The following is a 138,627-nucleotide window of genomic DNA, read 5'->3' on the forward strand; positions in this document are numbered from 1 at the left end:
GAAAACCTAAAGAGAAACCCCCCAAAATTCTGAAGAGTACAACTAAATTGACAAATTCACTAGAGGGATTCAAAGGCCCATTTGAGCAGGCAGGGGAGTGCGTGAACTTAAAGATAAAATGGAACTAAATCCAATGAACAGAAGGAAGATTGAAGAAAAAGAAACAGAGCCTAAGGGACTTCTGTGACTGCATTAAGTGGGTCAACATACACATTGTGGGAGACCTCCTCCTGAAGGAGAAGAGAGGGAAAGGGGTAGAGAGAATATTTGAATAAACAATGGCTGAGAACGTCAACATTTTATGAAAGACATGAATATGAATTCCAAGTGAGATGAACTCAGGGACACCAAAATACATTACAATCCAACTTTAAGAAATCAGAGAATCTTGAAAGCAGCAAGAGAGAAGAAATGAGTCACATACAAGGGATTCTCAGTAAGTTATCAGATTCCTAAAAAAATATTTATTTAGGGGCACCTAGGTGGCTCAGTGGGTTAAAGCCTCTGCCTTCGGCTAGGGTCATGGTCTCAGGGTCCTGGGATTGAACCCTGCATCGGGCTCTCTGCTCATTGGGGAGCCTGCTTCCTCCTCTCTCCCTGCCTGCCTCTCTGACTACTTGTGGTCTCTGTCAAATAAATAAAATCTTGAAAATATATATATTTAATTAATTAATTAATTTATTTATTTGAGAGAAAGAGAGGGAGAGCACAAGCAGGCAGAGCAGCAGGCAAAGAGAGGAGAAAAGGCTCCCCAACAAGCAGGGAGCCCAGCATGGGGCTCGATCCCAGGACCCTGAGATCACGACCTGAGCCGAAGGCAGAAGCTTTAACCCACTGAGGCACCCAGGCACCCCAAGATTATCAGATTTCTTCTGGAAACTTTGGAGTTCAGAAAGCGGTGGGCTGAAGAATTCAAAGTGCTAAAACAAAAAATGTCAACCAAGAATCTTACATCTGACAAAACTGTCCCTCAAAAGTGAGGGAGAGGGGCGCCTGGGTGGCTCAGTGGGTTAAAGCCTCTGCCTTCGGCTCTGGTCATGGTCCCTGCGTCCTGGGATCGAGCCCCGCATCGGGCTCTCTGCTCTGCGGAAAGCCTGCTTCCTCCTCTCTCTGCCTGCCTGCCTCCCTGCCTGCTTGTGATCTCTCTGTCGATTAAATGAATAAATGAATAAAATCTTTAAAAAAATAAATAAAATTTATTTAAAATAAATAAATGAATAGAATCTTAAAAAAAAAAAAGGGAGAAACGGAAACAATTCTGGGTAAACAAACACGGACACAGTTCATTATTACTAGACCTGCTCTGCAAGAAATAATCAGAGGCTCCTCCATGGTGAAACAAAGGAATACCAGATAGCAACTCGGAGCTGCATGAAAAACTAAAGATCTCAATAAAGGCAAATACACAAGTAATACAAAAGTAACTGTTATTGAAGCAATGGCTTCTAACTCCTTTCTACATAATACAAGAAATATATTTAAAAATTATTAGTCTAAAACCTAGTATTATTATAACATTGGTGTATAACCTTGTTTTATGTTTTTCAACATAAGAGGCTAATACATTTAAAAGTTTATGTTTTGTGGAACAAAATAAAGATTTAGTTTTCTGATAACAACTGAAAAGGGGCATAAACAAATTCGTCAAGCAGAATTTTTGCATGTTATTGAAGTTAAGCTGGTATAAATTGAAATTAGTTTGTCATAACCTTAGGGTATTAAATATAATCCCAATGGTAACCGTGAAGAAAATAGTCATTGAATATATATCAAATGAAATTGGAAATGAATTTTACTGTTTTACTACAAAAAATAAGCACAAAAGAAGGAAATGAGGCAACAGAAAAGCTAAAAGGCATATGGAAAATCAGTACCAAAATGACAGAAGTCCTTCCTTAACATTCACTATTTTAAATGTAAATGAATTAAATAATCAAGTAAAAGGGATTGGCAGACAAAACAAAAAGAGGGATTGGCAGAATAGATAAAAAGAACACAATACAACTATATGCTGTCTGCAAAAGACTCACTTTAGATCCAAAGACACGAATAGATTGGAAGTGAAAGGACAGAAAAACATATTCCACGCGAATAGCAACCAAAAAAGAAAACGTGTAGCATAAGTAATATAGGACAAAATGGACTAAGACAAAAATTACTACAAAAGACAATGAAGGACAGTATATATTAGTACAAGGTTCAGTACAGCAAGAAGACATAATAATGATAAATACTTACATGCCTAATAACAGACTATCAAAATAAATGAAGCAAAAATGTACACAATTAAAAGAAGTAGTTTTACAATAATAATTAGATACTTCCATTCTCCACTTATGGATATTAACCAACACACTCTTAAACAGCCAATTAATCAAAGAAGAAATCACAAGGGGAGTTAGAAAATACTTAAAGATGAATAGAAATGAAAACATAACATACCAAATGTTAGGGATACAGTAAAATCAGTGTTAATGGGGAAATTTATGGCTATCAACTCTTACATGGAAAGGAAGGGAGGGAGGGAAGGAGGGAGGAAGGGGGAAAGATCTCAAATCAACAATCTCACTTTACAACTTCAGGTACCAGAAAAAGGACAAATTAAACCCAAAGCTGGCAGAAGGATAGACATAATAAAGATTAGAGGGGAGATCAGCAAAACAGAAAATAGAAAATTATAGGGAAAAGTCAATAAAACAAAAACTGGTTATTTGAAAAGATAAAAATTGACAAACCTTTAATAGACTAAGAAAAAAGAGAGAAGCCTCAAATTATTAAAAGCAGAAAAGAAAGTGGGGACATTATTACTGATTTGAAGTAAATAGAAAGGATTATGAGTGTACTATGAGGAATTGTACACAATCAAATTGGATGATTTAGATGAAATTGACAAATTCCTAGAAACACAAAACCTACTAAGACTAAATCACAAAGAAATACAAAATCGGAATAGATTTATAACTAATAGGAGAATTATATCAGTTATTTAAAAAAAAAAAAAAAACTCCCAACAGAGAAGAGTCCAGGATCTGATGGTTTCACTGGTGAATTCTCCCCAACATTCAAAGAAGTAAGCCCGTCTGAGGCACCTGGCTGGCTCAGTCAGCGGAGCATGCAACTCTTGATCTTGGAGTTGTAAGTTCGAGCCCCATGTTGGGTGCAGAGATTACTCAAAAAATAATAAAAAATGGTAACACCAGTATTTTTCCAACTTTCCCAAAAAAACGTAAGAGGAAAGAATAATTTCTAACTCATTCTATGAGGTGGACTTACCCTGATAACAAAGCCAAAGACACTATAAGAAAACTATAAATCAGGGCGCCTGGGTGGCTCAGTGGGTTAAGCCTCTGCCTTCGGCTCAGATCATGATCTCAGGGTCCTGGGATGGAGCCCTGCATCAGGCCCTCTGCTCAACGGAGAGCCTGCTTCCCCCTCTCTCTGACTGCCTCTCTACCTACTTGTAATCTCTCTCTGTCAAATAAAGTCTTTTAAAAAAACTATAAATCAATATCCCTTATGAATATTGATACTAGAACATCAACAAAATACTAGAAAACTATTTTCAGGAACATATTAAAAAGATTATAGGCTTTAACCAAGTAAGATTTATTTCTGGAATGCAAGACGATTAGACGTATGAAAACTGGTCAGTGTAATACACCATATTAACAGAATGAAGAGGAATAACTACATGATCGTCTCATCGCAGAAAATGTGTTTCAAGAAATGGTAACTTTTTATGATAAAAACACTCAGAAAATTAGGAATACTAGAAAGAAAGTACCATAACATAATTGAAAGCCATGGATGAAGAATCCACAGTGACCATCATACTCAACAGTGAAAGAAAGCTTTTTTCCTAAGATTAATGACAAGGCAAGGATGCTTCCCTTCTTGACTTCTGTTCAATGTAGTGCTGGAAGGTCTAACCAGAGCAAGAAAATGAATGAATGAATGAAGAATGAATGAATGACTTCCAAACTGGAAAGGAAGAAATAAAATTATCTCTTTGCAGTTGATGTGATCTTATATTTAGAAAAACCCTGAAGGTTACACACACACACACACACACACACACACACACACACACACACACACCATCTGTTAGAGCTAAGAAATGAATTTAGGAAAACAGCAGGATACAAAGTCAACATGGAATCATCAGTTGCATTTCGAAGCACTAACAATGGACAACCTGAAGGGGAAATGGAAAACATGATCCCATTTACAATAGCATCAAAAAGAATAAAATACTTAGGAATTAACTTAACCAAGGAGATGAAAGACTTTATCACTGATCCAAGTCCACTTTCAAATAAAAGTGCACTGTCACAAATAGTGTTGATTACCTTTTAATAAAATAATCACACTTCTTTCCTGTCCTCCTATCATTGCTATTATTCATTTCATTTATACACAAGCCATTTATACACATACCAAATACATTGTTGCTATTATTATTTTGAACACATTGTTATCAGATCAGTTAAAAACTAAGTTTTCGTTTTACTTTCATTTATTTCTTTTTTGATCCTCTGGCTGTTCATCTGTATCCTTTACAACAATCTGTATCACATACTGATACTGATCAGTTTCCCTGAGCTCTGGGAGCCATCTGGCAAATTATGAAATCTGAGAAGGGGATCATGGCAACTTCCAGCACCTGTAGATGGTCAGTCCAAAGTACAAGGAGGCCTAAGATTGCACCTGCTCTGTAAAGGGGGGCAGTTTGGTCAGACTAAGTGTTTAAACTGTGGGATCTGTGCTAACTCAGGTCGTTAGTGACAGAATTGAGTCAGATGGGAGGACACCCAGTTGGCCTCTAGAGAGATGGAGAGTTCATTGGTGTGGGGGGAGAAACCCCACACATTTGGCATCAGCAGTGGTGTTGGGAAACACGACATGGGGGGCTCCCTCTTGGGATAGATGCAGCCTTTGGGGTGTGGTTTGGCTGGCTTCCTGGCTGGGCAGGTCCTGTCATTCCTGTCCTGGGTGAGCTGGGCCATCAGAGTTTGATCCGAGTGTGGTCCTGTTGGATAGCAGAGGGTGGGAATATGGAAAGTGATTGGGCTTAAGTGTGGAATTTCTCACACCCTTCACTGCCACCCTCTCCCTGTCCCACCTGCCCACTCCTCGTGACTTCTTTTCCCCAGAATTTGTATCAGAAGTCGGGGTGGGGGCGTTTATCCCTAATGGTTTGTTTTCTTCTGAGATGTGAGGGGACCAAATACTGTTTTTCAACCACTTTATCCCTAGGAGACTGGATTAATAAATTCTGATCGTCTCCAGCTGGGTCCTTCCGACTTGTATTAAATGATTTTTTAAAGATTTTATTATTTATTAGATGGAGAGAGACCACAAGTAGGCAGAGAGGCAGGCAGAGGGAGAGGGAGAAGCAGGCTCTCTGCTGAGCAGGGAGCCCGACGCGGGGCTCGATTCCAGGACCCTGGTATCTTGACCTGAGCCAAAGGCAGCTGCTCAACCGACGGAGCCACCCAGGCGCCCCTCAAATGATCTTTTGCTTCACGACATGCTTCTAGCAATGGCTTGGAAAGTGAGCACCTTCAGAGAGGCTAGTTGGTCGGAGATGAGTGTAGTCTGGGAGGGGGCGGTCTGAACCTACCTGAATTGACTAGAAACTGACTTAATTGTTCTTCTCTGTCTCGTTTTGCATGTAATCTTTAAACAGCCTACCTCGGGTTACCGAGTAACAGGCACAGTTGGGTTTTGCGGGTCAGTGTGTTCCCAGTGGTGGCTGCTCACTCATTAACACCTTCTGGAAAAGCGGCGTGACCCGGTTAAACTCCAAACGCTGTGCAAAGCCACGGGCCACGTCGGAGACCTCCACCAGGCTGTGCAGAATGGTTTCCTTAGTGAGGATGCATCTAAGACCCTCTGGCTTCCAGTGGAACCAGGGCCATCACTGTCACCAATGGGGAGCATCTGGGGTCAGATCTGGCTCTGAATGCCAGCTCTGCCCCTCCCAAGGCCAGACAACAGATGGCTCAGCCTCCTGGCCTCCATTCCTTGGCTGTGATACGCTACCACCCACCCTGAGGGAGCCCCAAATGGGACAGCGGGCAGAAAGCCTAAGCATCGTCCTCGGCTCCTGGCAGGCACCTGCTAGACTTGTCCCTCTGCGGACGTCCTGAGGAGACCACGGGGACCTGAACAGAGGGTCAAATGAGGGGGTTGGGGTAGTTTCAGCTGGGCTAGAAAAAGGAAGCAGAGGGGTGCCTGGGTGGCTCAGTGGGTTAAAGCCTCTGCCTTTGGCTCGGGTCATGATCCCAGGATCCTGGGATTGAGCCCCGCATCGGGCTCTCTGCTGGGCAGGGAGCCTGCTTCCTCCTCTCTCTCTGCCTGCCTCTCTGCCTTCTTGTGATCTCTCTCTGTCAAATAAATAAATAAAATCTTAAAAAAAGAAAAGAAAAGAAAAGAAAAGTAAAAGGAAGCAGAACATTTGGCAACATGCCTTTATGGTCCGACACTGGGATGTTCTGGGGCTGGACTGTCATGGTGGGAAGTAAGCCACATGATTCAAGAGTCACCATTCCAAGTCCCCCTCGGTCCTCTCATGGCCCAGAGGCCACAGGATATGGTTGCCCGCCACCATGGTGTCCCCAGAGGTGAGGCATCTGTCCCCAACACTTCGTGTTTTTTATACAAGTGAAATACGGGGCAAGCCACACATCAGGTAACAGTGCTTTCTGGGACTGATCTGGTTGCCTGTGGATGCACTGATCTCCCTTTATCTATGATTATTTATTTATTTATTTATTTAAGCAGGCTCTGCCCCCAAGGTGGGGATCAAGCTTGCGACCCTGAGATCAGGAGTTGCATGCTTCAGCGCCTGAACCCAGCCAGGCACCCCCTAAACTCCCTTTACTTTTCCCAAACCTCCTCTGAGTTCGGGGAGGCTGCCCTCCTCCAAGCCCCTTCCAGCTCTGCCCCTGCACTCATGGTCGGGGTTGGCTTCCCACTTGCAGGGGGCGGGGGGACACCCGCGCTGCACTTGGAAAGCTGTTTCCTGGCACGCGGTCATCTTGTGGGCTGGAGACGCCACCATCGCGCTCGGTTTAATGATCAATTAATTGCCTGCCAGGAAGCCCTTTCTGACCTGGCTCGGCCCTCAGTTCCTCCTGCTTGGAGCCGGTGCTTGCCGCAGGATGGTGGCGGACAACTCCACCGGCGACCCCCACGCTCCCAGGCTGCAGCTGAGCGTGACTGACATCATCATCATCACCCTGTATTTCGCCCTGAACGTGGCCGTGGGCATATGGGTGAGAGGCCCGGGGTGGGTGGCCAGCCAGGATGGCACTGGGGTGTGGGAGCTGGGCTGAGTTGAGGCACACCTGGAGTCCGCTGGGGTCCTCCTCCCAGCCCTGCGGTGGATTTGTCCAAGACCTTGACCAAGCCACTCTGCCTTTGGGCAGCGGCTGCTCAAGCTACAAGGGGAGGAAGAGGAAGGCCTCTCTAATGCGCAGGCCTAGGGAAAAGCTCCCTGGGCTTTCGTGCGGCCGACAAGCTGGGGGCCCAGCGCAGCATGTCCTCTTCCTGGCCTCCATCCCTCCTCCTTGTCCCCAGAGGTCCCCAGGCCAGCATCCCTGAGCCGTGATACACGGTGGCCTCCATCTACTGGGGGAGAACGAGAATCCCTTCTTATCTTCCTTGGCCCTGGTTTAAGCCCCAGGGCCAGAGGCAGAAGACTGGTCACATTCCCAGCTCTGGCCTCCTAGGAAGTCGCTCAGCATTCTGGGCCTTGGGGGTCTCGATCTAAAAGACAGACACACCACCTACTTCATCCCAAGCCCCGAGTACCTGAGTCAGAGGTGTTCTCCCACCTGAGGTGCCCACAGGGGCACGGACCCTGCCGCCGCTCTTGGTTGGATAGTAGGAAGGGTGTGAGTGGTCCTGGTGTTGCAGGGGTGCTGGGGTGCTGGGGTTGCTGATGCTGGTCGGGGGTTGCTAGGGGTGCTGGGTGGGGCAGCAGCAGTAATTGCAATTGATTCTTCGGTGGTGGAATTGTAGACCACAAGCCGCTCAGGGCTGGCCCCCCTCTGCGTCCTTGGAGTCAGTCCCTTGCCCGCTCTGGGCACGCCTCCTCAAACACACCATGCGGTGCAGGCCGCCCACTGCTCCTGGCAGTTCCAAGGAGCACAGGAGGCCCGTGGATGTAGAACTGTGCTGTCAGCCATCCTGTTTCTGGGAGAGTTGCTGGCTGGGAGTTCAGGGGAGGGGGCGCCCGCAATGGAGGCTTTCGGGATGAGCCAGGGGCTGGAGGTCAGCAGGATCTGAAGAGGGAAGAGGAGTGGGGTGGGGAATTTAGCTGGAAGCTGCATCTAAGGGACCATTTGGGGCCCCTGATGCCCTTTGCCATCTGGTGACTGGGGCCCATCTGCCTCACTGTCTGGAACTCACCTCTCCCAGCTTCGCCTTCGCTTGCAGGCCGGTGCCGCGGGCCATGGGGCTGTGGGAGTTCTGGCCTGGCCCTCAAGCAGGCCACGCGGGCCAGCCCGGTGCTGCTGGCCGGACAGCCGTGAGCGTCGGCAGCAAAGAACAGAGCCCGACAAGGAGTGAGTGTGCTGGAGCTGGATCGCACAGCAATCAGATGCAGGCGCTCATCACCCAAATGCAGACAGGACAAGCTGGGCTGGACAGGTGCAACTGCAGAGGTGCTCTGACGGTGGGGTTAGGAGAGCCCGGGGAGGGCCTTTAAAGAAATGTTCCTGGACAAAGGACCTTGCGCTGAGCCTTTGCACCTATTAGGGTATCTGTTAACCAGTGACAGAAAACCTAGATCAGAAGAGCTTGAACAATGAAGGAAATGTAAGGATATCCATCCTGGAAAATCCGACAATAGATAAGGCTTCAGGCATGGTTGAATCCAGGGGTTCACAGTATCAACAAGGCTATGGTGCATTTCATGTTGACTTTCTCAGCTTCCACCCATGTGTGGCATTGTCCTGAGCCCAGTGTCCCACATGGAGGAGAGATGCCCAGCCTCTCTGCTTAGCCTGGGTTCAAATCACTTACTAGCCACTTTTAGCTGTGGAAGTCTTGGTTTCCTCGTTGGTAATATGGGGATAATCATAGTTCCTACTTCATGGGACTAAACACTTCATACAGGTTAAGCACTGGGAACCAACTCTACGGCTGTGGGGCCTTCGGTGAATATTAACTAGTACACATCTGCCAGTGTCCCCAGAGCTCTGGCTTCCTCCTCCACCTCCTGGGAGGCCAGGAGCAATCCCAGCTTAAGTCCACAGCTGCCCTGAATCAGGTGTGACAGCTAAAGAATGTGACAGGGTCCGTGGCTTAGGTGAGTCAGGACTCCTGGAGTAGGAGACTGGGTTGGGACCACGCAAGCCAATTGCTTAGAAAAATGAGACCCCTTAAGGAACGAGAAGGCCAAGAAGGAGGCAACTGACAATGCCCACCATGTCCTTGAAAGATGAGAAAACATGTTAGGAAAAATCACAGGGCAAGAACAGAGCTGCTCTGGAAGTTGCACAGTGCACAGCCTACACAGCTGGATGTGGCCATCCTGGCCAAAGCCATGAGAACCTTTAGATAGTACTGCATTCAACGGGGCTGGGTCACAGCTCACAGAAAGTAATGGGAGCTCAGGCAGGAGAGGCAAGCAGGACCCATATCAAAAACTTTGGGTGACAGATCCAGACAATTCAGACAAATCATCTTGAATATGACGGTGTGTATGTTTGTGTGTGTGTGTATGAGGTTAAAGTCAGGTAGAAGGAGGCCTGTGTATTGATTGAGATCATGTGATCCAGCCTTCCTCTAGGATATGTATGTTGTGAAAAAGGAATGCAAAATAACAGATCTAAATACACCGGCTGGGTCCTTCTTTTCACACTTCTCCTTTTCTCGAGTTCACATCTTTTCATTTTCTCCTGTCCAGACAGCACTAAGTGAGGCCTTGAAAAATCCATAAAACCACTGACCCTCATCAGATACTTACTAGGTACCAGGTACCATTGTCAGAGTGTTACTGCTATTAACTCATTAAACCCCACAGAAGCCCGTGAGGGAAGAACTTTTATTAGGGCCCACATTGTGGGTGAGGAAACCAAGGCCCATCGGTGAAGTAACTAGCCCAAGGTCACACGGCCAGGAAGCAGAGGAGCCAGGATTCGCTCCCAAGCATTCTGATTTCAGATTTTTTTTTTTTTAAGATTTTATTTATTTATCTGACAGAGAGACACAGCGAGAGAGGGAACACAAGCAGGGGGAGTGGGAGAGGGAGAAGCAGGCTTCCTGCCTAGCAGGGAGCCTGATGCAGGGCTTGATCCCAGGACCCTGCAATCATGGCCTGGGCGAAGGCAGACGCTTAATGACTGAGCCACCCAGCTGCCCTGATTTCAGATATTTAAAATTATATTACAGAGCACAAAATTCCATGCTCCCCCCAAACAAAAGGTATGCAGCAATCCTTGACTGATAATTCTTGGAAATGTATCAGAGATGAAAATACTAGAAATAAGAGGGGCGCTAGGGTGGCTCAGTTGGTTGAGCGCCTGACTCTTGATTTTGGCTCGGGTCATGATCTCAGGATCGTGGGATCGAACCCCGAGTCAGGCTGCATGCTCAGCAGGGAGTCTGCTTAGGATTCTCTCTCTCCCTCTGCCTCTGCCCCTCTCTCCACACCATCCTCTCAAATAAAAAAATAAAATCTTGGGGCGCCTGGGTGGCTCAGGGGGTAAGCCTCTGCCTTCGGCTCAGGTCATGATCTCAGGGTCCTGGGATTGAGCCCCGCATCGGGCTCTCTGCTCAGCGGGGAGCCTGCTTCCCCCCCACCTCTCTGCCTGCCTCTCTGCCTACTGGTGATCCCTCTCTGTCAAATAAATAAATAAAATCTTAAAACAAATCTTTAAAATATTAGAAGAAATCAAGGGCCAAAGGGTTCTCAGAATCCTCGGCTCAAAGTCCTCACCAAGATGCAAAAATCTCCACTTAGGGGCGCCCAGCTGGCTCAGTCAGTAGAACATGCTACTCTCGATCTCAGGGTCGTGAGTTCAAGCCCCACGTTGAATATGGAGGCGACGTAAACCATGTTAAAATATATAATTCGCTGGCATTTTGTACAATCACAGTGCTGTGTAACCATTACCTTTATGTGGTTCCAAGACTTTTTCATCACCCCAAAAGAAACCCCATACCTATTAGTTATCATTCCCCAGCCCTGGAAACCCCTGCTGTGCCCTCTGCCTTTAAGGATTCACCTGTTCTGGACATTTCCTACCCATGGAATCCTACTGAGTGTGGCCTTTTGTGTCTGACTCCTTTCACTTAGCAGAAAGTTCCCGAGGGCCTTCCATGCCATAGCAGGTGTCAGAAGCTCTTTCCACCCTGTGGCTGGGGAATATTTCATCGTGCGGCTAGACCCCATTTTGTGGGGGCATCTGGGCTCTATCCCCCTTTGGGCTGTTGGTTGCTCTGAACATCCAGAGACCAGTTTTTTGTGAACCCAGTTTCCAGTTCTCTCGGATGTCGGAGTGCAATGCTGGGTCATCGCATTAAGGAGGCGAATGTTGAACGTGAATGTGGAAGTCTTTGGGAGGGCCCACAGGCTGTTTTCTGCCACGAGGGCCCCATTTTACATTCCCTCCAGTGTGTGCCAGGTTCCAACGTCCGCCTCTGTTCTTACAGTCCTCATGCCGGGCCAGCAGGAACACGGTGAGAGGCTACTTCCTGGCGGGCCGGGACATGACCTGGTGGCCGGTGAGTGCACTCCAACGCCCCCAGCCCCTCCTTGCAGGGTGTGGGGGATGAGGGATGCCCCAGGCAGGCAGTGAGGGGACAGGTTGAGGCTGGCAGGAAGCCCCCAAGCTGGGAGTGTCGGGATGCGGTGCTGGGAATTGTGCAAAGTGTGGGGGCTTTGGAGGCTGGTAGGAAGCTGATTCCTTTTCCTCTCTGTCCTCCAGATTGGAGCCTCTCTCTTCGCCAGCAGCGAGGGCTCGGGCCTCTTTATCGGACTGGCGGGCTCGGGGGCGGCCGGGGGCCTGGCTGTGGCGGGCTTCGAGTGGAATGTGAGCTGCTGATGGGCAGGGGTGGGGGGGTGGGGAGAGGGATTGGCACCCTAAAACGCGGTGGATAGGCCTCCACTGGAGTTTACCCTCTGCCCAAGGGGCAACTCCCAGCAACTCCGGGCGGCCAACGTCTGGACGGGTGGAGTTCCAGGGAAAGGTTGGTCTTCAGAATGCCAACTGGATAGGCCCACAGGAGGGGAGCTGTTAGTCTTGGCCTGGGGCCATCAGTGTACAGGCACACAGAGGGGGAACGAGGCCATATCAGGTTCTCCTGGCAAGCCAGGCCTCCAGACCGCTGGTCCTGGCTATGTCTCTAGAGCGGGACTGGGGGAAGAGTTGCACCTGCTGTCCTCACCCTGCCTCTGACCCCTCAGGCCACATATGTGCTGCTGGCTCTGGCGTGGGTGTTCGTGCCCATCTACATCTCCTCGGAGGTGAGTCCACTCGCCACTCTCAGGGCTGGGCTGTTAGTCCAAGTGACGTGCCTACATGCAGACATGTCCCTGAGGACTTCAGCCTGGGGGGCTTTGTCTGCCGGTTTCTACTCCCCAGCTTGCTGTATCTGGGCAAGGAAGCTCTGTCTACTTGAGTGCATGGGTGACACCGCTGGGCAGCACAGTTGGGCGACACTGCTGGGCGACACCGTCGACTGCCCACTCCCGCAGCCCCAGCTGGGCGGTCACTGCCTCCGTGGCTCCCACTGGCTGACTCTCTGTCCGTCACGGCCACCTTCCCCACCCAGCTGTGCCAATAGTTCATTCAGATGCATCGCCACAGCCCCTCCAAGCTTGTCTCTCTGTCCCTAGTTCCAGTCCCAGGTGCTGGGGCGGTAATGAGTGGGCCTGGCCTTATCCTTGAGCAGCTCTGGGTGGGATCTCGGAGGAGTGCCTAGCCACTGCCCCCGTGTCTCCGCCAGATTGTCACCATGCCGGAATACATTCAGAAGCGCTACGGAGGCCAGAGGATTCGCATGTACCTGTCTGTCCTGTCCCTGATGCTCTCCGTCTTCACCAAGATATCGGTGAGCTGCGTCCCCTGCTCCCAGCGTCCAGCCAGCATAGCCTGGAATCATCCCTGCTCCGGGGGCCCCTCAAACAGACCTGACATCCTCTCATCTGTCTCTTGTTCAACAGCTGGGGAAACTGAGGCCCAGAGAGGGACAAGGACTTGCCCACAGAGTAAGCCTGGAATAGCTGGACTAGGGCTTCCAGAATGTCGGTTGGGGGAGCTGGCACTGTTGGGGGCAAAGCAGGCCTCCTGATTCCTGCTTTGCTCGGGGCAGAGATAGGAGGGCGGTCACTTGTCGGGGCGGGCGTCAGCAAGGAGATGAGCCAGGACTGACCACTAGGGGGCGCAGAGAGCCCGTGCGGTCTCTGGTTCAGAAGCTGCAGGGAACCCTCCTGCCGCCTCCGGTCAGCTCCCCAGGTTGTGGAGTTGCCCTTGTGGGCACTCCTGGCCGCTTTCCCTTGGGGGCCTGGACTTGGTCCCCTTGGTAGGGTAAGAGCAGAACGCACCCCTCGAATGTCTGTCCAGGCTCACTAGGGCTCCCCTTCTCTGAGCCCCTGATTTCACAGAAAGGGAAACTGAGGCCCAGGGCGAGGAACTAACTTGTCCCAAGCTTCCTGGTGACTTCATGGTAATGCCATGTCTTCTGGCTCTCACTCCTGAGTCCAGGGGCACTCTGCCCTTGACCCCTGAGGCCATCCAGCCTCCTTCAGCCCGTTTCTGGAAGAACTGGGGAAGTGGGGACCAGGGCCCAAGTCCTACATTGGTCTGCTTCTGGCTGGAGTCACCCAGACAAGACCACGAGCCTCCGTTTGCTTGTTCGTAAAGAGGGCTGGCTGTGCCTGCCTCTCACGGCGTCTGTGGAGGGGGGTGAGGCTGGCAGGTGGGGTAGCGGGAAGTGGTCAGGGAGGCCCCCCCAACTCCTGCTCCGTCCCAGCCGCCTCCCTGGAAGCCAGAGCCACAGAAATCAGGCAGACCTGGCCTGGGCCCTCCAGGCTCTGGGTACGGCGGGAGGCAGGTGAATACACAGGGAATCACACACACACCCAAGCGGGGGCCATTAGGTTGGGTTCTAATGGGGAAAGGGACACTGATGGGGGAGGGGAACAGAGGCCAAGGAGAGAGATGGGTGGGCGGTGGAGGATGTGTCCGGGAGACAGTCCGGGTCTGGAGGCCTGCATTCTAGGTGTCTCTCAGTCAGACGCTTCTGGGACCAGAGAGGAGACAGTGTGAAGACCTGGGGAGCGGTGGGGACTGGACAAACCAGAGACGGGCATGCTCCTGGATTCACACAGAGCAGAGCTGGTGCCGCGTTTGGCTCTTGGGCTGCTAGCTTCCCAGTCCCAACCTCAAGGGCTGCAGTTGGAGATTGCCAGGGGCCAAAGGACCCAAGGGACCCTGGGGGCTCAAAGCAGGGGACCGACACAGTCAGCTTTGCACCGCTGGCTCTGACGCCTACCAGTGGGTGGACTGGAGGGGGGAGGAGCAAGAAGGGGGAGTGCCTAGTGGGGCCCCGTGGGGCCAACCTGTGCACACAGGGTGGTCTCTTACCGCACCCCCCCTCCACCCATCCAGCTTCTTGCTGTTACAGATTGGCAGTGAGGTCACATGTTGCTCAGGGCAAGCTTCAAGGGGGTGGCCCGGGTGGAACTCCAGAAGGGCTGAGTGTTAGGAGGGGATGTCCTAACAGAGATCTCGCCCTGCAAGCCCAGTTTACAGATGAGACGATTGAGACCTAGAGAGTGACCTTGACTTGCTCAAGGTCGTGGTGAATCAGGCGGAGAGCAGGGTTAGAACCCAGGCCTCTCCCTCCCAACCCGGAGCCCCAGCATCTGCTTTACAGTGCTGAAGCTGGCCGGGACTGGACGCGTGATGGGGGTCAACTGACCCTCCTATAAAATGGAAAGCAGCCCACCAACGTCAAGGCCAGGGCCCTAGCGCCAAGGCCAGGTGGCCAGATGAGCCGAGAGGGGAAGCAGGAGGAATGCTAACTGCCTTGGCTTGGTTTGGGCAGGACGGGCCACCCTGGCTGATGACTTTGGGCTGAAACTGTTTGATGTGCATGTGCCCCGGTGGCTTCCGGAGGCCCTTACTGCACCGGGCCGAGCTCTGGGAATGCCCCAGTCATCTGCACGTTCAGCACCTACCCCGGCTGCAGTCTGTCTGGACAGAGACCACAGGGCTCACTGGCTCCCATCCCTCAGACCACCACCCTGACTCTCAGATGGGGTCAGGGGCCACAGAACCCCATCACTGTGTGGCTCTGGACTAGTCATTCAACCTCTGGCCAATAGAGAAACATGGCACAATACCCTGCGCCAACTGGAGTGAAGGCCGAAAGTGGCCTCCAAGATCCCCCAAGATAGGGCCCCTGCTGCCTCACCCACCTGTCCTGTCCCTCTCCTCCTGTCACACTACATCATACCAACCACCCTGGCCTCCTTGCACATCCATGAACACACCAGGCGTGATCCTGCCCCCGGGCCTTTGCACTTGCTGTGTTCTCTGCCTGGAACCTTCTTCCCCTGGATATCTACATGGCTCGCGTCTTCATCTCTGTCGACCCTTTACATTTCACCTTCTCAGTGAGTCCTGCCTGCCCCTACCTGCTTTCCCTCTTTTTCATACTCGGACTGTCTTCCGGTATGCTGAATAATTTACTTAGAATGTCTACTCTCTGTCTCCCCCGTTTCTTCTCTCTGCTCATTCCTGATTCTCTGGCGCTTCTAGGTGCCTGGCCTACCTCATGGGACTGAAGGAAGGGAGTGCCAGGGGCCAGCTAATTCTTTCCATGAAGGTCCAGAAAGTGAGTCCTTTGGGCTTTGCAGGACACATACCTGTCCCTCAACTTTGCTGCTGGAGTGAGAAACACAGTGAGAAACACAGACTGGATGTGGTCTGGGGACTCTGCTGTGCCCCCCGCCGGTGCGCATATGTAAACGTAGCTCTTTGAGCCCCTACTGTGTGCCAGGCCCTGCACGAGCCCTGGGCGATGAACACATTCCTTACCACAGGGGGCTTCATGTTCTCCACAGATCAGTACACAGGCCAATATACTCGTAACAGTGAAGTGTCGTAAAAGACGCAAAGGCGGGGCCGAATTCTAGAACGATGAGAGCAGGAGCAGAGGTCAGGCTCCCTTTGGAGAGAGTGGTCTGCGTTGAAAATGCCAGGTCTGCAGCAGCAGAAGGAAGGGGTGAGGCTGGAGTGCAGGGAGCTGCTGAGCCTGGGGAGGGGTGAGTGAGGAAGGGGACTGGACGGGGCTGCCTGACGGGTGGCACAGGGCCTCTGGGGCTGGCTGGCTGGATTTTTGGTACTATGTGCTGTGGAAATGCAGAAAACTTGATTTGTCTCTGGGCAAGCCAAGTGCGGGAGGGGCCCGTGAGGGGCTTCCAGAGGGAGCGGGCAGAGGGTGGGGACAGCGCACGCAGGAGTAATTTGGAGAGAGCACTGGCCAGTGGGTCCGGTGCAGGGAATGTGGCAAAGGTGAGAACTTTCTGGAGCCCTGAAGGGACAATGATAGCCTAGAGGGAGATGGGGAAGGTTTGGGGGCAGGGCAAGCTCCCTTGGAGGTCCTACCCGCCCTTCCCCTAACCTCCCTGAGGGCTCGGCTCTGCGGAGGGATGGAGGAAGCTGGGCCTGCAGCCGTGCCCTGTCTCCTGCTTCCCCATTTTCCAGATAAGGGCCACCGAGGCTCTGGAAGCTACATGACTTACTCAAAGCCACGTGGCCAGGACCCAGACAAAAAGGGACACGGACCCAGTCCATGCGGCTCTGGGTTTAGGGCTCTTAGCTTGTACCCAGGTGTGGCTCTCTTGGGTCCACAGAAGACGGAGCTCGGGCTGAAGGTCAGACTGGGTTGGGTGCCACGGAAAGTTCCTCTCTGCGACTCCCCGAGAGCCTACAGACAATCTGATAGGCGCTGCAGCAGCAAATCTTGACTTCTCGCTCTGCGGGGTCCTGGAGGGAGGACAGCAGCCCAAGTCCCAGGTCCACACCTCTGCCTGTTGCCGCTCCTGACACCGGTCCAAGTACTCATTCCTCCTTGGGGCCTACTGCCATGGAAGCAAGTCCCTGAGGAGAGGTTAGGGGAGCAGTACCCAGGAAGTCAGTTCTGGAACATGGGGCACGCAGATGGGGCGGCCCAGGGCACAGGGACCTGGCTAGCCAAGGCCTGGGGGTAGCAAAGTGTGCGGCATGACAGCCAGGCCGGGGTGACCAGAGTCACCTGGGCTGGGACAGATGGATGCTTGGGGCCTGAAGGCCAGCCACGCAGACTGGGGCTCTGCTCTGAGGACAGCCTGGGTCCAGAGAGGGGTCCTGAGTGCTGGCTGGAGGACTGAGCAGGCACGAGGAGGGGCTGCTGCTTTCTAGAGATTTCCTGTCCCTCTTCTCCTGACGACTCCAATCTTGGATACCTGTCAGGGCCTGGCCTCAGGGAAGTCCCTCCCTTCCCCAGGCCTCAAGTTTCTCCTCTGGTCTGATGGGGCAAGGGGCTTGAAGAGTCCTTCCTGCTCTGACGTTCACAACCCTGGGCTTCTCTGCTTGGGCTGGAGGTAGACACGCTCTGCCCAACCACAACGCACACACGCACACACTCATATACTTTCACACCAACGCCAGCAGCCAGAGTGGGGTCCACTGTTCTGCTGAAAGCACCGTGTCAGAGTCCGCACTGGCTGATCTCTCCAAGAGAGAGTAGAAGTGCAGGGAACCCAGGCTTTGAAGTAAGACCCAGCTTCTGCGGGCTCTGTGTCCTTAGGGCTCGGGGCCTGGGGGAATAAGAGGGTCCACAAGCCGGCTGACTGGGCAGCGCTGGTCGCCCCTATGGTGGGCCAGGCACTGCAGTAGTTCAAAGGGGCCTATGCCCCCTGGGCCTCGTGCTGAGTGGTCCCCCACACACGCGGGCTCTGCAGACCCACTGCCTTGCCCAGCCTTAGTCAGGAGCCCGTTGGCCCCAAAGACTGTATTTCAGGTCATGTGCTCTCTACTGATTAGGCCCAGAATGGCAGTCAGGAAATTCAGCAGGGTGGAGCCCCCTGTCTGGCCCCTAGGTCCCACAGGACAGGTGGGGCTGGGGGTGGAATGAGGGTTGTAAGGCTCACCCCAGGAAGAGGACTCTGGCCCCCATGCCACCTGGGGTCCTGGACGACAGCAGATGGGTCCAGTCCAGCCCCTGGGGACCAGCCTCGGCCTGACACATGGCCCTGGCTTCGGGTCCAACCCCACCGGAGGGCAGTAAGCAAGACTGCCTGCCTGTTCCCCAGCCTGCCCCCCAGAATACACCAGGTCTTTTTCCAGGGCCCCCTGGCTAATGGGGAGCAGAGACTAGGGGCCACACACAGATGGATACTGAAGACCCATTTCCTGAGGCCCATTCGTCTTCTTGCGCCTCCCTCAGGAAGCCCTCCTGGACTCCTCCTCTGCATCCCATGGCAGGGGGGCCAGACTCAATGACAACACTGCTCCTCGGTGGACAGGGGCCACTTAGGACTTTATTAACATTAGCAACATTCCCTGCAGACCGCTGGTCCACACCCAGGACCTCCCCCCACCTCACGAGGGTGCAGGAGTGGGGGTGGGGTGTCTCTCCCACCTTGTTCACGGGGCACCGAGGCCACACGTCGTGCAAGCAGTGCCCAGGCTCCCGCAGTCCCCTCGAGCGTCTGCACAGTTCCTTTCCTGTTCCCCAGATTGACCTGTACGCAGGGGCGCTCTTTGTGCACATCTGTCTGGGCTGGAACTTCTACCTCTCCACCATCCTCATGCTCGCCATCACGGCCCTGTATACCATCGCAGGTACGGCGCCCCAGCTGGGAGTGGAGGCGTGGGGAGGGCCTGGAGACAGGGGACTCAACCACCAGCCAGACCACCAGCCAGCCAGGGCATGAGCAGGAGGCAGGGCCCCCCTTCCTGCCAAGAGCTGGCTTTGCGGCCCAGCTGATCAGCCCCACAGCTCTCCTCCCTGTGAAGGGCGGGGGACACGTATCGTGGAGCAGCCATCCCTCCTCCCTTGAGCTCCCCCGTTTCTATCCGCAGGAGGTCTGGCTGCTGTGATCTACACAGACGCCCTGCAAACACTCATCATGGTGGTGGGGGCTATCATCCTGACCGTCAAAGGTGAGAGGCTGTGGGCTGGGGGCTGAGTGGGGCGGGCTGTGGCAGCAGCCAGTGCTCCGGGGTCCAGGGGCTGGCGTGCTGGGACCCAGGTGCCAGCGCTGGGCGGGGGGGCGGGCTCATGAGCTCAAGCCCCCCGGGGCAGTCGGCACCCTTCCCCCAAGGTCCGCCCCTGCAACGGCCTCCCCTGGGTGACCCTGGCTGCCCGCTCCCTTCTCACCTCCACTGCCTACCTCAGAGTGTCACCCACCCCGGGCTGGATTGGGGCTTGATGGTGAGCGGGGGGGGCCGGGGGCAGCCGTGCACACCATCAGGAAACCGCAGAGCTGCCTGGGCCTCTGCTCCAAATGTCCATAATCACATGCGTAATCCCGAGAAGCGCAGCTACCGCCGCTGGCCGGGGCAGGGGAGGAAGGAAGAGGGTGCAGACAGGTCAGGGATACTGTCTGAGAACGTGGACGAAACTTGCAGGCCTGCCCTGTTAGGTAGTGACCTCCCTGTACCTCTGCAATTGAAGCCAGAAGGATTACCCACAGGGGCAAACAGAGGTCTTTTCAAGCCTCGTCCAGACTCGGACTGGAGGATCCCATGGCTCGGCAATTTCCGACCTTAGGAGAGCGCTTGTGCGTCTGCTCTGAGGACCTGCCCGTGCCCGGGCTCCAGGTGGCAGTGAGCCGGGGGCCAAGGTCCAGGCAGCAGGCTTCCAGCTTGGGAAAGGCAGGGGGAGAGGGCATAGAGCAGGTGGATGAGACAGTCTTGTGTTCAGACTTCTGTGTGTCTGCCTCCTTCCAGACCAGGGCCCACGTCCCTGGAACCCCTGCGGGAGAGGGAGCCTGGCAGCCAGGCCCGGGCTGGAAGTGGGGGGAGTGACTGCGGACACAGCAGAAGCCACAGATGGGCCGGGGTGTGGCCACACAGGGCCCTTGACCCTGAGGTAGACGGGAACAGTGGGGGAGTGCAAGTGGTCTGGTCTCCAGGAAATGACCCGTGGCCCGAGCCCCAGCCGGCTGGCCACAAGGCCCTGGCCAGTCCCCTGTCCCCTCTGGGACTCGTTCTGTTCTCAGTGCTACATGACTGCCGGGCCTCCTCAGCTCTGCAAAATCACATCCTTCAGAAGCCCCAGGTCAGGACTTTAACACTTCAGACTCCTTGGGAAGGTCCTCGAATGCCAAGAAAAAAATACTTTCGCTCCCTTGAGTCCACAGTCTGAAGCTTGGCAGAGAACCCCTCGCCCGAGGCCAACGGGCATCAAGGGGCCAAGAGGACACTGGGGTGTCCACGTGCAAAATGCTTATTTAATAATCTTACGTTAAATACAAATAAAACAGTCATTTGAATTCCCCTGTTTTTTGTTTTTGTTTTTTAAACCCTCTACCCTCCATACCTTTCCAAACACCGGGAAAGGTGAATGGGAAAAAGTCAAGTTTGATGCCTTGGGAAGTGGGGGCCCGGAGTCAGGGCCACCAGCCACCAACCTGTCCCTGTCCTGCCCTGATCCCTCTAGCTTTTGACCAGATTGGCGGGTATGAGCAGCTGGAGGCAGCCTACGCCCAGGCCATCCCATCCCGGACCATCGCCAACACCACCTGCCACCTGCCGCGGGCAGACGCCATGCACATGTTCCGAGACCCCTACACCGGGGACCTCCCATGGACGGGGATGACCTTTGGTCTGACCATCATGGCCACCTGGTATTGGTGCACAGATCAGGTGCGTGTCAATCCAGCCCACTCTCCTGCCTTCTGGGCCGGGCTCTGGAGGGTCCAGGCGGCCCAGCGGCCCGGCCCTGGCAAAGCCCCACGGATACCTGCTTGGTGAGTCTGGGCTGGGGCAAAGGCCGCGGACCGCATGGCTCCAGGCCCAGGGACCGGGTGCTAGGGGTCCTTGCGGTCCCGTGGGGCCTGAGCCCTCCGTTTGGAATCAGAGGAGCCCCACTGGCCACTGCCCGTCCTGGCCTTCAGGTGCTTGGACTGGGAGAGTTTGGAGTACGAGATTCCAAAAGGGCTTGGCTGCTCCTCAGGGACCCTGCCATCGGTCTGGGAGCTGGCATTTCGGGCCGGCCTCGGGGTCCCAGGATCGGCCAGGGTGCGGGGCATGGGGCCCCCCTTGATCTGCCAGGAGTATGGGCTTGTTGTGGCCGGGCCCGCTTTCCTGGTAGAGCTCTGGGGGCCATCAGCAGCAGGGCGGTACCGCAGGGGTCCCGAGGTCCTCATCGGCCGCAGGAAGCCATCTTTCTCCCTGGTCCCTGAGGCAGGGACCCTATAGTGGGGGATGGGCTGGCCCTAGGAAAGAAAGAGCAGAGACAGTGAGGAGACCCCTAGGGCTGGGGGCACGACGCAGACGGCACACCTGGGTTTGCCTCCTGGCCTTGCCACTCACCCGCTGTGGCCCGAGACAAGTCTGTTTCACTACTTTGGGCCTCAGTTTCCCCATATCCTATGGGAATATTCCCACCTTTTGCAGTTACGATAAGGCAAGTTCCTGCTGTGCCCGCCCCAGCTTCCTCCATCCACAAAGGGGGCTGGATGGGTTTGTTGGAGGGAGCACCTCGATCCAGGCCGGGAAAGTTCTGGTGGGCGCGGGGGGGCTGGGTCTTCTTGAGTCTGACTCTTGCTCTCTCTGGGCTGTGAACACATCAGGGGCCCATGGGCAGTTCCAGGCAGCCCCTGGTGGCGAAATTCTTGTGGAGCAAGAGACAACCATCTCACCTCTAGACTTGGAGTCCCAAGGGCCCCGCCATGGGACGGAGGCCAGCCGGCTACTACAGATGAGTGAAGGGAGGCTTCCCTGAAGGGAAGCCTGGCCACCCCCATCCCCAGGCCGCAACCCCGAGGCCGAGATGGCAGACCTGGATCTGGGCCCACAGTAGAGTGACCTCCCCCGTGGCCATGGCTCCCATGGCCATGGCTCCCGCCCAGCATGGGGAGTATTCAAGCCGGCTTAGCCCTGGCTCTCCCTCTCCGAGGGAGAGGTCGCTAAAGGACCGTCTCTGGGCTGTGTCAGTGGGAAGTAATCCAGGACAGGAAGCTTCAGGAACCTTGGGAGGCTGGGCCTCGGTTTCCCCAGCTGTAACATATTCCTGTCTCACATGTGGGTCACCGGCACACACACTGACCCGACAGCAGGTGTCTGCCCAGCATCTCAGGAGAGCGGAGGGCCCGCCTGTGCCCCTTTCCCCAGGACACCTGTCATCTCCCCACTCAGCATGGGCCTGGCAGGACACTGCCATTTCTGGGCAGGACATCAGTCAGATTTTGCCTTCCCCTGCCTGGCCTCAAGGTCAGAACTGGATGAGCCTTACTGCCTGGATAACAAGGTCACAAGGGGGGTTGAGGCAGTACGCTGCTGACCCCAAGGTGGTCCCGAGTACCACTGACACTGGGGCCTCATGGCCTGGCCTTACTTCCCTGTCATCCTCCCACTCAGGCTGGGTCTGCTTGGGGGACGGCCAGACCTTGGCCCAGAACCCTCACAATGTAGGTACCTTTGCCCCGGAGCCCCTGTGCCTGGTCCTACTCTGCCATGACCCTCAGCAGCAAGCAAGGGCTTTGCAGGACGCCAACCTACCACTGGGCCAGGACAGCCCTCCAGTCTGGTCGGCACCAGGAGGTGGCTCTGTGTGCTGGGACCCCAGGGCTTTTCACTGGCTTTAGACTTTTTGCTACCTCCTTGTTCGTCCGCAGTGCGTAGCTGACGCTCTCAAACTCAGGAACAAGCAAACCCAGGCCCGGGAGGCAAAAAGCCCCATGGGCAGCGAGCTCGGCCGCACTCTTCCCTGACCTCGGTAGCCCTGTCTGAGCACCCTTTGTCAACAACCAGGCTGGCTTAAGACCTTCCCAGAGAGCGGTGCCAGGGTCCCAATGCTCCTGGGTCAGCCCTGTGCTGTGGCTGACCTTGAAGTTGCCCCCCAAGGAGTCTGAACTCAAGGAACCCGTGAGCAGCCAGGCACAGGCTCGTCCATCACTCAGTCCTGGCAGCAGCCCTGTGGGTCAGTGGTGGTGTCCCATCCTACAAACAAAGTCCCAGGGGCTCGGGGACTTTAGTGGCTGAGCAGGGGAAGTGAGAGCCGGCTTTGGGCCAAGCCTATGCTGAGACGTACTCGGGAGGCAGCAGCCGGCTGACCCCCCAGGAAAGGTCCTGGCCTTGCTGCTCAATGTTTGCTCTGCCGGGCGGTGAGCCTCAGCTTTTCCAGCTGCAGAATGGGGTTATGGCAACTGCCCTCCCTGCCTCCCAGGGCTGGCCACCATGAGCACAGAATGAAATGATGGGATTTGATGTGCGGGGGTTTTAGGGAAATGCCTTCTCCCACGAGGAGTGCAGCCATAAGACATCAGAGGGGAAGGGTCTACAGAGAGCTGCGTCTAACCCCCTCCTTGTCCAGACAGGGAAACTGAGGCCCAAAGTGAGACAAGAACTTGACCCAAGTCAGAGGCAACTGTTGGAGAAGCAGGACTGAAGTCAGCCTGACACACTCAGGGTCACCACTCCAGTGCCCCATAATGACTGTCCTACCAAGAACCGTGTCTTAGAGGGAAATGCGGGCAGCTCTGCATTCAGCCAGCATGTTTGGAAAATAAGTTCAAAATCACAGACCCTTACTTGCTGCAAAACACACACACTTACAAGCTGCAGACTGTCCCACCCTGTGAACGTACTAAAAACCACTGAATTATACCGTTTATGTGGCTGAACTATACGTAAATTCTAGTTCTGTGAAGCGGTTTAAAGTTACACTTAAAAAAAAATACAAAAGAAAATCATGTCAGAGCTAGGAGGGATCTCAGCTGCCAGGGGTTCCGATGACCTGTCCCTCCTCCCATTCTGCAGATCTGGAAACTGAGGCCCAGTTAGGCTATGTCTAGGGCTCCCCAAGGAGCTGCATTGAGGCGGCGTCTAGCATCCCTCCGCTGCCTGACCACAGGCTTCCCCAAAGCCCAGGGTTCGAAGCTCCAGCTCCTGGGCCAGTGGCATCAAACTGTCTTTGTCAGCATCTGCTCCCGGCACGTGCAAGACTGCGGCCGCTCTCGTGAGGGCGTGGGAGATGGGGTTGTGGGGAGGCATCCCCCAGATACCATCCCACCCAGGGTGTCCTCCAGCCCTGACAGCTGCCAGTGTGGCTGGCCAGGTGGGATTCAACCCTTCCCTACTTGATAGACGAGTGAGGAGACCAAGCAGGAGTCCCGGGAACAGGACGGGCTTGCTTCCGGTGGGAATGCCATCGGGGGTCAGGCTCAGCTATCTCAGGAAGCTCTAGGGCTAGAGGGACAGCATCCTATCTCCTGCCGCTCCCCCAGGCACAGCAAGAGGAAAGCCCCCCTGCCAGGATCCCCAGAGGGGAGCTGGACTCACCCCCTCCTCGTTCCCCCAGGTCATCGTGCAGCGGTCGCTGTCCGCCCGGGATCTGAACCATGCCAAAGCCGGCTCCATCCTGGCCAGCTACCTCAAGTTGCTGCCCATGGGCCTGATCATCATGCCGGGCATGATCAGCCGCGCTCTGTTCCCAGGTAGGACAGGCACGGGGGGCTGGGCCGGGGCTGCACGGGGCCGGGGCTTCTGGGTCCTGGACCTGCAGTGGTCACCAGGAGGGGAGGCAATGGACGAATGTGAGCTGTTTCCTGGCCTAGGGGAGAGCGGAGGGGAGCAGTCCCTGGGGCCATCACCAAAGGGACTGACATGGAGGTGGCTTGACATGAGCTTTAGACAGGAACCGCTTACTGCTGTGTGACCTTGGGGGTGTAAAGGACGTCTCTGTGCTGTCACCAAGGAAGGGAGTGGACCACCCACACGGCTGGGCAGAGTCAACTCCCTATAATTCGTGTCTGAAATCTCTGGGTATTTTAAGCGCGTTTCCTTCTGGCTCCCAGTAGCTGGCTTCGGTTGTCTTGACGGAGCACGGGGGCTGTGGGTCCCCAATGTCGGAAAGACCAGCCACATGTGTAGTCCTGGGTTGTTGCTACCTACCCCCACCCCGTTTATCAGTTTCCCCACTGCAGCAGGCAAAGCCATCTGATCTGGGGATCTGGTATCCCGGCAGACGATCACTCTGGCTGCTCAGACCTGGGGGAGGGATCCCTCCTGGGCAGGAACCCTGACTCACCTGTATCTCCTTGTCCGTGGAATGCGGGGCCTGTGTCCTCCTTGGAGCACCCGCCTCTTCTCTCTCCTGACCTGGGGCCCACGGCGAGCCACCCAGGGGTCCACCAAAGGTCCCGTGGGTCACATGGGGGGCACTCAGCTGCCGGCGGGGGTGCTGGGCCGGCCCGTTGGCTACCTGCTCTGAGTGGCGCCTCTGGAGAGGGGCCGAGCGCCCCCTCACCTCAAAATACTCGTCTGACACAGAAGAGGAGGCCACGGAGGGCCGCCGGGGGCCAGGGCTGTGGCCAGAGCTGCCTGAGAGGCTATCCTGGTCACTGAGGGTCACGTAGTCGTCGTCATCTTCCTCGTCCTCCCCATCTAGCCCATTGGGGATCACCGCTCCCTGCCCGTCAGGGTCGTCCTGGGTCACAGACAGCTGCCGCTGCAGTGGGGCGTGGCCAGGGCCCGGGCTCCTGGGTGGTGTGCCGTCTGTCCCATTCTGCGGAGTCTCCTCTTCTGGGGTCCCCAGGGTCCAGTCAACACCGCCGCTGTCCTGGGCAATCACCTCTGCCACAGGGACTGTCCGGGGCTTGGGCACGGGGGGCTGTGGCTCGGGGTCCCCCTGGGGAAGGCCGTTCTCTGCTGGGCCCCCGTCCTGGGGGTCACTGGGCCCAGGGGCGGGGCTGCAGTCCTGGCTTTGCCTCCATAGCTGGGTGCCGGCTTGGGAGGTGTCTCGGATCTTGATGCGGTTCATCTGGCTGGGTTGGGGGTTCCAGATGTTGGGGTCGATGATGTTGATGTAGCCCAGGATGTCGCTGCCGGGCTCGGGGTCCGGCTCCACCCATGTGGGCAGGTACTCGAACATGTTGGCCCGCTCTAGGTTGAGCAGGCCAGGGTGGACGGGCGGGGGCGCCTCCAGGACGTCTCCGGGCCGCTCTGCCAGGGTGGCGCCCCGCAGCCCGGGGGGCTTCTTGACCTCCTGCTTCTCTGAGGAGGTCTTGGCGATCTCGTCAGCGCTCTTGGCCTTGACCAGTGCGTACTTGGGGTTGACGAGCTTCTTGGCTACAGTGCCCGAGGGCACCAGTGGCACCACGGAGGGCAGCACGATGGGCTCAGGCTCGGGCTCCTTCTCCATGGTGATGCCCTTGAGGCTGACACCGTGGGACATGAGGTACAGCTCCTGGAACTGCCGGTCAAACATCTCCACCACCTGTCCCGACAGCACGGAGATCACATTCCGGTCCGTCCTTGCGGCCGACCACGTGAAGCTGCAGTACAGGGAGATAAGGCGGCTGGGTCAGGCACTGGGGGGCCGGCCTCCTCCCTCCAGCCGCTGGTCCCCAGTCTAGGGAGTTCTCCCCAGCCCCCACAGTGGGCGTCTGAGCAAGCCCTCGTGCACCCAGAGGCCGACGCTCCTCAGACTGGCCACGGGGGCCTGGATGGAACCGAGAAGTGAGCACAAGTCTCAGGGTCAGACCTGAGTCTGGGACAGGTCATGTGCACCAGGCTGCTCCCACCTGTGTAAAACAGCACAGTGGGGCGCTCCTTGGAGTATTAGAGCGCCCCCGTGAGACTGCTCATGGGATGCACAGTACAGCCCTGGCGTGGTCCAGCACACGGGGGCAGGTGCTATCCTCGGGGGCTTGGCTGCGTGGATGATGTGGCTGGGGACCCACCTCCCGCTGTCCCCTGCACGGCAGGGTTTGCAGAGCTGCGCCATGGCCATCCTCGTCCTGGCCCATCCTAAGGCGGCTCTCCAAGGGACCTCCCCGTGTGCTTGGCCCACACCCACCTCTAGGCGGGTGACAGCTCTGGCTGGCACAACAGTCTTGAGGACAGGAGTCCTCCCTTGCCTGCTTCTGGAGACTGGTGGGCGGCGTGCGGGCGTGCCCCAGCCCCATTCACACCTCAGCAGTTTTGGGACCCATGAACCGGAATAACCAGGGTGTCATAAGGCAGGATTAAGGGCAGAAACCAGCTGGGAACAGGAGCCACCTCTGTCCCCAGCCCCCAGAAAGCTGGAGAGTCACCTGTAGGAGCCACAGATGGCCCGGTCTCCATCCACGAACATGAACTTCTGGGCCAGGGCACCCTTGAACTTGGTGGCTGACCGTGTGAAGAACTCTGTTCCCCCGCTGCTCCGCACCCTGAGATTCTGCGTTGGGGGACAGGAGGCAGAATTACATGACCACGGCACTGACCACGCTGGTGGGGGTGGGGGCGAGCGACAACCTCTGCCCAGTGCTCAGGACGGTGGTAGGGGGTAGACTTTGTGCAGGGGGGTGGGTGGTGTATGTGAGGACCACAGGGTCGGGGGTCCAAGGCAGGAAGTGATGGGAAGACAGAAAGGAGGGTGGGGCTAATGAAAAGGGGCGTGGCACAGGATGGTCTGGGTGTGGCCAGAAGGGTGTCCACAGTGCAGACGAGGGCAGGATGAGACCTGCGGGGCCAGGCCAGCATGGGACAAGCTGCTGCAGGGGTGGGAGGCTGTTGCAGGGTCTTGAGCAGGAGGGGCATGCAGACGCAGTTTAGAAAAGTAACATGGGAGCTGTGCAGCTGGGGAGGAGGGAGGCCTGCCTTCAGGGATGGGCGTATTGCTGTCTGGCAAACCTGTGGCCTTTCCCAGGCGAGTGACTGGCCAGGTCCCTCTCCCCGTCTTCCCCACTCGGCTGTCTCAGTGTCCCTGCTGAGCCCCGCTCACTGAGGACGGGGCTCGAAGCAGACTCTCCTACCTCCTCATGGGCCAGCTCATGGCCTGCCACCCAGCAGCCGATCAGTAAATGGCTGAACCCGCCGGGCAAGCTGGAAAGCCCCTGGGAGCTAAGACCCAGAGGGAGGACACGGGGTTTCCTTGGTGTCACGAGCAGACACTATTGCCTGTGTCTGAGCCAGGTCGCTCCTGCCTTTCTCTGGACTCTGGCCAAGGAAGGGCCCTTCCTCCCTCCCTGATGTGCCGTCTATGGGGCACTGTGGGGCTCCGACTGCTGGCTGCCCTTCCCCCAGCAGGAGGTTCTTCCTCTGAGACAGGGACGGGTTCGAAAAGCGGGGGGGGGGGGGAGGCGGGGGACGACGACGACGACGACGATGACGACGTAAAGCCTCAGGATAGGAAAGACCCTTGGGCTTACTGGCGTGAGTGTGGCCCCGGCAGGGTGTTGGAAACCCAGGTTCCCGGAGTGGGGGGGCCTGGAGAGGTGCCCCTGGACAGGTCAGGCTGGGAGTTTCAGGTTTAACGTAAGCCCCGCGGAATCTGACCCCTGCCCAAGGCAAGAACTCCTTGGCAGCATTCTGACACGTCTGTCTGCTGGTCCCCAGACGGGAGTCACTCCCTCCAGAGGGATCTGTGCCGACTTTGCTCACTCCCCGACCCCTGCCCAGGCCCCCAGCTGCAGACCAAGGGGAAGGTGACGAGGCTCCCACACGGGAGGTGGGGGTGGAGGCAGAGGAGTCAGAACCCCAGCTCTGGGTTGTGGGGGGCTGGAGCTGGGGCGGGCTCCCGGGAGGCTGACATCCGGAAGTCGGGGATGAGTGGATCAGGTGGGAAGAGGGTGCAGCATTCCAAACGTGGGAACACAAAGACCAGGCAACGGGAGCAGGACTTTGCGGGAGGAGGGTGGGCGATGGAGCCTGCACAGCGGGCTCAGCCACATGCCGATGAAAGACCCTACCCCGGCTCCGGGGTGGCTCTGCCCTGGGGGCAGTAGGGAGCTGCGAAGGATTCAGAGCAGGGAGTGACAGGGTTGGAACTGCCCCTCCAAACAGTCCCGGCATCCAGTGGGAGGGTGCACGCAGTGAACGGGGCCCGGGGCAGGGGAGAGGGGGGAGGAGAGAGCTTCTGCTGGGCAGGGGGTACACGTCCTGTTAAGGCGGGGGTGATAGGGAGAAAGGAACTGGTCTAAGAGAGCCAGAATCTGTCCTTCACTCGGACCCCCAGCCCAAGGGTGCTCCTGCGTCTGCTCCTTCTGTGATGGGAACCAGACCCCTCTGCTGGGCAGTCCCAGGACAGTCCCAGGGCAGTCCCCAGACGGCAACCATATGGCATGGATGCCCACCTTTGTTGTTGGGCCCAGCCCCATAGGCAGATAAGCCTCTCCTCCCAGGGCCGGCTCCCCTGGCCCCCAGGCTGCGTGTCTGTACACAGCCAGCTCAGCAGGAAGCTGGCCATAACCCAGGACAATTAGAGCTCGTGACTTTGTACCCAACACAGAGCATGCTTGGGGACCAGAAGCTGGAACAAAGATCCTGGAGGCGGTGTGAGGTCTTTCCCTGCCACCTGTGCCCGACCACAGCCTAGCTCTGTGGCTTCTGTGGGCTCCCGGCCCAGAGCTCTGCCTGCTGGGGCCACAGGCCGCTCCTTGGCCTGGAAGAACAGACACCAGCCTCAGTCCCCCTCTCAGCAGTATCTGCCCCCGCCCACCCCAAAGCCTGTCCCCATGAAGGGCTCAGAAGGTCACCACCTACATCTCAGAGTGACTCAACTCCAAGTGAGAGGCAGCCTTGGCTCCGCCGGATGTGCTGTGTGACTCTAAGCAGGGTCCTGGCCCTCTCTGGGCCTCACTTTCCCTGTCCGCACGCTGCACAGATGGCCTCAGGCTCTAAGGCCCATCCGACCCTGTGGCCAACAGCAGCGGGTGGGGGATTGCGGCAGCCCCCTGGCAGCACCCCCTTCCCATCATGGCAGCTCCCCTGTTTGTTCCTGGGGCAGGGGGGGCCCACCCCATGGGGCCTGGCCCGGATGAGGTAACGTCTCAGGGCTTGGGTGCACAAGGTAGAGGATTCCACAAAGCCGCATTGTCTCTAAGCCCCAGGGCACCCCCAGCAGAGCACATCGCAGGCAGGGTGGAGGACACCCAGACGGGCTCCGGTGGGGTGCCTGGGCAAGGCCTTGGACACTCGGGATTCTCAGCTTCCTTGGACACGGAAGGGGGCAGCGATCGGTCCCTGAGACAACCTCAGGGGAGGACTGGGCAGCGCTCCGTCCGCTCCAAGAGCAGCTGTGGCCCCAAGCATGTGTGGGGCACGGTGGGGTGGGCACTAGGCTGGGGCAGACCTGCAGGTGCCCTGCCCGCACCCCCCTACTAGGCCTCCTATGCTCACAAAGATGCAACCTGACCCCGTACCAAGCTGCTCGGGGCCCCACATGGGCCAGTGGCAGGCCAAGGGGACAAGCCCAGTCCCCCGCCGGAGCAGGTGGGTCACTCGGGCTCTGGCCAAGCATGGCTCCAGTCCCAGCTGGGCCTCCCTAGGCCCCAGTTTGCTCACCTGTGAAGGGAGCTCCCCAGCCCTCTGCTTCGGGGCTACTATGAAAGCCTGAGGAAATGCAGGGGTGGTGGGTGAGGGCCAGTGAGGTGCCTGGCACTCGACGGACGCTCCACATCTGTGAGAGTGTGACAGCACGTGCAGTGCAGCAGGGACGTGACCCCTTCTGCTCGTGGGGGGCAAGAGGGGACCAACATGGAGGACCAGAACATACCTAGAATGTCGTGGGTCAGCCCAGGGAGGCCAGGACCGGCAGCCAGTTTGTGATGGTGGGAAGGGAGCTCAGCGAGGGGTGTGACCGGCCCATGGTCTCCCGTTGGTGGGGTCCAGCCCCCAGTTGTCCCGTGGTAGCCTCTGCGGGGGTCTGCTGGCATTGCCCAAGGAGGAGCCCAGAGATGCACCCTGACCAGGCCTGGCTGGTGACAGTGAGATTAGCCTGCTGTGCCAACTGCAGGGGACAGAAAGCCCATGTCCTCATGTACTGGGCAGCCAGCCAGCCTCTACTCTCCTCTAAAGGGTCTGTTTCACTCTGTCATGGGGGTCCGATAGCCATGCTCACCATGGCCTCCCGGGGCCATCACGAAGCTGGGATGAGGGGGTGGGGCAGCGCTGAGCCAGCGCAGCTCCAGGACCTTGACTCGGATGGGCTCCTGGCCCCTCCCACAGGCCGGGTCAATCGGGCCTGGCACTGCTGACATTCTGGGCCAGGTGATGTCCAGTTGCAGGGGCTGTGCACTGCACACGGCACATTTAATGGCGGCCCTGGCTTCTACCCATCCGATGCCAATAGTCCCCTCCCAGTCACAACCACTACAAAAGCCCCCAAACATCGACAAATGGGCCAAGCCAGGGCAAACCCTGCGTGGTTGGGAAGTACTGCCCCACCCCCTGAGCCCATTACAGAGACAGGCCAGGATCAGAGACAGCAGGACAGCAGTGGGGGGAAACCCCAGGTGCCAGAATGGGGCCGAGGCTGGCCTGGCTGGCGTGGAACTTGAGCCACAGACTGAATTCCTGCGTCCTCATCAGGGTGGCTGCTGGTTTTTCCAGTCTGGCGGCACAAAGCCGACTACCTTTTCCGATCAGCCAGGCATCTCGCTGCTCTGGTCCTGTCTCAGCTGCGAGGCTTGAGGCCCAGCCCAGCCTGCCTAGCTCCCCCTGCCTCTGGGGCATCCATCAGCCCTCAGTCTCACCCCAAATGTGACTGGGTTACCTGTTGAGGCGCTGTGCCCTGTGGGGACCAGAGGGCTGGGTCCTCTTTTCCGGCCCTGTTCTCTGTTTGTAATATGAGATGCTCATTCCACACTCCCTGCCTAAAGGAGTTAGGGGCCAGCCGAGCCAGCAGGCTGGAGGGCTTGGGGACGGCTGGGACCCTCACACCTGGGAAGGTGCTAGTGCTTGGCCTTCCAACTCCGCTAGAAAGCACGAGTGGGCTTAGCCCAAACAATGCCGTAGCTGTTTGCAGAATATGCTGTGGGAGCTCAGAGCTCAGGAGGCACGAGGCTGGGGTGGGGGTGGCCCCCAGCCGGAACACAGCTGGAAGCGGGAGGGAAGCCCCTTGGCTCTTAGACCAGAGCTGGGATCTCACGAGAAGAGCTCCAGGACAGGGCAGGGAGAGCTCATGACTGAGCGCCCTGCCCCCACATGGCTTCCTTTACTCTTCAGAGAAGCCCTGCCAAATAAATGGGGGAGAGTCCCATTTTTCAGACAAGGAAACTGAGGCTGAAAAAGATTTCATATCTTCGTCCAGGGTCACGGCGCAGGTGGCAGAGCCAGGGCTCAGTCCTGGCTCCCGGCCCTGCCCATACCGGTGCCCAACACCCTCATGGTCACAAGGATGACCCCAACAGGCACAACCGATCCCGGGCCCATAGGAGCTGAGGGCAGGTCACTGCAGAGCTGGGCAGGGGTGGCCGGCGGCTGAGGCGGGCCCAGGGATTACTGGCAAAGGAAGTGCTCCTGAGACAGGTCCGGACCCAGCTGGCCCGCGGGCAGGGAGGTAGGCCAAGCAGGCAGGCCCTCGACAAGGTGACACCTGGCCAGGGCCGGGTGCAAGGAGCCCCTGGCCAACTGCCCAGGCTGTGGAGGGGGCGGGCTCAACAGCAAGAATGAGAGGGTCAGGGTCATCTGTTCTTTCCCATGAAGGGCCCGCCCCTCCGTGGCGGCATCCGGCTCCTAGGTACGCACGTCACTGCAGACCGTCCCTGCAGACGGTCTGGACCGTGCTCTGTTCCCCAGAGCAGGGACCCCTGGTTTGAACTGCCCTGCCCATGCTTCCGGCTCTGGCCTCATTTCAAGCTAAAGTGCGAGGGGAGGCCGCACACCGCACCCTCCCTTGCCCCAGGCCTGGGATTTATAACTTCTTGTTATTGCCAGCAGCTGCATAACTCCCCTTAGCACATGGAGCGCTTTTATAACCACTGTCTTCTCTAATTTCATCCTCAAACAAGCCTATGAGGCATCATCACGGCCACGAGGCACTGGCGGCTCAGACAGGGGGAGCCACGTGCCCGAGTCTCACAGTGGGTCTGCACGGTGAGCCCCTGTGGGCAGTTCTGGGACTGCCCCAATGGCAGGTGCGGCCTCAGCCGGGGAGGTCAGGCGCCGAGGCTCTCTCCCTCCTGGTCTGTGCCAACTTCTCATTACTGGAGGTCAGATTCAGCCGCTGACTTGGCAGAATGCTTCTGGGCAAGTCACAACTTCCCTGCAGCCTCAGTTTCCCCATCTGCCCCACAGGGAGCCTAGTCTGGGTGGCCCTCGAGGACCAGCTTGGGCATTTCAGGCCCCTATGAAGCTGTGGGGCTGCAACAGATTCTGAGCTCCCCCCACCCCCGATCACACTGGGGAGCAGAGGCAGGGTGGTGGGCGGGCAGTGAGGGCAGGAGCCAACCTCCCAGGAGCGAGCTGAGCAGCCCCGGGGCCGCGTTCTCAGCCCAGTCCTGTCGCCTCTCACTTCCCGGGAGCTCTGAGCGCTCTGAGCAGACTTACACTTGAGACTTCCCTACGGAGAAGACACACAGGACAGGGGCGAGGCCAGTCCTGGGTTCAGATCCTGCTCGGCATGGACAAGCCCACTCCCTGCGTCTTCATCCCACCCCAGGCCCACGTGCGGGGGTGGAGCCACGCGAGTGTGTAAACCGTCCACTGGGCTCGTGGCAAGGGTGCAGGGGATGGGCCCAGAGGTTCTCTGATCTGCTGCCCACAGGGCAGAGGCTTCTGCAAGTCGCCTTTCAAAAGACGCCTTTTCTACACCCTGGACCTCTCCAGCGTGAGCTGTCTGCCCCGGGAGTTGATTCTCGGTGCTAATTACACGGCGAGCAGCACGCTGGGTGAGTGTGGCGCTTGGGGTCAACCCACCAGGGAGACCACATAAAAATGTCCCAACAGCCACAGACTCACCGCCCGGAGAGCTCATACCCACTTGAAAGGGCTCGGCTGGGATGGGTGGGCATACCTGATGAACACCGACAAATTACAGGCACAGGAACCCAGCCTCTTGTTAACTAGTCTGGCGTCCCCCCTTCTCTGGGGATTGTGTTTAGATCACAGGCCGGAAGCCCGAGGAAACGTGACCCGTCAAAAACTGGGACTCGGCCAGGGAGCTCTAGTGCTGGCCCCCAATTCCCTTATGCTTAACTTACTGGCCGCGAGTGACACTAGCACAAGTGCCTCAATTTCCTCATCTGTAAAATGGGAACAACTGCCCTATCCCACTGGGTCGTCATGCGGAGTCAATAAATCAACTGTGTCAGGTGCCTAGGATGGGACCGACCCATGTGAAATTCTGTGAAAGCATTCGCTGTTGTCATGCACACTCATCCGTACTCTTCTCGGGACCATGCTGCATACAGTAGGTGCCAAGCGATAGCTCGGTGGAGGAAGGGCTCCTCCTGCCCCCAAACATGGGATCAAATGCAGGGTGTCGGAGTGGAAGAGCCCAGCCACAGTGGCCCATCTGGCCCTCTTCAGGACCATTGCGATCCCGGAGCCCAGAGACAGGAGGTGATGAACCCAAGGACACACAGCAAAGCAGTGCTAAGAACCTGGGTTCATGCTGATCCCTCCACCTCTGCTCCACGCTGTCCTTCCCTAGGAAGCCCTTTCTATGCTGCTCTTCCTCCTCCAATTTATTTGAACTCTGCAGCCATCAAGGAAGCCTTCCCTGACCTCAGCCCAAGGAAACTTCTGCTGGAGCCAGCTCCTAAAACCGGGGGGTGGACATCATACAGACACAGATTCTGGCTTAAGCCCAAGAATCAGAGTCAGAGCTCTCCAGATCAGATGTGAGCTGTGGAAGCCTGGGTGGTGAGCACCCTGTCACTGGAGGCATGCAAGCAAAGACAGGTAATCAATGTGGCCTGGGCTGCTCAGAGATCACATGTGATACAGCACCTTGCATCAGCGCCGGCCCTTAACTACTGTTTATCTTATCTCTGTCGGAGGAGGTAGAGAGCGTCCTGTCCCCCTGGGCAGCCAGACAGAGGTCAGGTGACCACATGGCAGGAGGCTCCAGGATGCCCGCACTCTCTGTGCCCCGCATGGGGCTCCATCCCTAGGAGGCAGGTGCTGCAAGTGTTTGCTGACCCACTAAGTGACCGCTCGGTCATTCTGGACCGGCCAGCTCACCTTGAGGTGCCCCGGGTGCATGCGGGCCCGCTCACACATGTGCAGGAAGTACTTGACGTTACTCTCGTCCACAATGATGTACACGGCCACCTTCCTCTTGAAGCCGGCGTCCAGCAGGTCCTTGAAAATGTCCACGTCGGTGAACATGTCCATGACCACAGCTATCACCTGCGAGTGGGAAGAGACCAGGGCTGTTGGGCAGCGCGGGAGCGGGGACAGGTGCCCCGGCAGGACGCACAGCCCTCCCACCCCTACCCCCCCCTCTGGGCCCCCCCGCTAGCCCCGCCCCCCCCCCCCCCCCCCCCCCCCCCCCCCGCCTCAGCACTGGGACTGGCAGCGATGGGCTGGGGGTCTCTCTGGTCCCAAAGTTATAGGGTTCAATGCTTAGGGTACGAGATTCTCAATCTGTAGCCCAGACTGGACTTTCTGGAGCCGCGGGACTGGAGAAGCATGTCTTCTATGTCCGGAATACAAAACGACAGAAAACAAAGCCCTGTATCCTAGTCAGTGAGGCCCGTGAAGGGAGGAGAGAATGCCTGGGAGCCAGGCAGAGTCTGCATCCTGAGGTTGGGGACGTGCTGGGGCCAGCCCCCAAGGCAGCCGGCCCTCCTCATCGGGATCAGAGATCAGGGCTCAGCGCGGGGGCACCCCATTCTGGTCCCTTCCTGGCCTGCATTCCTGATCCAGAGCAGCCCACACCATCACCTGCCACCTCCCACCCTGGGATGCTGAGGTAGACCAGATGTGTCAACAGCCAGGAAGGCAGCAGCTGGCACAGGCGTTCTTGAGGTCACCTGCGCGTCCCCGGGCTGGCGTGGGCTTGGGCAGGCTTTCCACTACCGCCTCTCCTGTCTGTCTGAACAGAGCCCAAAACCAGCACGTGCGCTCTATTATGTGACAACATCTGTCCCCGCAACAGCGGACCTCCAGCCTCCAGGCCCTGGCTCAGGGTGGGGCCCCAGAGGTCAGAGTGCATCTGGCCCAGGCCCTAGCCCCACGTGGGCAGTGACAGGCAAAGGGGAAGAACAGGGTGGTTGGGATGAGCTCATCTGGCTTGAGGGGTAGTCAGCAGATGCTTGGGACAGCTGGGGCTTGGTGACCATCTCTGGCCCTCCTTCTCATCCCTCCCTCCCCGTGCTACTGGGCAGCCAAGGGGGGTACAGGGGACTGGAGCCTGAGGCCGACAACCAGCACAGATATCCGACCCCTCCAGCCCTTCGAGACCAGCACCACTGCCCTGTCCAGGGCCCGAGAACCTTCTAGAAAAGACTTAAGAGGCCAGGGACTCGGCCTCATAATGAGCTGGGAGTGGTCAGTCTAGAACCTACCTAGGCCCACTAGGGAGCCAAGTTCACCCCCACCGTGAGGGTGGCCTGACAGGCTCCCCTACACTGATCTGTAGGTGCAGGGTGAGGGACAGGCAGCCCGGGGCCTGCCAGGGATGAGTCCACACGCTCGGGTGAGCTCACCCAGCTAGCCCTTGCAGGCCCGTGTGGGCTCCTCCCTGCCCTGCCCTGTCCCGGACACTATTTGTGTGACCCAGAGCAGACACCTAGCTTCTCCAGGCCCAGCTTTCTCTGTGATCCAACAGGGGCAGGGAGCTGCAGGAGAAGCTGGGCTCCGTCATGGCTGAGGCCCAGGATTCACTCCGTTCTCTGGGGAACATCTGCTCGCCGGCTTTGGGTCTCTGAAGGGCTGTTTCCGGTGGGGCAGAGGGCGCGGGTACAGTCCAGGCAGGGGCTAGGACAAGCAGGGGGAAGCCAACAGAGACAGATGTTGGGGTCAGTACAGGAGGCGCCTTCTGACCCAAAGTGAGGCAAGGGTCTTGACAGGGAGTGAGCTCCCCATCCCAGGACGTATTTAAGGAAAGGCCAGAGATTGCTTGGCAAGGAGATGGTTGAGGGGCAGATGAGACACAAGGGCAGCTGGGTGGGCTCAGGACAGCTTTGGACTTCACCAGTTGAGCTTGAGATACCTTGAGGTGGATGGGATGGTAGCAGGGACTTCCTCGCCTGGGACTCCACAGCCCCAGAGTCAGCCCTGGGAATCCGCTGGATAAGGCGCTCCTGGAGGCAAAGAGCATCTTGTGCCACCCTGGGAAGGGCGCAGCTGACACGTGTCTCCTTGGAGGCAGACAACACATCAACCCTTGCTCCCTTGTCCCTGCCATCCCCGACCAGATTGGTCAGGCCTGCTTCCAGGTCCCACCTGCTATGGCAGATGGGGACTTGCCCTGGGCCTGGGCTGGGGGACATGCCCCAGCAGGACCCACTCCTCGTGTATCCTTCCCCATGTCACCCTCCGGCAGGTAGGGTACTGGATGCAGTGGGCCTGAATCTGTTGGGGCCTGCCCCCCCATGGTGGGTCCCTCCCATGGGGTCCCGGGGCTGAGTGCCGGCTCTTCTGAGACACTGGTTTCCGTGCCAAGACACAGTCAAAGGAGGGCCTGTAACAGGTGCCAGCTGATGCCAGGAGTGGGGAGGGGTGCTTGGCATTCCTGAAGCACTGGGATGATGCTGGGGGAGGGGGCCTGTTGCTCCCCAAGGAGGCCCCCCAGTCCCGCATACTGTTCCCCATTCTGGACCTGGGAGAGCTGGAGCCAGACACTTGAGGCTAGAACCCGGGTCTCGCGCTGCGGGATGGTGTAACGTTCAGTTCTCAAACAGGCGGTGAGGCAGTGGTCACTGTTCCCATTTTAAAGATGAGGAAACTGAGGCACAGAGTGGTTCACTCCCTTGCCTAATTATCTGTTTTGGTGGCCTAGCTGGCCCACGAAGCTGTGACTTCATCCAGGGGAGAGCCCCCATTCGGAGACAGCATGCGGCCTGGTCTAAGGCAAGCCTCGGGGAGCTGCTGTCCACTAAGAATGTGACCCAGTGGTCTGGGTCACAGGAACGAGGGAAGCCCAGGACAAGCCATGGCCCCTCTCGGGCCCTCGGTTTCAGTATCTGCAAAATGCGGTGTCAGCTTCGCTCACTGCTATGGTCCTCCAATCCACGCATCGTGGCTGGAGCCCAAAGCTGCTGGCCCGGCGTGGAGGGCACAGCAGCTGCCCCCTGCTGCAGCCCAGCTCACACAGATGCCAGAAGGGACCCAGGCAAGGCCAGGGCCAAAGCCACAAAGACACTGGAGGGGAGGCTGGAACCTGGAGACCACCCTTGTGCTGCTGTATGTTAAGTGACTGCACTGGGAAAAGGCAGGTGGGCTGGGTCCCCGCTTTGAACCCTGTGCCTCAGGACCACAGGAACTGGTGTGTCCACGTAAGCAGCGGGACCAAGTGCCCAGATACCAGGGGGTCCCCCGGCAGGCATGCGCGCATCCCGCATCCCAGTCCTGGCGTCGCTGGGGAGCCGACAGGGCAGTGACAGCCCCACAACACAGAACCTACCCAGAAGACACAGACCAGCTCCCAAGGCAAGGAAGGTCTCCAGGGGTCCCTGTATCTCACGGATCAGAAAGTCCTTTTTTGAAGAAAGGCACAGAACCAGGAGGAACCAGATACCCGTGACCACCATCCCCGTTCTCAGCCCCAAAGGGCAGCACACTGGGGTCTGGATGATACCCAGGGGGAGCAGGAGGATGGCCATGCCCCAGAGGAGGGCCAGCCACGCAGTGGGTGAGGCTGGAGCAGAGGGGAACGTGGCAGGGATCAGTATAGGCATGGGGCTTGAGTACGCTTTAGACCCAAATAACCCCTATATGCAAGCTCCCAAGATGCGTTCCTCCAGGGGTTCCCCACAGCCCCTTTTACCACGCTCTCCCCAATCAGATCTCCGGCACGCCTCCCATGCCCCCACCACGGGCACTTCCATCGTCCAGGTGGTTACTGGGGGGATGTGAACAAGGGGGGGCAGTGTCTGAGCCACAAAGGAGCAGCAGCCCCCCACCCGTGCTGTGGTCCCCAACACACACAGCCAGAAGCCTAGTGATACCTCCTGCTGGGGCCAGTGGTATGGGTGGGGGTGCTGGTGTCCCCCAGTCCCCCCTGGGGCCGCCACAGGAGTCTGAGCCCCTGGGCAAGGACAGCGTGGGCCCAGAGTTGGAGCTCAGGGCTCCAAGCCAGGGTCCAGCTCTACGTGAGTTGCGTCTCTCTCTGAGTCAGTGTCGTCATCTGTAAAATGGGGAAGGGGGATGTGAGGCCTGAGGTTGGACCTGCTGAGGGATCCCTGACTCCCTGGGCCCTGCCCAGGTGCCCTGATGGCTTGTCTGAGCCAGCCGGAGCATCTTGCTTGGCTGACCGCCACTCCGCCTCCCTCTGCCCCACTGGCATGGGACCTCCACCTGGCAGACACCCGGCCCGCAGCTCCTGGCACCCCCGCCCCGGCGCTGTTCCATGGACTTCCTGTGACCACAGAATCCACTCTTGGGGCAGAACTGTGCTCACAGGCCTGGGGGTCGAGCAGGTGTGTGGAAGCGCTGGGGGAGGAAGGGCAGGGGTGAGATGCCCCAGGGGTTCCACACGCAGCTGGAAGACCGCTGGCCAGGGGCCCAGCCTCGGCACCAACATCTCTCCCCCAGGGGGCCCTGACCCCACTGGCTGGCCCTTGAAACACCGGGCCTAGAGCCACACTCCCAGCAGCTCCTGCCATTGGGGCACACACCATGTCTGTGTTTCTGGCAAGGCCACAGCAACCGACTGAGTGGCACACTGTCTCCTAAGGGCCTGGACTCTGAGAGCCGGGTCAGGGTCCAGCAGGTTCCCGCCTGGAGCTCCCTCTCCAACACCTGCCCCGCCCTCCCCCGCCATGCAGTTGTGTGGAAGAGGCTCAGAGAGGGGCAGTCCTGGTCTCTCCCTTCCAAGTGCTCCAGAACAGAAAAGGGGACACAGACATGCCCCACCCACCCTGGAGCCCAGAAGCGGCCACACAAACAGAGCATGAGCACACAAGGCCCTGGCCCTCCGTGGCTCTCATGTCACCATCTGCAAAGTGTCAGAGCTCTGGAGCTGTCATGCTAAGGCCCCGATGGACTCCTAGATGGTGGCGACACAGGCAGCAGACAGTCCTGGGAAGACAGGGGACCTCAGGCAAGAGCCTCCGTCTCCCCAGGGGGCAGTGACGAGGCCCACCTGCATAGCTGTTGGCGGGCAGAGTGCATTAAGGCAGGCACAGAGGCCGCTAGGGGCCCCAGAGCCCGTGTTCAGCACCTCCTCATCGCACGGACTGGAGTCCTAGCCCACCTGACCTATGACACCCTCTGGGGTGCACCAGCCAGGAATCATCGCTCACCATCTCCACTCTTCTGTGCCGGCTAGAAGGCTGGCACCGCCTGGTCACTCACAGAGACAACACAGAGAACGCTGTGGGCTGTTCTAAGGTTTCAAACAATGGCCATCAGCATCCTGGATTCGACTTCCACTTCCGGCCACCACAGAATAACAGAGCCTACACTAACCTTCCGGCCTTAACCAGCAAACAAAACAAAACAAAAAACCCACAAAAACCAGGCCAAATCTATGAAACCCTAGGCAACGGGACTGCAGCAAGCACAGTGCTCCTGGAGAGAAGGGGAACAATGAGATCAGCCCCGAGATTGCCTCAGCTACCGTCCGAGCTGCAGCATGGGGGAGGGGCCCTGATGGAGTCTAGCAGTCTCCCTGAATCAAGGAAGCAGAGTGTGCTCAGAGCATGGTCGCCAGAATGTTCCGGATGGAATACTGGAGGAGAGAGAGAGCTGTAGAGAGCAAACACCAGGCCCCTATACAGGGTGTCCCCTTACCCTTCAGCTGGTGACTGAGCATCACATGCACAAAGGAGACCACCCAAGCTGGGACCAGACTGCCAGAAAGAGGCAGCTGGAATGGTCACCCGTGTTCACGCAGGACGCAGGAGTCATTTACATTCCCCACGGCTAGAGTGCGGAGTTCTCTAGAACTCAGGGCCTGTGCGAAGAGTCCTCAGGAGGGTTTTAACTGAGTAGTGGGCAAATAAGCCCTAGACCAGAGCCCAACAAACTTGTCTGTAAAGGCCACATGGGAAATACTTCAGGCTTTGCAAGCCAGCATGTGGTCCACGGTCCAGCTCTTACCCTGGGCTAAATCAGCTCTGGTCCCACTAATAAAGCCTAAAAACACCAAAGTGAACCTCAAGATGTGAAACTAGTAACAATTTAGGTGAAAAATACACTGGATGGGATGAATACCAAATTAGACACCATAGAAGAAAAGATGAGTGAACCTGAAGACACATCAGTAGAAATGATCCCAAATGACCCATAGAAAGGGAATGAAAAACCAGGATCGGCTCAGAGCATCAGTGCATGGGGCCGGGGCCCACTGAGAGGGTCTAGGATACACAAAATTGGGAGTACAAAGGTGTCTTAAAAGGTACGAAGGTGTGGAGAAGACAAAAGAATGTTTGAAAAAAAAAATAATGCCCATAATTTTTCCACATTTGAAGAAAATTATCCATCCACAGTCGGGGAAGCTCAGTGAGTTGCAAGCAGAAGAGACAGGAAGAAAACCTCATTGAGGCACATCAAAATCCCATCATTTACCGCCCAAGTGAGAAAATCTGAAAAGCAGCCAGAGGGAAAAAGATCATTACATAATGAGGGCGGAGATAAGCAGACTTCTTCGCAGAATAATCACAAACCGGGGAATAGGGGAGCAACAAACATCTTTAAGGCACTAAAGGCAAAAACAATTACTCTAGAATTCTCTAACCAGGGAAAATAGCTTCCCAAACCGAAAACGAAATAAGGACTTTTACAGACCTAATGGTTTAAGGAGGATTAAGGAGACTGAAAGGCCTAGAAGGTTCTCCAGGCACTGGGAAGGACTCCTGGGAGCCCCTGGCCCCACCATGGTGGCGAGGGGCGGTGGGCGGGGGGAGGCATTCTTCCTCACTTCTGGCACTCTCCAAACCAGTTTGCCCATCCTCTGGGTCCCAAAGACCTGTCCCCAAGGGAGCAGGCTGGTGGTCCTGCCTCCCAGGGACAGAGTCTGTGTAGGTCATTAACACCTGCTGACCCAAGCCAAGGGCAGGATAACCAGGCCAGCTTTCTGGCACTCTCTAAGGTGTCCCTTTTCCAAGGACTAAGCAGAGGCAGCAGTGACCACTCCCACTGTCCAGAGAGGGAGTCCCTGTCCCAGAGCCACACGGTCATGGTCAGCTGGTGGCAGAGGCCTCCTGCTTGGAGCTCTTCCCCTGGCGGGGGATCCTGTGTACGTTCTAGCTAACTCCACCCGCCGCCCCACAGAGCCCACCCTGGCTCCTGAAACAAACTCCTGACCATCAGCTCTGCCCGAAGGTAAATGCCCCAGGACCTTCTGGCTCTGCCACTCCTTCCCAGGGTGGCCCAGGGCACGGCCTCAGCTTCTTTTCTCAGTCGCATGGTGGGGTGCGATGGATAACCCGAGTCTCGCCCCTCTGACAGGCATCAACCTGGCGCCTTCCCCACCCTCTGCACTATCAAAACAGAAGCCTCATTAAGGCCAATTAAAGGAGGCTCGGGCCTCCTGAGCGCCAAACGGCTACAGCAGGATGGGGTCAAGAGGCACATACTAGTCACGCCCAGAGCCCTCTGTCCGGGGGCCCAGCCCAGTCCAGCAGCGTGGGCCCTGCCCTGCGTCTCCAGCCTTCCCCAGATGCACATCGGCCTCCTGACCAAGGCTCAGGAATGCTGCAGGGGAAAGGGGCCCCGCAGAGGGTGGGGGAGGGCTGGGTGGTGACCCGGGCTGTGCCTGTGGATGAACGGGAAAGCACAGGCCCCGTCCCCTTCCCGCCGGCCCCCAAGGGGCCTCCGAGTCCTGCGAACTTCCAGGCCTGCAGGCATAACGTCTGGCCAACCAGACCCCCGCGTGGGCATCCGTGAACGGCACCAGCTGAGGATTTTCAAATGGGAAAATCTCAGACTCATTAATTGGAAAGCCTGTAAAACTTCGGGTTTCCCAGGGTCCGGGAGTGACAGATGCCGCGGTGTCACTGAGCTTGCCAACCCCCCAGGACTGGCCTAGAAAGGACTTGCCCAAGGTCCCACTGCAAGCCAGAGAAAACCCGAGGCCCTGGGCCACCTGTTGCCCACTGGTCTCTACCATGTGCCGGCAAGCCCCTGCTTGAACTCCTCCAGGACGGGGAGCTCACTACTTTGCAACCCAGACTATTCCCAGAGTGAGGCTGTCAGGAGAGAGGGGAAGATGAAGGAAGAGAGGAGAGAACTCGCACTGATGAAACACCACACTCTCTCTACCACTCTGACGCGGCTGTTGGCGTCACCGTGGCAACGAGGAGGCAGGAAGAGAGGGCCAGAGGGGCAAAGTGACCATCCTGGGGCAGCACAGCTAAGTGGAATAGAGGCTTGGCCATGGGTCTGTGTAGTCTGCAAGTCCCTCCTCCCACCGCCCTGCACTGCATTTAGCCTGGGAGGACACCTGGAGAGCCCTCGGAAGCCACGAAGGAGGCAGGCTGGAGCCTGGCAGGACAAAGGGCAGAGTCCTGGAGCGGAGGTGAGACCCTGCCCTGCACTCCGCGTCCTCAGATCGCTCAGGAGCTCGTGGGTGCTCACCACTGTTACTGTTGCAAGACAAGTGTCCAATCCCCGTTTTGTAGATAAAGAAACTGAGGCCCAAGGCCACGCAGCAAAGGGGGTGGCAGCACCGCACAGGAGAACCAGGGGACTGTGAGAGGACTGGCCCCTTTCTGCTGGCCTGGGGGAAGGTCCCTTGGCCTCAGGATGAGTTTGGCGAACCCGGGAGACCAGGAGTGCCATGCAGGCCCGCCAGACCAGAGAGACACTCAGGTGAAGGCCAGCAGGCTCTGCCCCCACTCTCAGTGCCCTAACCTCAGTATCCTCATCTGGGACATGAATACGACAACAGGGTCGCGGGAGGGAGGGCCGTGACAGCAGCGGGGAGGCTGCCTGTCCCAGCACCAGCTTCAAGAGGCGGGCAGCATGCGCCCGGCCCCGAGCTGCGGGGCCCTCCTTCCTGGCAGAGCTGCTCCTGGCTCTTCTCAAAGTCTCAATTAGGATGCAAACGCCGTTGGGTAGGAAGCCTTGGAGAGAATGGAGCTGACACCTGGGATTATGTTATCAGATGGTTCCCCACCTGGCAGGCGAGGTGGGCCTGGGCTGGGAACTGCGGGAGCAGGCACGAGCCCCTCCCTGGCTCTGTGGCGTGAGCCTGGCCCGGCTGCTGCTCCCCTGGGTTCCAGCAAGCGCCGCATACGCCCTGGAAAAAGCTCAACGGGCCTTCCCGTGGCCTCTAGGGGACAGCCTCGGTGCCAGCGAGCTCAGGGGAAACGAGAGCCCTCCCTCCTGCTCCTGGGGGACCCGCAGGGGTCTCAGCTTCAGGTGGCCTGTTCTCCCCAGTCCCGATGTGCTCATACTTCTACCGGCCCCCTCGGGGGAGCCAGGTGGCTGGGAGCCTGATGGGGACAAGGAGCCTGATGGGGACAAGGAGCCTCATGAAAGGGCTTTTACTGTCCTGAGTCAAGCTGGGGGCAGCAGCAAGGCGCCAATGCTCCCACTGGGGGCAGGGCCCAGAGAGGACACCAAGATGCCACTCCCGTCGGGGGACAAGGGGCTCGGAGCCCTCAGACCAAGGTTCTGGGCCCGGCTCCTCCAAGGCGCCTGCTCTCTGGGCTCCACCAAGCCTCGGGTCCCTTATCCGCCCCAAGGAGGCAACACCTCCTCGGTGCAGGTAAAGTGCCCGCTCAGCACCTGGCATACAGCTGGCATTTAACGAGCGCCTCATTAAGCTGCTTTTATTCTCTGGGAGCTGAGCCGTGAGCCAGGACGTCAGCGTGTGAAGGCAGGGGCTGACCGAAAACACTGTGGGGTTACCTGCTTCCAGTCTCCTCCTGCCTGAGGCAAGACACTGGACCTCTCTGGCTCTCTCTGTTCCCAAGCCCGGGCCTGGCAGGCCCGAGAAGTGGGTTCTAGTCCAGTCGTGCTCACTCACTCGCCCTCGTGCTCCCTCGGTGTCCTCGCCTGTCCACGATTCACCCCCAGCTCTGGGACCTTCCCCGGACTGTCTGGGGTTGGCGCAGGGGTCCCGCTAGGGGCCTTTCCCCAAGGTCGTGGATGGGGGGTGGGGGGCACTCCCTCCCCAGCCCCCTCCAGGACCCAGCCCAGCCTCACCCCTCTCTCTCCTGGAGGCGGCAGGGGAGCGAGGCTGGGGCTTATCCCTCCTAGGCATGACATTACAGGCCCGGCCTCTGGTATGCAGCTGCAATCCTGAAGGAGGTTTTTCCCCAGGTAGATCATGGGTCTTGGGGAGCGTGGGGGGTTCCATCTCAGAGCCCTGTGGGGCTGGAAGACGGGTCCCAGAGCACAAGCTCCCTACCCAGCACCATACAGCCAGTACGGTTAGACCCAGAACCCACTGGTCTCCTCCCCCAGAAGAGTCCAGAATCGCAGGGCAACAGGGTGTCAGAGCTGAAGGGACCCTTACCAATCGTCAATGCCTGTACCCATTTTACAGATGAGATGACTGGGGCTCTTAAAACAGCTGGGGCTTGTCCTAGGTCCCCCAGTGGTGGAGGCAGAGCTGGGACCCTGGGCTCCCAGTGCTGGGGCCCACTAGTTTCGTTCTCATGTTTTGGCAAAGGGGGGGAATTCAGCAGCCTTGATGGGAACACAGCCGCTCCCTGGCAGCCACGCTGGGGCGGGCTGAGTGTGTGCTGCGTCACTTCCCAGCCCCAGGGTCTGCCTGCCATGCTGACAGGCCAGGGGGAGGAGGAGGTGGCGGGCTGGGCTGCCCTGAGTCAGCACCAGCAGCCCCAGCCCAGGTGCCCAGTTGGCAGGGGGTCAGTGTTCGCGTCAGGCAACCGAACAGCGGGCTCCCTGTCCCAGGCCTGGGGAGGGGGGAGTGTTCTCCCCGCACTACTGCTGGTGGGGCACAGAAGAGGATGCAGGGCGAAGGGAAAAATGTGATTCACAGGGAGAGATAAAGCAGGAAGAGCTCCCGGTGCCAGCGGGCGGGCAGGCCAGGAAAGCACCTTGTCAGCATGGGCCGTCAGCATCCGTCAGCAGCACGGCCCGGTGCTGGAGCCTGGGAAGCAGCAGGCGCAGGGCAGATGGGAGGCTTGATGGCAGCGTGGCTGGGCTGCCCCTCCCTGCCCTGCCTGTCACTGTGTTCTGTCCAGGCCAGGATGGGCAGGGGACCCATCTTGGAGTCTAGGATGACAGCAGGTCTGGTCCCCACCCCTCCACCCAACAACTTGCTAGGTGACATCAGCAGAGATGAACCAGTCGGGTCTCAGTTTCTACATCTGGAAAATGGGCAGATCCCACTATCTGAAATTACCAAGTGCCTCGCGCTCAAAAACCAGTAGCTGTTGTCATTACTGCCCACCCACGCACACACACTATGCTGGCCTCGGGTCCCTGGATGGATGTGACAAGCAAGTACAAAGGATGGGAAGCAGGGGCATGGCTCACCATGGTGCCGTGGGGTTCAAACAAGTCCCTGTTCTCTCTGTGCTCTCTAATGGAAGACCCTAGACCCTCCTGCTGGGTCTGGGAGGCCCCCTGCCATCCAAGGGGGCAGGCTCAGAAGTAAGCTGCCTTTCTCAGAGGGGTCAGGGAGCCGCGCTGACTGGGGTACCACACAGACCAGGGTTCCAACCCGAGATGGACCTCTCCCCAGCCATGTAACCTTGGACAGGCAACGCCAACAACTGGTGGGGCTTTTGTCGGGAGCAAATGAAGTTACAAGAGGCCCAGGGGACTGCATGGAATGGCTGGGTCTCAGACCGGGCTGCAAACATGTGGGGAGGATGCCTCGTGCCTAGCCTGGCCCCGGGTGCCCCTATCTAGTCCCATCGCTGGGCCAGGCCATCAGTCTTCCTGTCTGGGGCAGATTAGACGTGCTGGACCTTCCCATGCCAAGCAGGGATCTGGTGTCGGTCTCCTTCCTACTCCTGGTGGGGAGGAGAGGGAACCCTGGCACAGCAGGTCAAGCCCCGCCCTGGGCCTCAGTTTCCCCATTTTTAAAAAAGGGGTCAAGGGACCCCAACAGACCCTCCCAGAGGACTAGGCTGCACAACCTCATCAGACACGACGTCAGCCGCACCTGCCTACCCCCTGGCAGGTGTGGGGTAGGATACCTGCCCAAGAGCCACGAAGGCCCTTCCTCCTCCCACTTTCCCTCCTCTTCCTGAAACTCTTCCTCACTCCGGTCACCCGATTCCATCTCCTCAACAGCCAAAGACGCAGCCCCAGGCTCCCCTCCACTTTATACATCAGAAACCTGAACCCCAAAGCTGCCTGGGAACAGGATGCGGGCCAAGCTCCGAGACACAGGCTCTCCGACTCTGCCAGGGTCAGAGTGCCTATCCGCGGGGGACAGGCACTCCACCTTTCTAGAAACCTAACCCATGGCCACCTTGTCAGCTCCTGACCCACTTCTGGTTTCTCTGCCTATGAGTCTCCCCAGGCTCCGTCAGCCAGGATGCTCGCCGAGGCCAGCGTTCTGGGCTCGTGCGATCCGCTGCCCCACTCGGGGCCTGGCGAAGGGTTAGAGTCTGCTAGAAACACCTGCACCAGCACAGATACTGCTAACCACTCACCACCCTCTACTGAGCTCAGGCCTGGCCTCAGGTCGGCTGAGAATGACTATCCAAACCAGGGATACCGCCCCTCGCGGCTGGGATCAAGAAGAAGCAACGCTGGAGGTCCCTTCACCATCTCAGCCTAGGAAGATTCTGCCCTCACAAAGCTCACAAAGAGGCTCAGAGAGGGCGAGCAAGTCACTCTCCGTTGCCCAGCACGGCCGGGAAATAGACTCATTTGAACTGGGACCTCCACGCCAGCCTCAAAGGGACCCGGGCTCGTGTTTGGTCTCCGTGCCTCCTGCACCACTCCAGACTATGTCCATCACCCAAGAAAAGCCACACCAGTGTCTCATGGTGTGCGTGGGAGCGTCCTGCTTCCCAGGTGTGAATCAGAGCCATCTCGAGGGACAGTAAGTAAGAGAAAACCCCGAGATTCCTCCCCACCCCACCCCATCACAACACTTTCTTCTGGGGAAGCTGCTTGCCGGCTTTGGGGGAAATCAGAACACGCCCCCTCCCCCCCCAGCAATGCACAAAGGCCCCTTGAGATGGGGCACCCATGGTCACCTGCCACAGGACCCAGGTACCCTAATCCTGCGCAAAGACACTGAGGAGCCCCAGGAGGCCAGGGGAAGAGGCAGCCTGGGAGCAGCAAAGAGACCACAGGGGATGGTGTCATGGTCTCCATATTGGTGCTGTGAGTTCACGCACACCGAAATGGCAGAGATGCTGGGGGCTGGCTCAGGCGCACAAGGCCAGCTTCCCCTCAGGGGACCCCCACCCAGTAGCTGGCTCACCTTCTGGGCCTGACTGATCATCTTCCGCACTACCTCTTTGATGTGGGCCTGCCCATCGATGGGGGGCTGCATGTAGACGCTGGCCCGGGTCACACCACGGTAGGCAATGGTGTCGGGCCAGCCCAGGTCCAGCTGCGGGATGGATCGGTCAGACTTCTGGGGCCAGTACTCCAGGGAGGGCAGTGGCTCGGCCTCGGTGGGGTCCCCACCTGCCCTGCTGGCCTCCTCGCTGTCACCAACGCCATCGTCCTCAGGTCCCCGGGGCCTGACGGCAACCCTCGGGTCCTCAGAGCCTGGGTCATACACCTCAATGGTCTCCAGGATGCGCTTGAGCTCCAGCTCCGACAGGAAGTCCCGAATGTTCTCCCGCTTTAGCACCTCGTAGAAAGCCTCCCTGCCACGGGCCACCAGGGCCTCCAGGGCCAGCCGCTGCTCCTCGCTATAGAAGAACTCGGGCTTGGACTCACTGGAGCGCCAGTTGACATGGCTGTCGTCCAGACACTGCACCTGGGAGAAGGCCATGTTGCCACTGCCCCGACGACGCTTGTGCCGGGTGGGCGGGCGACAGAGAACTCCGCAAGATCAGGCTCGTGAATTCCGGCGCGCTCTGGAGCTCCACCAGTGCCTCAGCGACTCTGCCCATAGGGAGCCTGCGGGAGAGCCCAAGTGAACGCAGAGGTCAGGTCAGTGTGCAGGCGGGACCGGGGAGGGGCGACTGGGCGACAGGGCGGGGGTGGGGCGGCAGTGGGTGAGACGGCGGGGCGGGACCCACGCCTGGGTGCGGTGTGCCTCTATCAGTAGGGGCCGGGGGACCCACATCCCGGAGGAACTATGGAGCTGCCTAAAGTCCTAGGCAACTTCTGGGAGGAACCAGGGCAGGCAGGGCAGAAGTTTCCAAGAGTGGGAGGCAGGGCACAACCCGGGTGGCCTCTGGCCCAGCTCGGCGGCGCCCTGCATTCCGACGGCTTCCGGGAAGGGCACGGGGTCTTAAAATCTGCGGACCCGCAACGCGAGAGGCCTGCCCGGAGGAGGCTCGAGGAAGCGCCGCGGCCGGGCCCAGGATCCGGGGCGGCGGGCAAGGACTCGCTTACCGGGCGGGCGCGGCCCAGAGCCGGCAAGGAGAGGCGCGCAGGCGGAGCGGAGCGCACCGGCGGCGGCGGGCTGGTGACTAATGCAGCCCCGCCCACCCCGCCGCCGCCACCTGCGGTCACGTGCCGCCCTAGGGGCGGGGCCGGAAGCTGATTCAGACACCCCCCCCCCCGCCAAACCAACCCCCAAGGGATACCGGCGTGGGGTGGCTGTGCGCCGCTCCTCCTCCTCGGCTCCCCGCGCCGGGTGGCGGAATTCTGGAAAGCCCAGGGACCAAAGTCCAACAACGACTGGAACATTGGAGCCCAGAGAGGGACAGTATTCTTACTGAGAACACACAGGAACTCAACAGTCTTTGCGCTCCTCCCCCTGACTCCCAGGGTTGGTAACCTTGGTCCAACCCTATCAGTGTCCAGTTTCCCAGGTGGGACGGGAAGTCTGTGCAGATACCCAGCTGTCCAGTTGTGGAAGTAGAGTTAAGGAACTGGACTGGGAGACCCCATGGCAAGGATAGGGCACCGTCTTACCCAAACTCAGGAAGGAGCCTTTACGGAACCTGGTGTACATAGAGCAGGTAGATACCCAGTTCTTAGTCCGTAGCCCTGCTCCTTACTGGGAGGGGTTGCCCCCCCAGGACTGGTCCCACATGATGAGCAGTGCCCACCTGAACCCTGGGATGGGGAGAGCCAGAGAGGGCTGCTGAGGGCTGGAGTCAGACCCAACTCTTGCACGTATACCCTGTGTTCCCCACCCCACTCAGCCACAGAGGAGAAGCAGCAGCTCCCAGGGGCAAGCACTGCCTTGGGAACCCTGAAGGCTGATTTATATAGCCTCACTGCCACCTGAGACCCAGAACAAGAGTCTCTGGGCTTCAGCTTCTCCTTTGGCCCTTATGACTAACCCTGGGGCTCATGAAGGGAGTCCTGGCTCTCTGGGCTGAAAAGGAAGCCCTCCAACCTTGCAGTTACCTGTCCATATTTACAGATGCACAGGAAGTTGTTAGAAATAAAAGAACAACACACCAACAGAGAGGTCACAGGCAGCCTTCTCCCAGTGGCATCATCTTGTAGAACTCCAGTACAGTAACACAATAGCCAGAAAATTGACATTGGTGCAATCCAGAACCTGTTCGGATTTCACCAGTTTACAAGTGTTCCTGGGTGTGTGTATGTGCACGCAATCTTACCTCGTGTGTAGATTTGTGTGGTCGCCACCGCTGCCATTAGGATGCAGAACTGTTCCACTGTCACCAAAACCTCCCTCTCTACCACCATACCCACATCTCCATCCCTGACCCCTGACAACCCCGAAATCTGTTCTCCATCTCTGCAATGTTGTTATTTCAGGAACGCTATATAAATGGAAAGTGTAGCATAGAACCTTTAGAGATTAGCTTTTTCTCCCACTCAGCATAATTCTCTGGCAAGTCGTTCAGATTGATGTGCATGTCTGTAGCTTAACGATCTGTATCGTTTCTGTTGCTGGCTAGTATTCATGGCATGGGTGGACCAGAGTTTGTTCAACCATCTCTCCTGCTGAAGGACAATGGGTTGTTTCCAGTTTGGGGGCTATTATGAACGTAGCTGCTATGAACCTTCATATGGATGTTTACATATTCATTCATACACATGTTGTATCACGTATATTTTACATTCCTACCAATTACATACGAGTGATCCAGTTTCTTCACATCCTTGCCAACATTTTATGTTGTCACAATTTTTTTTATCTTAGCCACGCTGATACGTGTGTAATAATCTCTTCCTATGGTGTTAATTTCTATTTTCCTAATGACTAATGACATAGAACATATTTTCATGCGCTTATTTGCCAGCTGTTGGTCCTCTTCAGTGAAATGCCTGTTCATGTGTTTTGCCCATTTTCTAAGTGGATTGTTTGGTGTTTCCCGTTGAGTTTGAGAGCCTTTTTCTCCCTTTTTTTTTTTTTTTAAAGAAAGAATGAGAGTGAGTAACAGTGTGAGCAGCGGTGGGGAGGGGCAGAGGGAGAGAGACAGAATCTCAAAGCAGGCTTCATGCCCAGTACAGAGCCTGACATGGGGCTCTATCCCGCAACCCCAATCAAGATCCAGACCCAAGCCAAAACCCAGAGTCGAACGCTTAAGCAACTGAGCCACCCAGGCCCGGGCTTCCAGCTCTTATATATTCTAAATACAAGGTCTTTGTCAGGTCTGTGGCCTGCACAGTATTTTCTGCTGGTCTGTACCTTTTTAAAAAAATATAAAATACAGGGGCGCCTGGGTGGCTCAGTTGGTTAAGCAACTGCCTTCAGCTCAGGTCATGATCCCAGGGTCCTGGGATCAAGCCCCACATCAGGCTCCCTGCTTGGCATGAAGCCTGCTTCTCCCTCTCCCACTCCCCTGCTTATGTTCCCTCTCTTGCTGTGTCTCTCTCTGTAAAATAAATAAATAAAATCTTAAAATATATAGATATATAAAATACAATATTATTAATTATAATCACTATGCTGTACATTAGATCTCCAGGATTTATTCATCTTATAATTGGAAGTTTGTACCCTTTGACTAAGATCACTCCTTTTCCTCCATCCCACAGCCTCATCATTCTACTCTCTTTTTCTGACTTCAACTTTCTTGGATTCCATTTATAAGTAAGATCATATAGTATTTGTCTTTCTCTCACTGACTTACTTCATCTAGTATAATGCCCATAATGGTCCACCAATGTTGTCACAAATGGTAGGATTTTCTTCTTTCTCAGGGCTGAATAATATTTGTGTGTGTGTGTGTCTGTGTGTGTACGTCATATCTTTATCCACTCATCTGTTGATGGACCCTTGAGGTTATTTCCATGTCTCAGCTATTGTGACGAATGCTTCAATGAACATGGAGTACAGACATTTCTTCAAAGTAGTGATTTCATTTCCTTAAGATATATACTCAGATGTGGCATTGCTGGATCAAATGGTAGTTCTATTTTTAGTTCTTTGAGAAAACTCTGTACTGTTTTTCATAGTAGCTGCACTGATCTAGGTTCTTACCAGTAGCACACCTACATGCACAAAAGGAATTCCCTTTTCTCTACATCCTGGCCAATACATGTGATCTCTCTCTCTCTCTCTCTCTCTCTCTCTTTTTTTTATGATAGCCATTCTAACATGTGTGGGGCGATATTTCATTGTGGTTTTGGTTTGCATAGCCCTGATTACTGGTGATTTTGAGCACATTTTTCATGTACCCATTGGCCATTTGTATGTTTCCTTTGGAAAAATGTCTATTCAGATCTTCTGCCCACTTTTTAATTGGATTTTGTTTTGAGGTTCTTTTTTTGGGGGGGTTGCTATTGAGTTGTATGAGTTCTTTATATATTTTGACTATTAATCTCTTATCAGTTTTTTGGCTTGCAAATATTTCTTCCCAATCTGTAGGTTGCCTTCTCATTTTGTTGATGATTTCCTTTGCGGTGCAGAAGCTTTTTAATCTGTTGTAGCCCTGCCCGTTTTTTTTTTCTTTTGGTGTGAAATAAAAAAAAAATCATTGCCAAGATCAATGTCAAGGAGCTTACCACCCCTCCCATGTTTTTTTCTAGGAGTTTTACATTCAAATCCCTAGTGCATTTTGTGTTGGTTTTTAAGAATGGTTTGAGATGGTAGCCCAGTTTCATTCTTTTGCATGTAGCTGTCCTGTTTCCCAACACCATTTATTGAAGAGACCATCTTTTACCCATTGTATATACTTAAATCCTTTGTCCTAAATTAATTGACAATATATAGTTGTGGGTTTATTTTTGTGGTCTCTATTGTGTTCTATTGATCTATGTGTCTGTTTTTGTGCCAATACTGTATGGTTTTGATTACTATAGCTTTGTAACATAGTTTAAAATCAGGGGGTGTGATATCTCCAGTTTTTCTCTTCTTTCTTAAGAGTGCTTTGGCTATTTGGGTTGTTTTGTGGTTCTATGCAAATTTTTAGGATATTTTTTCTATTTGTATGAAAAATGCTATTGGAATTTTGATAGGGACTGCAATGAATCTGCAGATGACTTTCAGTGGTATGGACATTTAACAACATGAATTTTTCTAATCCATGAACATGGTATATCTTTCTTTTTATTTGTGTCATTATTAACTTCTTTAATCAGTGTCTTATAATTTTCATTGTACTGGTCTTTCACCTCCTTGGTTAAATTTATTCCTAGGTATTTTATTATTTTTGATGCCATCACGAATGGTATTGTTTTCTTAATTATTCTTCCTGATGGTTCATTCTTAGTCTATAGAAACACAACTGATCTCTGTATAGTGATCGTGTATCCTGCAACTTTACTGATTTTGTCCTGTAGCTTTTCTTTTCATCCTTTTCACAGGTGTCTCACACTGAACTTTTAATTTTGTTGAGGTTTACTTAATCCATTTTTTTTCTCTTATGCATAGTGCTTTTGCTGTCAAGTCTTTGAACTCTTTGCCTAGCCCTAGGTCCTGAAGATTTTCTCTATTTCCCCACCCAAATGTTTGATAGTTTTTACATCTTACATTTAAATCTGTGATCTATTGTGAATTAATTTTGTGTCAGGTGGAACATTTAGGTTGAGGTTGAGTTTTGGTCTCTGGATGTCCCCCAGAAGGATTTTATGGGGGAAGAAACAGCCTCAGAGAACTTAAATAATCACCCAAGATCACACAGTATGGTGTTGGGATAGTGGGACTTAAACCCAGGTCTGTGTGTTTTTCTCCTACTCCTTACTACAACATCTACATCTGGACTTTCTCCCTGAGATGGGCTGGGGCTGGTTAGGGAGTGGGGAGCAACTTGATTAGCCCTCACTGTCCAGTGGCCGCCTTGGGAAAGGGTCATTCAGTCTATCAACAGACACTGGCAGAGGCTGTCACAGGTCACAGAGTTAATGGTGCCCCGAGGATATTGCCTAAAGCCTGCACAAATGTCCACAGGTTGAGAGTCTGAATGCCTATGAATTCCCTGAGTGTATGAAGGAGGGAAGGGTATTCCCGAGAGAGGGAACAGCAAACACGGACGCCCAGAGGTGTGGCTAAAACTGGCTAAGTGGGTAGGGGGCCATGAATGGCACATTTAGAGGCTTGTGACCCTTCTTGCAGGGGATGGAGAGCCAAAGAAGTATGTGAGCAGGAAGGAGGGTGAGCAGACAGGTGGTTTTAGAAAGTCCCTCTGCTGTGTGCAAGAAGGGTGGGTTAGAGGGGACAAGGCGATGCAGTAAGGAGGTGATGCAATTCACCTGGTCCCCAAGCCCAGTGGCTGGACTTGGTATTGGCCACAGGGAGGGAGGATATCGGGGACGAAGAGAGGGCCAGCACCCAGGCTTCTGGTGTGGCCCTGGCTGGACAGAGGTGCCAATGCAAAAGTCGAGCCCAGCTGGGGAGCCCCCAGGCCCACAGAAGCTTGATCCTTGCCCAGCTCAGAAGCATACCCGCCCCCTCTCCAGGCCTTCACTGTCCTGAGGCTGCTCACTGCTGAAGGTGGCACATTCAGGGGACTTTAATAGCGACACCTCTGCTGCTGTCATAAAGGAGAGGTTGTTATTTCTTGCTGTTCAGCACAAACTCAGGCAAGCGAGCCAGCAGTGCCCAGAGGCAGAGGCCCATGCCCAGAGCCTAGAATGGGCTGAAAAAACTGGGCCAGAATCTCCTGACTCGGGCTTTCTGAGCCATTATGTGGCTGTGACTCCTCACCCGTCTCTCCCAGGAGGGCTGGGTCCGGGCGTCAGAGCCGGCCGGTCCAGGCCCAGAACCTGTCAGGAGTGGCCCGTCACCTGCCCTCTGTATGCTGGACCCCAGTGCCCACCCCACCCCCCCACCCCAAAGTCCCACCATGGGGCCTGGGAATTGACCTGGGTCCCACTGTGTGTCCCAGGCAAGTTATGCCCTTTTGGTCCCAAGGGTTCTAGCCCACTGCTGGGCTGCCGCTGGATCAAGCAGTGCCTGGACCTTTTCATGACTGTTTTCTGGCATCCTTTCTCCTCCTCCTCCTCCTGCTCTCCTCCAGTGCCTGCCTCCTTCTCTACCACCATTCACTTCATTACTCACTCATTCATTCACAAATATTCCCAGCCCTGAACTGAGTGATACCTGGGACCTGGAGATGATTCAAACCCAGTGTCCGCCCTGGGGAAGCTCCCAGTCTGGTGGGGGTAGGTGAAATCCACAGACAGACTATCATGATTCAATCCTCCACCATAGGAGCCTTTGAGAGGAAGCTGCTTTGCGGGCTTGGGGGACGGGGAGGTGCAGAGGGAGTCAGAGAAAGCCTCAGAGGACCAGCCCTTTGCAATGGGCCAGGGAGCAGGAGGTAAACAAGGGTAGGACTGAGTCCTGGGAGGAGGGGACCTCGTCTGCAAAGGCCTGGAGGCGGCCAAATGCTGGGTGTGTATGAGAAAACAGCAGCGGGTTGAGGTGGCTGACGCACGCACGCTGGGTGGGAGGACCTGGGACCAGTTGACAAGGACCTGAAAGGCCGTGGAAAGGGGCTCTGGGAATGTGGGGGAGGGGGGCTTCTGAGAAGGAAGTAGTGTGAGCGGAGGTGTGATTTTGCAAGGATGGGGAGCATGGAAGGAGGCGGGGAGGGGCTGGTTCCCAGGAGCAGGGCAGGAGCCAAGTGGAGCAGGCAGGGGTGTGGCAGGAGAAGCCAAGGGGCTGGGGGCTAGGGGGCTGGGTAATGGGAGGGGAGGAGAAAGGACAGTGAGCCATTACCAGGCAAATGACTGGCAGCAGACGCCGCAGGTGCCTGGACGCAAGAGACCGGGGTGCCAGGTCCTTGAGGATGGGGGGTGCTTCCCCAGCCTTGCTAGCCTGGAGGAAGGGGATCTGAGACTGCCATGGGCTGGACATCCGTGGAAGGAATTTTCAGTAGAGTCATTTGGAGGGGACCGTGGTGAACTTGGGAGTGCCTGGTCTGCGGCGAGAATGCCACTGCCCGCTGCCTGATGGAAATATAAGCCCCCACACTGGCCTCCCTTCCCCCTGGAGCGCTGGTCCAGCTGTGTCTCTTTCTGATCTTCCCCTGCTGTCCCCCTCCTCTCTTTTGCTCCGCATCTGTGGGCCCCTTGCTGAAAATCCCGAGGGACAGGGGCCACAGGGCGATGAGGAGTATTTGGTGGGAGGAGCACGTGAACGGGGGCTGCCCACCCTTCCCGCACCGTGCTGGGGAGGCCAGCTGCTGTGGGCAAGCTCTGGGAGTGGGGCCCCCGCTTCCTGCCCCCCAACAGGGCTCTGCGGGAGGGGGCTTACTAGGGAGGCCTGGATGTAGGGCTCAGTCCAGGCACTCACCCACAGATGAGCGGTGTGCGCCCCTCCTGCCTTTGGGGAGATGGCCACGGTGAGACCGTCCCCTTCTTACCAGCTCGCCACCCACGCCCACCGAGAATAGGAAGAAACAAATCAGCAGGCCCCAGTGGTCCCGAGCAAAGAGAGGAGGAAAAATGCAGAGGGGCGGGGGGTCAGGGGATGGACCCAAGAGTCACTTCTGAGCCGGTCCCCCCTGGAAGGCCTGGGCAGAGGGGCTTCTGGGGAAGACCTCAGGGGACAGGGAGGCCCGTGTGGCTGGAGGAAGGTGCAGGGGGTGGGGGGCAAGGAAGGGGACAAGTCCTGAGGAGCCCAGCCTCTGTCTCGACGATGGGAGGGTCTTGTGGACGGCAGAACTATTGGAGAGTTCTGACCAGGGTGTGATCGGGCTCCCCTGTGTTTTTCGGGTCCTGTAGGAGCTGCTGGAGATGGCTTTGGGGGGGCGGTGTTGGGGGACAGGCCCCAGCCTAAATCTCTGAGCCCAGGGGTTGGGGAAGGTGCCCCTCTAGACTGCCTTTGCCCCTCCGGGGAGGAGGGCTGGGGGCTGGAGGGGGGGTGAGGGAGACCAGCACCCCAGATGGCTTCTAACAGCAGACTGCTCACATGGGCAATGCCACACCACAGGTGAGCCCCCGGCCTGGTCTGGGACAGGGAGAAGACGTTATGACGGAGGACACCGGGCAGGAAAAGAGTCAAGGGTTTAGGGGCCAGAATGGCTCTGAGGCCAACCCCCTCCTCATGACCGAAACTGGGAAATGGACCCAGGACCACGTAGCTCCTGGTCAGAGATGGTGACAGCGCAGGGCCCCACCGGGCTGGGGTCTTGCCGGCCCCAGGTGCTCGCGGCTGTGGGAAGGGCAGGATGGCCCCGCTGGGATATACTGGGCATCCCTCTGATGCAGATGACGTGGGCTGCGTGGTGCCGTCCGAGTGCCTGCGGGCCTGCGGGGCCGAGATCGGCTGCTCCAACATCGCTTACCCCAAGCTGGTCATGGAGCTGATGCCCATAGGTGAGACTCTTGGAGGGGTCAGGGCAGGGTGTGGGGTGGAAGTGGGAGGTGGCGGGGAGACCGGCAAGGCTAAGGGGCCGGGTGGGCGGAAGGGGTGCTGTGGAGGCCATTCTGGATCCAGTGTGACATCCAAGTGGGATGTCACTCATCAGGGAGGAGAGGAATGTAATAATGCGGGAAAATACTCCCTTGGGCCCCCGCCATGGGCCGCACAGGATCCTAAGACTTTTAATGGGAATACCTTCCATCGCCTCGAGAACCCTAAGGGCTGCTATCATCATCCCCATGTTGGAGACGGGGAACAGAGACCCAGGAAGGTTGCCGGGGCCTGCCCAAGTTCACGTGGCCAATGAGCCCCAGAGCTGTGTTCTCAGCCCAGATAATCTGCCTCCAGGGCTTGTCCTCTTCCCCCCTGCTATCCTACCCCCTGAGTGAGGTCAACCTGCTTCCCACTGCCGGCTGTGAGGTAGTCAGCTCCATTTTACAGACAGGGAAACTGAGGCACAGAGTGGGGAAAGCGACTCCTCCATGATGACAGAGTGGCTGAGACACGAACCCCAGTCTGTCTGGCCCACTGCCGACTCTGCTAGGATCAGGAGCTCCGGCTCCCATAAGCCCCACACCTCCTGCCTCCACCTATAGGTAGAACTAGGGGGCGGGTTTTGGACTTTCCCACATTCCTTGTCCAGCAGAGTGAAAAGAGGAGATAGCCTTCTGAGACCTGGTTTCCCCTCCAGATTCCCAGACCCTGAGTCTCCTTCCATCCCCGTGGCTTCCCCTCCAGGAGCTTCGTGGCCCTCTGCTTTCCCTCCCTCCTGGGACGTGGAGGCCCAGGGGATGTGAGTTCACAGAGCTGGGATCGAATCACAGCTCACTGGCTGAGATATTTGGGGCGTGTCACTTCTGCTTGAAGCTTCATTGTCCTCATTTGTAAATTTGAGATAATGACGCCTACCCACCCCTCAGCGTGTTGTTGCTGGGATTAAACATAATAACGCCAGGACACCGCCTGGCACAAGGCTTGGCCTCGCTGTGGGTTCCCACCTCTGGGCCTCACCTTCCTTTTCTGTTCTGGGGGTGGGGGGAGTTTGCTAAGCCCCCAAGTGCTGACACCCAGCCGTTGCTGGGCCATAACCTCTCTCTAGGCCTTGAGCTCCCTGTCTGAAATGTGGGTGGAGAATAAACCCCAAGTTAATCCACCTCCCTGAGCAAGAGAAACAGGATGGAGAAACGTTTTGGGGGAAAACCATAATCTAACTCACTTTTCTTTGGCCCTGGCCCAGTCAGCACGATAAGTGAACAGAGAGGGCCACGGGAGGCCTGGAAGTCACACAGCCGGTCAGACACAGAACCAAGGCCAGGCAAAAATAGCATCAGGGCAGCTGAGCCCTCAGGGGAGGGGACCCTCAGTCAGGTTTAAACTAGGGCAGGGGGTGGAGGACAGACAGAGAGAATCTGCAGGGATGGAGGGGAGGTGCTTAGACACTTGAAGAAAAAGCACAAGAGGCCTTGGAGATACAATCAGACTGAGGCTCAGAGAGGGGAGCTGACCAGCCTGATGCCACACAGCACTCAGTTGGAAATTGAGCCTCCTTCTGTCTCTCAGGGCTCCCGACCCTCAGCCCCTCTCAAGCCCACGACTCCCAGAAGGCTTTGCAAAGCAGACCCTCCTCCACCCCGATGGGGACCCCTCCTTCATTTTCAGCCAATCCCTGCGTGGATTTTTCCTCTCTCTCCTGGGGAACCAACCGCATCTCCTTTTCCAACAAGAAAGGGGACCCCCTCTGCCTGCTGGGGCCTGCCACACACAGGCCACCTCACCCTGCCCGGGGTTGTGACCTCTCAGCACAGGGTCCCGCCCCAGGCCTTCCTGTCCCCACCCCACCGCAGAGTTTTGCCTCTGGCCACTGTGAGTCCCTGGGCACCTCTCCTCCCGCTAGGAGCTTCCACTTCCTTGTCTGTCAACGGGTTAATAATACTTCCATCAAGTAAAGGCCTGGGTGTGAAAGTGCTTTGTCGCCTGCAAAGCTCCGCAGAGACGGGGAGCTCCGAGTGCACCCAGAATAGCAGAAGCCATCCCCGTTGTGATGATAGGGCCTGTAAGCCGCAGGCTCCAGCCGCAAATCCAGAAGTACCCCACCTCCGCCGTCCCCCCACCTCTCCACCCCTGCCCCACAATTGCTCTTGGCCTCGGGCCTCTCGTGTCTGGCCCTTTCTCCCGTGAACACCTCCAGCCTCCTTCCTCCCGGGCCTCTGCTCTTGAGGACCTGTGAATGCTCACTGCTGACCGTGGGGCCTCAGACAGGAGGACACAGGCAGGAGGGGCTCCCGGGCAGGGTCACAGCAGCCCCGTCCCTGCCCCCAGGTCTGCGGGGGCTGATGATCGCAGTGATGATGGCCGCGCTCATGTCGTCGCTGACATCCATCTTCAACAGCAGCAGCACACTCTTCACCATGGACATCTGGAGGCGGCTGAGGCCCCGCGCTAGCGAGGGGGAACTGCTGCTGGTGGGCCGGTATGGTGGCTGGGGTGGGAGTGGGGGAGGGGTGCCAGGCCCCAGGGACAGGCTGGGACATGGGCTTCCCCAGCCACGTGAGGGATGGCCCAGGAGGCCCTCCCAGAGGGGGTCTTTGAGGGGTGAGTTGGGGTTTGCAGGTTGGAGAAAAGTCCATCCCCCTCCCACGTGGCTCTGGTCACCCCTTCATGGTCACAGCCCTCATCTTTGATGTATCTCTTTCTTTAAGCTTCATCTGAGGGCATCTCTGCTGGGGAGAGGCCCCCTTCCCCAGCCATCCCAGAGATCTCTCTGTCTTTCCCCAATCTGAGCCCTTAGCCCTCCTGACAGAGGGGGCCCAGAGCCGGTTCTCAGGGGTGCCCCACTTAGGCCACAGCTGTCCCTGGCCTCCCTGAGCTTTTGCCGTTTCCTCCTAGTCCTGCTTGTCCCCTCCTTATCACCTCAGTGACTCACCCCACGATCTTTCTAGACTGCCCATGTAGCCCTCCCTGATAGCCCCCAAACAAGGAATGGGCCCCACTCCCCTCTAAGCCTCCCACAGGGGATCATCATCAGAATCCTCCCACAGCACACATGTCTCCTTGATGCCTCCCTTCCCACCCCCCGCTCCCACAAGGACGGGCTGGGGCTGTGTCGGCAGAGTACCGGGGAGTCCTTTGGGGTGAACTCTGCAGTGGGTGACGGGAGGTTGGCATCTCAGTGTGCGCATGTGTGTGTCTGCTCGGGTCCTCTCCTAGGTCCCACTCACCCGTCTCCCTCCAGGCCCATGCAGCCCCCCTCTCCGCAGGTCAAGGGGCCCAGCCTCCCGTGCCTAGCTCGACCAACAGGGCAGCCTCGGGCTCCCGGCCCTAGGCGCCCATCCTCAGGGCGGGGTCTCTCCCGGAGCTCCAGGCACTGGTCCCAGGGATGCAAAACAGCCGAGCCTCTTCCAGAAGGGCCCTGTCGGGACACGCCACGGGCCACGCCACTCAGCAGGCGAGTGTGAGCTCATCTGCGGGCTCACTGCCTCCTCCAAAACAAGGAGCCTCTCCCTCTTGCCTGGCGGGAGGCTTCTGTGTCAGCGGGTCCTGGCCCCTTGACCTCTTCTCCCCGCCGTGTGGTTTCCCCCGCCCCTCCTCCGTGGCTGTGTGGCCCTGGAAGCCCGCCCTTGTCGGACAGACTCCTCCACAGTCCTTCCAGGCTCACATCCTGGGACCTGACCCCTGAGAGTCCCCTACCTCCCGGCCTCCTCGGAAGCAGGCTTCTCTCCTGCTCCCACCTGAGACCAAAGTCCTAAACTGGACTCCCCTCTACTCCCAGCCACAGGGCCCTTGACCCTCCTTCCCACCTCTCCGACCAAGTCAAGCCCCACCCAACCCAGGCCCTGCCAGCCTGGCTGTGGGCATGCGGCTGTGTGATGTGGGGCAGCTTTCTCACCCTCTCTGGGTCCCGGATCTCTCAGCTGCCAGTTTGGTGCAGATGGAAAGGATCCAAGGCTAGGTGCTGGCCCAGGGTTCAGCTCTAATGTGTCTCCCTCTCAAAAAACCGGGACACCCCCCCACCCAACACCTCCAGCCTCCTCTTGTCTACAACAACACTATTTAAGCTGTGTTTCCTGGATTGTGTGGGGTCCTGTGTCTCTGGAGTCTTGATCCAAGCGGATATGGGACTTACAGAGAAAGGGGTCACAGAGTGTGTCCAGAGGCCTGGGGAGAAGGTCAGCACGGGGCAGGGACAGGCAGGGGGATGCCAATGACCCTGACAGGCTCATTAGGTTGGGGTGAGGCGAGAGGAGCTGTCGCAGGCCTGGGGGAGGTGACAGTCCCACATCTGGGGCCCTGATCTTTGCCAGGCCCCTCTGCCTGGCCCTTCTGCTCCTTTATGTCCCTCCCTTGCTACCCTCTTCTGTCTACCTTCTGTCTATTATTCGGTCCACAAATAGTGCCTGATGCCTGCCTGGTGTCCTGCATTGAGCTGAACAATATAGGGAGCCCAGGAGATCTCAAAGCCCCCACCTGGAGCCCTTGAGTGGCTCGCCTGCAACCACAGCTGTGGCCCAGGGATGGTGGTCTGATGGCAATGTGCGTGCATGGGAAGGGATGGGTTAGAAGGCTTCCTGGAGGAGGAGGGCCTTGAGCTGAGTCTTGGGGGAAGAGGGGGTTAACCAGGGGAGGAGTTGGAGAAGGGTATTCTAGGCAGAAGGAACAGCCTCTGGGCTTGGGTCCCTCTGGAAGTGGGAAGCCCTAGAGGGCAGCGGGAAGGCAAGGGCCCCAGTCTAGGCCGCTCTGGAGAGACCAGGCCCTGCACAGAGATGCTGAGTCCAGTGTTGGACGCAGGAGCCCGCGTGGGGAGGGCAGGGTGGGCCTGGTGTTAATGGAGCCCGCCTAGGCCTTTGAAGAGGGCAGTGCCCGCCTGCCTGCCAGGCTAAGGGTTAATTAAGCCTTAATCAAGGAGACACCTCCTCCCCTCCCGCCCTCGCCCTCAGGCTTGGAAGGGAAGAAAGGGAGGCGGGAGGGTAAGCAGACAGGAAGGACCCACCCCAGCAGCACACTTGGCCTCTCTCGCCCTTGCTTCCTATCCAGGGTCCAGGGGGCCTTGCCCACCTCCCATCTTGGGGTGAGCAGTGTCCAGGTGAGCCAGGACACAGGGGTGAGTGGTACTCAGCTGAGGAGGAACAGATGGGACACCTCACTCCAGCTCTTTCTTCTTAGCTGGAGGAGGTCTGGGGCACCTGAGTGGCTCAGTCATTAGGCATCTGCGTTTGGCTCAGGTCATAGTCCCAGGGTCCTGGGATCGAGCCCCTCATCAGGCTCCCCACTTGGTGGGAAGCCTGATTCTCCCTCTCCCTCTGCTTGTTCTCTGTCTCAAATAAATAAATAAAATCTTAAAAAAAAAAAAAAAAAAGACTGGAGGAGGTCCTTCTCTGTCTAGAAGCCCTCCTGGGTTAATGCTTCCTCTGGGTCCCCCTCAGCCCTGTCCTTACCACAGGGTAATGGGCTCATCTGCTTTCTTTGCTCCACTCTCAGTGCTGGGAAGGGACCAGGGCCCACTCGTCACTGAGTCTGGGCTTCTGGCCCAGTGCTCTGCACTCGGGGCCGGGGCGGGGGGCTCCCAATGGGTGGCTGCTGACTGTGGGCAGCATGTCCCTGTGGCGGAGGGCTCCCACCTAGAGGGGAGGCTGGCAAGAGCCAGAAGGAGTCCCCACAGGGTAGGGAGGCAAAGGAGCTCCTCTGGTCAGAGGTCTCAGGCTTCAGGGCAGAGGAGTCCACATCCCAACCAAACCCAGACCCAGACGCCTGGCCCCAGCCCTTGCCCTCTTAGGACAGAGGTCACCCTGCAATGGGCACAGGTCAGCAGGCCCGGGCTACTGGCATGATGAGGCATGTGACCCCCACAGGCCCCACTCCTGCCAGATCCCACCAGTGTTAGAGAAACTGCCAAGGGGAGAGTTTCGCTGGTATATGGGGGCTGCAGGTCATTCTTGAAACTGACAAATGTATACTGAGCACCTACTGTGTGCGAGGGGCTGGTGCGTCCAGCCCAGAAGGGGAGACAGACGGTAAGCAAGTGGGACGAGAGCTTGAGGACAAAGGGGAGAGCCTGGTGGGGACCTGGGGGGCCCTCCCCAGGGACAAGAAGGAGCAGAGAGGCTGCATCGGGGGCTGTACCTGCGGGCGGCAGGAAGACACAGAGGGTTTGGGTAAGGGTGGGGCTGGCCACCTCCCCAGAGGAGCCAGGCGGCAGGGGTGTGTGTGGTGGTGGCTGGAGCAGGGGTGGCAGGGGGCAGCTGGAGAGGAAGTCTTAGTGATCCCTGGAGATGGGGTAGAATTGAGGAAGGGGCTTGAGGGTCGAGCGCACACGCTGCTTGCCCACAGGTTGGTTATCGTGGTGCTCATCGGCGTGAGTGTGGCCTGGATCCCCGTCCTGCAGGACTCCAACAGTGGGCAGCTGTTCATCTACATGCAGTCGGTGACCAGCTCCCTGGCCCCCCCGGTGACTGCTGTCTTTGTTCTGGGCATCTTCTGGCCACGCGCCAACGAGCAGGTATGTGGGGAATGGGGAGAGCTAGGGCTGCAGATGGGACGTTGGGGGGCAGGCTCCGTTCTCTTCCCGTGGACAAGCTGTGCTTGCTTCCTGTCTCCCCCAACACCCTCCCCCAGCTTGTGTGTGTGCTGGGGGAACCCTGGCCTCCCTGTCACCATGCACCTGCCCTGCCTCCTCTTTCCCAGGGGGCATTCTGGGGCCTCATGGTGGGGCTGGCAGTGGGCGCCACAAGGCTGGTCCTGGAATTCCTGCACCCTGCGCCCCCCTGCGGAGACCCGGACACGCGGCCGGCCATCCTTGGCAGTATCCACTACCTGCACTTTGCCGTCGCACTCTTTTTGCTCAGTGGTGTCGTGGTGGTGGCCGGGAGCCTGCTGACGCCACCCCCGCACAGGGCTCAGGTGAGCCTAACCCCAGCCCCTGACCGTGACCCCTGACCTTTAACAAACTTTGACTCCGGTTCCCCTTCTGACCCCTGACCCTCTGCGACTCTGGAATTTCCTAGCTCTTGACCCCTGTCCCTTTTAGAACTCAGCTGCTCACTTTCCATCCCTGACCCCTGCCCCTGTCTGGGCCCAGCCCTGTCCTGCCACACCCCCATCCCGATCATTCTCTCCAGATTGAGAACCTTACCTGGTGGACCCTGGCTCGGGATGTACTCATGGGAGCCAAAGCAGGTATGTGTGTGACCCTAGGCTCTGACCCTGACCCCCAACCCAAAGAGTCCGGGAGGTGGGGGGCACTAGGTGTGGCCCTGGGGCCTTCATCTCTCTCCTCCACGCCCCTCCTCCAGGCGATGGCCGGATACCCCAGAAGCACGCCTTCTGGGCCCGAGTATGTGGCTTCAATGCCATCCTGCTCATCTGTGTCAATATCTTCTTCTACGCCTACTTTGCCTGACACTCGCCCTGGGGGCAGGAAGCCCAAACCCTTGGAGTCCTCAGGTCCCCCTCGCTTTCACTAACGAGGACACCGAGGCCCAGAGATGTGTGGACTCCCCTCACGACTCCATGGCCGGTCAGCATGCAGGGACTCGCTGAGCCAGCAAAGCAGGAGCCCCGGAAAAGTAGGGGCGCAACGAACAGAAAGAACGTGATATTTCAAGAATCGAGCAAAGTAGTCCTCCTAATGGCAACGAAAATTAGATCTGTGATGAATAGCCTGATACTCATTTTACTGTTTTTATTTTGAAAACACGGGCCCGGATCAGGAGCAGCTCCGGACTTGATCGACTTGGTCGCTGGCCAGCCCAGGGTAGAGGATGAGCCTACGGCCCCCTCCCTGGGCTCTTGCCCCCATCCCCCCTGCTCCCTGCTGCCATGAGATCTACTTCTCCCTCCCTCCCCTCTCACTGCCCCTTCCACCACTAGCCTGGCATCCAAAGCGCTTTCTGAGTCCCAAAGGTGCCGAGACCCCAGGCAGGTGGCCCTCGCTCCTGCTGCTGGTTGCACGTTCTGTGTGGACGGGACATCCTGCCTTTCCTCAAGCCAGGGAACCACTCCAGATGTGAGAACTCCCAGTCCAGCCTCGGCCCTGACATCCCACCTGTGGTTTCCCACCTGTGGCCTGTGGTTTCCCTAAGTTCCAGGGCCCCAGTCTGTGCAGAACTTGGACCCAGGTGAACAAGAGCCAGGGCGGGCAGGTCCTCCGACGGTCCGGCGCCCCAGGCCTGTCCCGTGAAGCTTGTCCGTCGTGTCGGGGCTGCAGGAGAGGAGCAGCTCCCTCCGTGTCCATCACTGCACACTTCCTGTGGGCCTGCAGCGCCTCTTCCAAGTGTCCACAGTGGGGCAGGGGTGTGGGACACCCAAGTGGAGCCCCAAGTTTCATGGGGCTCCCGAGAAGTCAGTCTCCACCTGTTGTCATTCCATCAGTCCAGATTAACAGGTGTGCAGCCCCTGTCCTATCCCTCCTCACTAAGCCAGTTTCCCAGTAGCCAGCACCCCTCAAGGGCCATTTTGGGGGGGCAGGCAGGCCCAGCAGATGGTCAACCCAATTTGAACCCATCCAGCATATGCATGGTTCCTTGGGCAGAGCCCCCAAATTCCTGCAACATAGGAGTCCTCAAGTCTCTCTGAGTTTGGGGCCATTGATGGTGGGAGGTTGGGGGGCTTCTGCGCCCCTGCCCCAGGGCACCCTGCAGCTGGTGGCCAATGGGAAGAGGCCAGTGGGAAGCCCTGGGAGCTCACCTTGCCTGGTGGGCACCGAATTTCACAGTGGCTCTTGGGCCCCGGGGCCTGTCCCAGTTTGTGCAAAGCAGCAGGTGCCCGGGCCCGGCAGTGACGAGGCCCACGTTCTGGTCCAAGACCCTCGGCTGAGCCCCGTGGGACCCAGGGATGGGGCGTCCACGTCTTCTCTCCAGAGCTCAGTGTCTTGTGGATGGATGGACTGCAGGCTCTGCTCCCACCCCCGGGCCGCAACCCGGTCACAGCTGCACCGGCTGGACGTAGCTCCGAGGGAAGAACCCAATGCGTCCGCACAACCGGCCCCGCCACCAGTGGGGGTCAAGGTGCTCCAGGACCTCGATGATGTCCCCGCGGTGGAAGCTGAGCTGTGAGGAGTCCTGGGCCGAGAAGTCAAACTGGGCCTGGGCAAAGCAGGCCTGGGGGGCCTGTGCGGGGAGGAGGTGGTTAGTGGGGAATTTTCAGGAGGCCCCAAGAAGAGAAGTGATTGGCTTCAGGTGGGGGAGGGCAGAATTGAACTTGAATTCGCTTCTCACTCCAGATCCAGATAGATGGCCCCTCAACCCCATGAGCCCCCAGCTGCCTGTCCCTGAATGTCTGCGGCGCAGAGACTGTGTCTGCATGGAGCCCCAGGACTGTCTGGTCCCAGGAGCAGGCCCTACAAACTCTAAAGTGCCGGCAGCTGAGAACGGAGTTGACTGCTGTTGCCCTTCACCGGGCTTTGGGAGAGCATGTCGCCCACAGCTGCTCCCAGCTCTCAGGCCTGGGTTCTTGCCCTATCTACACCCCAAGGCGACCTGGGATAAGACTCTGCCCTTGTAGGACTCAGTTTCCCCAAACTGCAAATAGCAGCGGGACAAAGCTCTCTGCAGGCACGTCGGCCTGGCGCCATGACGATTACACCCAGTGTCCCCGCCCTGCCTGTCCCACCAGGATCTCTGTCCTGAGCCTGTGGAATCTTATCCAGGATGGGTGATAGGATCAGCAGACGGGCTCTAATGAGCGGTTCTCTGCCCAGGAAGGAGGAGGCGGTAGCATGGGTACTAGGGGACTGAGCCAGTTCTGGAGTGATCCCACAGGGTGGGTGACCCCAGAGCCTAGGCTGGAGGAAAGCAGTGGGCGTGGGGAGCCCTCAGGCAGAGCCGCCTCCCCCACCCCCACGCCGGCCTCCCGCCCCTGGCCAGCTCTATCGGACTCTGTCACATTCTCCAGGGGCAGATCTGGCCCAGGCAGTGGAGGGGAGAAGATGGAGATCGGGGACAGAGGCCTAGCAGGGGAACAGTTTGCTAAGACCGCGAGCTCACAGCTAACCCAGCCCCCATGGGCTGAGGAGGCCAAACATGCTGGGGGCACAGAGAGGGCATTAATGGGGGGTCTCCCAAGGCATGCTTTGACTCTCCTGGCCCATGAGATCCTAGGGCTCATTATATTGGACAGTGGGGAAACTGAGGCCCAGTTGAGGACTGAACTGACCCTGAGGTCACACGTGCTAGGGGTCTAGGAACAGGCAGGACTAGAGCCTCTCTGGGGCAGCCCTGCATCCCCTCCCCAGGATTTGCACTCTGGACCCTCTGCAGAGCCCAAGCTCATGTGGGCAGTCCTAGGGTCCTGACCTCTAGCCCCAGGCCTTGCCGACATCCCCTTCCCGAAGAAAACAGCACTTGTCGGAGCTAATAACCCCGTTGGCTGCTGTCATCATTCTAATCACACCCTGAGCCCGGCCAGCACGTCGCCCACGAACTCTCCTCACACTGCCCCCAACCCCACCCAAGCCCTGCTCCTGGGGGCAGAAACTGGTACGGAGCCAACCCCACAGGTGGTCCTGGGTGAGCCTCAGTTTCTTCAATCGTACAATGGCGACGATGAGGCCCCCAGCGGACTCAGGAGGGTTGGCAGGGTGTCGTACCCTCGTGCATTCAGAAGGCACGGAGGACCTGTGACCACGCACGGCGCCGGTACCTGAGCACAAGCCAGACACGGGGTGCCCCCTGCAATGTCCACTCTGCTCCTTCCCTTTCCCTCTGCGTTTCCACCCTTGCTTGTCCTCCCGCGGCGCCCCCAGGATAGGACTTCAGAGTCTGGGCTGGCCCCCTCTCCCGACGCGGGGCTGCAGGGAAGGAAGGGAGGCCACGCCCACGCCCCGCCCCGGCAGGTGTCTCCGCCCCCGCGGAGCCGCCCGCCCGCCTACCTTGAGCGGGGTCTCCTCGTCCCGCAGGAAGACCTGGCGCTGCTTGGCGATGGTGGTGGTGCGGTAGAAATCCACCAGCTCGTTCAGGGAGTTGAACTTCTCTTCCCACAGGAAGTACTTCCCAGAGGCCTCGCGTAGCACCTTGAAATGCTGCACCTGGTCGCCGTAGCTGGGGGAGAGGCGCCGCCTGAGCCGGGTCGCCGGGAGGGTGGGGGGCTGTCCCTGCTCGCACAGCACTCCCCCCGCCCCCCGCACCCCGCTCCGGGCCTCCCTCCTCACCCTCACCGGGAAGCTGGCCGCTCTGGCTCCCGGTGCCACCTGCGGGTGGGAGAAGGGACAGGGCCCGGGCCCGCTGACCTGGCCTGGATGGGAGACCTGGTGACTCCCCCTCGGCGGTGGGGTGTGGAATTACGGGTGTGGGCCCTGGAACAGACCCCTTGGCCGCTGTGCGACTTTGGGCAAATCACCGAACTTCTCTAAACCTCAGCTTCTTCATAATGGTAGTGACTCCCTTCCAGATAAGTGTTCAGAAAATGCTGCTTATGGTTGATTGACGGCTCTAAATGGGTTCCTCTGAGAAGGAGGTGGTCAGACAGTTCCTCCTCTCCCCCAGCCGTGACATTCTCCCCATCCCTCTCCCGGGCCTCGCAGTCGCTCCTGAGGAATGAGTCCTAAGGCCATCCTGACTCAGACAAAGCCTGCCCGTGTATTGGGTGCTTCATGTCTCTTCCTGCCCCCTACCTCAAGAACCAGCTATGGCTCATTGCTCTCCGGATAAAATCTTAACACCTCGGACTCAAGATCTGGCTCCGGTTACGTGCCCAGCCTCATTTCCTTCATACACTTCATACACTCTCTTCCCACATGCCTCATGTCCCATGCCAGGACAGGCCACGATGGATTGGGACCGGAGGTGGTGCCGGCACGGGTTCTGACAAAGGGCAGCACAAACCACTATGATTCCCCTCACTGCTCCGGAAGTGGCCGGGGCCCACAGCATGGCCCAGGAGGTGCAAATCGGGGCCTTTGTACAGTGGGGAAACTGACATTCCAAGTGCAAACCATGACCTTCCCAGGGTCACATGGCAGCAAAGCCAGAACTGGGGCCTCATGTCAAGTGTCATTCTAGCACACTCCCCTGTTCTCACCGTATAACAATAGGAAGAATAATTATTCCAATTGTGGTATTGATAATGTGCCAGACCTTGTCATCCCAAGTCCAGGACTACTCCCTGGGCTGTAGTCCCCAGGAGCCCTTCCCTCTCTCAGCCTCTGTGCCTGGTCAAATCACAACCATCCTTCCTGTCTCTGGTCAGCTCACCTGGGCCTCAGTGTCCTCAGCTGCCCAAGGAGGGAGTGAGGGGGAGACTGCGGGCAGCTGCAGGGAGAATACCCAGCTCCCAGTAGGAAGAAGCTGGTTTAGGGAGCTGAGAGCCCAGGAAGCCTGGGGCTAGTGGGCGTGGCAACGCATGTGTGCTGGGGTCACAGGCGGGCCACTGGGCATGCGCTGGCCCCTTGGCCACCTGAGCCACAGGCTGTGCTCTCATTCTGTGAAAGACTAAGTGAGAACCAAACAGTGGTGTGGAGATTTGATAGTAAAAAGGCAAAAGCACCTCCTGGGTTCTAAGTTTAAATCTTGTTTTATAAGCCAGGGTTTGCCCTCAGCCCGGGTTCCCATGTTAAGGGGTCCAAACCACATAGAACCCCTCTCTCTGCACTTAAACATATCCCTTCTCCAGGCCTTTGCATACATGATTCTCTCTAAATTCTTCTCCAGTTAAACTCCTACTCATACTTCAAAGCCCAGGTAAAATGGCCCAACTCAGAGGCAGAGGTCTTCTTGGGTTTCTCAGACCCTCATACAGCCTTCTCCTTCCAACCCACTTCTCTTAATGGCTTGCACGGAAAAGGTAGGGAGGCAGGACTAGGCCCTGAGGGTCTAGCCCAGGTGGGAAAGGCTGGACTTGGGGAATGCAGAGTCATGGCCCAAGGCTTTAAGTGCTCATCAGGGTGGTTTTTTCCTGAAAACCCTCTCCTGTTTGCTCTGAGCTGTGATCCAGCCCTCCAGGGGTCCTGAAATAGACCTGACCCTCTAAGACAGATCCAGATCTCAGGGCAGCTTAGCTCCAAAGGGAGCCAGTTCCCCGACCCCAGGAGGCTCTGGGACCAAGTGGAGAAAAGATCCCAAACCTGAGACAAAGCCACTCAAGTGCTGTCAGCAAGCATTGTTCCCAGGTGACTAAGCGGCTGCCGCTGTGAGCCAGGGGACATGCAGGTCTGTGTTCCTGGGACGGAACTAGGGCGGGCAGGCGGAGGGTGCTTCCTGCCCTGTCTGGCCTGCCACAGCCTCCCAGAGGTCACTCACTTTCCTTGAGGCACCTCTGAGCCCAATGGCTCCTGGGTGCCCTGTCCCAGCAAGATCAGGGCGGCCCCAGCCCCTAGACTTTGGCGCGGGTGCACAGGGAGGAGTGTCTCTCAACTAAAGGCTGTGCAAGTGAGAAGCCAGGAAACCAGGGAACCCAAGGACTCCGCGTCTCAGCCATCCAGTGCAGAGGCAGAAGGCTCTGACTCCAGGCGGTCCCCAGGGAGGAGCCTGGGGTATGGGCAGCCCCTCCCCTTCGGGTAAAGGGGCAGAGAGATGCGTTGTAGGTTTGTGAAGGAGATCTCAACCCCCAAGTGACCACCTGGAAAGTGAGCCAGAATGAAGTATTCCCTGCTCGCACAGGAGAATCAGCGAGTAGAGAACCGGAGATGAGGCAGGGAAGGAGCAAGGGACCCAGGACTTCTAGAACCTTCCTATCTGAGAATTGGAGAATTCTCACATTGGAGAAGCTTGCATGGTCCAGGCCCCTTGCCTGTGTGTGGTACATATCAGTGCTCTAAACGGCAGGTCTTGTCCCTTCTCCCACCTGGTCCCAGCATCCTGTCCTATAGAGAGGAGAGAGGCCTGCCCACAGCCAGGATCGGCCATGCTGGGGATGCTGCTCTGCGTGGAACCTGGGCGGGGCCCCTTCTGATCAGTGACCGTACCTGTCTGAGGCCAAGCAGGGCCATCTCCATGGACGACCCTAAGGACTCAGCATCTGGGGCAGCCACCCACCTCCAGCCAGCTGATGTGCGGCCTCATGGGGCCTGTACTTGTGATTTTCCCAGGATCGCTGTCCCTTCACTCTGCCTGGTCTTGGCCTTAGCCATCCTTCAAGGCAGGGGGTCTGAGAGCCCCTTAGACCCTCTGTGGGCTCTCCAGACCTCAAACCCTCACCCCCAGGCCCTGGGGAGCTACAGGGCACAGAGTGGGACCCATATCTGTGTCCAGATGACCCTAGACACCCTGCTGGGTGAGCCCTCCTGAGCTGGAGAAGGAAAGGGCAGCCAGGATAGGGGTCGAAGCCTGGGCAAGGCCAGGAGAGGGGAGCTAGTCCCTGACAGCGGGCCAGTGCCTGGGAGGTTCATGTGTATGTCCTGGCCTGTGTGCCCCATGTGTCTGAGTGTGTGTGTGTGTGTTGGGGGGTCCTTCTCTCTCTGCTCTGCCACAATGACAACACCTGTGGGTCCCTTTCTTCACAGCCATGGGTGTGTTTGTCTCTGTGTGTGACCCCCACAGCCACCTACCCAGGGGCAGAGGGGATGGGCCTGGCCTCTGGGCTGTCCCTCAAGGACCAATTGAGGCCCGATGCTAGCAGCAGCCTGTCCTGCCCAGCAGGTTTTTCTGGCCTGGTGGCGACGGCCACAGCAGCTAAGGGGACAGTGACAGAGCAGGGAGGATAAAGAAGGCTGGGGTAAGGTCAGGAGGCCCAGGACTGCCCCAGCTAGGGCCTATGGTGGGCCCTCCCGGGCGGAGGTCTGTGTGCTAACTGTCCACGGGGTGATCTCCACGAGGCATGGCCCTTTTAACCTCTGCTTTCCCAACTGTGACAACGGCTGGAGTGGGGGGAAGGGATACTTAGGAGTACAGCCGGTGTGAATAGGATCACAGTGACCTTGGCAGGGACCCATGGGTCGTCAGGACTCAGGAAATGAGGATGGAAGGTAGAAGAGGTCTGCCCAGGCACAGAAGGTCATGGGCCCTTGCTCTGTTCTTCCTTGCTGTGTGACCTTGGGTAAGTTACTGCACCTCTCTGAGCTATAGCTTCCTGCCACCCAGGCTTCTGGGGATGGCTTCCTCTCCCTCTCGGCGTCTGCCTGCCTAATGGAGCACCCTCCACCTTCTGCCACTTCCTCTCTCCTGCTTCATTTCCCCAAGAGCCTTTATCATCTCCCAAGATTTCCTATAATCTGCTAATTGTTTCTTGTCTGTCACCCCAGTGGAAACGAGTGCTTAAAGGACAGGGAGCTTGGTCCTATTTTGTTCATGGCTGCATCTGCAGCACCTGGGACAAGGTCTGGTGCGCGGTAGGTACTCTGTGGCCAAAGCAAACACACATGCATTGACTTCAGGGCACCTCTGGCCTGAAAGGCACTGGGGAACCAGCTGCCATTCACAGCAGAAGAGCCTGGATGGAAGCATGGGGCAAAAGTCACACAGCCCAGGCACTGTGCCCCAGCCTTGGTCCCCGGTCTGCTGGCTGTGCGCTCAGATGTGCCCCTGCAGCTGGAGAGGATAGAGCCCTCTGTAACCACGTAAAAGGCAGCCAGCGTGGCCACTATCCTCCATGAGGCAGTCCGAGGCCCATAAACCCCACCTCTGACAGCCTTATGGGGCTTGGCATGAGCATGCAGGAGATGCCATGTGTTGTGGGGTCAGAGTCCTCAAAAGCCAAGTCAGCGAGGGCGGAAATCTTCTCACACATGAATCTGCACAGCTGTCACTTTTCTGGATGGCCACTGGGTCCCTGGACTTTGTGACACCTGGGGTTACTGTCTCCACATTGTGGATGAAAACATTACTGCCAAAAGAAAGCCAGGATCTGCCTTGCAGCAAGTTCTGAGTAAAGTCAGGACGAGAACTGGGTCCCCTGCCACTCCGTGTCACTGCCCGTTTCAGAAGAGCCCTGGATTTGTGGGACAGGGGGCTGGGAGGCACTGTGTGGCCCTTACAGGGAAATATAATGATAACTACTATCACTTGGCATTTTCGGAGCACTTACCATGTGCTAGGCGGCATGCTAAGCACTTGACACAGATGTCCATTTTGTAGATGAGGAAACTGAGGCTCAGAAGGTAAATTTGCCCAGGGTTAGGCAGGTAGGAGGTATCAGAGCTGAGATTCTTGCTCAAAAGCCTACACTCGTAGCCATATACGCCCTCTGGGTCTGTTTCCTACTCTAATCCCTGCCCAGTGATCTTCCAAGGGCCACTGAAACACCCTCGTGAGAGACAATGGACCAAGAATGGAAGCAGGACCTAGGTAGGAGCCCTGGCTCCACTGGGACGAAACCAACGGTGGAGGCTGCCACCTGGTGGTGCTGTGCACAAACTACAGCTAGCTGAGGCCAGGAAGCTCTTGCCGGTTCTGACCTTGGCAGGATACCTTGGGGGAGGCACCAAGGGGCATGAACCAGTATTTCTCTGAAGGACACGAGCAGACCTCTTCCCAGGACATTGGTGCTGGCCCCCCTGCTCACCAACGCTCACTGCATCCTATGAAGGCCCCTCCTGGTCAAACTTGTTGCTATCCAAACCACCCCCCACTGTCCCAACTCTGGACCTTTGCCCATGTTGGTCCCTGTGCCTGCATTCCGTCTCCAATCTTTGTGCACCAAACTCCTACTCAGGCTTCAGGGCCCAGCTCAGATGTCGCCTTCTTCGCCAGGTGTCGGTGTCCCCTGTCACTGAATTCCCCTTATTTATTCATTCATTGTGGAGACCCTGGGCCAGGCTGTGTCTACTCTTCCACCACACTTGGTTTGACTCCTTTCCCGGTTCTGTTCTGTGGCGCTCGCTCACACACACACACACACACACACACACACACACACACACACACACACACAGGGGGGGGGGGGGGGAGACGGGGGACGACGACGACGACGACGATGACGACGTAAAGCCTCAGGATAGGAAAGACCCTTGGGCTTACTGGCGTGAGTGTGGCCCCGGCAGGGTGTTGGAAACCCAGGTTCCCGGAGTGGGGGGGCCTGGAGAGGTGCCCCTGGACAGGTCAGGCTGGGAGTTTCAGGTTTAACGTAAGCCCCGCGGAATCTGACCCCTGCCCAAGGCAAGAACTCCTTGGCAGCATTCTGACACGTCTGTCTGCTGGTCCCCAGACGGGAGTCACTCCCTCCAGAGGGATCTGTGCCGACTTTGCTCACTCCCCGACCCCTGCCCAGGCCCCCAGCTGCAGACCAAGGGGAAGGTGACGAGGCTCCCACACGGGAGGTGGGGGTGGAGGCAGAGGAGTCAGAACCCCAGCTCTGGGTTGTGGGGGGCTGGAGCTGGGGCGGGCTCCCGGGAGGCTGACATCCGGAAGTCGGGGATGAGTGGATCAGGTGGGAAGAGGGTGCAGCATTCCAAACGTGGGAACACAAAGACCAGGCAACGGGAGCAGGACTTTGCGGGAGGAGGGTGGGCGATGGAGCCTGCACAGCGGGCTCAGCCACATGCCGATGAAAGACCCTACCCCGGCTCCGGGGTGGCTCTGCCCTGGGGGCAGTAGGGAGCTGCGAAGGATTCAGAGCAGGGAGTGACAGGGTTGGAACTGCCCCTCCAAACAGTCCCGGCATCCAGTGGGAGGGTGCACGCAGTGAACGGGGCCCGGGGCAGGGGAGAGGGGGGAGGAGAGAGCTTCTGCTGGGCAGGGGGTACACGTCCTGTTAAGGCGGGGGTGATAGGGAGAAAGGAACTGGTCTAAGAGAGCCAGAATCTGTCCTTCACTCGGACCCCCAGCCCAAGGGTGCTCCTGCGTCTGCTCCTTCTGTGATGGGAACCAGACCCCTCTGCTGGGCAGTCCCAGGACAGTCCCAGGGCAGTCCCCAGACGGCAACCATATGGCATGGATGCCCACCTTTGTTGTTGGGCCCAGCCCCATAGGCAGATAAGCCTCTCCTCCCAGGGCCGGCTCCCCTGGCCCCCAGGCTGCGTGTCTGTACACAGCCAGCTCAGCAGGAAGCTGGCCATAACCCAGGACAATTAGAGCTCGTGACTTTGTACCCAACACAGAGCATGCTTGGGGACCAGAAGCTGGAACAAAGATCCTGGAGGCGGTGTGAGGTCTTTCCCTGCCACCTGTGCCCGACCACAGCCTAGCTCTGTGGCTTCTGTGGGCTCCCGGCCCAGAGCTCTGCCTGCTGGGGCCACAGGCCGCTCCTTGGCCTGGAAGAACAGACACCAGCCTCAGTCCCCCTCTCAGCAGTATCTGCCCCCGCCCACCCCAAAGCCTGTCCCCATGAAGGGCTCAGAAGGTCACCACCTACATCTCAGAGTGACTCAACTCCAAGTGAGAGGCAGCCTTGGCTCCGCCGGATGTGCTGTGTGACTCTAAGCAGGGTCCTGGCCCTCTCTGGGCCTCACTTTCCCTGTCCGCACGCTGCACAGATGGCCTCAGGCTCTAAGGCCCATCCGACCCTGTGGCCAACAGCAGCGGGTGGGGGATTGCGGCAGCCCCCTGGCAGCACCCCCTTCCCATCATGGCAGCTCCCCTGTTTGTTCCTGGGGCAGGGGGGGCCCACCCCATGGGGCCTGGCCCGGATGAGGTAACGTCTCAGGGCTTGGGTGCACAAGGTAGAGGATTCCACAAAGCCGCATTGTCTCTAAGCCCCAGGGCACCCCCAGCAGAGCACATCGCAGGCAGGGTGGAGGACACCCAGACGGGCTCCGGTGGGGTGCCTGGGCAAGGCCTTGGACACTCGGGATTCTCAGCTTCCTTGGACACGGAAGGGGGCAGCGATCGGTCCCTGAGACAACCTCAGGGGAGGACTGGGCAGCGCTCCGTCCGCTCCAAGAGCAGCTGTGGCCCCAAGCATGTGTGGGGCACGGTGGGGTGGGCACTAGGCTGGGGCAGACCTGCAGGTGCCCTGCCCGCACCCCCCTACTAGGCCTCCTATGCTCACAAAGATGCAACCTGACCCCGTACCAAGCTGCTCGGGGCCCCACATGGGCCAGTGGCAGGCCAAGGGGACAAGCCCAGTCCCCCGCCGGAGCAGGTGGGTCACTCGGGCTCTGGCCAAGCATGGCTCCAGTCCCAGCTGGGCCTCCCTAGGCCCCAGTTTGCTCACCTGTGAAGGGAGCTCCCCAGCCCTCTGCTTCGGGGCTACTATGAAAGCCTGAGGAAATGCAGGGGTGGTGGGTGAGGGCCAGTGAGGTGCCTGGCACTCGACGGACGCTCCACATCTGTGAGAGTGTGACAGCACGTGCAGTGCAGCAGGGACGTGACCCCTTCTGCTCGTGGGGGGCAAGAGGGGACCAACATGGAGGACCAGAACATACCTAGAATGTCGTGGGTCAGCCCAGGGAGGCCAGGACCGGCAGCCAGTTTGTGATGGTGGGAAGGGAGCTCAGCGAGGGGTGTGACCGGCCCATGGTCTCCCGTTGGTGGGGTCCAGCCCCCAGTTGTCCCGTGGTAGCCTCTGCGGGGGTCTGCTGGCATTGCCCAAGGAGGAGCCCAGAGATGCACCCTGACCAGGCCTGGCTGGTGACAGTGAGATTAGCCTGCTGTGCCAACTGCAGGGGACAGAAAGCCCATGTCCTCATGTACTGGGCAGCCAGCCAGCCTCTACTCTCCTCTAAAGGGTCTGTTTCACTCTGTCATGGGGGTCCGATAGCCATGCTCACCATGGCCTCCCGGGGCCATCACGAAGCTGGGATGAGGGGGTGGGGCAGCGCTGAGCCAGCGCAGCTCCAGGACCTTGACTCGGATGGGCTCCTGGCCCCTCCCACAGGCCGGGTCAATCGGGCCTGGCACTGCTGACATTCTGGGCCAGGTGATGTCCAGTTGCAGGGGCTGTGCACTGCACACGGCACATTTAATGGCGGCCCTGGCTTCTACCCATCCGATGCCAATAGTCCCCTCCCAGTCACAACCACTACAAAAGCCCCCAAACATCGACAAATGGGCCAAGCCAGGGCAAACCCTGCGTGGTTGGGAAGTACTGCCCCACCCCCTGAGCCCATTACAGAGACAGGCCAGGATCAGAGACAGCAGGACAGCAGTGGGGGGAAACCCCAGGTGCCAGAATGGGGCCGAGGCTGGCCTGGCTGGCGTGGAACTTGAGCCACAGACTGAATTCCTGCGTCCTCATCAGGGTGGCTGCTGGTTTTTCCAGTCTGGCGGCACAAAGCCGACTACCTTTTCCGATCAGCCAGGCATCTCGCTGCTCTGGTCCTGTCTCAGCTGCGAGGCTTGAGGCCCAGCCCAGCCTGCCTAGCTCCCCCTGCCTCTGGGGCATCCATCAGCCCTCAGTCTCACCCCAAATGTGACTGGGTTACCTGTTGAGGCGCTGTGCCCTGTGGGGACCAGAGGGCTGGGTCCTCTTTTCCGGCCCTGTTCTCTGTTTGTAATATGAGATGCTCATTCCACACTCCCTGCCTAAAGGAGTTAGGGGCCAGCCGAGCCAGCAGGCTGGAGGGCTTGGGGACGGCTGGGACCCTCACACCTGGGAAGGTGCTAGTGCTTGGCCTTCCAACTCCGCTAGAAAGCACGAGTGGGCTTAGCCCAAACAATGCCGTAGCTGTTTGCAGAATATGCTGTGGGAGCTCAGAGCTCAGGAGGCACGAGGCTGGGGTGGGGGTGGCCCCCAGCCGGAACACAGCTGGAAGCGGGAGGGAAGCCCCTTGGCTCTTAGACCAGAGCTGGGATCTCACGAGAAGAGCTCCAGGACAGGGCAGGGAGAGCTCATGACTGAGCGCCCTGCCCCCACATGGCTTCCTTTACTCTTCAGAGAAGCCCTGCCAAATAAATGGGGGAGAGTCCCATTTTTCAGACAAGGAAACTGAGGCTGAAAAAGATTTCATATCTTCGTCCAGGGTCACGGCGCAGGTGGCAGAGCCAGGGCTCAGTCCTGGCTCCCGGCCCTGCCCATACCGGTGCCCAACACCCTCATGGTCACAAGGATGACCCCAACAGGCACAACCGATCCCGGGCCCATAGGAGCTGAGGGCAGGTCACTGCAGAGCTGGGCAGGGGTGGCCGGCGGCTGAGGCGGGCCCAGGGATTACTGGCAAAGGAAGTGCTCCTGAGACAGGTCCGGACCCAGCTGGCCCGCGGGCAGGGAGGTAGGCCAAGCAGGCAGGCCCTCGACAAGGTGACACCTGGCCAGGGCCGGGTGCAAGGAGCCCCTGGCCAACTGCCCAGGCTGTGGAGGGGGCGGGCTCAACAGCAAGAATGAGAGGGTCAGGGTCATCTGTTCTTTCCCATGAAGGGCCCGCCCCTCCGTGGCGGCATCCGGCTCCTAGGTACGCACGTCACTGCAGACCGTCCCTGCAGACGGTCTGGACCGTGCTCTGTTCCCCAGAGCAGGGACCCCTGGTTTGAACTGCCCTGCCCATGCTTCCGGCTCTGGCCTCATTTCAAGCTAAAGTGCGAGGGGAGGCCGCACACCGCACCCTCCCTTGCCCCAGGCCTGGGATTTATAACTTCTTGTTATTGCCAGCAGCTGCATAACTCCCCTTAGCACATGGAGCGCTTTTATAACCACTGTCTTCTCTAATTTCATCCTCAAACAAGCCTATGAGGCATCATCACGGCCACGAGGCACTGGCGGCTCAGACAGGGGGAGCCACGTGCCCGAGTCTCACAGTGGGTCTGCACGGTGAGCCCCTGTGGGCAGTTCTGGGACTGCCCCAATGGCAGGTGCGGCCTCAGCCGGGGAGGTCAGGCGCCGAGGCTCTCTCCCTCCTGGTCTGTGCCAACTTCTCATTACTGGAGGTCAGATTCAGCCGCTGACTTGGCAGAATGCTTCTGGGCAAGTCACAACTTCCCTGCAGCCTCAGTTTCCCCATCTGCCCCACAGGGAGCCTAGTCTGGGTGGCCCTCGAGGACCAGCTTGGGCATTTCAGGCCCCTATGAAGCTGTGGGGCTGCAACAGATTCTGAGCTCCCCCCACCCCCGATCACACTGGGGAGCAGAGGCAGGGTGGTGGGCGGGCAGTGAGGGCAGGAGCCAACCTCCCAGGAGCGAGCTGAGCAGCCCCGGGGCCGCGTTCTCAGCCCAGTCCTGTCGCCTCTCACTTCCCGGGAGCTCTGAGCGCTCTGAGCAGACTTACACTTGAGACTTCCCTACGGAGAAGACACACAGGACAGGGGCGAGGCCAGTCCTGGGTTCAGATCCTGCTCGGCATGGACAAGCCCACTCCCTGCGTCTTCATCCCACCCCAGGCCCACGTGCGGGGGTGGAGCCACGCGAGTGTGTAAACCGTCCACTGGGCTCGTGGCAAGGGTGCAGGGGATGGGCCCAGAGGTTCTCTGATCTGCTGCCCACAGGGCAGAGGCTTCTGCAAGTCGCCTTTCAAAAGACGCCTTTTCTACACCCTGGACCTCTCCAGCGTGAGCTGTCTGCCCCGGGAGTTGATTCTCGGTGCTAATTACACGGCGAGCAGCACGCTGGGTGAGTGTGGCGCTTGGGGTCAACCCACCAGGGAGACCACATAAAAATGTCCCAACAGCCACAGACTCACCGCCCGGAGAGCTCATACCCACTTGAAAGGGCTCGGCTGGGATGGGTGGGCATACCTGATGAACACCGACAAATTACAGGCACAGGAACCCAGCCTCTTGTTAACTAGTCTGGCGTCCCCCCTTCTCTGGGGATTGTGTTTAGATCACAGGCCGGAAGCCCGAGGAAACGTGACCCGTCAAAAACTGGGACTCGGCCAGGGAGCTCTAGTGCTGGCCCCCAATTCCCTTATGCTTAACTTACTGGCCGCGAGTGACACTAGCACAAGTGCCTCAATTTCCTCATCTGTAAAATGGGAACAACTGCCCTATCCCACTGGGTCGTCATGCGGAGTCAATAAATCAACTGTGTCAGGTGCCTAGGATGGGACCGACCCATGTGAAATTCTGTGAAAGCATTCGCTGTTGTCATGCACACTCATCCGTACTCTTCTCGGGACCATGCTGCATACAGTAGGTGCCAAGCGATAGCTCGGTGGAGGAAGGGCTCCTCCTGCCCCCAAACATGGGATCAAATGCAGGGTGTCGGAGTGGAAGAGCCCAGCCACAGTGGCCCATCTGGCCCTCTTCAGGACCATTGCGATCCCGGAGCCCAGAGACAGGAGGTGATGAACCCAAGGACACACAGCAAAGCAGTGCTAAGAACCTGGGTTCATGCTGATCCCTCCACCTCTGCTCCACGCTGTCCTTCCCTAGGAAGCCCTTTCTATGCTGCTCTTCCTCCTCCAATTTATTTGAACTCTGCAGCCATCAAGGAAGCCTTCCCTGACCTCAGCCCAAGGAAACTTCTGCTGGAGCCAGCTCCTAAAACCGGGGGGTGGACATCATACAGACACAGATTCTGGCTTAAGCCCAAGAATCAGAGTCAGAGCTCTCCAGATCAGATGTGAGCTGTGGAAGCCTGGGTGGTGAGCACCCTGTCACTGGAGGCATGCAAGCAAAGACAGGTAATCAATGTGGCCTGGGCTGCTCAGAGATCACATGTGATACAGCACCTTGCATCAGCGCCGGCCCTTAACTACTGTTTATCTTATCTCTGTCGGAGGAGGTAGAGAGCGTCCTGTCCCCCTGGGCAGCCAGACAGAGGTCAGGTGACCACATGGCAGGAGGCTCCAGGATGCCCGCACTCTCTGTGCCCCGCATGGGGCTCCATCCCTAGGAGGCAGGTGCTGCAAGTGTTTGCTGACCCACTAAGTGACCGCTCGGTCATTCTGGACCGGCCAGCTCACCTTGAGGTGCCCCGGGTGCATGCGGGCCCGCTCACACATGTGCAGGAAGTACTTGACGTTACTCTCGTCCACAATGATGTACACGGCCACCTTCCTCTTGAAGCCGGCGTCCAGCAGGTCCTTGAAAATGTCCACGTCGGTGAACATGTCCATGACCACAGCTATCACCTGCGAGTGGGAAGAGACCAGGGCTGTTGGGCAGCGCGGGAGCGGGGACAGGTGCCCCGGCAGGACGCACAGCCCTCCCACCCCTACCCCCCTCTCTGGGCACCCCTGCTAGCCCTGCCCCTCCCCCATCCCCCCCCCCCCCCCCCCCCCCCCCCCCCCCCCCCCCCGCCTCAGCACTGGGACTGGCAGCGATGGGCTGGGGGTCTCTCTGGTCCCAAAGTTATAGGGTTCAATGCTTAGGGTACGAGATTCTCAATCTGTAGCCCAGACTGGACTTTCTGGAGCCGCGGGACTGGAGAAGCATGTCTTCTATGTCCGGAATACAAAACGACAGAAAACAAAGCCCTGTATCCTAGTCAGTGAGGCCCGTGAAGGGAGGAGAGAATGCCTGGGAGCCAGGCAGAGTCTGCATCCTGAGGTTGGGGACGTGCTGGGGCCAGCCCCCAAGGCAGCCGGCCCTCCTCATCGGGATCAGAGATCAGGGCTCAGCGCGGGGGCACCCCATTCTGGTCCCTTCCTGGCCTGCATTCCTGATCCAGAGCAGCCCACACCATCACCTGCCACCTCCCACCCTGGGATGCTGAGGTAGACCAGATGTGTCAACAGCCAGGAAGGCAGCAGCTGGCACAGGCGTTCTTGAGGTCACCTGCGCGTCCCCGGGCTGGCGTGGGCTTGGGCAGGCTTTCCACTACCGCCTCTCCTGTCTGTCTGAACAGAGCCCAAAACCAGCACGTGCGCTCTATTATGTGACAACATCTGTCCCCGCAACAGCGGACCTCCAGCCTCCAGGCCCTGGCTCAGGGTGGGGCCCCAGAGGTCAGAGTGCATCTGGCCCAGGCCCTAGCCCCACGTGGGCAGTGACAGGCAAAGGGGAAGAACAGGGTGGTTGGGATGAGCTCATCTGGCTTGAGGGGTAGTCAGCAGATGCTTGGGACAGCTGGGGCTTGGTGACCATCTCTGGCCCTCCTTCTCATCCCTCCCTCCCCGTGCTACTGGGCAGCCAAGGGGGGTACAGGGGACTGGAGCCTGAGGCCGACAACCAGCACAGATATCCGACCCCTCCAGCCCTTCGAGACCAGCACCACTGCCCTGTCCAGGGCCCGAGAACCTTCTAGAAAAGACTTAAGAGGCCAGGGACTCGGCCTCATAATGAGCTGGGAGTGGTCAGTCTAGAACCTACCTAGGCCCACTAGGGAGCCAAGTTCACCCCCACCGTGAGGGTGGCCTGACAGGCTCCCCTACACTGATCTGTAGGTGCAGGGTGAGGGACAGGCAGCCCGGGGCCTGCCAGGGATGAGTCCACACGCTCGGGTGAGCTCACCCAGCTAGCCCTTGCAGGCCCGTGTGGGCTCCTCCCTGCCCTGCCCTGTCCCGGACACTATTTGTGTGACCCAGAGCAGACACCTAGCTTCTCCAGGCCCAGCTTTCTCTGTGATCCAACAGGGGCAGGGAGCTGCAGGAGAAGCTGGGCTCCGTCATGGCTGAGGCCCAGGATTCACTCCGTTCTCTGGGGAACATCTGCTCGCCGGCTTTGGGTCTCTGAAGGGCTGTTTCCGGTGGGGCAGAGGGCGCGGGTACAGTCCAGGCAGGGGCTAGGACAAGCAGGGGGAAGCCAACAGAGACAGATGTTGGGGTCAGTACAGGAGGCGCCTTCTGACCCAAAGTGAGGCAAGGGTCTTGACAGGGAGTGAGCTCCCCATCCCAGGACGTATTTAAGGAAAGGCCAGAGATTGCTTGGCAAGGAGATGGTTGAGGGACAGATGAGACACAAGGGCAGCTGGGTGGGCTCAGGACAGCTTTGGACTTCACCAGTTGAGCTTGAGATACCTTGAGGTGGATGGGATGGTAGCAGGGACTTCCTCGCCTGGGACTCCACAGCCCCAGAGTCAGCCCTGGGAATCCGCTGGATAAGGCGCTCCTGGAGGCAAAGAGCATCTTGTGCCACCCTGGGAAGGGCGCAGCTGACACGTGTCTCCTTGGAGGCAGACAACACATCAACCCTTGCTCCCTTGTCCCTGCCATCCCCGACCAGATTGGTCAGGCCTGCTTCCAGGTCCCACCTGCTATGGCAGATGGGGACTTGCCCTGGGCCTGGGCTGGGGGACATGCCCCAGCAGGACCCACTCCTCGTGTATCCTTCCCCATGTCACCCTCCGGCAGGTAGGGTACTGGATGCAGTGGGCCTGAATCTGTTGGGGCCTGCCCCCCCATGGTGGGTCCCTCCCATGGGGTCCCGGGGCTGAGTGCCGGCTCTTCTGAGACACTGGTTTCCGTGCCAAGACACAGTCAAAGGAGGGCCTGTAACAGGTGCCAGCTGATGCCAGGAGTGGGGAGGGGTGCTTGGCATTCCTGAAGCACTGGGATGATGCTGGGGGAGGGGGCCTGTTGCTCCCCAAGGAGGCCCCCCAGTCCCGCATACTGTTCCCCATTCTGGACCTGGGAGAGCTGGAGCCAGACACTTGAGGCTAGAACCCGGGTCTCGCGCTGCGGGATGGTGTAACGTTCAGTTCTCAAACAGGCGGTGAGGCAGTGGTCACTGTTCCCATTTTAAAGATGAGGAAACTGAGGCACAGAGTGGTTCACTCCCTTGCCTAATTATCTGTTTTGGTGGCCTAGCTGGCCCACGAAGCTGTGACTTCATCCAGGGGAGAGCCCCCATTCGGAGACAGCATGCGGCCTGGTCTAAGGCAAGCCTCGGGGAGCTGCTGTCCACTAAGAATGTGACCCAGTGGTCTGGGTCACAGGAACGAGGGAAGCCCAGGACAAGCCATGGCCCCTCTCGGGCCCTCGGTTTCAGTATCTGCAAAATGCGGTGTCAGCTTCGCTCACTGCTATGGTCCTCCAATCCACGCATCGTGGCTGGAGCCCAAAGCTGCTGGCCCGGCGTGGAGGGCACAGCAGCTGCCCCCTGCTGCAGCCCAGCTCACACAGATGCCAGAAGGGACCCAGGCAAGGCCAGGGCCAAAGCCACAAAGACACTGGAGGGGAGGCTGGAACCTGGAGACCACCCTTGTGCTGCTGTATGTTAAGTGACTGCACTGGGAAAAGGCAGGTGGGCTGGGTCCCCGCTTTGAACCCTGTGCCTCAGGACCACAGGAACTGGTGTGTCCACGTAAGCAGCGGGACCAAGTGCCCAGATACCAGGGGGTCCCCCGGCAGGCATGCGCGCATCCCGCATCCCAGTCCTGGCGTCGCTGGGGAGCCGACAGGGCAGTGACAGCCCCACAACACAGAACCTACCCAGAAGACACAGACCAGCTCCCAAGGCAAGGAAGGTCTCCAGGGGTCCCTGTATCTCACGGATCAGAAAGTCCTTTTTTGAAGAAAGGCACAGAACCAGGAGGAACCAGATACCCGTGACCACCATCCCCGTTCTCAGCCCCAAAGGGCAGCACACTGGGGTCTGGATGATACCCAGGGGGAGCAGGAGGATGGCCATGCCCCAGAGGAGGGCCAGCCACGCAGTGGGTGAGGCTGGAGCAGAGGGGAACGTGGCAGGGATCAGTATAGGCATGGGGCTTGAGTACGCTTTAGACCCAAATAACCCCTATATGCAAGCTCCCAAGATGCGTTCCTCCAGGGGTTCCCCACAGCCCCTTTTACCACGCTCTCCCCAATCAGATCTCCGGCACGCCTCCCATGCCCCCACCACGGGCACTTCCATCGTCCAGGTGGTTACTGGGGGGATGTGAACAAGGGGGGGCAGTGTCTGAGCCACAAAGGAGCAGCAGCCCCCCACCCGTGCTGTGGTCCCCAACACACACAGCCAGAAGCCTAGTGATACCTCCTGCTGGGGCCAGTGGTATGGGTGGGGGTGCTGGTGTCCCCCAGTCCCCCCTGGGGCCGCCACAGGAGTCTGAGCCCCTGGGCAAGGACAGCGTGGGCCCAGAGTTGGAGCTCAGGGCTCCAAGCCAGGGTCCAGCTCTACGTGAGTTGCGTCTCTCTCTGAGTCAGTGTCGTCATCTGTAAAATGGGGAAGGGGGATGTGAGGCCTGAGGTTGGACCTGCTGAGGGATCCCTGACTCCCTGGGCCCTGCCCAGGTGCCCTGATGGCTTGTCTGAGCCAGCCGGAGCATCTTGCTTGGCTGACCGCCACTCCGCCTCCCTCTGCCCCACTGGCATGGGACCTCCACCTGGCAGACACCCGGCCCGCAGCTCCTGGCACCCCCGCCCCGGCGCTGTTCCATGGACTTCCTGTGACCACAGAATCCACTCTTGGGGCAGAACTGTGCTCACAGGCCTGGGGGTCGAGCAGGTGTGTGGAAGCGCTGGGGGAGGAAGGGCAGGGGTGAGATGCCCCAGGGGTTCCACACGCAGCTGGAAGACCGCTGGCCAGGGGCCCAGCCTCGGCACCAACATCTCTCCCCCAGGGGGCCCTGACCCCACTGGCTGGCCCTTGAAACACCGGGCCTAGAGCCACACTCCCAGCAGCTCCTGCCATTGGGGCACACACCATGTCTGTGTTTCTGGCAAGGCCACAGCAACCGACTGAGTGGCACACTGTCTCCTAAGGGCCTGGACTCTGAGAGCCGGGTCAGGGTCCAGCAGGTTCCCGCCTGGAGCTCCCTCTCCAACACCTGCCCCGCCCTCCCCCGCCATGCAGTTGTGTGGAAGAGGCTCAGAGAGGGGCAGTCCTGGTCTCTCCCTTCCAAGTGCTCCAGAACAGAAAAGGGGACACAGACATGCCCCACCCACCCTGGAGCCCAGAAGCGGCCACACAAACAGAGCATGAGCACACAAGGCCCTGGCCCTCCGTGGCTCTCATGTCACCATCTGCAAAGTGTCAGAGCTCTGGAGCTGTCATGCTAAGGCCCCGATGGACTCCTAGATGGTGGCGACACAGGCAGCAGACAGTCCTGGGAAGACAGGGGACCTCAGGCAAGAGCCTCCGTCTCCCCAGGGGGCAGTGACGAGGCCCACCTGCATAGCTGTTGGCGGGCAGAGTGCATTAAGGCAGGCACAGAGGCCGCTAGGGGCCCCAGAGCCCGTGTTCAGCACCTCCTCATCGCACGGACTGGAGTCCTAGCCCACCTGACCTATGACACCCTCTGGGGTGCACCAGCCAGGAATCATCGCTCACCATCTCCACTCTTCTGTGCCGGCTAGAAGGCTGGCACCGCCTGGTCACTCACAGAGACAACACAGAGAACGCTGTGGGCTGTTCTAAGGTTTCAAACAATGGCCATCAGCATCCTGGATTCGACTTCCACTTCCGGCCACCACAGAATAACAGAGCCTACACTAACCTTCCGGCCTTAACCAGCAAACAAAACAAAACAAAAAACCCACAAAAACCAGGCCAAATCTATGAAACCCTAGGCAACGGGACTGCAGCAAGCACAGTGCTCCTGGAGAGAAGGGGAACAATGAGATCAGCCCCGAGATTGCCTCAGCTACCGTCCGAGCTGCAGCATGGGGGAGGGGCCCTGATGGAGTCTAGCAGTCTCCCTGAATCAAGGAAGCAGAGTGTGCTCAGAGCATGGTCGCCAGAATGTTCCGGATGGAATACTGGAGGAGAGAGAGAGCTGTAGAGAGCAAACACCAGGCCCCTATACAGGGTGTCCCCTTACCCTTCAGCTGGTGACTGAGCATCACATGCACAAAGGAGACCACCCAAGCTGGGACCAGACTGCCAGAAAGAGGCAGCTGGAATGGTCACCCGTGTTCACGCAGGACGCAGGAGTCATTTACATTCCCCACGGCTAGAGTGCGGAGTTCTCTAGAACTCAGGGCCTGTGCGAAGAGTCCTCAGGAGGGTTTTAACTGAGTAGTGGGCAAATAAGCCCTAGACCAGAGCCCAACAAACTTGTCTGTAAAGGCCACATGGGAAATACTTCAGGCTTTGCAAGCCAGCATGTGGTCCACGGTCCAGCTCTTACCCTGGGCTAAATCAGCTCTGGTCCCACTAATAAAGCCTAAAAACACCAAAGTGAACCTCAAGATGTGAAACTAGTAACAATTTAGGTGAAAAATACACTGGATGGGATGAATACCAAATTAGACACCATAGAAGAAAAGATGAGTGAACCTGAAGACACATCAGTAGAAATGATCCCAAATGACCCATAGAAAGGGAATGAAAAACCAGGATCGGCTCAGAGCATCAGTGCATGGGGCCGGGGCCCACTGAGAGGGTCTAGGATACACAAAATTGGGAGTACAAAGGTGTCTTAAAAGGTACGAAGGTGTGGAGAAGACAAAAGAATGTTTGAAAAAAAAAATAATGCCCATAATTTTTCCACATTTGAAGAAAATTATCCATCCACAGTCGGGGAAGCTCAGTGAGTTGCAAGCAGAAGAGACAGGAAGAAAACCTCATTGAGGCACATCAAAATCCCATCATTTACCGCCCAAGTGAGAAAATCTGAAAAGCAGCCAGAGGGAAAAAGATCATTACATAATGAGGGCGGAGATAAGCAGACTTCTTCGCAGAATAATCACAAACCGGGGAATAGGGGAGCAACAAACATCTTTAAGGCACTAAAGGCAAAAACAATTACTCTAGAATTCTCTAACCAGGGAAAATAGCTTCCCAAACCGAAAACGAAATAAGGACTTTTACAGACCTAATGGTTTAAGGAGGATTAAGGAGACTGAAAGGCCTAGAAGGTTCTCCAGGCACTGGGAAGGACTCCTGGGAGCCCCTGGCCCCACCATGGTGGCGAGGGGCGGTGGGCGGGGGGAGGCATTCTTCCTCACTTCTGGCACTCTCCAAACCAGTTTGCCCATCCTCTGGGTCCCAAAGACCTGTCCCCAAGGGAGCAGGCTGGTGGTCCTGCCTCCCAGGGACAGAGTCTGTGTAGGTCATTAACACCTGCTGACCCAAGCCAAGGGCAGGATAACCAGGCCAGCTTTCTGGCACTCTCTAAGGTGTCCCTTTTCCAAGGACTAAGCAGAGGCAGCAGTGACCACTCCCACTGTCCAGAGAGGGAGTCCCTGTCCCAGAGCCACACGGTCATGGTCAGCTGGTGGCAGAGGCCTCCTGCTTGGAGCTCTTCCCCTGGCGGGGGATCCTGTGTACGTTCTAGCTAACTCCACCCGCCGCCCCACAGAGCCCACCCTGGCTCCTGAAACAAACTCCTGACCATCAGCTCTGCCCGAAGGTAAATGCCCCAGGACCTTCTGGCTCTGCCACTCCTTCCCAGGGTGGCCCAGGGCACGGCCTCAGCTTCTTTTCTCAGTCGCATGGTGGGGTGCGATGGATAACCCGAGTCTCGCCCCTCTGACAGGCATCAACCTGGCGCCTTCCCCACCCTCTGCACTATCAAAACAGAAGCCTCATTAAGGCCAATTAAAGGAGGCTCGGGCCTCCTGAGCGCCAAACGGCTACAGCAGGATGGGGTCAAGAGGCACATACTAGTCACGCCCAGAGCCCTCTGTCCGGGGGCCCAGCCCAGTCCAGCAGCGTGGGCCCTGCCCTGCGTCTCCAGCCTTCCCCAGATGCACATCGGCCTCCTGACCAAGGCTCAGGAATGCTGCAGGGGAAAGGGGCCCCGCAGAGGGTGGGGGAGGGCTGGGTGGTGACCCGGGCTGTGCCTGTGGATGAACGGGAAAGCACAGGCCCCGTCCCCTTCCCGCCGGCCCCCAAGGGGCCTCCGAGTCCTGCGAACTTCCAGGCCTGCAGGCATAACGTCTGGCCAACCAGACCCCCGCGTGGGCATCCGTGAACGGCACCAGCTGAGGATTTTCAAATGGGAAAATCTCAGACTCATTAATTGGAAAGCCTGTAAAACTTCGGGTTTCCCAGGGTCCGGGAGTGACAGATGCCGCGGTGTCACTGAGCTTGCCAACCCCCCAGGACTGGCCTAGAAAGGACTTGCCCAAGGTCCCACTGCAAGCCAGAGAAAACCCGAGGCCCTGGGCCACCTGTTGCCCACTGGTCTCTACCATGTGCCGGCAAGCCCCTGCTTGAACTCCTCCAGGACGGGGAGCTCACTACTTTGCAACCCAGACTATTCCCAGAGTGAGGCTGTCAGGAGAGAGGGGAAGATGAAGGAAGAGAGGAGAGAACTCGCACTGATGAAACACCACACTCTCTCTACCACTCTGACGCGGCTGTTGGCGTCACCGTGGCAACGAGGAGGCAGGAAGAGAGGGCCAGAGGGGCAAAGTGACCATCCTGGGGCAGCACAGCTAAGTGGAATAGAGGCTTGGCCATGGGTCTGTGTAGTCTGCAAGTCCCTCCTCCCACCGCCCTGCACTGCATTTAGCCTGGGAGGACACCTGGAGAGCCCTCGGAAGCCACGAAGGAGGCAGGCTGGAGCCTGGCAGGACAAAGGGCAGAGTCCTGGAGCGGAGGTGAGACCCTGCCCTGCACTCCGCGTCCTCAGATCGCTCAGGAGCTCGTGGGTGCTCACCACTGTTACTGTTGCAAGACAAGTGTCCAATCCCCGTTTTGTAGATAAAGAAACTGAGGCCCAAGGCCACGCAGCAAAGGGGGTGGCAGCACCGCACAGGAGAACCAGGGGACTGTGAGAGGACTGGCCCCTTTCTGCTGGCCTGGGGGAAGGTCCCTTGGCCTCAGGATGAGTTTGGCGAACCCGGGAGACCAGGAGTGCCATGCAGGCCCGCCAGACCAGAGAGACACTCAGGTGAAGGCCAGCAGGCTCTGCCCCCACTCTCAGTGCCCTAACCTCAGTATCCTCATCTGGGACATGAATACGACAACAGGGTCGCGGGAGGGAGGGCCGTGACAGCAGCGGGGAGGCTGCCTGTCCCAGCACCAGCTTCAAGAGGCGGGCAGCATGCGCCCGGCCCCGAGCTGCGGGGCCCTCCTTCCTGGCAGAGCTGCTCCTGGCTCTTCTCAAAGTCTCAATTAGGATGCAAACGCCGTTGGGTAGGAAGCCTTGGAGAGAATGGAGCTGACACCTGGGATTATGTTATCAGATGGTTCCCCACCTGGCAGGCGAGGTGGGCCTGGGCTGGGAACTGCGGGAGCAGGCACGAGCCCCTCCCTGGCTCTGTGGCGTGAGCCTGGCCCGGCTGCTGCTCCCCTGGGTTCCAGCAAGCGCCGCATACGCCCTGGAAAAAGCTCAACGGGCCTTCCCGTGGCCTCTAGGGGACAGCCTCGGTGCCAGCGAGCTCAGGGGAAACGAGAGCCCTCCCTCCTGCTCCTGGGGGACCCGCAGGGGTCTCAGCTTCAGGTGGCCTGTTCTCCCCAGTCCCGATGTGCTCATACTTCTACCGGCCCCCTCGGGGGAGCCAGGTGGCTGGGAGCCTGATGGGGACAAGGAGCCTGATGGGGACAAGGAGCCTCATGAAAGGGCTTTTACTGTCCTGAGTCAAGCTGGGGGCAGCAGCAAGGCGCCAATGCTCCCACTGGGGGCAGGGCCCAGAGAGGACACCAAGATGCCACTCCCGTCGGGGGACAAGGGGCTCGGAGCCCTCAGACCAAGGTTCTGGGCCCGGCTCCTCCAAGGCGCCTGCTCTCTGGGCTCCACCAAGCCTCGGGTCCCTTATCCGCCCCAAGGAGGCAACACCTCCTCGGTGCAGGTAAAGTGCCCGCTCAGCACCTGGCATACAGCTGGCATTTAACGAGCGCCTCATTAAGCTGCTTTTATTCTCTGGGAGCTGAGCCGTGAGCCAGGACGTCAGCGTGTGAAGGCAGGGGCTGACCGAAAACACTGTGGGGTTACCTGCTTCCAGTCTCCTCCTGCCTGAGGCAAGACACTGGACCTCTCTGGCTCTCTCTGTTCCCAAGCCCGGGCCTGGCAGGCCCGAGAAGTGGGTTCTAGTCCAGTCGTGCTCACTCACTCGCCCTCGTGCTCCCTCGGTGTCCTCGCCTGTCCACGATTCACCCCCAGCTCTGGGACCTTCCCCGGACTGTCTGGGGTTGGCGCAGGGGTCCCGCTAGGGGCCTTTCCCCAAGGTCGTGGATGGGGGGTGGGGGGCACTCCCTCCCCAGCCCCCTCCAGGACCCAGCCCAGCCTCACCCCTCTCTCTCCTGGAGGCGGCAGGGGAGCGAGGCTGGGGCTTATCCCTCCTAGGCATGACATTACAGGCCCGGCCTCTGGTATGCAGCTGCAATCCTGAAGGAGGTTTTTCCCCAGGTAGATCATGGGTCTTGGGGAGCGTGGGGGGTTCCATCTCAGAGCCCTGTGGGGCTGGAAGACGGGTCCCAGAGCACAAGCTCCCTACCCAGCACCATACAGCCAGTACGGTTAGACCCAGAACCCACTGGTCTCCTCCCCCAGAAGAGTCCAGAATCGCAGGGCAACAGGGTGTCAGAGCTGAAGGGACCCTTACCAATCGTCAATGCCTGTACCCATTTTACAGATGAGATGACTGGGGCTCTTAAAACAGCTGGGGCTTGTCCTAGGTCCCCCAGTGGTGGAGGCAGAGCTGGGACCCTGGGCTCCCAGTGCTGGGGCCCACTAGTTTCGTTCTCATGTTTTGGCAAAGGGGGGGAATTCAGCAGCCTTGATGGGAACACAGCCGCTCCCTGGCAGCCACGCTGGGGCGGGCTGAGTGTGTGCTGCGTCACTTCCCAGCCCCAGGGTCTGCCTGCCATGCTGACAGGCCAGGGGGAGGAGGAGGTGGCGGGCTGGGCTGCCCTGAGTCAGCACCAGCAGCCCCAGCCCAGGTGCCCAGTTGGCAGGGGGTCAGTGTTCGCGTCAGGCAACCGAACAGCGGGCTCCCTGTCCCAGGCCTGGGGAGGGGGGAGTGTTCTCCCCGCACTACTGCTGGTGGGGCACAGAAGAGGATGCAGGGCGAAGGGAAAAATGTGATTCACAGGGAGAGATAAAGCAGGAAGAGCTCCCGGTGCCAGCGGGCGGGCAGGCCAGGAAAGCACCTTGTCAGCATGGGCCGTCAGCATCCGTCAGCAGCACGGCCCGGTGCTGGAGCCTGGGAAGCAGCAGGCGCAGGGCAGATGGGAGGCTTGATGGCAGCGTGGCTGGGCTGCCCCTCCCTGCCCTGCCTGTCACTGTGTTCTGTCCAGGCCAGGATGGGCAGGGGACCCATCTTGGAGTCTAGGATGACAGCAGGTCTGGTCCCCACCCCTCCACCCAACAACTTGCTAGGTGACATCAGCAGAGATGAACCAGTCGGGTCTCAGTTTCTACATCTGGAAAATGGGCAGATCCCACTATCTGAAATTACCAAGTGCCTCGCGCTCAAAAACCAGTAGCTGTTGTCATTACTGCCCACCCACGCACACACACTATGCTGGCCTCGGGTCCCTGGATGGATGTGACAAGCAAGTACAAAGGATGGGAAGCAGGGGCATGGCTCACCATGGTGCCGTGGGGTTCAAACAAGTCCCTGTTCTCTCTGTGCTCTCTAATGGAAGACCCTAGACCCTCCTGCTGGGTCTGGGAGGCCCCCTGCCATCCAAGGGGGCAGGCTCAGAAGTAAGCTGCCTTTCTCAGAGGGGTCAGGGAGCCGCGCTGACTGGGGTACCACACAGACCAGGGTTCCAACCCGAGATGGACCTCTCCCCAGCCATGTAACCTTGGACAGGCAACGCCAACAACTGGTGGGGCTTTTGTCGGGAGCAAATGAAGTTACAAGAGGCCCAGGGGACTGCATGGAATGGCTGGGTCTCAGACCGGGCTGCAAACATGTGGGGAGGATGCCTCGTGCCTAGCCTGGCCCCGGGTGCCCCTATCTAGTCCCATCGCTGGGCCAGGCCATCAGTCTTCCTGTCTGGGGCAGATTAGACGTGCTGGACCTTCCCATGCCAAGCAGGGATCTGGTGTCGGTCTCCTTCCTACTCCTGGTGGGGAGGAGAGGGAACCCTGGCACAGCAGGTCAAGCCCCGCCCTGGGCCTCAGTTTCCCCATTTTTAAAAAAGGGGTCAAGGGACCCCAACAGACCCTCCCAGAGGACTAGGCTGCACAACCTCATCAGACACGACGTCAGCCGCACCTGCCTACCCCCTGGCAGGTGTGGGGTAGGATACCTGCCCAAGAGCCACGAAGGCCCTTCCTCCTCCCACTTTCCCTCCTCTTCCTGAAACTCTTCCTCACTCCGGTCACCCGATTCCATCTCCTCAACAGCCAAAGACGCAGCCCCAGGCTCCCCTCCACTTTATACATCAGAAACCTGAACCCCAAAGCTGCCTGGGAACAGGATGCGGGCCAAGCTCCGAGACACAGGCTCTCCGACTCTGCCAGGGTCAGAGTGCCTATCCGCGGGGGACAGGCACTCCACCTTTCTAGAAACCTAACCCATGGCCACCTTGTCAGCTCCTGACCCACTTCTGGTTTCTCTGCCTATGAGTCTCCCCAGGCTCCGTCAGCCAGGATGCTCGCCGAGGCCAGCGTTCTGGGCTCGTGCGATCCGCTGCCCCACTCGGGGCCTGGCGAAGGGTTAGAGTCTGCTAGAAACACCTGCACCAGCACAGATACTGCTAACCACTCACCACCCTCTACTGAGCTCAGGCCTGGCCTCAGGTCGGCTGAGAATGACTATCCAAACCAGGGATACCGCCCCTCGCGGCTGGGATCAAGAAGAAGCAACGCTGGAGGTCCCTTCACCATCTCAGCCTAGGAAGATTCTGCCCTCACAAAGCTCACAAAGAGGCTCAGAGAGGGCGAGCAAGTCACTCTCCGTTGCCCAGCACGGCCGGGAAATAGACTCATTTGAACTGGGACCTCCACGCCAGCCTCAAAGGGACCCGGGCTCGTGTTTGGTCTCCGTGCCTCCTGCACCACTCCAGACTATGTCCATCACCCAAGAAAAGCCACACCAGTGTCTCATGGTGTGCGTGGGAGCGTCCTGCTTCCCAGGTGTGAATCAGAGCCATCTCGAGGGACAGTAAGTAAGAGAAAACCCCGAGATTCCTCCCCACCCCACCCCATCACAACACTTTCTTCTGGGGAAGCTGCTTGCCGGCTTTGGGGGAAATCAGAACACGCCCCCTCCCCCCCCCAGCAATGCACAAAGGCCCCTTGAGATGGGGCACCCATGGTCACCTGCCACAGGACCCAGGTACCCTAATCCTGCGCAAAGACACTGAGGAGCCCCAGGAGGCCAGGGGAAGAGGCAGCCTGGGAGCAGCAAAGAGACCACAGGGGATGGTGTCATGGTCTCCATATTGGTGCTGTGAGTTCACGCACACCGAAATGGCAGAGATGCTGGGGGCTGGCTCAGGCGCACAAGGCCAGCTTCCCCTCAGGGGACCCCCACCCAGTAGCTGGCTCACCTTCTGGGCCTGACTGATCATCTTCCGCACTACCTCTTTGATGTGGGCCTGCCCATCGATGGGGGGCTGCATGTAGACGCTGGCCCGGGTCACACCACGGTAGGCAATGGTGTCGGGCCAGCCCAGGTCCAGCTGCGGGATGGATCGGTCAGACTTCTGGGGCCAGTACTCCAGGGAGGGCAGTGGCTCGGCCTCGGTGGGGTCCCCACCTGCCCTGCTGGCCTCCTCGCTGTCACCAACGCCATCGTCCTCAGGTCCCCGGGGCCTGACGGCAACCCTCGGGTCCTCAGAGCCTGGGTCATACACCTCAATGGTCTCCAGGATGCGCTTGAGCTCCAGCTCCGACAGGAAGTCCCGAATGTTCTCCCGCTTTAGCACCTCGTAGAAAGCCTCCCTGCCACGGGCCACCAGGGCCTCCAGGGCCAGCCGCTGCTCCTCGCTATAGAAGAACTCGGGCTTGGACTCACTGGAGCGCCAGTTGACATGGCTGTCGTCCAGACACTGCACCTGGGAGAAGGCCATGTTGCCACTGCCCCGACGACGCTTGTGCCGGGTGGGCGGGCGACAGAGAACTCCGCAAGATCAGGCTCGTGAATTCCGGCGCGCTCTGGAGCTCCACCAGTGCCTCAGCGACTCTGCCCATAGGGAGCCTGCGGGAGAGCCCAAGTGAACGCAGAGGTCAGGTCAGTGTGCAGGCGGGACCGGGGAGGGGCGACTGGGCGACAGGGCGGGGGTGGGGCGGCAGTGGGTGAGACGGCGGGGCGGGACCCACGCCTGGGTGCGGTGTGCCTCTATCAGTAGGGGCCGGGGGACCCACATCCCGGAGGAACTATGGAGCTGCCTAAAGTCCTAGGCAACTTCTGGGAGGAACCAGGGCAGGCAGGGCAGAAGTTTCCAAGAGTGGGAGGCAGGGCACAACCCGGGTGGCCTCTGGCCCAGCTCGGCGGCGCCCTGCATTCCGACGGCTTCCGGGAAGGGCACGGGGTCTTAAAATCTGCGGACCCGCAACGCGAGAGGCCTGCCCGGAGGAGGCTCGAGGAAGCGCCGCGGCCGGGCCCAGGATCCGGGGCGGCGGGCAAGGACTCGCTTACCGGGCGGGCGCGGCCCAGAGCCGGCAAGGAGAGGCGCGCAGGCGGAGCGGAGCGCACCGGCGGCGGCGGGCTGGTGACTAATGCAGCCCCGCCCACCCCGCCGCCGCCACCTGCGGTCACGTGCCGCCCTAGGGGCGGGGCCGGAAGCTGATTCAGACACCCCCCCCCCCGCCAAACCAACCCCCAAGGGATACCGGCGTGGGGTGGCTGTGCGCCGCTCCTCCTCCTCGGCTCCCCGCGCCGGGTGGCGGAATTCTGGAAAGCCCAGGGACCAAAGTCCAACAACGACTGGAACATTGGAGCCCAGAGAGGGACAGTATTCTTACTGAGAACACACAGGAACTCAAGTCTTTGCGCTCCTCCCCCTGACTCCCAGGGTTGGTAACCTTGGTCCAACCCTATCAGTGTCCAGTTTCCCAGGTGGGACGGGAAGTCTGTGCAGATACCCAGCTGTCCAGTTGTGGAAGTAGAGTTAAGGAACTGGACTGGGAGACCCCATGGCAAGGATAGGGCACCGTCTTACCCAAACTCAGGAAGGAGCCTTTACGGAACCTGGTGTACATAGAGCAGGTAGATACCCAGTTCTTAGTCCGTAGCCCTGCTCCTTACTGGGAGGGGTTGCCCCCCCCAGGACTGGTCCCACATGATGAGCAGTGCCCACCTGAACCCTGGGATGGGGAGAGCCAGAGAGGGCTGCTGAGGGCTGGAGTCAGACCCAACTCTTGCACGTATACCCTGTGTTCCCCACCCCACTCAGCCACAGAGGAGAAGCAGCAGCTCCCAGGGGCAAGCACTGCCTTGGGAACCCTGAAGGCTGATTTATATAGCCTCACTGCCACCTGAGACCCAGAACAAGAGTCTCTGGGCTTCAGCTTCTCCTTTGGCCCTTATGACTAACCCTGGGGCTCATGAAGGGAGTCCTGGCTCTCTGGGCTGAAAAGGAAGCCCTCCAACCTTGCAGTTACCTGTCCATATTTACAGATGCACAGGAAGTTGTTAGAAATAAAAGAACAACACACCAACAGAGAGGTCACAGGCAGCCTTCTCCCAGTGGCATCATCTTGTAGAACTCCAGTACAGTAACACAATAGCCAGAAAATTGACATTGGTGCAATCCAGAACCTGTTCGGATTTCACCAGTTTACAAGTGTTCCTGGGTGTGTGTATGTGCACGCAATCTTACCTCGTGTGTAGATTTGTGTGGTCGCCACCGCTGCCATTAGGATGCAGAACTGTTCCACTGTCACCAAAACCTCCCTCTCTACCACCATACCCACATCTCCATCCCTGACCCCTGACAACCCCGAAATCTGTTCTCCATCTCTGCAATGTTGTTATTTCAGGAACGCTATATAAATGGAAAGTGTAGCATAGAACCTTTAGAGATTAGCTTTTTCTCCCACTCAGCATAATTCTCTGGCAAGTCGTTCAGATTGATGTGCATGTCTGTAGCTTAACGATCTGTATCGTTTCTGTTGCTGGCTAGTATTCATGGCATGGGTGGACCAGAGTTTGTTCAACCATCTCTCCTGCTGAAGGACAATGGGTTGTTTCCAGTTTGGGGGCTATTATGAACGTAGCTGCTATGAACCTTCATATGGATGTTTACATATTCATTCATACACATGTTGTATCACGTATATTTTACATTCCTACCAATTACATACGAGTGATCCAGTTTCTTCACATCCTTGCCAACATTTTATGTTGTCACAATTTTTTTTATCTTAGCCACGCTGATACGTGTGTAATAATCTCTTCCTATGGTGTTAATTTCTATTTTCCTAATGACTAATGACATAGAACATATTTTCATGCGCTTATTTGCCAGCTGTTGGTCCTCTTCAGTGAAATGCCTGTTCATGTGTTTTGCCCATTTTCTAAGTGGATTGTTTGGTGTTTCCCGTTGAGTTTGAGAGCCTTTTTCTCCCTTTTTTTTTTTTTTTAAAGAAAGAATGAGAGTGAGTAACAGTGTGAGCAGCGGTGGGGAGGGGCAGAGGGAGAGAGACAGAATCTCAAAGCAGGCTTCATGCCCAGTACAGAGCCTGACATGGGGCTCTATCCCGCAACCCCAATCAAGATCCAGACCCAAGCCAAAACCCAGAGTCGAACGCTTAAGCAACTGAGCCACCCAGGCCCGGGCTTCCAGCTCTTATATATTCTAAATACAAGGTCTTTGTCAGGTCTGTGGCCTGCACAGTATTTTCTGCTGGTCTGTACCTTTTTAAAAAAATATAAAATACAGGGGCGCCTGGGTGGCTCAGTTGGTTAAGCAACTGCCTTCAGCTCAGGTCATGATCCCAGGGTCCTGGGATCAAGCCCCACATCAGGCTCCCTGCTTGGCATGAAGCCTGCTTCTCCCTCTCCCACTCCCCTGCTTATGTTCCCTCTCTTGCTGTGTCTCTCTCTGTAAAATAAATAAATAAAATCTTAAAATATATAGATATATAAAATACAATATTATTAATTATAATCACTATGCTGTACATTAGATCTCCAGGATTTATTCATCTTATAATTGGAAGTTTGTACCCTTTGACTAAGATCACTCCTTTTCCTCCATCCCACAGCCTCATCATTCTACTCTCTTTTTCTGACTTCAACTTTCTTGGATTCCATTTATAAGTAAGATCATATAGTATTTGTCTTTCTCTCACTGACTTACTTCATCTAGTATAATGCCCATAATGGTCCACCAATGTTGTCACAAATGGTAGGATTTTCTTCTTTCTCAGGGCTGAATAATATTTGTGTGTGTGTGTGTCTGTGTGTGTACGTCATATCTTTATCCACTCATCTGTTGATGGACCCTTGAGGTTATTTCCATGTCTCAGCTATTGTGACGAATGCTTCAATGAACATGGAGTACAGACATTTCTTCAAAGTAGTGATTTCATTTCCTTAAGATATATACTCAGATGTGGCATTGCTGGATCAAATGGTAGTTCTATTTTTAGTTCTTTGAGAAAACTCTGTACTGTTTTTCATAGTAGCTGCACTGATCTAGGTTCTTACCAGTAGCACACCTACATGCACAAAAGGAATTCCCTTTTCTCTACATCCTGGCCAATACATGTGATCTCTCTCTCTCTCTCTCTCTCTCTCTCTTTTTTTTATGATAGCCATTCTAACATGTGTGGGGCGATATTTCATTGTGGTTTTGGTTTGCATAGCCCTGATTACTGGTGATTTTGAGCACATTTTTCATGTACCCATTGGCCATTTGTATGTTTCCTTTGGAAAAATGTCTATTCAGATCTTCTGCCCACTTTTTAATTGGATTTTGTTTTGAGGTTCTTTTTTTGGGGGGGTTGCTATTGAGTTGTATGAGTTCTTTATATATTTTGACTATTAATCTCTTATCAGTTTTTTGGCTTGCAAATATTTCTTCCCAATCTGTAGGTTGCCTTCTCATTTTGTTGATGATTTCCTTTGCGGTGCAGAAGCTTTTTAATCTGTTGTAGCCCTGCCCGTTTTTTTTTTCTTTTGGTGTGAAATAAAAAAAAAATCATTGCCAAGATCAATGTCAAGGAGCTTACCACCCCTCCCATGTTTTTTTCTAGGAGTTTTACATTCAAATCCCTAGTGCATTTTGTGTTGGTTTTTAAGAATGGTTTGAGATGGTAGCCCAGTTTCATTCTTTTGCATGTAGCTGTCCTGTTTCCCAACACCATTTATTGAAGAGACCATCTTTTACCCATTGTATATACTTAAATCCTTTGTCCTAAATTAATTGACAATATATAGTTGTGGGTTTATTTTTGTGGTCTCTATTGTGTTCTATTGATCTATGTGTCTGTTTTTGTGCCAATACTGTATGGTTTTGATTACTATAGCTTTGTAACATAGTTTAAAATCAGGGGGTGTGATATCTCCAGTTTTTCTCTTCTTTCTTAAGAGTGCTTTGGCTATTTGGGTTGTTTTGTGGTTCTATGCAAATTTTTAGGATATTTTTTCTATTTGTATGAAAAATGCTATTGGAATTTTGATAGGGACTGCAATGAATCTGCAGATGACTTTCAGTGGTATGGACATTTAACAACATGAATTTTTCTAATCCATGAACATGGTATATCTTTCTTTTTATTTGTGTCATTATTAACTTCTTTAATCAGTGTCTTATAATTTTCATTGTACTGGTCTTTCACCTCCTTGGTTAAATTTATTCCTAGGTATTTTATTATTTTTGATGCCATCACGAATGGTATTGTTTTCTTAATTATTCTTCCTGATGGTTCATTCTTAGTCTATAGAAACACAACTGATCTCTGTATAGTGATCGTGTATCCTGCAACTTTACTGATTTTGTCCTGTAGCTTTTCTTTTCATCCTTTTCACAGGTGTCTCACACTGAACTTTTAATTTTGTTGAGGTTTACTTAATCCATTTTTTTTCTCTTATGCATAGTGCTTTTGCTGTCAAGTCTTTGAACTCTTTGCCTAGCCCTAGGTCCTGAAGATTTTCTCTATTTCCCCACCCAAATGTTTGATAGTTTTTACATCTTACATTTAAATCTGTGATCTATTGTGAATTAATTTTGTGTCAGGTGGAACATTTAGGTTGAGGTTGAGTTTTGGTCTCTGGATGTCCCCCAGAAGGATTTTATGGGGGAAGAAACAGCCTCAGAGAACTTAAATAATCACCCAAGATCACACAGTATGGTGTTGGGATAGTGGGACTTAAACCCAGGTCTGTGTGTTTTTCTCCTACTCCTTACTACAACATCTACATCTGGACTTTCTCCCTGAGATGGGCTGGGGCTGGTTAGGGAGTGGGGAGCAACTTGATTAGCCCTCACTGTCCAGTGGCCGCCTTGGGAAAGGGTCATTCAGTCTATCAACAGACACTGGCAGAGGCTGTCACAGGTCACAGAGTTAATGGTGCCCCGAGGATATTGCCTAAAGCCTGCACAAATGTCCACAGGTTGAGAGTCTGAATGCCTATGAATTCCCTGAGTGTATGAAGGAGGGAAGGGTATTCCCGAGAGAGGGAACAGCAAACACGGACGCCCAGAGGTGTGGCTAAAACTGGCTAAGTGGGTAGGGGGCCATGAATGGCACATTTAGAGGCTTGTGACCCTTCTTGCAGGGGATGGAGAGCCAAAGAAGTATGTGAGCAGGAAGGAGGGTGAGCAGACAGGTGGTTTTAGAAAGTCCCTCTGCTGTGTGCAAGAAGGGTGGGTTAGAGGGGACAAGGCGATGCAGTAAGGAGGTGATGCAATTCACCTGGTCCCCAAGCCCAGTGGCTGGACTTGGTATTGGCCACAGGGAGGGAGGATATCGGGGACGAAGAGAGGGCCAGCACCCAGGCTTCTGGTGTGGCCCTGGCTGGACAGAGGTGCCAATGCAAAAGTCGAGCCCAGCTGGGGAGCCCCCAGGCCCACAGAAGCTTGATCCTTGCCCAGCTCAGAAGCATACCCGCCCCCTCTCCAGGCCTTCACTGTCCTGAGGCTGCTCACTGCTGAAGGTGGCACATTCAGGGGACTTTAATAGCGACACCTCTGCTGCTGTCATAAAGGAGAGGTTGTTATTTCTTGCTGTTCAGCACAAACTCAGGCAAGCGAGCCAGCAGTGCCCAGAGGCAGAGGCCCATGCCCAGAGCCTAGAATGGGCTGAAAAAACTGGGCCAGAATCTCCTGACTCGGGCTTTCTGAGCCATTATGTGGCTGTGACTCCTCACCCGTCTCTCCCAGGAGGGCTGGGTCCGGGCGTCAGAGCCGGCCGGTCCAGGCCCAGAACCTGTCAGGAGTGGCCCGTCACCTGCCCTCTGTATGCTGGACCCCAGTGCCCACCCCACCCCCCCACCCCAAAGTCCCACCATGGGGCCTGGGAATTGACCTGGGTCCCACTGTGTGTCCCAGGCAAGTTATGCCCTTTTGGTCCCAAGGGTTCTAGCCCACTGCTGGGCTGCCGCTGGATCAAGCAGTGCCTGGACCTTTTCATGACTGTTTTCTGGCATCCTTTCTCCTCCTCCTCCTCCTGCTCTCCTCCAGTGCCTGCCTCCTTCTCTACCACCATTCACTTCATTACTCACTCATTCATTCACAAATATTCCCAGCCCTGAACTGAGTGATACCTGGGACCTGGAGATGATTCAAACCCAGTGTCCGCCCTGGGGAAGCTCCCAGTCTGGTGGGGGTAGGTGAAATCCACAGACAGACTATCATGATTCAATCCTCCACCATAGGAGCCTTTGAGAGGAAGCTGCTTTGCGGGCTTGGGGGACGGGGAGGTGCAGAGGGAGTCAGAGAAAGCCTCAGAGGACCAGCCCTTTGCAATGGGCCAGGGAGCAGGAGGTAAACAAGGGTAGGACTGAGTCCTGGGAGGAGGGGACCTCGTCTGCAAAGGCCTGGAGGCGGCCAAATGCTGGGTGTGTATGAGAAAACAGCAGCGGGTTGAGGTGGCTGACGCACGCACGCTGGGTGGGAGGACCTGGGACCAGTTGACAAGGACCTGAAAGGCCGTGGAAAGGGGCTCTGGGAATGTGGGGGAGGGGGGCTTCTGAGAAGGAAGTAGTGTGAGCGGAGGTGTGATTTTGCAAGGATGGGGAGCATGGAAGGAGGCGGGGAGGGGCTGGTTCCCAGGAGCAGGGCAGGAGCCAAGTGGAGCAGGCAGGGGTGTGGCAGGAGAAGCCAAGGGGCTGGGGGCTAGGGGGCTGGGTAATGGGAGGGGAGGAGAAAGGACAGTGAGCCATTACCAGGCAAATGACTGGCAGCAGACGCCGCAGGTGCCTGGACGCAAGAGACCGGGGTGCCAGGTCCTTGAGGATGGGGGGTGCTTCCCCAGCCTTGCTAGCCTGGAGGAAGGGGATCTGAGACTGCCATGGGCTGGACATCCGTGGAAGGAATTTTCAGTAGAGTCATTTGGAGGGGACCGTGGTGAACTTGGGAGTGCCTGGTCTGCGGCGAGAATGCCACTGCCCGCTGCCTGATGGAAATATAAGCCCCCACACTGGCCTCCCTTCCCCCTGGAGCGCTGGTCCAGCTGTGTCTCTTTCTGATCTTCCCCTGCTGTCCCCCTCCTCTCTTTTGCTCCGCATCTGTGGGCCCCTTGCTGAAAATCCCGAGGGACAGGGGCCACAGGGCGATGAGGAGTATTTGGTGGGAGGAGCACGTGAACGGGGGCTGCCCACCCTTCCCGCACCGTGCTGGGGAGGCCAGCTGCTGTGGGCAAGCTCTGGGAGTGGGGCCCCCGCTTCCTGCCCCCCAACAGGGCTCTGCGGGAGGGGGCTTACTAGGGAGGCCTGGATGTAGGGCTCAGTCCAGGCACTCACCCACAGATGAGCGGTGTGCGCCCCTCCTGCCTTTGGGGAGATGGCCACGGTGAGACCGTCCCCTTCTTACCAGCTCGCCACCCACGCCCACCGAGAATAGGAAGAAACAAATCAGCAGGCCCCAGTGGTCCCGAGCAAAGAGAGGAGGAAAAATGCAGAGGGGCGGGGGGTCAGGGGATGGACCCAAGAGTCACTTCTGAGCCGGTCCCCCCTGGAAGGCCTGGGCAGAGGGGCTTCTGGGGAAGACCTCAGGGGACAGGGAGGCCCGTGTGGCTGGAGGAAGGTGCAGGGGGTGGGGGGCAAGGAAGGGGACAAGTCCTGAGGAGCCCAGCCTCTGTCTCGACGATGGGAGGGTCTTGTGGACGGCAGAACTATTGGAGAGTTCTGACCAGGGTGTGATCGGGCTCCCCTGTGTTTTTCGGGTCCTGTAGGAGCTGCTGGAGATGGCTTTGGGGGGGCGGTGTTGGGGGACAGGCCCCAGCCTAAATCTCTGAGCCCAGGGGTTGGGGAAGGTGCCCCTCTAGACTGCCTTTGCCCCTCCGGGGAGGAGGGCTGGGGGCTGGAGGGGGGGTGAGGGAGACCAGCACCCCAGATGGCTTCTAACAGCAGACTGCTCACATGGGCAATGCCACACCACAGGTGAGCCCCCGGCCTGGTCTGGGACAGGGAGAAGACGTTATGACGGAGGACACCGGGCAGGAAAAGAGTCAAGGGTTTAGGGGCCAGAATGGCTCTGAGGCCAACCCCCTCCTCATGACCGAAACTGGGAAATGGACCCAGGACCACGTAGCTCCTGGTCAGAGATGGTGACAGCGCAGGGCCCCACCGGGCTGGGGTCTTGCCGGCCCCAGGTGCTCGCGGCTGTGGGAAGGGCAGGATGGCCCCGCTGGGATATACTGGGCATCCCTCTGATGCAGATGACGTGGGCTGCGTGGTGCCGTCCGAGTGCCTGCGGGCCTGCGGGGCCGAGATCGGCTGCTCCAACATCGCTTACCCCAAGCTGGTCATGGAGCTGATGCCCATAGGTGAGACTCTTGGAGGGGTCAGGGCAGGGTGTGGGGTGGAAGTGGGAGGTGGCGGGGAGACCGGCAAGGCTAAGGGGCCGGGTGGGCGGAAGGGGTGCTGTGGAGGCCATTCTGGATCCAGTGTGACATCCAAGTGGGATGTCACTCATCAGGGAGGAGAGGAATGTAATAATGCGGGAAAATACTCCCTTGGGCCCCCGCCATGGGCCGCACAGGATCCTAAGACTTTTAATGGGAATACCTTCCATCGCCTCGAGAACCCTAAGGGCTGCTATCATCATCCCCATGTTGGAGACGGGGAACAGAGACCCAGGAAGGTTGCCGGGGCCTGCCCAAGTTCACGTGGCCAATGAGCCCCAGAGCTGTGTTCTCAGCCCAGATAATCTGCCTCCAGGGCTTGTCCTCTTCCCCCCTGCTATCCTACCCCCTGAGTGAGGTCAACCTGCTTCCCACTGCCGGCTGTGAGGTAGTCAGCTCCATTTTACAGACAGGGAAACTGAGGCACAGAGTGGGGAAAGCGACTCCTCCATGATGACAGAGTGGCTGAGACACGAACCCCAGTCTGTCTGGCCCACTGCCGACTCTGCTAGGATCAGGAGCTCCGGCTCCCATAAGCCCCACACCTCCTGCCTCCACCTATAGGTAGAACTAGGGGGCGGGTTTTGGACTTTCCCACATTCCTTGTCCAGCAGAGTGAAAAGAGGAGATAGCCTTCTGAGACCTGGTTTCCCCTCCAGATTCCCAGACCCTGAGTCTCCTTCCATCCCCGTGGCTTCCCCTCCAGGAGCTTCGTGGCCCTCTGCTTTCCCTCCCTCCTGGGACGTGGAGGCCCAGGGGATGTGAGTTCACAGAGCTGGGATCGAATCACAGCTCACTGGCTGAGATATTTGGGGCGTGTCACTTCTGCTTGAAGCTTCATTGTCCTCATTTGTAAATTTGAGATAATGACGCCTACCCACCCCTCAGCGTGTTGTTGCTGGGATTAAACATAATAACGCCAGGACACCGCCTGGCACAAGGCTTGGCCTCGCTGTGGGTTCCCACCTCTGGGCCTCACCTTCCTTTTCTGTTCTGGGGGTGGGGGGAGTTTGCTAAGCCCCCAAGTGCTGACACCCAGCCGTTGCTGGGCCATAACCTCTCTCTAGGCCTTGAGCTCCCTGTCTGAAATGTGGGTGGAGAATAAACCCCAAGTTAATCCACCTCCCTGAGCAAGAGAAACAGGATGGAGAAACGTTTTGGGGGAAAACCATAATCTAACTCACTTTTCTTTGGCCCTGGCCCAGTCAGCACGATAAGTGAACAGAGAGGGCCACGGGAGGCCTGGAAGTCACACAGCCGGTCAGACACAGAACCAAGGCCAGGCAAAAATAGCATCAGGGCAGCTGAGCCCTCAGGGGAGGGGACCCTCAGTCAGGTTTAAACTAGGGCAGGGGGTGGAGGACAGACAGAGAGAATCTGCAGGGATGGAGGGGAGGTGCTTAGACACTTGAAGAAAAAGCACAAGAGGCCTTGGAGATACAATCAGACTGAGGCTCAGAGAGGGGAGCTGACCAGCCTGATGCCACACAGCACTCAGTTGGAAATTGAGCCTCCTTCTGTCTCTCAGGGCTCCCGACCCTCAGCCCCTCTCAAGCCCACGACTCCCAGAAGGCTTTGCAAAGCAGACCCTCCTCCACCCCGATGGGGACCCCTCCTTCATTTTCAGCCAATCCCTGCGTGGATTTTTCCTCTCTCTCCTGGGGAACCAACCGCATCTCCTTTTCCAACAAGAAAGGGGACCCCCTCTGCCTGCTGGGGCCTGCCACACACAGGCCACCTCACCCTGCCCGGGGTTGTGACCTCTCAGCACAGGGTCCCGCCCCAGGCCTTCCTGTCCCCACCCCACCGCAGAGTTTTGCCTCTGGCCACTGTGAGTCCCTGGGCACCTCTCCTCCCGCTAGGAGCTTCCACTTCCTTGTCTGTCAACGGGTTAATAATACTTCCATCAAGTAAAGGCCTGGGTGTGAAAGTGCTTTGTCGCCTGCAAAGCTCCGCAGAGACGGGGAGCTCCGAGTGCACCCAGAATAGCAGAAGCCATCCCCGTTGTGATGATAGGGCCTGTAAGCCGCAGGCTCCAGCCGCAAATCCAGAAGTACCCCACCTCCGCCGTCCCCCCACCTCTCCACCCCTGCCCCACAATTGCTCTTGGCCTCGGGCCTCTCGTGTCTGGCCCTTTCTCCCGTGAACACCTCCAGCCTCCTTCCTCCCGGGCCTCTGCTCTTGAGGACCTGTGAATGCTCACTGCTGACCGTGGGGCCTCAGACAGGAGGACACAGGCAGGAGGGGCTCCCGGGCAGGGTCACAGCAGCCCCGTCCCTGCCCCCAGGTCTGCGGGGGCTGATGATCGCAGTGATGATGGCCGCGCTCATGTCGTCGCTGACATCCATCTTCAACAGCAGCAGCACACTCTTCACCATGGACATCTGGAGGCGGCTGAGGCCCCGCGCTAGCGAGGGGGAACTGCTGCTGGTGGGCCGGTATGGTGGCTGGGGTGGGAGTGGGGGAGGGGTGCCAGGCCCCAGGGACAGGCTGGGACATGGGCTTCCCCAGCCACGTGAGGGATGGCCCAGGAGGCCCTCCCAGAGGGGGTCTTTGAGGGGTGAGTTGGGGTTTGCAGGTTGGAGAAAAGTCCATCCCCCTCCCACGTGGCTCTGGTCACCCCTTCATGGTCACAGCCCTCATCTTTGATGTATCTCTTTCTTTAAGCTTCATCTGAGGGCATCTCTGCTGGGGAGAGGCCCCCTTCCCCAGCCATCCCAGAGATCTCTCTGTCTTTCCCCAATCTGAGCCCTTAGCCCTCCTGACAGAGGGGGCCCAGAGCCGGTTCTCAGGGGTGCCCCACTTAGGCCACAGCTGTCCCTGGCCTCCCTGAGCTTTTGCCGTTTCCTCCTAGTCCTGCTTGTCCCCTCCTTATCACCTCAGTGACTCACCCCACGATCTTTCTAGACTGCCCATGTAGCCCTCCCTGATAGCCCCCAAACAAGGAATGGGCCCCACTCCCCTCTAAGCCTCCCACAGGGGATCATCATCAGAATCCTCCCACAGCACACATGTCTCCTTGATGCCTCCCTTCCCACCCCCCGCTCCCACAAGGACGGGCTGGGGCTGTGTCGGCAGAGTACCGGGGAGTCCTTTGGGGTGAACTCTGCAGTGGGTGACGGGAGGTTGGCATCTCAGTGTGCGCATGTGTGTGTCTGCTCGGGTCCTCTCCTAGGTCCCACTCACCCGTCTCCCTCCAGGCCCATGCAGCCCCCCTCTCCGCAGGTCAAGGGGCCCAGCCTCCCGTGCCTAGCTCGACCAACAGGGCAGCCTCGGGCTCCCGGCCCTAGGCGCCCATCCTCAGGGCGGGGTCTCTCCCGGAGCTCCAGGCACTGGTCCCAGGGATGCAAAACAGCCGAGCCTCTTCCAGAAGGGCCCTGTCGGGACACGCCACGGGCCACGCCACTCAGCAGGCGAGTGTGAGCTCATCTGCGGGCTCACTGCCTCCTCCAAAACAAGGAGCCTCTCCCTCTTGCCTGGCGGGAGGCTTCTGTGTCAGCGGGTCCTGGCCCCTTGACCTCTTCTCCCCGCCGTGTGGTTTCCCCCGCCCCTCCTCCGTGGCTGTGTGGCCCTGGAAGCCCGCCCTTGTCGGACAGACTCCTCCACAGTCCTTCCAGGCTCACATCCTGGGACCTGACCCCTGAGAGTCCCCTACCTCCCGGCCTCCTCGGAAGCAGGCTTCTCTCCTGCTCCCACCTGAGACCAAAGTCCTAAACTGGACTCCCCTCTACTCCCAGCCACAGGGCCCTTGACCCTCCTTCCCACCTCTCCGACCAAGTCAAGCCCCACCCAACCCAGGCCCTGCCAGCCTGGCTGTGGGCATGCGGCTGTGTGATGTGGGGCAGCTTTCTCACCCTCTCTGGGTCCCGGATCTCTCAGCTGCCAGTTTGGTGCAGATGGAAAGGATCCAAGGCTAGGTGCTGGCCCAGGGTTCAGCTCTAATGTGTCTCCCTCTCAAAAAACCGGGACACCCCCCCACCCAACACCTCCAGCCTCCTCTTGTCTACAACAACACTATTTAAGCTGTGTTTCCTGGATTGTGTGGGGTCCTGTGTCTCTGGAGTCTTGATCCAAGCGGATATGGGACTTACAGAGAAAGGGGTCACAGAGTGTGTCCAGAGGCCTGGGGAGAAGGTCAGCACGGGGCAGGGACAGGCAGGGGGATGCCAATGACCCTGACAGGCTCATTAGGTTGGGGTGAGGCGAGAGGAGCTGTCGCAGGCCTGGGGGAGGTGACAGTCCCACATCTGGGGCCCTGATCTTTGCCAGGCCCCTCTGCCTGGCCCTTCTGCTCCTTTATGTCCCTCCCTTGCTACCCTCTTCTGTCTACCTTCTGTCTATTATTCGGTCCACAAATAGTGCCTGATGCCTGCCTGGTGTCCTGCATTGAGCTGAACAATATAGGGAGCCCAGGAGATCTCAAAGCCCCCACCTGGAGCCCTTGAGTGGCTCGCCTGCAACCACAGCTGTGGCCCAGGGATGGTGGTCTGATGGCAATGTGCGTGCATGGGAAGGGATGGGTTAGAAGGCTTCCTGGAGGAGGAGGGCCTTGAGCTGAGTCTTGGGGGAAGAGGGGGTTAACCAGGGGAGGAGTTGGAGAAGGGTATTCTAGGCAGAAGGAACAGCCTCTGGGCTTGGGTCCCTCTGGAAGTGGGAAGCCCTAGAGGGCAGCGGGAAGGCAAGGGCCCCAGTCTAGGCCGCTCTGGAGAGACCAGGCCCTGCACAGAGATGCTGAGTCCAGTGTTGGACGCAGGAGCCCGCGTGGGGAGGGCAGGGTGGGCCTGGTGTTAATGGAGCCCGCCTAGGCCTTTGAAGAGGGCAGTGCCCGCCTGCCTGCCAGGCTAAGGGTTAATTAAGCCTTAATCAAGGAGACACCTCCTCCCCTCCCGCCCTCGCCCTCAGGCTTGGAAGGGAAGAAAGGGAGGCGGGAGGGTAAGCAGACAGGAAGGACCCACCCCAGCAGCACACTTGGCCTCTCTCGCCCTTGCTTCCTATCCAGGGTCCAGGGGGCCTTGCCCACCTCCCATCTTGGGGTGAGCAGTGTCCAGGTGAGCCAGGACACAGGGGTGAGTGGTACTCAGCTGAGGAGGAACAGATGGGACACCTCACTCCAGCTCTTTCTTCTTAGCTGGAGGAGGTCTGGGGCACCTGAGTGGCTCAGTCATTAGGCATCTGCGTTTGGCTCAGGTCATAGTCCCAGGGTCCTGGGATCGAGCCCCTCATCAGGCTCCCCACTTGGTGGGAAGCCTGATTCTCCCTCTCCCTCTGCTTGTTCTCTGTCTCAAATAAATAAATAAAATCTTAAAAAAAAAAAAAAAAAAGACTGGAGGAGGTCCTTCTCTGTCTAGAAGCCCTCCTGGGTTAATGCTTCCTCTGGGTCCCCCTCAGCCCTGTCCTTACCACAGGGTAATGGGCTCATCTGCTTTCTTTGCTCCACTCTCAGTGCTGGGAAGGGACCAGGGCCCACTCGTCACTGAGTCTGGGCTTCTGGCCCAGTGCTCTGCACTCGGGGCCGGGGCGGGGGGCTCCCAATGGGTGGCTGCTGACTGTGGGCAGCATGTCCCTGTGGCGGAGGGCTCCCACCTAGAGGGGAGGCTGGCAAGAGCCAGAAGGAGTCCCCACAGGGTAGGGAGGCAAAGGAGCTCCTCTGGTCAGAGGTCTCAGGCTTCAGGGCAGAGGAGTCCACATCCCAACCAAACCCAGACCCAGACGCCTGGCCCCAGCCCTTGCCCTCTTAGGACAGAGGTCACCCTGCAATGGGCACAGGTCAGCAGGCCCGGGCTACTGGCATGATGAGGCATGTGACCCCCACAGGCCCCACTCCTGCCAGATCCCACCAGTGTTAGAGAAACTGCCAAGGGGAGAGTTTCGCTGGTATATGGGGGCTGCAGGTCATTCTTGAAACTGACAAATGTATACTGAGCACCTACTGTGTGCGAGGGGCTGGTGCGTCCAGCCCAGAAGGGGAGACAGACGGTAAGCAAGTGGGACGAGAGCTTGAGGACAAAGGGGAGAGCCTGGTGGGGACCTGGGGGGCCCTCCCCAGGGACAAGAAGGAGCAGAGAGGCTGCATCGGGGGCTGTACCTGCGGGCGGCAGGAAGACACAGAGGGTTTGGGTAAGGGTGGGGCTGGCCACCTCCCCAGAGGAGCCAGGCGGCAGGGGTGTGTGTGGTGGTGGCTGGAGCAGGGGTGGCAGGGGGCAGCTGGAGAGGAAGTCTTAGTGATCCCTGGAGATGGGGTAGAATTGAGGAAGGGGCTTGAGGGTCGAGCGCACACGCTGCTTGCCCACAGGTTGGTTATCGTGGTGCTCATCGGCGTGAGTGTGGCCTGGATCCCCGTCCTGCAGGACTCCAACAGTGGGCAGCTGTTCATCTACATGCAGTCGGTGACCAGCTCCCTGGCCCCCCCGGTGACTGCTGTCTTTGTTCTGGGCATCTTCTGGCCACGCGCCAACGAGCAGGTATGTGGGGAATGGGGAGAGCTAGGGCTGCAGATGGGACGTTGGGGGGCAGGCTCCGTTCTCTTCCCGTGGACAAGCTGTGCTTGCTTCCTGTCTCCCCCAACACCCTCCCCCAGCTTGTGTGTGTGCTGGGGGAACCCTGGCCTCCCTGTCACCATGCACCTGCCCTGCCTCCTCTTTCCCAGGGGGCATTCTGGGGCCTCATGGTGGGGCTGGCAGTGGGCGCCACAAGGCTGGTCCTGGAATTCCTGCACCCTGCGCCCCCCTGCGGAGACCCGGACACGCGGCCGGCCATCCTTGGCAGTATCCACTACCTGCACTTTGCCGTCGCACTCTTTTTGCTCAGTGGTGTCGTGGTGGTGGCCGGGAGCCTGCTGACGCCACCCCCGCACAGGGCTCAGGTGAGCCTAACCCCAGCCCCTGACCGTGACCCCTGACCTTTAACAAACTTTGACTCCGGTTCCCCTTCTGACCCCTGACCCTCTGCGACTCTGGAATTTCCTAGCTCTTGACCCCTGTCCCTTTTAGAACTCAGCTGCTCACTTTCCATCCCTGACCCCTGCCCCTGTCTGGGCCCAGCCCTGTCCTGCCACACCCCCATCCCGATCATTCTCTCCAGATTGAGAACCTTACCTGGTGGACCCTGGCTCGGGATGTACTCATGGGAGCCAAAGCAGGTATGTGTGTGACCCTAGGCTCTGACCCTGACCCCCAACCCAAAGAGTCCGGGAGGTGGGGGGCACTAGGTGTGGCCCTGGGGCCTTCATCTCTCTCCTCCACGCCCCTCCTCCAGGCGATGGCCGGATACCCCAGAAGCACGCCTTCTGGGCCCGAGTATGTGGCTTCAATGCCATCCTGCTCATCTGTGTCAATATCTTCTTCTACGCCTACTTTGCCTGACACTCGCCCTGGGGGCAGGAAGCCCAAACCCTTGGAGTCCTCAGGTCCCCCTCGCTTTCACTAACGAGGACACCGAGGCCCAGAGATGTGTGGACTCCCCTCACGACTCCATGGCCGGTCAGCATGCAGGGACTCGCTGAGCCAGCAAAGCAGGAGCCCCGGAAAAGTAGGGGCGCAACGAACAGAAAGAACGTGATATTTCAAGAATCGAGCAAAGTAGTCCTCCTAATGGCAACGAAAATTAGATCTGTGATGAATAGCCTGATACTCATTTTACTGTTTTTATTTTGAAAACACGGGCCCGGATCAGGAGCAGCTCCGGACTTGATCGACTTGGTCGCTGGCCAGCCCAGGGTAGAGGATGAGCCTACGGCCCCCTCCCTGGGCTCTTGCCCCCATCCCCCCTGCTCCCTGCTGCCATGAGATCTACTTCTCCCTCCCTCCCCTCTCACTGCCCCTTCCACCACTAGCCTGGCATCCAAAGCGCTTTCTGAGTCCCAAAGGTGCCGAGACCCCAGGCAGGTGGCCCTCGCTCCTGCTGCTGGTTGCACGTTCTGTGTGGACGGGACATCCTGCCTTTCCTCAAGCCAGGGAACCACTCCAGATGTGAGAACTCCCAGTCCAGCCTCGGCCCTGACATCCCACCTGTGGTTTCCCACCTGTGGCCTGTGGTTTCCCTAAGTTCCAGGGCCCCAGTCTGTGCAGAACTTGGACCCAGGTGAACAAGAGCCAGGGCGGGCAGGTCCTCCGACGGTCCGGCGCCCCAGGCCTGTCCCGTGAAGCTTGTCCGTCGTGTCGGGGCTGCAGGAGAGGAGCAGCTCCCTCCGTGTCCATCACTGCACACTTCCTGTGGGCCTGCAGCGCCTCTTCCAAGTGTCCACAGTGGGGCAGGGGTGTGGGACACCCAAGTGGAGCCCCAAGTTTCATGGGGCTCCCGAGAAGTCAGTCTCCACCTGTTGTCATTCCATCAGTCCAGATTAACAGGTGTGCAGCCCCTGTCCTATCCCTCCTCACTAAGCCAGTTTCCCAGTAGCCAGCACCCCTCAAGGGCCATTTTGGGGGGGCAGGCAGGCCCAGCAGATGGTCAACCCAATTTGAACCCATCCAGCATATGCATGGTTCCTTGGGCAGAGCCCCCAAATTCCTGCAACATAGGAGTCCTCAAGTCTCTCTGAGTTTGGGGCCATTGATGGTGGGAGGTTGGGGGGCTTCTGCGCCCCTGCCCCAGGGCACCCTGCAGCTGGTGGCCAATGGGAAGAGGCCAGTGGGAAGCCCTGGGAGCTCACCTTGCCTGGTGGGCACCGAATTTCACAGTGGCTCTTGGGCCCCGGGGCCTGTCCCAGTTTGTGCAAAGCAGCAGGTGCCCGGGCCCGGCAGTGACGAGGCCCACGTTCTGGTCCAAGACCCTCGGCTGAGCCCCGTGGGACCCAGGGATGGGGCGTCCACGTCTTCTCTCCAGAGCTCAGTGTCTTGTGGATGGATGGACTGCAGGCTCTGCTCCCACCCCCGGGCCGCAACCCGGTCACAGCTGCACCGGCTGGACGTAGCTCCGAGGGAAGAACCCAATGCGTCCGCACAACCGGCCCCGCCACCAGTGGGGGTCAAGGTGCTCCAGGACCTCGATGATGTCCCCGCGGTGGAAGCTGAGCTGTGAGGAGTCCTGGGCCGAGAAGTCAAACTGGGCCTGGGCAAAGCAGGCCTGGGGGGCCTGTGCGGGGAGGAGGTGGTTAGTGGGGAATTTTCAGGAGGCCCCAAGAAGAGAAGTGATTGGCTTCAGGTGGGGGAGGGCAGAATTGAACTTGAATTCGCTTCTCACTCCAGATCCAGATAGATGGCCCCTCAACCCCATGAGCCCCCAGCTGCCTGTCCCTGAATGTCTGCGGCGCAGAGACTGTGTCTGCATGGAGCCCCAGGACTGTCTGGTCCCAGGAGCAGGCCCTACAAACTCTAAAGTGCCGGCAGCTGAGAACGGAGTTGACTGCTGTTGCCCTTCACCGGGCTTTGGGAGAGCATGTCGCCCACAGCTGCTCCCAGCTCTCAGGCCTGGGTTCTTGCCCTATCTACACCCCAAGGCGACCTGGGATAAGACTCTGCCCTTGTAGGACTCAGTTTCCCCAAACTGCAAATAGCAGCGGGACAAAGCTCTCTGCAGGCACGTCGGCCTGGCGCCATGACGATTACACCCAGTGTCCCCGCCCTGCCTGTCCCACCAGGATCTCTGTCCTGAGCCTGTGGAATCTTATCCAGGATGGGTGATAGGATCAGCAGACGGGCTCTAATGAGCGGTTCTCTGCCCAGGAAGGAGGAGGCGGTAGCATGGGTACTAGGGGACTGAGCCAGTTCTGGAGTGATCCCACAGGGTGGGTGACCCCAGAGCCTAGGCTGGAGGAAAGCAGTGGGCGTGGGGAGCCCTCAGGCAGAGCCGCCTCCCCCACCCCCACGCCGGCCTCCCGCCCCTGGCCAGCTCTATCGGACTCTGTCACATTCTCCAGGGGCAGATCTGGCCCAGGCAGTGGAGGGGAGAAGATGGAGATCGGGGACAGAGGCCTAGCAGGGGAACAGTTTGCTAAGACCGCGAGCTCACAGCTAACCCAGCCCCCATGGGCTGAGGAGGCCAAACATGCTGGGGGCACAGAGAGGGCATTAATGGGGGGTCTCCCAAGGCATGCTTTGACTCTCCTGGCCCATGAGATCCTAGGGCTCATTATATTGGACAGTGGGGAAACTGAGGCCCAGTTGAGGACTGAACTGACCCTGAGGTCACACGTGCTAGGGGTCTAGGAACAGGCAGGACTAGAGCCTCTCTGGGGCAGCCCTGCATCCCCTCCCCAGGATTTGCACTCTGGACCCTCTGCAGAGCCCAAGCTCATGTGGGCAGTCCTAGGGTCCTGACCTCTAGCCCCAGGCCTTGCCGACATCCCCTTCCCGAAGAAAACAGCACTTGTCGGAGCTAATAACCCCGTTGGCTGCTGTCATCATTCTAATCACACCCTGAGCCCGGCCAGCACGTCGCCCACGAACTCTCCTCACACTGCCCCCAACCCCACCCAAGCCCTGCTCCTGGGGGCAGAAACTGGTACGGAGCCAACCCCACAGGTGGTCCTGGGTGAGCCTCAGTTTCTTCAATCGTACAATGGCGACGATGAGGCCCCCAGCGGACTCAGGAGGGTTGGCAGGGTGTCGTACCCTCGTGCATTCAGAAGGCACGGAGGACCTGTGACCACGCACGGCGCCGGTACCTGAGCACAAGCCAGACACGGGGTGCCCCCTGCAATGTCCACTCTGCTCCTTCCCTTTCCCTCTGCGTTTCCACCCTTGCTTGTCCTCCCGCGGCGCCCCCAGGATAGGACTTCAGAGTCTGGGCTGGCCCCCTCTCCCGACGCGGGGCTGCAGGGAAGGAAGGGAGGCCACGCCCACGCCCCGCCCCGGCAGGTGTCTCCGCCCCCGCGGAGCCGCCCGCCCGCCTACCTTGAGCGGGGTCTCCTCGTCCCGCAGGAAGACCTGGCGCTGCTTGGCGATGGTGGTGGTGCGGTAGAAATCCACCAGCTCGTTCAGGGAGTTGAACTTCTCTTCCCACAGGAAGTACTTCCCAGAGGCCTCGCGTAGCACCTTGAAATGCTGCACCTGGTCGCCGTAGCTGGGGGAGAGGCGCCGCCTGAGCCGGGTCGCCGGGAGGGTGGGGGGCTGTCCCTGCTCGCACAGCACTCCCCCCGCCCCCCGCACCCCGCTCCGGGCCTCCCTCCTCACCCTCACCGGGAAGCTGGCCGCTCTGGCTCCCGGTGCCACCTGCGGGTGGGAGAAGGGACAGGGCCCGGGCCCGCTGACCTGGCCTGGATGGGAGACCTGGTGACTCCCCCTCGGCGGTGGGGTGTGGAATTACGGGTGTGGGCCCTGGAACAGACCCCTTGGCCGCTGTGCGACTTTGGGCAAATCACCGAACTTCTCTAAACCTCAGCTTCTTCATAATGGTAGTGACTCCCTTCCAGATAAGTGTTCAGAAAATGCTGCTTATGGTTGATTGACGGCTCTAAATGGGTTCCTCTGAGAAGGAGGTGGTCAGACAGTTCCTCCTCTCCCCCAGCCGTGACATTCTCCCCATCCCTCTCCCGGGCCTCGCAGTCGCTCCTGAGGAATGAGTCCTAAGGCCATCCTGACTCAGACAAAGCCTGCCCGTGTATTGGGTGCTTCATGTCTCTTCCTGCCCCCTACCTCAAGAACCAGCTATGGCTCATTGCTCTCCGGATAAAATCTTAACACCTCGGACTCAAGATCTGGCTCCGGTTACGTGCCCAGCCTCATTTCCTTCATACACTTCATACACTCTCTTCCCACATGCCTCATGTCCCATGCCAGGACAGGCCACGATGGATTGGGACCGGAGGTGGTGCCGGCACGGGTTCTGACAAAGGGCAGCACAAACCACTATGATTCCCCTCACTGCTCCGGAAGTGGCCGGGGCCCACAGCATGGCCCAGGAGGTGCAAATCGGGGCCTTTGTACAGTGGGGAAACTGACATTCCAAGTGCAAACCATGACCTTCCCAGGGTCACATGGCAGCAAAGCCAGAACTGGGGCCTCATGTCAAGTGTCATTCTAGCACACTCCCCTGTTCTCACCGTATAACAATAGGAAGAATAATTATTCCAATTGTGGTATTGATAATGTGCCAGACCTTGTCATCCCAAGTCCAGGACTACTCCCTGGGCTGTAGTCCCCAGGAGCCCTTCCCTCTCTCAGCCTCTGTGCCTGGTCAAATCACAACCATCCTTCCTGTCTCTGGTCAGCTCACCTGGGCCTCAGTGTCCTCAGCTGCCCAAGGAGGGAGTGAGGGGGAGACTGCGGGCAGCTGCAGGGAGAATACCCAGCTCCCAGTAGGAAGAAGCTGGTTTAGGGAGCTGAGAGCCCAGGAAGCCTGGGGCTAGTGGGCGTGGCAACGCATGTGTGCTGGGGTCACAGGCGGGCCACTGGGCATGCGCTGGCCCCTTGGCCACCTGAGCCACAGGCTGTGCTCTCATTCTGTGAAAGACTAAGTGAGAACCAAACAGTGGTGTGGAGATTTGATAGTAAAAAGGCAAAAGCACCTCCTGGGTTCTAAGTTTAAATCTTGTTTTATAAGCCAGGGTTTGCCCTCAGCCCGGGTTCCCATGTTAAGGGGTCCAAACCACATAGAACCCCTCTCTCTGCACTTAAACATATCCCTTCTCCAGGCCTTTGCATACATGATTCTCTCTAAATTCTTCTCCAGTTAAACTCCTACTCATACTTCAAAGCCCAGGTAAAATGGCCCAACTCAGAGGCAGAGGTCTTCTTGGGTTTCTCAGACCCTCATACAGCCTTCTCCTTCCAACCCACTTCTCTTAATGGCTTGCACGGAAAAGGTAGGGAGGCAGGACTAGGCCCTGAGGGTCTAGCCCAGGTGGGAAAGGCTGGACTTGGGGAATGCAGAGTCATGGCCCAAGGCTTTAAGTGCTCATCAGGGTGGTTTTTTCCTGAAAACCCTCTCCTGTTTGCTCTGAGCTGTGATCCAGCCCTCCAGGGGTCCTGAAATAGACCTGACCCTCTAAGACAGATCCAGATCTCAGGGCAGCTTAGCTCCAAAGGGAGCCAGTTCCCCGACCCCAGGAGGCTCTGGGACCAAGTGGAGAAAAGATCCCAAACCTGAGACAAAGCCACTCAAGTGCTGTCAGCAAGCATTGTTCCCAGGTGACTAAGCGGCTGCCGCTGTGAGCCAGGGGACATGCAGGTCTGTGTTCCTGGGACGGAACTAGGGCGGGCAGGCGGAGGGTGCTTCCTGCCCTGTCTGGCCTGCCACAGCCTCCCAGAGGTCACTCACTTTCCTTGAGGCACCTCTGAGCCCAATGGCTCCTGGGTGCCCTGTCCCAGCAAGATCAGGGCGGCCCCAGCCCCTAGACTTTGGCGCGGGTGCACAGGGAGGAGTGTCTCTCAACTAAAGGCTGTGCAAGTGAGAAGCCAGGAAACCAGGGAACCCAAGGACTCCGCGTCTCAGCCATCCAGTGCAGAGGCAGAAGGCTCTGACTCCAGGCGGTCCCCAGGGAGGAGCCTGGGGTATGGGCAGCCCCTCCCCTTCGGGTAAAGGGGCAGAGAGATGCGTTGTAGGTTTGTGAAGGAGATCTCAACCCCCAAGTGACCACCTGGAAAGTGAGCCAGAATGAAGTATTCCCTGCTCGCACAGGAGAATCAGCGAGTAGAGAACCGGAGATGAGGCAGGGAAGGAGCAAGGGACCCAGGACTTCTAGAACCTTCCTATCTGAGAATTGGAGAATTCTCACATTGGAGAAGCTTGCATGGTCCAGGCCCCTTGCCTGTGTGTGGTACATATCAGTGCTCTAAACGGCAGGTCTTGTCCCTTCTCCCACCTGGTCCCAGCATCCTGTCCTATAGAGAGGAGAGAGGCCTGCCCACAGCCAGGATCGGCCATGCTGGGGATGCTGCTCTGCGTGGAACCTGGGCGGGGCCCCTTCTGATCAGTGACCGTACCTGTCTGAGGCCAAGCAGGGCCATCTCCATGGACGACCCTAAGGACTCAGCATCTGGGGCAGCCACCCACCTCCAGCCAGCTGATGTGCGGCCTCATGGGGCCTGTACTTGTGATTTTCCCAGGATCGCTGTCCCTTCACTCTGCCTGGTCTTGGCCTTAGCCATCCTTCAAGGCAGGGGGTCTGAGAGCCCCTTAGACCCTCTGTGGGCTCTCCAGACCTCAAACCCTCACCCCCAGGCCCTGGGGAGCTACAGGGCACAGAGTGGGACCCATATCTGTGTCCAGATGACCCTAGACACCCTGCTGGGTGAGCCCTCCTGAGCTGGAGAAGGAAAGGGCAGCCAGGATAGGGGTCGAAGCCTGGGCAAGGCCAGGAGAGGGGAGCTAGTCCCTGACAGCGGGCCAGTGCCTGGGAGGTTCATGTGTATGTCCTGGCCTGTGTGCCCCATGTGTCTGAGTGTGTGTGTGTGTGTTGGGGGGTCCTTCTCTCTCTGCTCTGCCACAATGACAACACCTGTGGGTCCCTTTCTTCACAGCCATGGGTGTGTTTGTCTCTGTGTGTGACCCCCACAGCCACCTACCCAGGGGCAGAGGGGATGGGCCTGGCCTCTGGGCTGTCCCTCAAGGACCAATTGAGGCCCGATGCTAGCAGCAGCCTGTCCTGCCCAGCAGGTTTTTCTGGCCTGGTGGCGACGGCCACAGCAGCTAAGGGGACAGTGACAGAGCAGGGAGGATAAAGAAGGCTGGGGTAAGGTCAGGAGGCCCAGGACTGCCCCAGCTAGGGCCTATGGTGGGCCCTCCCGGGCGGAGGTCTGTGTGCTAACTGTCCACGGGGTGATCTCCACGAGGCATGGCCCTTTTAACCTCTGCTTTCCCAACTGTGACAACGGCTGGAGTGGGGGGAAGGGATACTTAGGAGTACAGCCGGTGTGAATAGGATCACAGTGACCTTGGCAGGGACCCATGGGTCGTCAGGACTCAGGAAATGAGGATGGAAGGTAGAAGAGGTCTGCCCAGGCACAGAAGGTCATGGGCCCTTGCTCTGTTCTTCCTTGCTGTGTGACCTTGGGTAAGTTACTGCACCTCTCTGAGCTATAGCTTCCTGCCACCCAGGCTTCTGGGGATGGCTTCCTCTCCCTCTCGGCGTCTGCCTGCCTAATGGAGCACCCTCCACCTTCTGCCACTTCCTCTCTCCTGCTTCATTTCCCCAAGAGCCTTTATCATCTCCCAAGATTTCCTATAATCTGCTAATTGTTTCTTGTCTGTCACCCCAGTGGAAACGAGTGCTTAAAGGACAGGGAGCTTGGTCCTATTTTGTTCATGGCTGCATCTGCAGCACCTGGGACAAGGTCTGGTGCGCGGTAGGTACTCTGTGGCCAAAGCAAACACACATGCATTGACTTCAGGGCACCTCTGGCCTGAAAGGCACTGGGGAACCAGCTGCCATTCACAGCAGAAGAGCCTGGATGGAAGCATGGGGCAAAAGTCACACAGCCCAGGCACTGTGCCCCAGCCTTGGTCCCCGGTCTGCTGGCTGTGCGCTCAGATGTGCCCCTGCAGCTGGAGAGGATAGAGCCCTCTGTAACCACGTAAAAGGCAGCCAGCGTGGCCACTATCCTCCATGAGGCAGTCCGAGGCCCATAAACCCCACCTCTGACAGCCTTATGGGGCTTGGCATGAGCATGCAGGAGATGCCATGTGTTGTGGGGTCAGAGTCCTCAAAAGCCAAGTCAGCGAGGGCGGAAATCTTCTCACACATGAATCTGCACAGCTGTCACTTTTCTGGATGGCCACTGGGTCCCTGGACTTTGTGACACCTGGGGTTACTGTCTCCACATTGTGGATGAAAACATTACTGCCAAAAGAAAGCCAGGATCTGCCTTGCAGCAAGTTCTGAGTAAAGTCAGGACGAGAACTGGGTCCCCTGCCACTCCGTGTCACTGCCCGTTTCAGAAGAGCCCTGGATTTGTGGGACAGGGGGCTGGGAGGCACTGTGTGGCCCTTACAGGGAAATATAATGATAACTACTATCACTTGGCATTTTCGGAGCACTTACCATGTGCTAGGCGGCATGCTAAGCACTTGACACAGATGTCCATTTTGTAGATGAGGAAACTGAGGCTCAGAAGGTAAATTTGCCCAGGGTTAGGCAGGTAGGAGGTATCAGAGCTGAGATTCTTGCTCAAAAGCCTACACTCGTAGCCATATACGCCCTCTGGGTCTGTTTCCTACTCTAATCCCTGCCCAGTGATCTTCCAAGGGCCACTGAAACACCCTCGTGAGAGACAATGGACCAAGAATGGAAGCAGGACCTAGGTAGGAGCCCTGGCTCCACTGGGACGAAACCAACGGTGGAGGCTGCCACCTGGTGGTGCTGTGCACAAACTACAGCTAGCTGAGGCCAGGAAGCTCTTGCCGGTTCTGACCTTGGCAGGATACCTTGGGGGAGGCACCAAGGGGCATGAACCAGTATTTCTCTGAAGGACACGAGCAGACCTCTTCCCAGGACATTGGTGCTGGCCCCCCTGCTCACCAACGCTCACTGCATCCTATGAAGGCCCCTTCTGGTCAAACTTGTTGCTATCCAAACCACCCCCCACTGTCCCAACTCTGGACCTTTGCCCATGTTGGTCCCTGTGCCTGCATTCCGTCTCCAATCTTTGTGCACCAAACTCCTACTCAGGCTTCAGGGCCCAGCTCAGATGTCGCCTTCTTCGCCAGGTGTCGGTGTCCCCTGTCACTGAATTCCCCTTATTTATTCATTCATTGTGGAGACCCTGGGCCAGGCTGTGTCTACTCTTCCACCACACTTGGTTTGACTCCTTTCCCGGTTCTGTTCTGTGGCGCTCGCTCACACACACACACACACACACACACACACACACACACACACACACACACAGGTAGGTTGAGATGTTTGGGTTGGAAGCTGTGCGTGTGCACGGGCGGGGCTGCATTTACCGAGAAGCACCAGAAGAGGGCAGTGCACAGGGCCTTAATGCTGGAAGTTCAGGCATCGGGATCTGTTAGCAGAGGAGGAAGGGGAATGGGGGGGCTGTTGGGGGCTGGTTGGGAGGGCCACCACCTCCCCTCAGCTAGGGCTGCAGAAGCTATCCCAGTGACTCCCCTGTGCCCCTCTTTGCTGGGTGATCTTGGACTTTGGATTCCTGGAAGAACCCAGAGCTGGCCCAGCCCACCTGGTGGGCTCCATTCCCAGACCACCAGGCCCTTGGACAGCCAGCACATGTAAAATTGCCATTTCCTGCTTTTGCAGGGACCCAAGAGGGAAGTGGGGGCTGGGCTGTGGAGGTGGGAAGGTGACGGGGAGGGGGAAGTGGGGAAGGAAGTTACTCCAGGTGTCCACAACCATGGGCGGGGTGGGGTCAGGACTAAGAACTCACAGCATCTCCCACACATGTGCACACTGACGGTACTCCCATTTTTAAGATGGGAAAATACAGGCTAAAGTAGGGCCAGAGCCATTCCCATCCCCTAGGGTAACCAGCCTGTTCCCCGAAGTGGGCGTTGGGGGAGGGAAGAGAAAAGAGCCCACAGCTGTATGCAGAGTTTGGAGAGCATCAGGTAAGTGTGGTGACCTCTCATGATGTTGGATCATTTTTACAACCTCCCCCCCGCCCACCAGCAGCTTTCCTGACCACAGCAGTCTGCTCTACATGTGTGCCCCAGGCCCAGACAGGGAGCTCACCACCACACGACCCTCCGGTATGCAGATCGCACTCTACCATCAGAAATAGAAAAGGACCAGCGCACATCACACCCATCACAGAGCTCACCCCAGGGTCCGGAAGAGCCTGGAAGGCACTGACCTACCTCCTCACCCCCAGCCCCTGCATTAACCATCAAAGGGGTCTTGTGTTCATTTATCCTTTGGACAATCAAGCCATCGGCTGTGGACCAACTCCATCCTAGGAAATGAACTCTTAGCGGCCACACCATCAAGCTCCAGAGTCAAGCACCTGTGCCTCCTTCCAGCTGCAAGCCTGCCACCCCAAGACTGCTGTCTGTGACAGTGAGTGCCTCCTTTGTGCAGGCTCTGTGCCCACTGCCCACGGAGACCCTAACTGTTGGTATGGATGTCGGCCCTGACATCAGAGATCCACAGCACTCCCTGATCTGGCTACTTTTCATGCCTTCAGCCCCCACCAGAGTCCGAGATACCATCACCTCCTGCCTGGCTCTTCACTGGCCAACCATCCCTCCTCCTCACAGCAGCCAGAGGGATCTGCTGAGAAATGGAAGCCAGTCACATCTCCCCCTGCTCCAGACCCTCCGTGGATCCCTATTGCTTGGAAGAAAAACTCCACCTCCTTGTCAGGATCCCCCACCTCTCTCCACCCAGCTTCTCTGCTCCAATTACGCCACCTCCTGTGGATGCCAATGCACCCCCAGTGCATCCTGCAGACCCCAGGGCCTTTGCATTTGCTGTTCTGTCTGCCTAGAAGTCTCTCCTTCCAGATCCTCATTCCCGGAGACCTGGGCAGCCTCTGCTTCCAGGTTCAGATCTTTGTTCAAAGGCCATCTCCTCAGAGCGACCATCTCTGACCACCTTGACTCCTGCTGGATGCCTTGTTCACTGTCTGTCTCCCCCACTAGGACAGAAATTCATAAGGGCAATTGTCACTGCATTTCCCCAGCCTCTAGAATAGGCTGGCCCATGACATGAAGCTTAGTAAATAATCCGTGAATTTCTGCCTCTACACCCTGCTATTCCAGGCACTGAGAACAGGAAAGACAGAGACCAAACCCCTTCCCCTCTGACTCCCAATTCCTGTTTTCTACTTTCCAGCCTGGGTTCCTCCATTTCCCTCCATTTCCCTAAAGGCCTTTAGGTTTGGTTCCGCACCACCCAGAGGCTGCCACATCATGCTCGAGGGGCTGCCCATCACAAAGACACACCCTTCCAGCACGGCCACCCTGCTTCAAAACCGGGCATTATTCTCATCACTCTACATCTATTGACTCAAAAAATATATACATTGACTCATGTATTCCTTGTCATGACTCATTTCACATCAGAGGAAACAGGCCCAGAGAGGTTAAGTGACTTGCCCAAGGTCACACAGCCAGGAAGTGGCAGAACGAGAATACAGGCCCAAGCAGCCTGGGTGCCTAAGTCCATTTATGGCACCATGTGGCGGGACCCTGACCCCGACTGCAGCACATCCTGGACCCCTGCCCTGGGGGTCTGGTACTCTCCTGCCCTCAGTTGCTCCTGTCACCTCAAACCCCGGCATCCTTCTTCCTCTCCTCAGGATGAGTACTCAATGGCTCCTCACTGTTCATAGAATACCAGCCAGACCCTTCCTGCTGGCACCTGAGACCTTGAAGTGGACCCAAGCCTGCTTTCCACCCCCCCCGGGGTGCATGTCATTCCCCGACCTGCTTCCAGGCTCCGGCTGCCCCTCCTCCAAGGATGCCGCTCCCTGCACCACCGTCTGGGAGCTCATGTCCTGTGCTTCCACGCTGAGCTCCAATGCCGCCTCCCTGCCCACCCTCCTCTGCACTCCCCCAGGGATCAGAACTCACTTCACAGAGACCGAGAACTCCCCTGGGGAGCTCTCACTCTCCCGGATCAGAAAGGCTCCCAGGTGGTTCCGCTTCATCAGAATCTCTTCGGCCAGCTGCCGGGAAATCCTGCCCGAGTACCACCTGCAGAGAGAGGGGACAGGTGAGGGCAGTGGGAAGGCCAGGCTGCCCACTTCTCCGTGTGCCAGGTAACCGACGGGGCTGATCTTCACAGCAGTGCCGAGACACGAGAGGGATGATTGCACCCATTTCACAGATGAGGAAGCTGAGGCAAAGACATGCAAAGCGACAGGCCCAAGGTTACACGCTGCCTCAGGCAGGACCTGGGACCCAATCCCAGCATTTTGGCTCCCAAGCCCAAGCCTTTCCCACCATGCCAGGCAAACATCCCCTTAGGAAAAGAGAGAAATCAAACCTTAGTGAACCTCCACCCAGCCAGCCCCAGCTGAGCTCTTCTGTTTTAGATGATACATTCTTAAAAGTGGAAAAACAAACAAACAAACAAACAAACAAACAAAAATGGATGACAAAAGCAATAGCAGCTTTGGTCTGATGAGGAAGGATCTCACCCTGCACCCATTTCACGGATGCACAAACGGAGGCCACCTGGATTTTTTTTCTCCCAGGTACAAGTCCCTTATCTGGATGACCACACAGAACTGGGAATGCAGAAGTGCCTGGCAAATGCTTAGAGTCTTGTAAGACCCCACACTGTCCACGCCCCGCCCCGTGACCGGGGACGAAAGGCCGGGACTCCGCTTCTCTGCCAGTCCTGCCCATCTTGCTGTGTGGCCCAGGCAACCCCCCAGCCTCTGTGGGTCTTGCCGCCCCTCACAGAGTCCAGGTGGTCTCTGACTGGACCCTTTATTGTGCAGATGGGGAAACTGAGGCCCAGAGCAGTCAGTGTCACATGGGGGCACCATGGCCAAGCAGGGGCGGGGTCTAGAGACTCTGTTCCTTGTAAGGCTTCCTTTCCCTCGTTCAGCAAATGTTTCCTGCGTCTGAGCTTGGCACCGGGGGCGGATGTGAGGTGGGACTTTTTTCCTGTTGTCTCAGGATGTTGCTGAGCCCTTGAAGCCCAGGGCAGGGGCGACAGGTGCAGGGAGCACCCCGCGGTGTCTTGCCCTGTCCCCACTCCCCACTATGTCACCTGCCAAAGGAGGATGCTGGGATTCTGTCCTGGGGCTTTTTTCTGGCAACTAACAGAGGCCTGTGCTCAGGGGGTGCTGAGCCCCCAGAACACTGTCAAGTGATGACCGAGTGGGGAGGGGAGGAAGGGCGCAGGTGGGTAAACATTCAGCTCCCCTGTCCCGGATGGAACATTCTGGGGAGACTGTGCTCTCTCCCCGCCATCCCCGGTGCCTGTCGCCGCCAGCAGCAGCTGTCCTGTTAACACACCCCTAATGGCCAGCTCCTTCCCAGGTCACTTCCCACTCCAAAATGAAGTCCTTGTCCTCACACTGTGTCTCAAGCCCTGGTTCCGGGGAGCTGACACCCAGATGTGGGGACCCCGGAGCCCGTTTCATGATGGATTTCCTGGGAGGAGAAGTGGTAAAAGACGGTTGCTGAGTGTGGGGGCTCGAGGCCACCATCTGGAAAGTTCAGTCCAGGTCCCTGGAGTTCGGGAGGCTGGGATGGAGGCTTCTAGGACAGAGGCTGAGCTGGGGGCCGGGGGAAGGGAGCTCCTCCACCCAGGAGCCCCAGAAGGACACAGGAGCAGGGGCCCAGTGGGGCCCCAAGTGGGCGTTTCCTGAGGGCCTGGGTGTCTACAAAGAACCCACAAAACCCCACAGGAGGCGTCAGTGTGTGGGCGCCCATCACCCTCAAAGGCTTCTGCAAACACACCCTCTGAGGCGGCCAGCCCTGCCCCCATCAGAACAAGGCAGGGCTGGTCCTCAGGTGGCTTGAAGGACAGAGAGCAGGAGCAACATGTCCAGAAGCCCCCTGAACCCTGGCTCTCTCCACCATGCCAGTGCCAACTCTTCTTAGGGCCACCTCGTATCCTCCCCCATTTCCCTGATGTGGAAACTGAGGCCTGGAGAAGGGCAGGGATCCCCCAAAATGTTGCCCAGCCGGTCCCTAGCCTCAGGCCCTCCCCCAGGGCTACCCCCTCCCCATGTCTGGTGGGCACAACCTGGGGGGGGCGGTGGGGACCCACAGCACAGGGCTGCAAATCCCATGCAGACTCTTGCCGGCTGTGTGTGCCTGGAAGAGCTATTCAACCTCTCTGTGCCTGTCTCCTTGTCCATGAGATGGTGATGGTGGCACCCAGCTTGCAAGGGCCCCTGGGAGACTGGGGACCCTCATGAACTATCTCACACCCCTTCTCCCGCAGCACTCCCTTAGGCCCTCCCTGGCAAACTTCTACTCTAACGCCCAGGCCCAGTGAACCATGCCCTTCTTCTGGGAAGCCCTCCCTGCCGCCCACTGGCGCACGGTTGGGTGGGTGTCTCTGGGGCACCTGGTTCCCTGGCCAGACAGGGGAGACAGTGAGTCCTCAGGGAAGGAGCGGGGCTGATGTAGGCCAAGTAAGGCCTTCTGGGACCCCGGCTCTCCCCTCACAACCCCACACCCTGGGGCCTGATGGGCTGAGTCAGATACTAAGCTGGATATCCCCCTCGCTATTTCGGGGCCCCAGACAGGAGCTGAGGTTAGCGGACAAGGCACCCAGGCATGGCCTCTGATGGGTGGGTCAGGGGCCTGAGCTCTGTCCCTGCTCTGTCCCAGACACCAGTGACCAGAACTGATCCCAGGGACCCCCAAGAGATCGGACACTGGGACCCTCCACGGCTTCCTATGGGTGGAGTCTCGTCTCAACCCCCAGCAGCGCCCAAGTCCTGGCCTTGTGCTGACATCTGCTCAAGGCTTCCCAGCAGCTTTGGGACTTCTGGGCTTCCGGCTTTGGCCGGGACACTTCCTGCCCCTGGAAATATCAGGTCTTCCTGATACCGCCCCCCCACCACGCCGGACTGCGAGGGGTCACTCCGCCTGTGGTTGTTCCCAGGGGCTCCTGGCATCTCTCCGTGTCCCTCCACTTGTGCCTTCCCTTTATTGACAGAAAGGCTGTAAAAGGCCAAAGGGGCAGACCCCTGACCCTGTCACTTGGCGTAGCGGGCTGCTTGTGGGGCCTGGATCTGGGAGCTGCAGCCCAGCGCACCGGCTAGGGGCGGCAGCCTCTGTGTGCGAGGCCCGAAATGCCTGGAGCCCCGGCGGGGGCGTAGCGGGGACCCGGGTGGGATGGGGTTTCCCCAGTACAGGAAGCTGGAGGCGGGGGCGGCTTTGGAAATAACTCGAAGACAGATGAAGAGGAAACACCCCCCAGGCCCGCCCAGGCACTGTGCCTCTTGTCTCCACCCCCCCCCACCCCCGCACACATCTCGTGGTCTCTGGCCGGTCCGCTCCAGCCGCGTGGCGGGGTCATGGTCCACATTCAACTGAGTCCCTCCCCGGCTCAGCCATCTCTGCACACCCCACCACCCCAGGCCTGCCATTTGAGGCCTTCCTGGTGGTCCCACTGCCATGGGTTTGCCCTCACCGTCCTCCCTGTCTCCTCTCCTAGGAATACCTTTCTCCTTTTCTACCTAGCTAACTCCTACGCACCCTTCAAAACCTCATTCGGTGCTACCTCTTCTGAGAACCCTTCCCCAGTGACCTCAGGGTTGACTGTGTTCCCGTCTTGTACTTTCTTTATATCCCGTCTTTCCCCTGGGATAGGGCTGTTCCAACTCCAGCCGCTTCTCCTGTGTCTCCAGCATCACCCGGGCGACCCCCCCACCCAGGGCGGTGGCTAGTGTTTGATGAATGACTGAGTAAGAGACTACCTCCGTCAGCATCTCAAGAAGATCTAGTTGGTTTTTCCATAGGTTCTTGGCCACTAGGGCCTGTTCTGGGACTGGGCTCTGCCCCAGCCATTCCCAGAGCGGCGGGCTGGGATGCCACCTGCTGTGATCCTGATGGGGGCTTCCCTAGGCCCCACACATGACTCCCACTCTGCCTCAGTCCCAGAGCATTGGTCTGCTCAGCTAGTGTTCAGCTCCCCTCCAAACCCCAAAGGCAGGACCTACAGGATCTGCTTCCCTCCCTTGCCCGACCCCCGTCGCCCCTCCCTTGTCCCCCTCACTCATCCTCACACAGGCTGAGCCAGCCTCTTAGAGAGAGCTCTAGAATCCTCTGCAGATTGAAGCCTCGGCCCTTCTTGTGTTACACATAGGGAAACTGAGGCCCAGAGTGACCACACGGCAGCCAGCAGCCTAGCCAGCCCACAGCCAGGGGCCCTGTCCCTCCAGGACCCTCCTGGATGTTCCCCGGTGTCGCAGATCCTCAGGGTTGTGGCCTGGACCGGCCCTGACTCTGCCACCATCTGGTACTCCCATCTCTGTCCCTGCCCCTGCTCAGGGTAAAGACAGGGAGCTCCAGGCAGATGAGTGGAAGCAGGGCGAGGAGTCCCCATGCCTAAGGGGTGCACCAGGACCGAGCTTTTCAGGCAGCTTGGCTCAGCCTGGGCCAGGCCAGGTGGGGACACTGGCTGCAGGGGTTGGGGTGGGGGAGCCCTTAGGATAGAGATATAGCCACTCACGGGTGAGGCTTGACGCGGATGTAATTCTTGGGAATAAAGCCCTCAGCGCCTCGGAGCTCAGCCTTATACCAGTTCTGGTCGTCTTCCATGTTCAGGATCTGCGGGCAGTAGAGACACTCACTCGGGCAGCTGCCACCTGCTGAGGTCCTGTTGTTCAGAGACCCCAGGTAGGGGGTCCCAGGACCCATTTCACAGAGGAGGGCTAGGGACCTGCCCAGGCTCACAAGGGCCAAGTCTGATGTCACAGGCCTGTCCCCAGGAGGGTCACAGACTCCCCAGGCTGGACAGTTGGGGACCCAGAGTGTGGGTCAGTGGGTTGAACTTTGTGGGGGCTGGAGCTGGACTCTCAGGATCTGTCCCCCCAGAGCCCTGGCAGACCATACAGTGTTGGGGGCAGGCACCCCAGGGTGCCTCAGTTCCCGAGCTGTCCCCCTGAGCATGGGGACTCCACAGCATCTGTATGCCACGCACTGAGCGTGGTCTGAGGTCCCCCGGGAGGTTGGGGAGTCCCAGCCTGAGCTCGGCTCCTCCTGATGGTTCACCAGGGGTCACTTGCCTTTAAACAGCCCCTATTATCTGAGTTCGCGGGCATCATTTCGGGTCGGTGGGGATTCAGGCACCAGTGAGCAGACAAGGGAGGCCTCTGGGCTATGATGAGGCTGCAGCCCAGCCTGCTCAAGTCACATGGGCCCCTTGTCCATGGCGTGAGGCCTCTGCAGCCCCACAGGTGGGCGAGAGGAACTGAAACAGCCGAGTGGGGGGTGAGTGTTGCCGTGGCTGAGCGACCAAGCGGCCACAGGGAGGAACGGGCCGGGCCTGGGGAGTGGGTACAGCATGAACCCTGGGGCTCCTTCCTCCTTCCCCTGGGCCAGCCTCCCACATGGGACAGTTCATCACCAAAGGCTGCAGATGAGGCTCGTGAGGCCCAGAGGAGGCAGAGCCTGTACAGCAAGCCAGAAGCCTGGGGTCTGGGTTTCTTGACTCAGCTGCCCTAGGGGAGACCATGGCCCATGGAATTTTAACCCCACTCCACTCCCCACTTGTGTCCAGACCCGAGGCCAGGGGAGCATCTGTCCTGTCGGTCTTAGAGCAGGTGCCAACATTGGCGCAATCCTAGTGGGTATTTGTTGAGGGAAAGAAAAAAAAGTCAGATATACAACAGCATCCCAAGGAGAGGGCATTGGAGGAGCAAAGGCCCAGGGGCAGGCTGACGCAAAGCCATCAACTTAGTTCGATTTTGCCAGGAAGAGCTGAGAGTCGCTGCCTTGGGCCCAGGCCTTGCAGACAGGCACCCCCTTATCTGTCTGCCAGGCCCCGTTGAGCTCCTTCCTTCCTGACTGTGCAGCCTGGGCAAGGTCAACAGCCCTGAGGGGGTGGACGGAAACAGGTGGCTTACTCAGGACAACTTTTGCTGAAAACAAAACAAAACAATTCTCCGACTTAATAGGACGCTTAAAACCTGTCAGCTGCCTTCCATGGACACGACTTCAAGGATGATGCCTGGGACCCTGGGGCTACCCTACTCTGTTGCCTTCTGACTCTTTCCACAGTCCTGCCCTCTGTTTCTTCATCTGTGAAATGGGCACATTCATGGCCTATGCTGAATGCAGCAGTGTCTTGGAACTACAAAGTCCGGTGGCCGTGTGAATGTCCTATCTCAAATAGAATCTTTGTTTTGTTTTATTTTGTTTTGTTTTCCTGCCATCCCGATCCGAGGACCAGAAATGTTCTCATTGGTCACATGAACGGAATTCTTTTTCTTTTTTTTAAAGATGATATTTATTTGACAGAGAGACAGAGAGAAAGAGAGAACAAGCGGAGGGAGTGGCAGGAAGAGGGAGAGGGAGAAGCAGACCACCTGTGGAGCAAAGCCCTAGGTGGGGCTCGATCCCAGAACTCTAGGATCGTGACCTGAGCCGAAGGGAGATGCTTAACCAACTGAGCCACCCAGGTGCCCCAGGAGCTGAATTGTTAATGTTCACGTGGTTCAAAAGCTATAAAACCCTCTGAGACATGAGAATCTGCACAAAGGAAAGGGACCAGCTCCTCCCCGGGCGAAATCCACACCATGGGCTGCCCCCAAGCCTTTTTTTCCCACCACGCCCTCCACCCGGGAGGCTGTCCTACCCCCCGCCAGTACCCCCCTTCCCTGGCCAAGGCATTCACTTCTCAGCTATGCCCTGAGCACCTACGGTGTGTCAGACACTGTGCAAAGTCCTAGGGACACAGCAGGGAACAAGGAGCTTCCATGGTGGAGGGCAAAGGAAGACAATAAAGAAGGAAGGAAACCAGTTCACAGGTAATTCAATGTAGTGGTAAGTGCTCTGAAATTGATTGAGGGCTGGGCACTGTTAACAGGGGGTAGATGGGGTGGTCAAGAAAGTCCTCTCTGAGGAGCTGATGTGTGAACTGAGGCCCAATTTATAGGACAGAACCGGATGTGAGAAGATATGGGGAACAGTATCCAAGGCCGAGGCAACAATCAGTACAAAGGTCCTGAGGTGGGAGCTGTTCTCAGAACAGAGAGGAGGCCAGTGTGCCTGGAGTTGAGGCGGGAGGGCAGCACTATAAGGTTAAGTGAGGAAGGCGGGCAGGGTGAGAGGATGTAGGTCTTGTGGGCCTCGGGAAGCAGGTGAGAGAGATCTTACTTCAAAAGCCAAGAGAGGCCATGGAGGGGCATCAGGAGAGGCTCGGGCTCTGAGTCATGGCTGTTGTGGGGGAATGGGGACAGCTGGGAGTGGGGGCGGTGGGGAGCTTCTGCCCTGGCCTGGCTGGGAGCTGGGGAGACCCCAAGGGGCGGGCAGCGCGGGTGGGGGTGTGGAGAAGTGGTCAGGGTCGGGAGAGGTGTCAGCAGAGTCGCTGACAGGGCTCAACGACGGGCTGTGCATGAGACGGGTAGGGCGCGGCCAGGACAAGTCCAGGGGTTGGCACCTGCAATGGTGGCCATCAACCACTGTGGGAAGGGCTCCAGGGAGCAGGTTAGGGGGCTCAGGGTCGACTGCCCTGGGTCAGAGGTGCCATTGGCCTTCCCTCTGGAGATGCCAAGGAGGCTGTGGGCTCCCGGGGTCTGGGTCTTGGAGGCCAGGTCATCCACCAAGAGATGGAGGTGAAGCCACCAGCCACGTCCCTCCTCCAGCTGGGAGCAATGGGGTACTGTGTCCCCAGAGATCCCTGGTCTGACAGGGAGGATGCTTTGTTCCAGAGCCATATGTCCATTGGGGGCCATTTGTCCAGAGTGGGGGCACCTGCCACCTAGACTTCCTCCAATATCAGAGTTCGGATTTATTGATCCACAGGGGCTCTGGTGGGCTGGGATCTGCCTGCAGGCCCTGCTGTGACAGGGTCCGGCCTACAGGGGGTGCATGAGAAACACTCGCTGGAAGAGTGAGTGGGATGGCTCTAGGAGGAACCCCTCACCGGACCCCAGCCCAGCCCAGCCCAGCCCAGCCCAGCCAGGTAAAGGGGGGCCAGCAGACCCACACGCTGAAGCCTGGCCAGGGAGAAGAGGGGACACAGCATGACATCCCAGTCATGTTTTTACTGTTATACAGAAAGAGGGCTTCACAGGAGTGGGGTGGCTAAAGCATCTCGGGGACAAAATTTAAAGGGGCGTCAAGAAACTCAGGCATCAAGATAAAGAATATTTTAAGACAAGATGTTAAAAAAAATCAAATCAGGAGCACCTGAGTGGCTCAGTGAGTTAAGCCTCTGCCTTCAGCTCAGGTCATGATCTCAAGGTCCTGAGATCAAGCCCCACAACCGGCTCTCTGCTCAGCGGGGAGCCTGCTTCCCCCTCTCTCTGCCTGCCTCTCTGCTATCAAATAAATCAATAAAATCTTTTAAAAAAATCAGTTTTTTATGCAAAATGCATAAAATGCAAAAGCCGATTACATTCATAAGTTAACAATAATCTATCGAGATCAATCCATTAACGAAACAGCGGTAGGTAGGGTGCTCATTGTGTATGATGTTACCCACTGGGACGGATGGGTCCAAATCCCCTTGTGCTGTATCTCCTTAATTTTTCTTCAAATCTAAAACTGTTCTGAAAATTAAAATCTATTTAAAAGTTAATGCAAGGGGTGCCTGGGTGGCTCAGTAGGTTAAGCCTCTGCCTTTGGCTCAGGTCATGATCCCTGGGTCCTGGGATCGAGCCCTGCACCAGGCTCCCTGCTCAGCAAGGAGCCTGCTTTTCCCTCTCCTCCCCACTCATGCCCTCTCTCTGTCCAATAAATAAAATCTTAAAAAAAAAAAAAAAAAAAAGAAAAGAAAAGAAAATGGGACTAGCTCATGGCTCACGTCCCAAAACCAACCACTGCTAGTTTTTCAGATCATTTCTTTCTAGAAAGTTCTTTTTTGGGGGTGGGGGTACAAATCCTGTGCACGATGGGCAATTTTCCTTCCACAAAATTCATCCCTCCACAAAATGAATACCTATTGATTATCTGTGTAGAGTTGACCCCCCATGTGGATACGTTTGCATTCTGCTTTTTGCCATTGCATCATGAGATTTTTTATGCCATTAAATGCCCTCCCCAAATAGCATTTTCAGGGCTGTACGATATTTGATACCATCCCTAGGTGGGCAGTCTAGGTTGATTTCACACTGCAAACTTGCACCCAATTCCCTACCCCTTGCCTGCTTCATTCTTCCCCGTGCACTGTCTCTGTCTGACAAATTCTGTATGTTACTTATTAATCTGGTTTGTGGCCCTCGTCTGCCACCAAAATCTCAGCTTCCTGAGCAGTAACTGTGCCCGTTTTCTCCTTGCTGAGTCGCCACTACCTAGCAGAGGTCCACGGACACACTGAGTTCTCCCTGAGTCCCCGTGAGAGAACACACATACATCTCTGACCATATCTCAGTTTCCCAGAGGCAGAATTTCTGGGTCATAGGGCATGGAGAGTCTTAGCTTTTTATATGTTCCCCAAGTTCCCTGCAGAATGACTGTGTCACTTTACGTGTCCACCACTCCCCTGTAAAAGTGCACATTTTCCCACACCCTCAATAACCTGGGAGATTCTTTTTAAAATAAAATTTTGCTGATCTGGCAAATGGAAAACAATTACTTGCTTTAAGTCGCATGGTTTTTGTTATTGGTGAAATTGGGCACTTACTTGCTTACATTGCTTCTTTGGCAATTTCCCCGTTCATATCTTTGCCCACTTTTCTAGTACACTGTTTGTGATTTTCTTATTGATTTATAAGAGCTCTTTACATATTAAGGACATTAATATTTTGTCATGACTTTTTTTCTTAGTTTAGCCATCTTCATTTCTTACCTAGTAGACTGCAAGTGTCCCTCTCTGCTTCCATTCCTGTCAATCTGTTATCTTTTGGAAATGTAAATCTGATCACATTTTTTCCTCCAGTAAAAACTTTCAGTGAGTATACCTCAAATTTGGAATGAAATACAAATCTTTCACAGGCCCTGATGCCTGCCTGCCTCCCAACATCATCCTTACCCTCTTGTTCTCACTCACTGCTCTTTAGCCACAGAACTTTCAACTCTTCAAACACACTAATATGGTCCTACCACAGGGCCTTTGCACCAGCTGTTTTCCACCCCGCACCTGGTGCTCTCTTCCCCCGGCTCTTTGCATGGCTGATTCCTGCTCATCCTTCAGGGCTCGGCTAAGGTGTTATCTCTCTCTCTCTCTCTTTTTAAAGTAAGCTCTATGCCCAGTGTAGGGCTCGAATTCATGACCCTGAGATCAAGAGTCTCATGCTCCATTGACTGAGCCAGCCAGGGGCTCCTACATCTTAACTCTTTCAAAAGACTGTCCTGACCACCCCATCTGAACCTGTCCCCCTGCCCCCTCCCACTCACCGTCACTCTCATCCCATCTCCCTGTGTGATTTCTTCAGTCCATTCATCACTGCCCTACATCACTTACTCTCTGGAATGTCAGCTCCCAGAGGGCAGAGACTTTACTTGGTTCCTTGTTATAGCCTCAGTGCTCAGAACAACACCTGGCACAGGGTACGTGCTCAATAGCTTGACAAATGTTTGCGGAGGGAAGGAAGAAAAAGGCAGGTCTTGGGGCGCCTGGGTGGCTCAGTGGGTTAAGCCTCTGCCTTTGGCTTGGGTCATGATCTCAGGGTCCTGGGATCGAGCCCTGCATCGGGCTCTCTGCTCAGCGGGGAGCCTGCTTCCCTTCCTCTCTCTCTGCCTGCCTCTCTGCCTACTTGTGATCTCTGTCAAGTGAATAAATAAAATCTAAAAAAAAAAAAAAAAAGGCAGGTCTTCCCACCGCCTGGCATTCCTCCAACATTCTTTGAGCCTAAAGGGTCCCCTCCCTAACCCTCCCCGGTCTCTGCAGACACGAGATGCAAATCCCACTGCGAGGGATGCTCCCATTTCAGCTAACACATTAATGATTCTGCCCTTTCTTCTCTTCTGCAACATTCCCCACATTTGTTTGCTTTATTTAAGATTTTATTTATTTATTTGTCAGAGAAAGAGATTGGGGGGGGAGGGGCAGGTAGAGAGGGGGAAGCAGTCTTCCTGCTGAGCAAGGAGCCCAGTGCGGGGCTCGATCCCAGGACCCTGGGATCATTACCTGAGCCAAAGGCAGATGTTCAACCAACTGAGCTACCCAGGCATCCCCATTTCCCATGTTTTATTAGAAGCCTACTGTGGGCCAGGCCCTGCTTTACGTCCAGGTGTTCCGGTGTGCTCCAGGCCTCGTGAGCTCACTCCTTCCTTAGCGAGCTCCTCTGTTAGAAGCAAACATGCTGGGAGTTGCCTAATGCTTTACCAAAAGTTAGTGGGAAACATGACTCATCTTGCGGGGGGGGGCATGGGTGCAGGAATCTGGGAGGGAAGTGGAGATGTCGTATTCTTTACACAGTTGCCTTGGGGGACCCCTACTGATCCCCCCAAGCCTCCCACTGAGCGGTCACTCTGATCCCCAGCTGGAGCTCGACCCCTACCCCTTTCCTATTTCTTCATTGTCCCACTCCCCACCGAGCCCCAAATCTGAGTCTGAAAACTGCTCTCAGAGTAGTCAGTGAGGTCTCTGAACTAGACCCAGCTCTCACAGGATGTCTCCTGTCCTGACCAAGGTAGTGCTGGTGCTAAGGCTACCCATGTCCCCTGCAGGCCACATGTCCCCAGGAGGCCCAGCCAGCCACTCACATGGACATAGGTGCTGGCATCCTGGCAGAGAGAGGAAGGGGATTCCATAAGTGGACATGGTTCCCCCTGTGGAGCATCACATTCCTGAACCCCTACCCAGGCTGTTCAGTCTCACGGGGACAGAACAAAGGTTCCAGAATCAACTGGTGGTATGACTTTCTTTGCTCTTTCCTTCACGCTGCTGGGAAGCTCCTTCTCTGCCTTTTTATCTCCCCCCCACCCCCTAGAGTGCGTACACTTCATCCTGAAAGCTTTTTTTTTTTTTAAAGATTTCATTTATTTACTTGACAGACAGAGGTCACAAGTAGGGAGAGAGGCAGGCAGAGAGAGAGAGGGGAAGCAGGCTCCCCGTGGAGCAGAGAGCCCGATGTGGGGCTTGATCCCAGGACCCTGGGATTGTGACCTGAGCTGAAGGCAGAGGCTTTAACCCACTGAGCCACCCAGACGCCCCCATCCTGAAAGCTTTTCTATCCCTCCCTCCCTCCCTCTTTGCAACTGTCTTTTCAAACTCTTCCCAGGAAAACTGGGAGGCCTGGGGTTGAACAGACTCCTGCCAGGCACCATGCTAAGGTCTCCTTGAATCCTCACAACACGCCCCCGCCCGTGAAGGACGGGTCATAGTTATCTCCCCATTTCCGAGATGGGGTCACTGAGGCTCAGCGGGAGGAGGTAGCTTGTCCAGAATCACACAGCCAGTACCTGGAGAGGCCGGACTCTGTCTGGGGTGTCTGGGGTGGGGGGGTGTCCCGGGCCCCTGATTCTTAACACCCTCCCAGCTCAGCCCAGCCCAGCCCAGTCCCCCTACCTTGAGCGTGTCCCCTTTGTTGAAGGCGAGCTCATCACTCTCCGTGGCCTGGAAACTGTACAGGGCCACAGACTCCATCCCGCTGTCCCCAGGCCCCAGCAGCTGGGCTCCGAGCGGGGTCGGCTCTTCCTGCTTCCTCTGCAGTCGAGGACCCAAGGACCCGTCTTCCTTTGTTTTGAGAGCGTGCTGGGCTTTTGAAGCTGCCCCTGAGGGAGGGGAAACAGGAAGCTGACATGTCACGGAGCACGGCGGCGAGCCTGTGAGCGGCTAGGCCTCTACCTCGGACCCCCAAAGGCCAGGTATGACTCTTGGGGAGTCCCCAGGGAGCCCCGGGAGTGGGTCCCCTCTTCCACCCATGTCACAGATGAGATAAGGAGGTTTGCAGAGAACGAGAGCCTTCCTGGCAGCTCAGGCAATATGTCTCATGGGCCCAGCCACCCCCACCGGCTTGCCCTCCACGTTTTCTGAACTCTGATGCCTCTCAGGACTCCCCAGGGCCTGCCTCCCCGACCCCAGCTCTTTGCCTGACATTCAAGGCTCTCCCAAGCCACCACCCCCACCCACCAGCCCTCCTCTCCAGATCCAACCTTTGTTATCCCCTCGCCCTGTGAACACACACTGGGCTCCACCCTGCTCTTTCATGCCCCTTTCCTCTGCACATATGTGACCTTCCCCTTTCTCTTCCCAGGAGACTCCTGTGCATCCCTCAAAGCCCAATTCAAAAGGTGCCTCTTTTGGTTTAAACACTGGACGTCCTCCGTGCGATTGAGATCCTAAGGTCAAAAAGAACTGCCAATAAATCTTGACCTCTCGTTAGTAGGTTTGTCACGGGACGTGGTATCAGGGTAACAATTCTGCAACAACTGTGTATTACGGGAAAGAGCATCAGTGGATAAATGCGGTGGCGTTGCTCCAAACCCTGGTTCTTTCTGGGAAAGAAAGGAGACACAAACCGGGAAAGGCAAAGCAAGGAAGAGCCCCGTGGCGTTGGATGGGAACTGGATGGCTCAATTGGAAAAAAAGCATGCTTTTTTTTTTTTTTTTTTCTGTAAAGGAGTTTTTCCTCCTTTGTTTATATCAATGTGGTTACATTTGGCCTTCCTATTTTCGTCAATGGGTTCGAATCCATTACTACGATGATTGATGTGGGATGCTCAAACCGTCCCGGATTTGGCCCATGGGACCCCTTTCAAGCTGCCTCCTTGTCCTTCTGCCAAGTGCCCGTCATTCTCTGAGCACTTCCCTTCGACCAGTATGTTCCAGGCCTGTCGAAGCCTTCTGCGTCAGCCTGGAATCAGCTGCCTCGGAGAGGATCCTAACACCAGGATCGAGCTGGTGTTAGCTGAGAGTGTTAGTGCTTCTAGACACACTAGAGGGAAATGCAGAGCTAGGGAGGAGAAACACACACGCACACATGCACACACATACACACGCACACACATACACACTCATGTATAAATACACTCCTATATGAACTCATTACATACGTTGATATGAAAGAGAGAGCTCATTCTAGATGAGTCTCAAGAAATATATTTCCTTGTGGACAGAGTATGTCCATATTTCTACGTTCATGTCTCTGTGTGTCTGTCTAGTTCCAGATAATAGATTAAAAACCGTGAACTCAAGCAGATATGAACTGGTGAGCGCGGGGGAGGGTCGAAGCCTGTCCTTTGCCCTCCCTACAGCTTTGCGGAAGGCTGGAAATTTTCTATGTAGAAAGTGGATAGGCTCTATGTGAACTATGTGAGCGAACTATAGTTAGCTCAAAATAAAAGGTTTATGTAAAAAAAACAAAAACAAAAACAAAAAACAAGGGGCACCTGGGTGGCTCAGTCGTTAAGGGTCCGCCTTTGGCTCAGATCGTGATTCCCCGGGTCCTGGGATCGAGCTCCGCATGGGGCTCCCTGATCAGTGGGAAGCCTGCTTCTCCCTCTCCCACTCCCCCTGCTTGTGTTCCCTCTCTCGCTGTGTCTCTGGCTGTCAAATAAATAAATAAAATCTTTAAAAACGAAACAAAACAAAACAAACAAAAGTCATGGGGCAAAAAGAGGAACACAGCAAACGCCGTGACCCGCCCCAGAGCCCCTAGGGCTTGGCCAGCTCCCCACAGCCCCTTGCCAGTCTCCACTCCAGGCCCCTCCCTGTCTTCCGCCCAGACCCCAGTGTGACAGGATGTTACAAGGCTCTTTCCGGCTCAGTTTCAGCTGAGGTTTCAAAGCCTCAGAATGGGGCAGCTGGGGGTTGGGGGGCACCCCCTCCCCAAGCCTGAGATGCCTAGAGGCAGGCGTGGGCAGCATTCTTCTTAGGAAGCGGAGCATGTGTCCCCTGGGGCTTGGGGGGCCAGCAGGCTGGCTTATTTGGTATTTTTCAGAGTCTTTATTCTGTGCCAAGTCACACACACAAAAAGGTGAGTGGCTC

General features: G+C 57.5%; 4 protein-coding genes and 2 long non-coding RNA genes across 10 annotated transcripts; 3 read left to right on the forward strand and 3 right to left on the reverse strand.

Annotated features, from left to right (window-relative positions):
• Nucleotides 1-7,166: 7,166 nt before the first annotated feature.
• On the forward strand, nucleotides 7,167-65,251 carry LOC111139230 (solute carrier family 5 member 10). Of its 2 annotated transcripts, XM_022491432.1 has the most exons (15): nucleotides 7,167-7,280; nucleotides 11,668-11,739; nucleotides 11,943-12,047; nucleotides 12,422-12,481; nucleotides 12,964-13,068; nucleotides 18,746-18,851; nucleotides 19,092-19,172; nucleotides 20,674-20,879; nucleotides 24,538-24,673; nucleotides 57,705-57,812; nucleotides 60,178-60,328; nucleotides 64,183-64,351; nucleotides 64,537-64,752; nucleotides 64,971-65,028; nucleotides 65,145-65,251. In XM_022491432.1, exons 1-15 carry the CDS (start codon nucleotides 7,167-7,169, stop codon nucleotides 65,249-65,251), a joined length of 1,794 nt encoding a protein of 597 aa, XP_022347140.1. The 2 variants fall into 2 exon arrangements, with proteins under 2 accessions (XP_022347140.1, XP_022347141.1); XM_022491433.1 differs by lacking the exon at nucleotides 57,705-57,812.
• LOC111139229 (family with sequence similarity 83 member G) lies at nucleotides 20,807-49,067 on the reverse strand. Its single transcript, XM_022491431.1, has 5 exons — nucleotides 48,424-49,067; nucleotides 35,130-35,297; nucleotides 27,275-27,399; nucleotides 25,267-26,512; nucleotides 20,807-21,451 (listed from the first exon to the last, which is right to left on the reverse strand). The coding sequence occupies exons 1-5, from the start codon at nucleotides 48,943-48,945 to the stop codon at nucleotides 21,044-21,046; spliced, it is 2,469 nt and encodes an 822-aa protein (XP_022347139.1). The 5' UTR covers nucleotides 48,946-49,067; the 3' UTR covers nucleotides 20,807-21,043.
• Nucleotides 65,252-65,516: 265 nt separating the features above from the next.
• On the reverse strand, nucleotides 65,517-69,127 carry LOC111139239 (GRB2-related adapter protein-like; the record flags this gene model as incomplete). The annotated part of the gene is made up of 2 exons (XM_022491452.1): nucleotides 65,517-66,959; nucleotides 68,720-69,127. Coding segments are annotated over 2 exons (594 nt in total), but the record flags the coding sequence as incomplete, so codon positions are not given.
• A 41,951-nt stretch (nucleotides 69,128-111,078) lies between these two features.
• On the forward strand, nucleotides 111,079-111,633 carry LOC111139227. The gene is made up of 3 exons (XR_002640079.1): nucleotides 111,079-111,138; nucleotides 111,357-111,414; nucleotides 111,531-111,633. It is a non-coding gene; the product is annotated as an uncharacterized LOC111139227 (long non-coding RNA).
• Nucleotides 111,634-111,902: 269 nt separating this feature from the next.
• On the reverse strand, nucleotides 111,903-136,501 carry LOC111139254 (GRB2-related adapter protein). Of its 3 annotated transcripts, none has more exons than XM_022491476.1 (5): nucleotides 136,207-136,501; nucleotides 128,260-128,357; nucleotides 123,684-123,806; nucleotides 115,106-115,274; nucleotides 111,903-113,345 (listed from the first exon to the last, which is right to left on the reverse strand). In XM_022491476.1, the coding sequence occupies exons 1-5, from the start codon at nucleotides 136,282-136,284 to the stop codon at nucleotides 113,160-113,162; spliced, it is 654 nt and encodes a 217-aa protein (XP_022347184.1). In that variant the 5' UTR covers nucleotides 136,285-136,501; the 3' UTR covers nucleotides 111,903-113,159. The 3 variants fall into 3 exon arrangements, with proteins under 3 accessions (XP_022347184.1, XP_022347185.1, XP_022347186.1); XM_022491477.1 differs by having other exon boundaries at nucleotides 113,001-113,336; nucleotides 136,207-136,344; XM_022491478.1 differs by lacking the exon at nucleotides 123,684-123,806 and having other exon boundaries at nucleotides 113,001-113,336; nucleotides 136,207-136,344.
• On the forward strand, nucleotides 130,213-137,230 carry LOC111139255. Of its 2 annotated transcripts, XR_002640082.1 has the most exons (4): nucleotides 130,213-130,558; nucleotides 135,366-135,550; nucleotides 136,299-136,505; nucleotides 136,895-137,230. It is a non-coding gene; the product is annotated as an uncharacterized LOC111139255 (long non-coding RNA). The 2 variants fall into 2 exon arrangements; XR_002640081.1 differs by lacking the exon at nucleotides 130,213-130,558 and having other exon boundaries at nucleotides 134,826-135,550.
• The last annotated feature ends 1,397 nt before the right edge of the window (nucleotides 137,231-138,627 follow it).

Source organism: Enhydra lutris, unplaced genomic scaffold (genome assembly GCF_002288905.1).
Source record: "Enhydra lutris kenyoni isolate GAN:26980312 unplaced genomic scaffold, ASM228890v2 scaffoldscaffold97, whole genome shotgun sequence".
Lineage (NCBI taxonomy): Eukaryota > Metazoa > Chordata > Mammalia > Carnivora > Mustelidae > Enhydra > Enhydra lutris.

Bases quoted from the DNA above. Each gene is read 5' to 3' on its own strand.
- LOC111139229 (XM_022491431.1), bottom strand. From the start codon at position 48,945: ATGGCCTTCTCCCAGGTGCAGTGTCTGGACGACAGCCATGTCAACTGG. The intron at 27,400-35,129 runs GTGAGCTGGCCG...CCCCCAACGCAG, and splicing joins TGCACCCGGGGCACCTCAAG to AATCTCAGGGTGCGGAGCAG. The intron at 21,452-25,266 runs GTGAGTCAGGGT...TTTCTTTCCTAG, and splicing joins CCACGGACAAGGAGATACAG to GGCCAGCCCATCCCCCACTA.
- LOC111139230 (XM_022491432.1), top strand. From the start codon at position 7,167: ATGGTGGCGGACAACTCCACCGGCGACCCCCACGCTCCCAGGCTGCAG. The intron at 7,281-11,667 runs GTGAGAGGCCCG...CTGTTCTTACAG, and splicing joins ACGTGGCCGTGGGCATATGG to TCCTCATGCCGGGCCAGCAG. The intron at 65,029-65,144 runs GTATGTGTGTGA...CCCCTCCTCCAG, and splicing joins ACTCATGGGAGCCAAAGCAG to GCGATGGCCGGATACCCCAG.
- LOC111139254 (XM_022491476.1), bottom strand. From the start codon at position 136,284: ATGGAGTCTGTGGCCCTGTACAGTTTCCAGGCCACGGAGAGTGATGAG. The intron at 128,358-136,206 runs GTAGGGGGACTG...TACTGCCCGCAG, and splicing joins ACAAAGGGGACACGCTCAAG to ATCCTGAACATGGAAGACGA. The intron at 113,346-115,105 runs GTAGGCGGGCGG...CTCCCCGCACAG, and splicing joins ACGAGGAGACCCCGCTCAAG to GCCCCCCAGGCCTGCTTTGC.